Raw genomic sequence first — 144,179 nt, forward strand, 5'->3', positions numbered from 1 at the left:
CTCTGACCCGTCAACCGAAAACCCTTGCTAGATTATGTGTACTTTGCAAATAACTGAAAATCACACAGATACAGCGTGTAGGTAGATGAGCACCCAGGCTGGAAAGGAAGCAGCCGGCACCGAGTGACAGCGAGTGACGTGGCTGTCGCTGGGTTTCAGGAGCTGGTCTCGGGGTGGCCTTCCGGGTGGCTCCCTGCAGGGTGGGGTGTCTGACTGGAACAGGAGGGCCCAAGGGAAGGTGATGTCATGCTTACCTGCTCTCCAGGTCTCAGCACTATCATCTGTGAAATGGGGCAGACGGACACCAGCCCCTGGCACCTGAGGCACGCACCCGTGTCCCCCTCCCCGTGTTCAGTGGGTGCTCCCCGGGGACAGGGCTCGTCTCAGCCGGCTGGGGCAGCTGTGACAGGACACCAAGGACCGGGAGGGAGATGTATACACAATGAACACTTACTGCTCATGGCGTGGGAGGCTGGAAAGTCCACGAGCGAGGTGTAGACTCCTTGCCCAGGTGAGGCACCGCTTCCTCACAAAAGGTCACCTTTTTGCTACAGCCTCACCTGGCAGAAGGGACCGGACAGCTCTCTGGCCTCTTTTAGTTATAAAAGGCACTAATCCCAATCACAGGGGCCCCGCCCTCGCGACCTTATCACCTCCCAAAGGACCCACCTCCACAGCCCATCACCTCAGCCATAAGGTTTCAACTGATGAACTCTGTCTGCAGCGACACACACGCTCGGACCACGGCACCGCACCCCCGACTCCCTTCTAGAACGCTTGGACCAAGGAGGGTCCCTTCAGTGACGCGGGAGGCTGGCGAGCCCGGCTGTCTAGCTCAGCCCATGAGAAGCTGCTCCCTGTACAAGTCGGCTCCTTCTCCAGTGCTTTCATTCCATCCGTGTTCCTGTCTCTTCCTGTTGTCTTTCTTCTCTGCTTTTCCTGCCTCTGCTTCTTCAGAAACCTCATTACAAATCCCACTGCAGGTCCTGGGACGTGGGCCACGCGGGCTCGGATGCTGGGCTGGTGTGGACACTGGAGGTGCTTGAGTTCCTTGACCTCCTGTCTTAAAGAACCACAGTTAAATCCCCTCCCATCAGTTCTTTCCTGTGTTGGGATAATTTTAAAACATACTGTAAAAAAATAAAAATAGAAAGTTCTTAAACATTGTCGCCAAACATGAGGGATGAATCTAAAAGAGGCCAAACAAAATGATGCTCTAATAAATCCAGACAAGAAAGGTCTCACCTACTCTCACACTGAGTGCTCTTCTTCAGGGCTGCTTTCCCAAGCAGCCCCGGGCCCCCCAGAGCCGGAGGTTTACTGTGCACAGGATTCCCTGCGTTATACGCCATATGTGTCCAAGGTCTCACCTTGGAAATGTGCAGGAAGCATTTTCTGCCCTTACATCAAGGTCCTGGAAAGGCAAGGCGCTAGGTCCAAGTCCTGCTTTGGAATCACGGAAGGTTCCATGGTCGGGGCCAGAACGCTCCTACCACCTCCTCCTTTACAGGTGAGACCCAGCGTCTCAGGCTGTGCCCTCCCAGAACTGCCTGTAGAGGATAACTTTTTTGAGTGACCACTTATAGTAAGACAATCCTATTTAAAAATCATTGGGTGAGGGGATTAAATTAAAACATTCAATTCATCCAATTAATTTTTTTAGAAATTTGAGTTCCCTTAGCAAACGCTAGTATTAACTGAGCTTCAACCCAGGACACCTTAGTGGACATAGTTTGTGTTGAGCAACAGAATTTAAAATCTGAAGCAAAGCTGACGAATGCACGCCTTTTTCCTCATTTACTTACCCACCTGGTCCTTCATCCTTGATGATAAATGGGTGGCTTACTGTAAAGCCGTGTGCCAAACACTTCCTGTCTCCTCCCGGCACTTAATCCCTTGTGGGAGCATGGCGTGACTTTGGTTTTGGTCTTAAAATACATTTTACTGGAGGGCTGAGCTCTGCATTGACCAGCACGGTGAGCAGGCAGGTGGGGCTTGGCGTTTCACGGTCCCTTCGACGTTTCTGAACTTGGAATGCTGTCTCCTCAGCAAGCTGCAGCAGTCACCTACTGAAACCCAGGTCGTCTCTGAAGTCTCAGATTGAAGCAGCTCTCGGTAATCACCGTGCTAGGAGAATTCTCTCTCCCTGGACTCTGAGGGTTTACAACAATCTCACGCACCCACCACAAAACAGAGTTATCTGCGTGTATGCACGATCCCAACCCAGCAAAGGCTCCTCTGGGGACTGAAGTCTTTTCTCACAGTACACCTAACTCAGTCTTCCGCACCAGGAACACTCCTAGAGAACTGGGTAACATGCTTTGAAGGTCTGGTCCACACAAAAACATACACGGGCAACAGAGGGGGCAGTAAGCACCACTCAGGGGAGCCCAGATGACCTGAGGACACCCCTGACCACCAGGATTGGCGCTCTGCCACCACCACAGCACCAGTCACTGTGTCCCACTCTGCCTGTTCCTACAACTTCCAACCAGGAGCCCCAAGCCATGTTCTTCCACAAGCTTCGACCACAAGTCGGTGGCAACATGCATGCAAACACACCAAAAGTCGGCTGGGGAACTGTCTCCCTTTGAGTGAATGCCATCAGTATGTTGGAAAAGAGAGACAATGAAGCTCATTGGATGACAAAAGATGAGTTTTATTTATTTTTAAAAATTTGGGGGGGGGAAGGTAACTAGATTTATTTATTTACTTATTTATTTTTAGTGCAGGTACTGGGGATTGAACCCAGGGCCTCATGCATGCTAAGCACGCACTCTACCACTGAGCTGCACCCTCTCCCCACAAAATGAGCTGTAAATCTCCATCTGGAATGAGACCTAGTGGCTGGCGGTGCCATGCTGGGAGTCAAGAGCAAACCAGCGAAGGTGACCACTCTTTCGTTGCCAGCTTCTCCATCCAGGACGACAGCCTCCAAGCGAACACGGAAAAGAAAAGCTGCTTAGTATTGGAGTCCAGGGCTGATGGGGGGATGGTGGGAGACACCCATTTAGAATTAGTTCACGTGGGACACGCCCACGGCTGCAGGTGGGACTGCGAGGCTGCTGTCAGAGCTCCGGAGGGATGATGGGCAACAGCAGACCAGGGACTGATGGACACTGCTCTGTGGCCCCAAGAGGAAGTAAGGCAGATGCTAGAAATTCCAAAATGGTAAGTCTAATATAAAACTTTGGCAAAATCTAGAGTAATATAGATGGTAAACATTTTGGCTCCCAATAATTGGTTTCTTTTCAACTCTTGAGTCAATGAAGTCTCACATCAAACTAACTTCCTCTCCTTGGAGCGACCCACCAAGGAAATAACAGTAAAACAATAGACGATCCTTTAAAGAGACCAGAGGGGTGGGCTGAAGGTTCCAGCTAACACAGTTTACATGATGCGCTAGCCGTGGTTGCAAAAGCTTCGTATGTATTAACGTATTCAGTCCTCCTAACGACCCTGTGATGTAGGGGCTGACGTTATTCCAACCTGGCAGATGGGAACACGGAAGCCAAGTTAAAGCAATTCCAACCAGGCCACGGGGCCCCCGGGCTGTGCTTCTCATGTGAGGCTGCACTGCCTTTCCTATAAATGGCGAGGCTGCTCTAAAGGGGAAGCGGTGAGCAAGTGTGCCCTTCCACTCCCACGCTGGAGACAGAAGAGGGCGGGGGTACACCCGGCCTGCCCCGCCCCCACCCACCCACATCTCTCAGGGGAGGAGGGCGTGTTCCGATCGCCAGGGTTGGGAGGTACCGCTGAGCATGGTAAGGTTATCCGGGCAGAACCTGTTACCGCAAGGGAGCTTGGAGTTTACAGTGGGTAAATTCCAGGGCTGATACTCAAAATATCTTAATAATGAGACCAACAGACTGGAGGAAGCCATAACCCTGGTGTGCCCGTGCGGCCCCGGACGTCACCAGGGTTATTGGTGGGGGCACTCAGCAAGCCCTGCTGCGGTCTCTGTGCCGCCGATCCGACCTTCTCAGTAACAGACGAGCTATCCTGATCTCCATCAGTCTGATTTCTCTGTCTTTTCAATGTGTTCTGGACTCAAGGGGCAGGACAAGGATATAGTCATCACCACCCAACCCCAACAGTCCTCTGCACTCTCCAGATGACGTCTCTAATACTAAGTTCAGTTTCTCAGGACATTTTGAAGGTGATACTGACAAACTAGAACGCACTGAGAAGCCAGGGTCACGCCTGCACTGGGACCATGCGCTATGACTCCCACTGTGGGTGCAGACGGGCCTGTACGTCAGACTGGGGTGGGCCTGGGGGAGGGGGAGCAGCATCTGTGACACGAAATGGTCTTTGGCAATGAAGATGCCAGAGGTGGGCCTTATTACTCTAGAGTTGGGGTCAGGGAACTCTGCCCACAGACCTTCTGTTTGCAAATGAAGTTTGATTGGAACACAGCCACGCCCATCCACCTCCATCCTGCCGCTGCTCTTGTGCTCTACAAAGGCACAGCTGAGCAGCCTGGACAGAGACAGTGTGGACTGTGAAGCCTAACATATGTACTATCTGGCTCTTGAGAGAAAAAATTTGCAGACCTCTTGTCTAGACCTAGGAGAGTAACTCTAACAGCCTGGCGGTATAGAGAGGGAGAGAGGGGCTGACGGAGGGAGGGAGGGAGGGAGGGATGGATGTATGGGTGGGTGGATAGACGGATGGATGGATGGGTGGGTGGGTGGGTAGATGGATGGATGGGTGGGTGGGTGGGTAGATGGATGGATGGATGGATGGATGGATGGATGAAGGAAAAATGAGTGGGCTTAGAGCTGGGGCCTTTAGTGGGGAAACCGGGAAAGGCTAACAGGAAGGGGCTGGGGTGGAACCCCCCTCACCAGGCCTTCCTGTGTGGGACTCCCTCCTCACATGAGCTGAGCCAGGCTGAATTATTTACACCTAGCTGGGTGAGTTGCTAGATGCTGAAGAAAGCGGATTTTTCTCTCCTCTTTGAGGATGGGCAGCATATAAACAATGTAAAACCAAGCACAGGTAATCAAAACCGTTTTAATGATTACTGTTTAGACATTAACATTGTGGGAGTACCCCGATGAGCTGAAGCACACTCTGACCGCACACTACTGAGTGTTATAGTTTCTGTATTGAAATATGTAAAGACGTTCGCAAACTAGTACCTAGGGAGACACACATTTACAAATACACACATTCTAGATCGGATAAGGTAAATGTAAACAGAGGCCGAACTCCTTCCAAACAAAACCCACGAGACACGTTAGGAGAACCAACCAGCTCCCTGTAATATGAATGTGCAAAATTAAAGCATGATAAACTGATATTTACATAAATACCAAACCAACAATTAGCTTCTACATTGTCAGTGACCTTCTCAAATGTGTCACGAGTGGTTTTTCAATCCCCCCCTTGGAGAAGGTGGTTCGGAGGCTAAATTCCAACACTTTTAAAATGACACACACTACCGTCCTTACCTGTCCGACCACGGCCTCGAGGGCATGAGACATGATTTTATGATCAGCAGTCTTATTTTTAAACAAGCAGTTCTAAACGAATCTTTAGCTTCTAAGTAGGGAAGAAAACAAAAATTACAGTTGCTATTAGATTTACACTGAACAAATGATCCAATTCCCCAGTTCTCCTATGCTGTAGCTGTCTGTTTAATTTTACCTTAAATTTTTCTAAGGTCCCTTCCCCTCCCTTTATTCATTTTGGTAAGCTAGGCACATTTTAAAAGGAAGTTTGTGTCAAAACAGATTAGCAGTACAGAAGGTAACCCAAATTTGGACCCCGGCAACCAGTTTACCAGCACTCATCTATGGGACTCTGTCAAACAGTAAATATTCAATCCTCTCTCTTGAAAAGTATCTCTCTTCTCTCACAAGTGGAAAGTAAGACGGGCTTTGTTTCCCGAATAAAAACACTTAGCACTTCTGAAATTTAAAACAGCCTACTCAACCCACACACTTCCTAAAATCTTGAAGACAAAGAATATACATTTACGTTCCATCGAGACGGCTTTAGAACCTCCCCCCTGCCTCGCTTTTTACATTATTCATAGTGGCACTCAAAATAAAAAAATAAGATCTGTTAAAAAGTTAGACTGACTATTCCACTAGATTTGAGCCCGTCTGACTTAAAGCCAATATTACAAAACCGAAGGTGCCGACTTCACACGTACAAGTCACTTGACATTATGTGTCACATGATAGTTGTGTAAATCACAATCTTTGATTTTTCTGGAGCTATTAAGAAAGGAATGAAAACTTGAAACATACCCTAATTGAAACTAATACACTTTGGGCCCTGCTTTTTAAATTTTAAGGCATGTGTGTTTCTCTGCTGTAACAACATTATACAAATTTACAATCACATGCATGATCTACAGGTTAAAAAAAAAAAAGGTTTGGATTACAGTGTTCTTCAGTTGTGAATCACAATTCAGCACCCATCATGTTACAACTAATAAGGCAACAGCAGTGTCGGGTACCGCGGCAACACTCCCTCCAGTCTAGCGCAGGGGTCGGGGAGAGCCCAGAAATGTTAAAAATCTTATGCCTGCTTGGGTAACCTGTCTACGTTTCCTAGGGGTTTGGAGCTGATGGAAGAGGTCCTACGCGAGTCACGCTATGGAGGCCGGCTAGTGACAGCAGCTGTGAACGAGCGACGGGCACAAGTCGTACTGTGCTTACGATCTGACCACGTGGTTCCAACCGGGTTCCGCGCTCGGTCCTCAGTCCTTCCGCTGCCTCCTCGGCTTCACATTGTTTTCCAGGGAAGAAAACCTGCCGGCGTGGCCGTTCACGGCAGCCACGGAGCCATTCTGGTGGTCCTTCTGCTGCTCTCTCCTCCGCGAGGCCCCCTTCTTGTTGTAGGTCTGCAAGACAGACGGGCGGGTGGGAGCTCGGCCGGGGACCCACTGCATCCCCGGCGCCAGGCCTGGTCCTTTTGGGGCCAGGTGCCATCTGCGGCCAGGCACCCAAGAAAGCCTTGCCCTTCCAGTGTCTGGAGGGCAGGGGAGTGGGCCACGCTGGCCCCTCCCGCTGCAGTACCTCCTCCTCCTGTCCCCTCGCATCCTGTGCCTTCACACTCAGCTCATGACTTTAGCAGTCACTTCGGCCCTTTATGTACGAAGTGCTCTGCTGCTAAGAGCAGGTAAATCAGGTGTGGTTTCGGCTTCGGTGGGCCCTGTCCTTTAACCTCCCCCGTGCCTGGTCACTGCCCCAAAGTGCAGCTCAAACCTGCCACCCCCGCTGTGTCTGGGGAAAGGTGTTGGTCTGCAGGGGGCGCAGGAAGGGGCAAACGCACTGAGCACCCCCCTGCCTGGGACACATGAGGTCCAGGGCTGATGGAAGGCAGGTGGGGGGCGTCCAGCAGCGGCCACGAGAGGTCAGGCTCCCTTTAACGGACCCTCCCATGAGCAGAAATCTACATCACGGGACATACTTGGGAAGGACCATCGGCCCCACACCTGAGCAGTGGGCATGTAAGAAAACCAGGACTTGGGGCAGATTTCTATCTACAGCTGGGGACTAAGATGGAAATTTCTTCAGATGTTTAACTTAGCCCCGAAGTGCAGGGCAGTGGGGCTACGACACCTTGGCCTGTGAATCCCCTACTGCGTGTCTGCAGTGGCGGCGGAGGGAAAGGTCCGGGGTCTGCTGGATAGCTTTGCTTTCCCACGTGGACCCCAAGCCTCCCTGGCCAAAGACCTGCAACTCCAGGGGCCTGGGGCAGACTTCAGCCCCTCCTACACTGGCAGTCACTCCCTCCCCCAACCCAAGAAAGATGGGGGCCTTGACTGAAAAGATCCCAAATCCCAACCACACAGGAGAGTGAGATTTACCTGAATGTAGAAGTTTGTGAAGAGGGCGATCAGAGAAATCATGTATCCAATCTGGAAATACAGCCACCCAAGAGGGAAGGCACACGGCCAGATGACCCCGCAGGTGGTCTGGATGATGGTCAGCACAAACTGAAGCTGGGGGTTGGGGACAGGGGACACAGCTAAGAAGTGCAGCCACCGCCCATGGACAAGGCATCCGCCAAGTGGACGCTCTGCCCTGTACCCCCGAGTGTGGGCACTAAGACTTACAAACCTTCCTGTGGGTACAGTCATCTCAAAACCACGGTGCGCCCTCACTGTGTCCCCAACTGTATATGCACCTGTATCTGTCTTATGTACGTGTTTCTCCACTTTCAGCTACTGGAACCACCTTCTCTAAAGCTCACCATACTCTATCACCTGGAAGTTGCCGAGAGGAGATCTGAAAACTTCCCACTGCGAGAGATAAAAATCTAACTCCATATGGTGACAGATGCTTAACTAAACTTAACCGCTGCGACCCTTTTACAATACACACATGTAGCAAATCACCATGTTGTACAACTTAGACACTGACTTCAGGGACACAGTATGGGAGAGGCAAGAGGTTTTTTGTTTGATTTTTAAAAGGCAGGAAGGGTGCGGGCTGGTGTTTAGAGGGACTGGGGACATCCTGGCAGGGCGTGCGCTCCCACGGCACACTTTCCCCATCCTTATCCTTCTGGTTTGGTGAAGGCTGAGGCTGGTAAGCAGACTTACACTGTTACTGGGATATAATGCTAGTTCTGTAGATTATTTCTGATGCGCAAGTCTCGACAAGCAAGTGGGACTGCTTGGGGAGACAGGGAGGAGGGTTTAAGATAAGGTGTAGCTGCTGGAGGTGTGTCTGTTTAGAGGAGTAACAGCCTGGGGCTAGGCTCTGCCCACTGGATTTCTGGGCCACCTCCCAGGGTTTCTATATAGGGAACATTGTTTGGTTTTGTTTCCTTCTTTTTTTAAGGTTAAGTATTCTAGACTGCCAAGTAGGTAGGAGGGGTGCTCAGAATAAATCTAGGCACACTGGGCGTAATCTTCTATGTCAAAGGGCAGACTGGATACATGTGGGAGGCAGCGCTCCAGTCTGTTCTTCTAAATCTGCTTTTGCAGAGCCGCGCTAGCTGCACTGCTTGGTGTCTCCCGGTCTCTGCATCACTTCTCCTCGAGGGTCTGGTTAAAGAACAATTGTCCTCCCTCACAGGTGGGTGAGAAAAGCATTAACAAGGATGACAGAGCTGCCAGCAAAGAGGTGGTAACAAAATGTCAAACACAGACGCAGCTCAGAAGATGGAGGACTTTTTCCCCCAGGTTATTTTTCAAATGGGAAAAATCACAGCTGACTTGGAGGGATCTGAATCAGGTGGTTTCGTTTATTCTTTTCTTTTCTTTTCTTTTTTTTAATATTTCACTAGGCTTTCTTTCTTTTTTTTAATTTTTAGTTTTTTGGAGAAAGGTCATTAGATTTACTTATTTGTTTTTAGAGGAGTGACTGGGGACTGAACCCAGGACCTCGTGCATGCTAAGCACATGCTCTACCACTGAGCTCTACCCTCTCCCCAGCTTGGTTTCTTTAGAAAAGAATGTGTCAGTAAGGCAAGGCCACGGCTAAGAGTTTCATATCTGCTATCAACAGGTCAGCGAGCTCTGGCCTACTGCCTCTGTGTCCTTGTCTATAAAACAGGGGTAATAACAGGAAATCAGGCTACAGGAACAATCCGTGTAAAACTGCTTGAGTGCCCGGCACACAGTACACTCAACAAATGTCAGTGTTTAACGTGAGCAGTAACAGTGTTAATGATTAAATAACAGTAATAATAAAATACATATAATATATGTAAGATATATAATAATATTATATAATTAATAATAATAAAGTTTATGAAAGCAATCAGGAGGGGAGAGGAACAGGGTGTATGCTACACTGGCAAGTGAGGAAAGCTTAAGAATGGACGGTCGGAAATAACCACCAAGTGCGAAGGGTTGCCGGGGGCCCTGGTGTGCGAGTCCGGGCAGGGGGCCATCACCGGAAGCACAGCAGACACCACTGTCCCCACTACACAGGCCGGGAGGCCACCTGCCTCAGCCAAGCATCCCTGCTGCCTAATGAGCTACCGGGAAAGAAGCCTGGGCCCATGCTCCTCAAAAGCTCCTCCCGAAACTCCTGAAACACAATAAACACATTTCACCTAGGATCTGGATCATAGTTGGCAGTTGTGTGGGTGCACGTGTGCTGTGTGCACAAACTAAGAACAAAGAAAGGGCTGAACCTGAAGTCAAGGAACCAGATTCCAGTCCTTGTTCTGCCATCCAACTAGCTACACACCCACGGGCACGGTTCCCCCATCGACTGAAGTGAGCAGAATTCCCGGCTCTGTCCACTTCAGGGAGTTTAACTGGTCCAAGAGAGGGGGCGGGAGAGGCACAGCTCCGGTGCTGGTCAAACCCCATGAAGCCGGGCAGAGCGCGTGGCCCAGGGAGAGCTCAGCGCCCCCCCGTGGCGAGGCCTGGGGGGAGAGGCTGCGTCACTCACCAGCTGCCCCTGAGTGATGTACTTCTTCCACCAGAGGTACGGCCGCATGGACGGGATGGATGACAGGCCGTAGTACGAGTACATGAGGACGTGGATGAAGCTGTTAAGGGTGGCACCGAAATAAGCTGCCGGGACAGAGGGGGTGGGGGAGGGGTGCATCAATGCTTTACGTACAACAGGTGAAAAATAAATAAAACCCAAGATTCTTTTTAAATCCAAAAAAAAAAAAAAAAAAGTTTTGATCAGGGGCTGGCAAACGCTGCTGCAGCAAGCCCTGCACGAGCGTGTGATCAGTCAACTCCCACCCCAGCAGGGCAGGCAGCCGCAAGGCTGCGTTAAGCCCAGCTCAGCTGTGGCTGCACCCGGCCGGGGGCGGGGTGGGGCGGGGAGGGCAGCTAACGCAGGAGTCAGGAGCCTAAAGGCTTTGCTGCCAGGCCCCCACCAACCCCCAGAGGCACCTTCCCGAGTGCCTCCAACTGCTGCGTGGGCGACTCGGGGAGGGCAGCCGACGGCGGGACGCTGGAGGCCAGAAGCCAGCTGGCTCTACACACCTGCTGACGCTGGAGAGAACCACCGCCTAACTCCTCCCCGGGCTGAGGCGCGCAGGCTGTACGCGCAGTCTTGCCAGTCATCCAGCCCCAGCCCAGCTCCTTGCAGACGAGAGACCCGTCTTTCATCTCAGGCTTCGTAACCTCCAGGAGGACCACCGGATCCTGCAGGCTCTCCGTTCCCTGCCGCCACAGCAAGCAGCCAGGCAGAGCCCCCCGCCTGCCCCCGTGCGGGCAGAGGCCCCCCGCCTGCCCCCGTGCGGGCAGAGGCCCCCTGCCTGCCTCCATGCAGGCAGAGGCGCCCGGGCCGGGGTCAGAAAATGGGCTCTACTCCCCGGCTGTGACAGTAACTGGACAAGTCACGTCCACTCTCTGGCCATCTCCTGTTGGCCAGGTGGGGCTGGCTGCAGCCTGTTCCCCTGCGGGCTCTCTGACATTTCTAGCCCCGTTCCAGTGTCGGGAGGTGCTGTTCCTACTACGGTTATGCCGGGTCACCCACTGCCGAGGTGCAGGCTCTCCCAACCCTCCCACAACCTCAGGTCTCTCCCACACCGGAAGGAGTCGTACTTGCAACCTTTCTGGTTCTAAAATTCTCTGACTGTGTGGCTATCGGTGGGTCGAGTTAACCAGGGGCAGCCTATCCTGGGGGAAAATGTATGTAAGTAGACTCAGAGGTTCCCAGTCAAATTTGTCGGTGACAGATGCGGGAATTTTGACTGGGACACACTAGAACTCCTGGGCTGAAACTGGTGGTGACAACTTAATCTCTGAAAATGACAGGACCCTTTAGACCACAAGCTTTCCAAAACCACCCATGTCCTCTCTAGAGAATTTATGTCAAATGGTGCTTGTCACAGAAGCCGCCCAGCCAAAGGGGCTTCAGGGTAAGAGTCGCTGTCTCAGAATACACACAGGTCCCTGAGGTTCTACTCAGGTAAAGCTGTTCCCTGGTGCCCACTCAGTGGTGTGAGTCCCTCTTCCTGCTCTGTCCTTGTCAGTCAAACACCTTCCCAACTGTAGAGAAATACAGATGAGAAATCGCCTGGAACAGCACCCTTGATGATGAAGAACTCTGTTCCAATTTCTTAACATGCCCCAGGCTGGGAATCTGGTATCTCCCTCATCCTGCCAAATTGGCACAGGATGTGTCCCAAACTGGAAAAAGGGTCCGTCGGCTCGCTGGGTGCACAGCCACACAGACTATCATAAGAAGCGACCCGGACACCAAGCTCAAATGCGTGACCCAGACATCTACAGACACTGCACCTTTTCTCAAAGCCCCAGTTTCAAATTCAGCTTCTCCGCTCACAACTGTCCCCAAAGACATGAGACTCACAGTGGCCACAGGGCACCCAGTTCATCACGAACCACCAGATGTTGAACATGCTGGCGTGGTGGTAGACGTGCAGGACGGTGATCTGGTGGTTGTTCTTGCGCAGGATGAAGAAGAAGGTGTCCATGAACTCGATGAGCTTGGAGAAGTAGTACCACCAGAGCACGCGGATGATCTAGGAGGAAGGGGCCGTCAGTGCCTCCTGCCGGGGTCCGCTCCCTCCCGGCATCCCGCGGGAGCCCCTGCATCCGGGGGCACCGGTCACTCTGTGCTGCCTCGAACCAGAACACCAAGGAGGGGGCCCTCAAGTGACCACAGGGAAAGCTTTAAAAGGGCTGCAACACCCTTCAAGCCCCTAACAAAACCTGCTCCCTCTGCAGGAGCCTGCTGAGCCATGGGAAGAGGGAAGCCACGGGGGGGGGGGGGGCACTTGCGATCTCAGGGGCCGGCAGGGGACAGAACACGAGGCAGAGGAGCGGAGGAACTGGGGCCCCCAGCACCAGGTCCTGCCCAATTAAATATGCCACACAGGGGCTCTAGGGGAATGACTGGCAGGGGAGGGTAGACCTCAGTGGTAGAGCACATGCTTAGCATGCACGAGGTCCCGGGTTCAATCCCCAGTACCTCTGTTAAATAAACGAACCCTAATCACACATCCCCCAAAAAGAGAATTAAAAAAAAAAAAAAAAGGAAACAACTGCCCTGCTGAGTGTACCCTGATAGCCCTTCATTAAAAACAAAAACCCCCAAACACTCATGGAAGCTGGAATCTAAAGACCACACTTGAGGGCACTTAGAGGAATGGTTTAAGCATTTAAGACATTATCCTCACGATTCCGTTTATATTATATAAACAGAGCTTAAATACTGATAAATGCAAGCACATTTTCCCCCTCCCGGAAGCTGTTAACAGGACTTAACCTTTGCAGAGAGGGAAATTTTAGTTTCCACTCTATACCTCCTTCATGCTGTTTAACTGTTCACAACATGTGTACATATTGCTTTAAAATTTTTAAAAAAAATGTCAGCAGGGATAACCTGAACAGCCACCTTGTCTATTGTACAATTTCTTTCTTTCTTTTTTTTAAAATAGACTTTAGAGCAGTTTCAGGTTCACAACAGAACTGAGCAGAAAATACAGAGTTCGCACACAGCCCTCCCCACTCACACACATACACTCCCCTGCCCTCAGCATCCCTCATCAGTGCGGCATATTTGTGTACAATTTCTTAATTAAAAAAAAACAGACAGTACCTTCATATCTGCTTCTCCTGCGCTGTGTGTGCCCTGACAGAAGTAGTTATATTTGCCTTCCCATACTCCCATCACTAACTGGAAAAGAAAGACAAAAGGGAAGCGCCGATTAGCAACAAAATCAGAACCAGGACGAGCCCTGATGGTCAATTAAACTTCATTAGTTTAGGAATCTGGGCGAACTGACCTTGGGCTGTGCCGAGGCAAGTCTGCTCTGACAACACGCATGAAGATAAAGGTGTGTGAACGGGGGTTTAAACCACCTGGGCCTCCTCTTCACATGGGGTGGGGGGCCGGGGTCACTCGGGAGGCCCTGCTTTGCTAAGCGGCCTCTCTCCAGACCCTTGGTTCCCCTGGGTCCCTCACGGGCACCCGAGTGACCCCATCATGGCTCCGGTCCTGCCCTGCATGGCCTCAGGGAAGCCGCAGGTTTTCACAATCAGACTTTCCCTAAGCCAAGCTTTCTCAAACTTGCCAGTGCAGGGCCAAGTAATCTCAAGGGCACGTTGAAATGCTCATGGCCGGGAGGCCTTTCTGGCCCGTAGGTCTGGGTGGTGTCCAAGAATTCCTATTTCGAGCACTTCCCAGGTGATATGCTGGCTGATTCCCCCAGGCGGAGAGCCACTGCTGCAAGCCTGGGGGTGGTGGAGCCCAGCCTCAGTCTTCATGACTCCCCGAAGCTGTGTCATCCCCTGATCTGCAGACCGAGGAAACTGTGGCCAGCCTCAGAGTTCACCTGCAGCAGAGCAGGCACTGTGGCATTGCAGAGAGGGCACCCGGCCTGGGGACAGGCCCCAGGGAGCAGGGTGGCAGGGCCCCCAGCACTCCAGGAGGGCCACAGATGCCTTACCTGCACACGGGGACGAGGCCCGGCCAGGGTGAGCCCTGCGGACCTGCTCTGGCCGTCCAGAGGGAAGGTCTGATCTGGCCACCCGGTGTGTGACCATGCCATCTGTCCACTATGTTCCAGACAGAGAAACCTGCATGAGATGCTCCTTCTTCATGCAGACGGCGGCTCACCGCCACGTGTGGGAGCCCCAGCACCCTTCAGGGGTCCTGGTGGCTCTCCCTCTAGTGGTCAAGTGGGGCCGCGGGAGGAGAAACCTGGGGTGGTCCAATAAAGAGGAACTGACCACTGGGCCTCAAAGTGTGGTTCCTGATGTGTCCCCCCAGTCTGGAGCACGAGCACATGTGGGAACTCGTAAGACATGCACGTTCTTGAGCCCCGCCCAGACCTTCAGAATTAAAACCCTTGAGAACACAGCAGTGCGGTTTACAAAGGGTGCCCCACCCGCCCTCACCGCAGCACCAGAATCACCATCACCCAGCATCGCCCAGGAATTTGCTAGAAATAAGAAACCTCGAGCCCCACCCCACACCTACTGAATCAGAAATTATTGGGTGTGAAACCCAGTTACTTGGCAGGTTATTCTAATGTAACTGACGTTTGAGAACCTCTGGCTTAACGTCCTGCTGCAGGACGGGCTCCCCTGGGGAGCTTTTAAAAAATCACTAATGCCTGCCCCACCCCCACCCACCCAGCAGACCATTAAACCAGAAGCTTACAGGGCCTTTTACCAGCTCTCAAGCTCCCAATGGGCAGCGAGGAGTGGGAGCCACTGGTTTCGTGCTACCTGATTCAAGTGAGAAACAGTTCACTTCCAGTGCTGTAGGAAGACGCAACAGACACGGGACTCTAGAGCCTCTTGCTGCGCACCTCCCCGCTGCCCCCAACTGTCCTTCAGCAGAGTTTGCTGCGGGAGCCACACAGATGCTCTCCGGGAACAGAAGCTGATCACAAGGGTCTGAAGACAAACCGTTAAACTTCCACCCAGTCTGGCCTCAGAAATAAAAGCCAGCAGTGGGTGCATCCCTGCTTCAATCTGATTTTGTTTCTGATCACAGGAGCAACTAGCTGAGACAGTGTGGATACTTCAAAGAAAACTCGTCATCACTTCTGGGCGTCTCCTCTAAGCCCCTGGGCAGTAAGAGGCAAACATTTTTAAATATACCAGGAGAAAGTAAAATCTTTGTTCACAGAAGACTTCCTTTGAAAATAGAAATTTATAGTTGTTTTACATCATTAAAGAAGGAGAGGCAGGTGGTGCATTTAAAAAATACTATGGAACACCAGACCACACCTGCCATCTGTTTCTGTAAATAAAGTTTTATTGGAACAAAGTCACTCCAGTTCATTTACAGTGTCTGCCGTTCATGCTAAAATGGCAGACTGGCTCACAAAGCCTTAAAAAGAAAGCGAAGTTGTGGACCTTGATGACATTTTCATAGGTCTACCGCCAATGAGAGAAGTAAGTACAACACAGCAAAGTTCAATGAAGATAAAAGCGTGCAACTTACACCTGTATTTAGAACAGCATTACTTGGCAACATTTAAAATTTACTAACACATGGTTATCCTCACTAGATATATTTTTTGGAAATTTCATCATCTTAAGAATCTAAAATTCTACATGGCTGTGTTCACGATTGTCTTACCTTGGCAGGGCTTGAGAAAAGCCAGGAGCGCTCGGGAAGAGGACCCATCCTTCCCCACAGTCATGCAGGTGCCCCAGCCTGCAGGGTGGGCCGAGACGGAGGGATCTGTCAACTCTCCCGGGAGGGACTCTCTGGCACATGACTCCTGTCTTTCAGAAGAAATCCAGGTGGCATTGCCTCAACTCTTTAAGCAAATTAATCTAAAATTCCATCTGCCTCTCCCCTTGTAACAGGAAAGAAAAAAAAATCTCTGTATAAAACACTGACTGTCTCTGGAGGCTAAAGAACTGACACTGAGGTGCTGGGTGGTGCACTTGGCCGTGCTGAAGCACAGAGCAGAGGCACGAACCAGAAGCTTCTCACTCAGGGCCCCTCACTGTCTGGAGGAGCCCACCCCGCATCTTCCACCTGCAGAGGCTCAGTGCAGGCGCCCCCATCACTGCTGCCCCTGCACTTCTGCAGGGGGCCCTGGTGCCTCTCCAAGCACTGAAGCCTGCGTTCAAATCCTTCAACAATTCTCACTATCTTCAGATCGAAACCCGAAACCCTAAACCCTAAACACAGCACGCAGGTACTCATGACCTTCCAAGAACGTACCTCCAAGCCGATCTTCTTCCCTTCCTCCCTTTCCCCCAGCCAGACCATGGCCCCTCTGCTCTCCAAGCACGCCCTTCCTTCAGCGGCCAGGGAGCGCGGGTAATCAGCTCCCCCGCCTGGTTTGGCCAGGTGACCTGGGACAAGGAACTCCAAGCTTTTGGCCTCAGTGTCCTCACCCTTCAAAACAGGATAAAACAACTCTCTCGCCTGCCCAGGCTGCCTAAGAAGCTGGAGGTGACATGATGCTCACCTTGACCCACCTGGCAGAGAGGCAGCACAGGAATTTTCATCCTTTTCAGCTGCAACGCGCTCAGCACCCAGACCCCCATCCCCAGCTTCCACCATCCCACCTGTGCATCCGAGTCTGGCTCCAACCCTCTCTTCTTCACGACTGCCCCCCCACCCCCCGAGCACTCCTGTGGAAGCCCCTTCTCCTGCCTGAGCCCACCCCGCCCTATCATTTGCTCACCTGCCCCCGCAGGCCCTCCGTCACTAGCCCTGTAAACCCTCGGAGGTGGTGGCCGCCGTGTCCACACCCAGAGCCCAGCGGGTGGCGGGGGGCAGGGGGACTTGTATACAAGAGGTGCTGGACAAATATTTGCCAAACTAACGACCAAGAATTCAAGGTGCTGCTTTCTGTCCCATAAATCTAGGCCCGGTGTTTTCTTTGCGGCAAAAGAAAAAAAAAAAAAAAAAAAAAAAAAAAAAAAAAAAAAAAAGCCGCAACTTTATTTCATTTCTACTTTGCAAATAAAGAAACTGAAGTATGAGGAAGTATGTTAACGAGGCTTGACTGTGACAATTCTGCTCCCAAGATGAAAACCAGTTCCTCATCAAGCGTCATCCTGGTGACACAGAAAGTTTAATTCTTACACGTCCTTGGTTTCAGAAGGGATAGAATGGTCTAATACAGGAGGACCGAGCCCCCAAGTTGAAGTTTATTCCTCTAAGCCTCTCAGCCGCCCTCCACAGAAGTGGTCCAGATCAAGGTCCTGCCTCCTCCTCCATTCCCATCAGAAGAGAACGGCTTGTCCGTGGGTAACAGACCCCGGGGGCACTCGGAGCCGAGGCCTGGCCTTCCCTGCAGCCCCCGAGGAGCACCTCGGGGTAGAGACAATGCTCGTGCCTCACCAGGCTTCTTTCCCAGAGCCGCTCTGGTCCCGCCCTGGAAACTCATCACTCTGCGGCCACCGTGGGGAGAGGGCCCCAAAAGTGGGACAAAGCGAGGCGCTGGCAGTGAGGGCAGGACTGGGGCCCCGTGGACAAGCAGGCCAGGCGAGCGGCTGGCCACTAGGGGCACTTGTGACCCTACCTGGCTTTTCCCAAGTAACCAAGATGCCCACAGCACCGCTGCAAACCCCACGTGCTTTCTCCTTCTTTGGAGTAAAGCAAACTCTAATCAGGCCGGAGGCTCGTGCAGGCTCTGATGAAAGCATAGCTAAAAGCTCTCTTCTCTCCTTCTGAGAAAATTCAGTAAAAGATGGTCTTGTGCGTCCTCTCATGCATGAAAGAAGAAAACCGAGGTGGGTCTCCTAGCTGGGTCTGGATGACGCAGTTTGTGGAGTGAATCATCTCTTAACGGTCAGAGCCGACTTCTCTCATCGGACCCCTCGATTTAACCACAGATGAGGTATACCCCGCCCCCAGCATGATAACCACTTCCATGGCACTTTCTGGAATGCTACCAAAGCATCTCAAGAAGCAGTCATTCGAAACCCTTCAGGCAGAAAACTGTCTTCCTGTGTGACCCTTATCCGTCCTTCACCCCAACATCCCAAGATGTCAGAACAAGACGACCCCTTTCCAAAGGGGCTGACCAGTTTAGTGATGAGGGTTTGACAAGTGCAGTGGTTATTATTTACCCCCTAAGCAGAAATGGAATGAAAAGTAATGAGAACAGGCACCGTCCATGCTGAGACTCAACTAGCCCAGGACGCGGGGACTTTTCTAAGCAACACCCCCAGAAGAATGTGAGGCTGACGTCTTCACAGATTCCACCATTCCTGTGTCAATCTCCAAATGCGTAGCTTTTAGGTCTGGGACAAGTTCATGTTTTTAATAAGGAAACAGAGATGAGCAGTGCTACAGGTGGTCCAAAGTCACACAGCTTCCTGGTGGCACCGCTGGGACCAGCACCCAGGAATGCCGACCCTCGGTCCACGTGCAATCTCCAATGGCATTTCCAGGCTCCTCTGACCTTCTCTGTCCGGTGTTGAATCCTCAGGAAGAGCTCGATGGAGATACTCTACCCACGAACAAGTCTATGAAAAAGTAGGCCTTCCACTGCACTTGTATCTTCAGCAGATGTTTGGTTTGAAATGAACCATCAGCTATGCCAAAATCGACAGCCCCTCCATGGGTTAGCTGGCCCATCCTGGCAGCGCCCTTGTGGAACAGGGTCCAGTCCGAGCACCTGGGTTTGAATTTCAGATCTTTTATGTCCAGAGCGTAAGGATGCTCATTACGATAACTTCATACCCGTGACCTCCAAAAGTGTTTTTCCCCCTTAAGACCAGGAACACCCCTGGGTTATGGCTGAACGCAACACTCCTGCGTCATTTACTCCTAAGTTGTAAGGACAGGCTCCAGACCCTAGAGAAGCCTTCAGAACAAAGCACAAGGAAACAGCTTGTCCTCAGCCCAACCTGCAACAGGCATGTCCGGCATTCTTCCCTGCACCCGCGGCCCTTCCCTCTGAGGCTGGCAGGACTCTCCTCTCACTCTTCAGTCTCCTGAGAAGTGCTTTCTGGTAGGTTGCTTCCACGTACCCCAGGAGAAATGCTCATTTTATGTTTTGGGGGGTGCTGGTGGCTGGCAGAGAGAACCCACGCTGAGACTCAGTGTTCTAAGGCTGTGAGCACAGCGGGCTGAAGCACTGACTTGAACTTCGGGTCCCCCCGGAGCTCTGCCTCTGCAGAAGGCGGCAGGAACAGTTCGATGAACACTGAGTGAGTTAGCTCCATACTCGGCACACAGAAGGCCCTATGTGTGTCTTTGCTATGATTCCAGCCAAACATCTGCTCTTTCTGCTCCAACATGTGAAGGCTCCTGACTAGGTGTGCAGTGGTGTTGCTCCTACTGTATACAGAAGTCCCCCAGAGCATCCCCTGCAAAATTTCAAGAGGGCTCTCCAGCTTCCTTCCTGACTGAGGATTTGCAGAGTGGTTCTGGGTCATACCAGCAGCGAGGCCAAGGTTACCAAGGTCTGTAGGTCAATGCAGACAAGTCAGGTGTGGCTCCAGACCAATGCCAAAGCCCCCTCTGCACTGGAAGGCATCCCCTCCCTGTCCCCTGGGTGTGTGGCTGTGGGGAGGGCGGGCTGGGCTAAGTCCTTCTCTCAGGGCGATGCCAGGTGCACGGACAGGTAAATAACCCAGGCAGTGTTTCCAGTCTCTGAGAGAAGCTTCCTTCTGAGCAGGGAATTTCAGTTGTGCAGGAACTAAGAGTGACAGGCGTTTTAGGTAATGGTCAGGCCTCTCTTCCAAGTATCAGTCTCACCAGGGTTTCAACTTCTCTGCACCTCTGCTCAGTGGGGTCCAGCAGAACAGTCCTGATGGTCTTTTTCAAAGTATTTTTTGGTACACGTAAGCATTTTTTTTTAATAAAACTGGCCAATTATGACTGGCCAGGTCTTTTAAGTGTTTTTTCCAAATCTTATTTTCCCACAATAACATAGCTATTTTAGGAAAGCCTGAAGGGAAAGAAAAACAACGAGACTGTTTAGAATATGATGTTTCCAGAGCAGCTGCTCTGCATCTCCATCGAGGACCTTCAAAGCCAGAGCCGGGAGGCAGCGCAGTCAGGTGCCCGGGGGGACAGGGGGACGGGGGGGGGGGGGGGGGCCGGATCGACGGCACCAACTCCACAAAGGGCAGAAAGCCGAAGCAAAACGCCCTTCCCATCAAATGCCCCATTTCTTTCATCTTCCCAATAAAGCAGCATCGGAAATCTTTAAAAGAAAACTCAAACAAAAAAACTACTGACTTGTGGTTCTAGCAAAGCTGTGAACTGAAGAAAAGCAGAAGCCGCTCCCCCACTGTTAATGCAGAAATGCTACCTGAAGCGCCAAAACAAAACCCTCCAACGTTGCTGATGCCTAACTATAAGGTGAGGTTTCCCCCAGAAAAAATAACTCAGAAAGAGGAAGTGAGCTTACACTCAAGTCCTTTTGAAAAACTCTTTATTTGGGGAGGACACAGTTATCTGAGATGACCCCAGCAACACTAGTTTGGGATGCTCATACCCAAAAAACCATTCTGGTTTTGTTTTTAAAGAGATAAAGAAATTTAACATAGCTATAATAATTATTCCCAGAGGCACGACCTCACAGACACAGCTAAAAGAAAACTTTTGAAAGAATATTTTTAAAAGCAATACAGCAAATGGTTAAGTTTGAGGTCACGGTCATATCCAAGCTATGGAGGGAAAAAACCTAACAATTCCTTGTTATGGGATGAAAAAAGGTCAAGCAGGGAACTTTCAGAAATAAAAGATGTAAACTAAAACCAAAAATGGATGGAACAGCACATCAGACACAACTGAAAGTACGAGTGAATCAGAGGAGCTTGGGAGGCGGGCATAAAGATGCAGAAAATGTGAGAGGACGTGCAGAGGGTGAGAGTCCAACACACGTCTAACAGGAGCCCCAGACGGAGCCGATGGAGGAGGAGGAGATGATGCCTGAGCACTTTCCTGAATTAATGAAACGTGTAAACTCTCAGAGTGAAGGAGAGGCTGGGGTCACTGCTCCCACTTGGTGCCATCACGATGTCACAGAGGAGCTGACCTTGAGCTGGGTCCTCAGAAACAAGACAGGCACTGTCAAACCAAGGCAGGCTTAGGTCTAAAGGAAGCAGTTTCTAAGGGAGAACCAGGATTGGGGTGAGAGGAGCCCTGGCATCCGTGCACAGACCAGGGGGTCAGTGCGGACACTGCCCTTTGGACTGTGACAAGCCAAGCAATCAGATCCTCGCTGTTTAAGGTGACAGGAGTCCAGAGGCCAGGAGAGGGGCAGACACACCAAAAAGGCTGCCTGTCAGGACAGAGCAGGTGCCTGAGTGATGTGTTAACTAAGGAGTCATATTACCGGGACGGCCAGGGGAACCTGGAGTCCAGCCCTATTTTCCTCATGCAAAATGAGGAAAAAGCCACCATCTGGCATCGGGGAGATGAGGGTTCTCAATCTCGGGGACAAAGGGAAAGATATGGATAGTTTGAAAAAAAAATTGGGGGGGCTTCCACTGAGATGAAATAAGCCTTAGATCTTGGGGGGTAAAAAGGTACACAAGATTTTTATGTTGGCTATGAAAACAGTTACAAAACTGAGGAATGAACGCAGACTAAGTTGATTCTCTTCTGTGTCTGGGCATTTTAGTCCCGAGCCGTCTCCACTGACTGATCCTACACGACACCTAATTTAACAAGTAAAAGCTAAAAGGCTTGCCCTAAAGTCCTCTCCTTCTAACCTAAAACGTACCACTGTTCAAATACGCGTCTATTCAAGGAGCTACGATTTTCTTCCCTGAAATAAAGGACAAGTTCCTGAGGCAATCAGAAGTCAGGCCACGCCTCTCCTTTTAATTTTCTTTCTACCCAACGCAGAAGCCAGGAACAAGTCCACGTTCTTTCTACATCCTAAACTCAGTCTCACAGTTTTGAGACAGTCCTTTGGTTATTTTCCTTCTGGCCATTTTAAAGCTTCAGTGATTCCCCTTTCAGTTTCCTTTTTATCTCCCTCTTCCAAGATTCTTCCTTGTCGTCTTTAAGCAACAGTTCATTTCATTTGCATCAGCCTAGAACTTTGCCAAGGCGGCTCTGAATTCATACCACAGGGTTAAATAAACAAAAATATCAATGGCTACATGTTTATTTTTTTAAATTCCTTATAGACCCAAATAGGCAGATAAGCAGGAGGATAAATAGAGGCTAACAGTGGGACCACACCAGTGGTGTGACCTCAGGCAGTGGCTTCAACCCTCGGGGCATTCCTCTGAAATGAGGGGCCCAGCTGGGCCCTGCAGTATTCACTGGAATATAAATGCTAAGCGGAAAAAAAAGAGAGAGAGAGAGAGAGAGAGAGAGAGAGAGAGAGAGAGAGAGAGAGAGAGAGAGAGAGAGAGAAACCAGTAGTCAAAATGAAATTTAAAAGCTGACCAAAAATATGAGTACTACAGATGGGCTTAAGTAAGTATAGGGGGAAAAAAAAAGAAGAATCAGACAAAATCAAACACAAATATCAACTAAGGTGGGTAGTTGGGTTTATTTTCAACTCAGGAATATCTGATCTGGGTGTTATTTTTATAAACTTGATTTAAGGAATTACTGCCACCTTATCTATGACTTCTCTATGCACGTTGAATTGTGGCTTAAAACGGTTATTTTCCTCCTCTGTGTATTGCCCGAATCTCTATATTCAGGGCTTAGACACTGCTCCATGTTTTGTAACGCTCTCGCCAAGCTGTCGGGGGAAAATCTGTACTTCCGATGACAGTGCTTTCAGGACCCCCCAGACTCACTCACGTGCAGGGAGCAGCCATTTACACAGCACTTGTCTTCCCCTCTTTACAGGGAATTACCTGCTTGAGAGAGGTCGACCCCGAAGTTGTCATTGTATCTCTAGGGCTGGAGAAACACATTAAGGCAGATACTTAAGTTCTATGAGATTTAACAGTCTTAAATATGCCTTCTCTAGAATACTGCTACGTGTGATAAATAAACTCTACAAAGCCTTCTTAACAAAATGGCTCTACTGTTAATCGATTACGGGAAAGCGAATAGTTCACCCTGAGACCTGACAGCTGGCTGTGGCTTTGTCCCTGGAACACGGAGATGAGCTCGGTGCTGGGCCCAGTCCTGGGCACCAGCCTTGCGATATCCGTCTGGGAGGCTAATTAAACTGCCTTCGCTCTAGAACACGGCAGGGAGAAAAAAAGCAGAAAAGGAGCTGTAAGCATTTCACAGAACGTCAGGCATAAAAGCTGTGACAGGAGCACCTATCTACCACCCCAGTCAGAAATCTCTCCCTGGGCTTCCGAACCAGACCCGGATCTCCCAAAGCTGTGGGTCCTCCTCTGGCTCCTGCAGCCACCCACCTACCCACATGCAGCCGGGAGACCCCTGTCACCGCCCTGGGCTGATGGGGGATTCATTTTCAGATGCGTAGTAATTTCTCCCCTTCTCCTTTACGAAGCCTTGGAGAATTAAAACCACACTGAAAGGTTAAAGATCTAAGCAGGAGTACGTGACAGTGGTCACATGGGGCTGAATTCACCCCAGAGATTCAGCAACAGTTTTGTGTTGCAAACCTCAACGGTGCAGTTCTGCCCCTAAAAACGTACACAAATCGTGCTTTCCAGGGGAGAGAGCTCCCTCCCCTTCTAGCTTTAAAGGCTCATTTACTAGATTGTCAAATAGGGAGGCGTTGGCTCCGGTGTGTCTTTCACTCTTATTTAAGCCTCTGAGATCATCCGATTTGTTTTTCCACATCTCTGCTATATAAGAGAACTAATCCGACCTGAACTTACACAGACCATGCAAACCCTCAACCTAGACCCCACTATCCACTCTACTTAGCTTTTAAAAACTAACCTTTCGGATTGCGGCTGTTTGCAGCGATCTGATCAGGAAGGGAGGCTGACTTACCCAAACACACCCAACTCACGCACCGCCCACCTCCTCCCTCCATCAGCTTCCAAACAAGAACCAGGCATTTATTAAATGCTGAATAACAAAACGCTCACAGGGCTGGGTTTCACGTTCTGTTCGTTTTCCACTCTGTATTTTGCCTGCATAAGAGTATTTCTGAAGCATTTATTTTAAGTCTGAGTATAACACAAAACATAAATAATGAAAGAATCAATAGCCAAGGCTTCTATTTTAGATATTCCAGAAGGCGCATTTGTACAAATAACTCTGGCATTTTGAAAAATCGATCTTAAGACATCCTCGGAACACATTCCTGTACCAGCCCTCCTCGGTCCCACCACCCACCCCCCCACCTCTGCCCTTCTTCCCTTAGGAGCCCAATTCAGGGCAGCAAGACCAGTACCTTCCAGGGAGAGGGGGCCGCGCCGACCTCTGACCTACCTCACAGAACATATAAAGAGACAGCAGCGTGAGTCCGAGGTTGTACACCACCAGAATCCCCCGGCAAGAGAACGGCTGCCTCATCTTCATGTATTTTGGTCCCAGCCATACAATCAGCAAGTACAGGATGGAGCAGACCAAAGTCGGGATGTAATTGTCCAGGAGAAACCATCCTTTTACCCTGGGATCTGGGACACAGTAAAAGAACAACATTTCATGAGTAATAACGTAGATATAAAAATAACCAGAATGTCTTTCAAACGTTTAAAAACAAAAAATGTCTCTAACCACAATTTTACAAGTCACCTAACACTGACGTTCCTAAGCCAACAAAGCAAAGAAGAGGACATGTGAGTCTTTGACACACAGCGTCCGGGTGAAGCGTTGGTTCACGTGACAACGTGCCTGTCAGTCATGGGTTTTGCTAAGTAAAATAATTTTTAAAAATCCTTTCCAAAGACTCTTCAAGAAAACAAAGAGAAAGCAAATGTTTCCATTAACTGGACTTATTAACCAGGCTGGCTGAATTATGCATGGGACAATGAAACCCCGACACACTGTCTCTGGGCGCCAGAGTCCTCCGTCGCTGCCAAGGGTCAGCAGGTCTGCCAGCAGGTGTGGACTCAGAAAACGTGCCCTCGGCCAGCTCAGTGACGGTCCCCAGTCCCACAGGCAGTGAGTGCCGTGGTCACCAGAAGAGGAGACAATGACTTTTTTTTTAAAGGGAGGTTGTGAAGCAGCAGTTATCGACTTAAGCGAGGAGACCTACATGGATTCCAGAAAATTCCTGGTGTGGGAGGGAGGCTCCTCTGCCCCCCTCTCCTTTCTTAGGCAGGAAGGAGTAAAAGGGAAATCAGTTCTAAGAAGCTGCTGGCGGCATCCTGACAGCCCTCCCTGGGATGGGGGCGAACTCCCTGGCAGCCAGATCCCCCAGGTGTCACTTGTCCCCTGCAAGATTTGACTCTATCCACTGGCTGATCCCAGGAAGCCACCTCTGCATCCTGCTATGGGGAGCCCCCAAACCTGTAGCCCCTCCACCTATCTACCCCCCTGAGCCCCACCCACCCCCAAGGAGCGCCGAGGCACCTGCGGGTTCCATCCCACCTTCTAAGCAGAAGCAGCCAAGAGGGGACAGTCTTCGCCCCTCCTTGACCTCCCGGCCGGACCATCTTGCTTCTCTCTCTAGCGCTCCTTCCCTTGACCTTATAGGACAAGCAAAGGTGAGGGAGCACACAGGACCCCTGGGGGAACCACCATCAGTCTCCTTTCTTGCAGACGCTCTAAATTCCCCACCCCCTGTCAGTGTATCTTCCATCAGCTTCAGAGGGAGATGCCCCCCCACCCCCACCCCACAAGTGATGCAGGGATGCTGGAGGTGGTTACTGTCGGCTCTGCTGAACTGTGCTTCTCAGAAGCCCTTCAGGGAAGGGGCTGCCCTGCTGAACGATTCTCAACACCTTCTATTCTCAGCTCTGGGCCTTAAGCTGTCAGTTCTGAGAAAACAAGTTCCTGCTTAGCAGCTAACATCAGACTGTTCCATACGTTTGTGTGCACACACGTATGTGTCACAAACACAGCGCACACACAGAAACCTCCCATTTACTTTTACTGAAAGCTGTTTTGCACCTTGCTTTTTAAAATTTTATAACAAATCTCCACTTTTCCGTGTCACCAAGGCTCCAAGTACCTCCTGGGTGGCTGGCCCCAACCCAGGTGGTAACTCCTTGGGGATCTGGCCGATTGTTGAGCCCTCACCCCACACCCTGGTGACTGGTTCCAACTCAGGCACCCCTGAGCTCTGAGGAGGTGTCAGTTTGTGCGGTTAAAATCATGCAAACGATCTGATCTCTTTCCCTGCCTCTGGAGGTGCAGCCTGGAGTGGCAGCAGGCAGCCTGCAACCACGAAAGGTGGGGGAACCTCTCCCGAGGATGCAGCTGCTCAATGAGGTATGCGGAGTAGGAAATGAGAAGATGGGGTCCCTGGGTAACATCACTGAGTCCCTGAAATAACCCAGAGCTTGTAACGTAACCTAGTAATTTTACTATTGTTTCAGCCTTTCAAAATTTGATTTTTTTGGAGGGGGGGTGCTCCCATAAAACTAAAAGAAGGCATCCTCCCAACACAGGCGCAGATAGATCTGGCTTGTTCCTTTCCACGGGCTGGACGCTAACCTGTCCCCTACTGATGGGCATCTAGAGTGATTCCAGTTTTGACAAGCACTGCTGCGAAGGACGGTCCTCACTCTGCTGAGGGCATTTTAATTTCAACAGAAAACACCACTGCCCCCCAGAGAGTTTACCGCAAGTGAGACTCTCTCCACATCCTCGCTATCAGCACAGATGGTATCAGCCTGATTTCATCTCTGCTGTACTAACAGATGAAGTTCCTTCTATTGCTTCCTTTTCTATTTTAAAAATCATGAGTCAAACTGAGAACCTCTTTATCTGTTTAAAAGCCTCTTGCAGTTTCCCAATGACTCGTTCTATGAGCCTAAAAGTTCCTTCTTTACAGATAAGACGTTAGATGACACTAGAAGCAGGTGTTGTGTGAAGCTGACTTGCTTCCTACAAGATAATAAAAGAGGAAGAGCAGGACAAGGAGCGAGCCCGGGTGTACACATTTACACACCGAGGTGCCACAGCACGGGAGGACGTGAGAAAGCCCTTAAAATCGTAAAAAGGGAAGGGTTTTCACTCCTCCTGCAGTGCCGCACTGTGAAAAGCCATTTCAGCTGGAGAGTCACAAGAATGGAGGGAGACGTGGCACCAAGCGTGGCGAGACCACTCCCCGGTTACAAGCTGCACATCTCATCTCCCGCTCAAGTCCGCGGAGGGTCAAAGCGCCCAGGTCTCTGCTCCGGCAGCCAGGGTACCCTGCACCAGGTCACGACCTCAGGGGACTCCAAGCCCCTGGTGTCCAGGACAAAGCATCAGTTTAATCACAGGAAACGCTGATGTTTTTTAGAATCTCTTCATGCAATATTTACAAGTGCCTGTAACAAGGGGCGGGGGAAGGGAGAGGGGAGAGTAAGCAGAACCCCAGACCACCTTACCTCGGGTGCCTAGCCATGCCTTGAAGTAGGTACTAAGTGAAGCGTCAAAGTGTTCCATTTTCAAACCTATTAAGAAAAAAGAAACATGGATTAATCTCTACTCAAAATGCTTCTTATAAAGTACTTTTTCATAGAACAAGAACAAACGCTTCGCAAAGAATATGCTCTAGATGAGGTTTAAGTTCCTTGTGTTAAATTTTTTTTTTAAACTCACAAGAGTTATGTGCTAGTTCTAATTTGAAAATCCAGACGAAAGACACCATCCTGTGAATTCACTTCATAAATGAAGCACCAGTTCTCTGTGCTGCTTTTCTCAGTTCCGTAACAGCTCTCCCGGTGAAGATGCGGTCTCGGCGGGGAGGAGGGGAGGACTGGGTGAAGGGGGAGCGGGGGTGGCGCAGGGGGTGGGGAGCCGGCAGAGAGGCACGCGGGTGGGGGGGAGAAGGCGGTGTCCTCTGCTGGGTGCTCTGACCAAGCACTGTCTTAAAGCTCTTCACGTCCACAGGAAAAAAATCCCAACAGTTAAAATGAAAAGAGGAAGTGAGAAAAGCTCATCACTTGGCTCCAACACAACCCCTCAGCCCCACTTTTAGAAGGAACCCACTGGTACCATTTCTTAGGTGTAAATTTCAGAGATTTCTCTCTCTTGAGCACAAAAGAAGTCACACCAAATGGGTGTGTTGACCATTGTGGATCACGACCCGTGAACAGATGATCAAGTCAATTCCTCATTCAAAATAACAAACTGGTCATAATAAGAGAGCTGAGCCCTCGGTGAGAATGAAGATACACTGTTTCGTGAACCTTCAGTGTTAGTGTTACTGTATCTTCTAAGTATGATGTACTGAGCTGTGATGTGAAATATATTCTGTGGTAACCACAAGAAAAAAAAAGCTGGAAAAACACTTACAACTGAGTAGTGTATATACCGCTTGCTTATTTTACTGAAGATGGATATACAAGCACTGATAGACTATCTCCACCTCCTAAGATTTTATAACTCCCTACATTTTCCCCCCATTTAAGATTTGTATTTACAGGGTAGCTTAGCATCTTTTCATGGCATATTGGCTAGATTTTCTATATTAAAGTTAGGAGGCATATGTTTTCAACTTTCTTGGTCATTCCTCTCATAACCACTTTCTAAGGGCAAAGGCAAAATTGGTTTAATTAACTAGGCATTTAATTTAATGCTACCTCTCTCTTTGGCCTGTCACACTATAGTGTATGTATCCTTTGCCTAATTTCATTGATAAAACCCATGAATATGAAATTAATATATAGAAATCTGTTGCATTTCTGTATACTTAACAATGAAATAGCAGAAGGAGAAATTAAGGAAACAATCGTATTTATCATCACACCAAAAAGAACAAAATACCTAGGAATAAACCTACCTAAGGAAGCAAAAGACCTGAATTCCCCAAACTGAGCTATTTGTAGACAAGTTATTTGGACCTCCTGCCCGTGACACGGAGGAAATAATAAAATGCCTCTACAGCTGTTAGGAAGAGCAAATGGTCTAGTGCAGCCAAGGTCCTCAGAGCAGCGTCCAGCATGCAGCAAGCCCTCCCGTAAAAGTCTCCTACTGTGTGTCCGCCACGGCCTCTCCTCCACAGTGGCACTGCCGGCCGGCCACGCGTCCTTGCCCACCAAACGCCACCAGTGAGCCCGCAACGCCCACTGCAGGTCCTAACACCCCTGGAGGGACAGCAGCCGAAGGTGGAAAGACATCTCAGGAGACAGGAGCTTGTCAGCAGGAGACGTTATCTCAGTAAGAAAGACAAGGCTGATGTGAACGTACTAATTAAATACTTACTGTGTACAAAGGACAGTGGAATAGGGAAAGACACAGGGGCACACCTGGAGACCTGGAGCAGACTGGACGTTCACAAGGGGGGAGAGGCAGATGCTGAACACCAAAACCAACCCAGGCTGCCAATGAGAGGATGTGCAATGTGGCATGAACAAGCCGTGCATACACGTGTAACACCAGGCAGGCTGTGAAAGTCCCGCCAAACAGCAAGTGTCCTGGGCTCTAACGCCCGGGGCACATCTGACAGAGCAGGGAGGGCATCACTCAAATCTGTAACTAAGAGCCCTTTCAGGGGCCTGGAACCGGTTTTGGTTTCTGTGTAGGGAGGATGCTGCAGAAAAGCCAGAAGCACAAGAAAAGGCATGTCCAGAAACGACAGGACAGACCTGTGGCATGCACGTGGGGGACCTAGAAAACCATCAGGGGACTTAGAAAACCAAGAAGCCCAGGAATGGGGGTAGGGGGCCCGTCGTTACAGATGACGGTGCTGATGTCACGGCAACAGAAGAGCGGCCAGGGTGACCGTGAGGCACAATTTCAGTCCAAACGGGCGAGACCCAGAGGCGGGCTCCCAAGGGACGAGGAGTGCGGCGTGGGGAGACACGGAAGACGTCTGCCACCGGCCGCCTGTCCCGAATGATCCGAATCCAAACCCGTCCTGAGCGGCGGCCCTGCGGACTGACGGAGCACGCGCTCCCCGATGGAGCACCTCCTCCACGAAGGCACACGCGAGAGGGGCTTGTCAGTAACGGCACATCTGCTCTTTGCCGGCATCTCTTCCCAGCCTGAAAATTCTCCCCTTAGGTCTGCAGAACTTCTCACGGTCAAACTCGGCACACGTGAAGGAGCTGGCCCAATGTTCTCTGAAAGAACATGTGCAGAAAATCCCAACAGTGAGAATTTTCAAAGAGAGTTGCTCCTTATTCCTGAAATGTTGGTTGAAACGAGGTGGAACACGGGCCCCTAACCTGCAGTGTCCTGGTCTGGGAATCACAGGCCTGGTTCTGGGCTGGACTCGGCCACGTTAAATGCGTTCCCCAGTCGCTCCCCCTGCCACGCCCATGACTGGACACGTCCTGGGACAACCTTGGGGGGGGGTGTTTTTACACAGGTGACCGAGGGACGCCTTCACCAGCGGCTTCTTTCCTCATCTATTTAGCACGGCACCACCATGCTACTGTCCAGCTGGCCGCACATTCAGATCCCTCGACACCATGGATCCATCTTTTCATTCACTCCCATGCTGACCACGTGCTACCACGTGCCAGGCGCAGAGGCACAAAGGATGCAGCAGGGAACGAAATTCCAGGCTGAGGCAGGTCAAAGAGGAAGAGATCAGAGTGGAGATTTACTTTGGAAAGTGTAGTTGGAGGCCCCACGAAGGTGACCGCAGAGCAGAGAGAGAGGGCACTGCTGGCTGAGGGCAGTGATCCAGGGCCACAGGCCGCCTGTCCTTCCCTCCCTGCCCACCGTGGTCCACAGAAATCAGTTCCACAGTGCAGAGGGAACATGGCCGACAGGCACGGCACCATTCTTAACCGCACCCCCACCTGTCTGCATCCCTGCATCCCCAGAGCAGCCTGCCTGCCAGCACCGTGCCCGCCCCTTCACAGCTCCCTGGCCGCCTGTCCGCTGTGCACAGGAACAGGACAAAAGGTCTCAGCGAGCGAACTCCTCTGGCCAGGCTGGCCCACCGCATTGGGTGGACTGGGCACTTGCTGAGCGATGGCCTGTGGGCTGAACTTTCCTCTTTTGTACTTTTCTAAAGGAACGGGAGAGGCACGGGGCCCTGCAAAGCCCTTGACACACTGCCCGGTGATCTGGGATCACGGGAACAGCATGACCCACTTTGCACAAGATGCCCAAGTGCATGGCCAGGTCTGTGGCCAGCCTGACCGCGGCGGATCCCTGTCTTCCGAGCTGGACGTAGGCCAGGGACGTCACTTCTGAGCAACCTCTCCAGGCAGCCTGGACAAGTGGGGCCACAGCTGCTCTGGACCATCGTACTGGCAGGGACCGAGCCCAGGAGCTGAGGGGCTTTGGTCCTGAGTGCAGCAGAAGAATAAGCCAGTCTCTGATGTGACTGGTTCCCCACACGCAGACAGGGATAGGGTGGCCATCACCTCCCGAGAGCTGGGTCACGCTGACACCCCGCCAAGCACTGCATCCCCATCCTCTTTAACCAGGAATCTTCAGCACCCACTCAGCCTATGGGGGGCTTCCCAGAATTACAGGTCGTGTTGGGGAGCGATCAGACCCCTGAAAGAGAACGCCAACCACAACAGCTTGGAGGAGTTCCTCACCAGCTCACAGGCCATACGTGGAAAACGACGACAGTGAAAACGGGGCGAGGGAAGGCAGCAGACGCAGGTGAATTAGCATAGCCATTAAATTCTTTTACGCACATTTTCTCAAAGATACTCTTAGTTGAAAGCCACTGCTCACTATCAAATCCTAGTGTTTCTGGTAACCAGGCAACTGTATTACAACTGTGCCTCCTTGCAAGTTTCCTGCTAAGAGAAGAAATCACGAATCGGAGCTGACAGTTCTCTATAAATGAGCCCATATGTGAAGGGGACGTGAGGGAGTTCAGCACACCTTCACCTCATCGAGGACTCGTTCTGCGACCTGGGGCAGGTTCCTGGCACGTGTGCTGAGGATTTGAAGACTGAGGTGAGCCTCAGGCCTGGAGCCAAGAGGAAGGTCAGGACCACCACAGCTCAGAATACACAAACTTGGAAATGCTGATGCCAGCAGGACACAAAGGGGCAAACCCTGGATCCCCCAGAGAGAGCCCTGCTCCCATGGGAGATCCATCTGTCCGTCTGTCACTCTCCCCACAGGGGCAGCGTCCCGGGTGAGTCAGCCACGTGACGTTACCCAAGCACTCATGTTCACTGGGCTCTAGGAGCAAACTGGAGGCTTGAAAAAAGAGTCCATGATAAGCTTTACAATAAACAAGGCCCCTCCCCTCCCCTCTCACTTCACCCCAAGAGGGACAACAAAGTGTGAGCAGATAGGGGCGGTGGGGACAGCCAGGATGGAAGGTTGCTGGGGCTAATGGGAGGTGGCCCTGGGGACACTCCCATCAATCTCAAGATAAAGGTATCCGTCTGGATAAGAATGCAAACGCTAATCATCTGGGCCGTTTACATCTGGAGCAGGAGAACGTGAGACAGCTGCTAAGCGAATGAAAAGTACTGGGATCTTAAGGCAAATCTATTTTAACAGATACCAAGACTTTAAAAAATTATTATAGCAAAGGAAGTTAATTTCCTAAACCCACAACCAGACTGTCTGCTGACTCAGGTTTAGCAGCAAAGATTTTTCAGGGTCAAACCTTGGTTTTTCTTGCTGTCAAGGCAATGGTAGCAGAGGGCGCTTGCTTTGAAAGCCCCCTTTCCTGTGAAATCAGTCAAGTCACACTGCTTTTGGTTTGAAAACATCTTTGTTACTAGTTTGAAAAGATACAGGCACCCCAATGTCCACAGCAGCAGCATTTATAATTGCCAAGAGATGGAAGCAACCTAAGTGTCCACCAACAGGTAAAGATACAAAGACGTGGTGTATATATATATATATATATATAATAATATATATATATATATATATATATAGGAATACTACTCAGCCATAAAAAAGAATGAAACAATGCCATTTGCAGCAACATGGATGGACTTGGAGGGCATTATGCTAAGTGAAATAAGTCAAAGGCAAATACTGTATAATATCACTTATGTGTGTAATCTAAATACAACTAGTGAACACAACAAAGAAGGAGACTCACAAATACAGAGAACAAACCAGTGGTTACCAGTGGTGAGGGCAGGGTGGGGCAGTAGAGGGGTGGGGTAGTGGGAGGTACAAACTACTGGGTGTAAGACTGGCTCGAGGATGTATTGCATAACATGGAGAATACTTTGTAATAACTGTAAATGGAAAGCAACCTTTAAAAATTGCATAAAAAATATTAAAGTGGAAATAAAAATGTGTTTCCTGCAGATGTTGAACCACTGTTAACTTCCTCACCAAGTCCTGTTTTCCTTTTTGTTTTGAATTGTCGCAGTTCATTTGAAAATGAGTCAGCGAGGCTGGGCTGACAGCTCTGTAGGGACAGAGGGAAATCTCCCTCCACCTTCTGCCCTCCTACCCTTAGCAGTCTTGCATCAAGCAAGCACAGGCACATTCTTCAGGTTGGCTGCCAACAGCACAAAGCACTAAAGGGTGCTTTAATTTGGTAGGCGCGGCCCTGTTTCTTGAATTTAAAAAGGTTTTCCTAGGCTGGAGAAAATCAGCTCCGGAATGAAAAGGCAAAAAGAACCACACCTGCTTGGGAATGTTACAATATCAAACGATGTCGTCCCAGAACACCAAAAAATAACCGCTGTCACGAAGACGTAAGGGAAAAACCAGCTAAGAACTAACGAGCTTCCAGATAGGAAAGCAGCGTGACAGGAGAAGCCCTTCAGGATGCTGACAGTTAAATAGAGGGTAACCTGAGATGAGATCTTGGCTGGGGAGAAGTATCTGCCCCATGGACAGCGGTCCCGTCGTTCTGACAGCCCGGGGGGGGCCATGCTTACCCTCCAGCCTTCATGCTGTGGGCACGTCCAATTCTCCTTGAGATTCTGATGGAGTCACTTCCTGCTACCATACAGCATGCAGGTGAGAAAGGACACGGCTCTACACGGGCTTCAGACAAGTCACTGGGGAACCGGGGCGCCACCTAGTCCCGCAACAGGTGGGCACTGCGGTTAAAGAGGGCTGAGCCCTCAGCCTGGTGGGAACTGTAAATGCCCCAACACTCAAGTCCTCCCTTGAACAAAAATAAGACTAGACAGGTTAAAAGGGAAGCTCCATCACCTCCAGCTCCTTGGCTGCCACCGGTTAAGTGAAAAGCACTTTTCTAACCACTGCTGGAGAAGGACATTCTATTCTTTGGAGAGTCCCCTGGTGGCTTTGTTCTTAAATGAATCATCCCTGGTCCGCCCTCCCTGATCTGTCCTCACTGTTCTCCAAGGCCCAGATTAGGTATCAGATGCCCCCCGCCTTTGGTGTCTCCTAACTTCAAGGAGAATTCCTATTCATAGCTAAAGAACAGAATGTACTGTCAAATTCAAAGTGCTTCCCCTAGTTCTTGGGAGCGGCGGGGGCAGGTGGGGGGGACACGGACCCCACACACCAATCCACTTACCCGACAAGCATTTGGAGAGGGGTTCACTGTAGCAAAATCACTCTTGGATGACTTCATGTTCATCTGAACCAGAAGACTAAGCACCAGTGATCTTCGGCTTGAGCTGAAGCACACTGCCACTTGGAGGACAATGCTAATTACACAGAGTGCCCCTTGCTGGTGGGTGAAGGCCAGACTGCTGCAGGCAGAAGGACAGAGGGACGGACGGACGGATGGAGAACTTTGCTCCCAAAAAGCTCGGCTGACAGTAACTCACTAATCCCCCCAAGGCCGCCGTGAGACAAAGTAAAAGATCCAAGGGCCGGGATCAGGTTGTCCCCAGGGCTGGATTTAGTTCTATGGGTTTCTGTGTGAGGCTCAGAATGACTGCCTTTCATGCTACCAGTCATCGGAAAGGCAGCTGTCTCACTAAGTTAACAAATATTTAACAAGTGCTTACTATGTGCCAAGCAGTGTACTGCTCATTAGGAAAATGACAGTAACAGAGACAGATGTCACCCCATCCTCCTGAAACCTCAAGTGGTGAGCAAGCCATGTGCAACGGCCCCGCTGGGTCACCCACCCGTGGGGAGCAGCGGTCAGGAGCACGGGCTGCAGCCAGATGGCCTGGGTTCCAACTCTGCTCCACCTCCGAGCAGCTGTGTGACCCTGGACAAGTCACCTAACCTCCTCGTAACTTCGTTTTCTCATCTGTAAAACAAGCACCTTCCCCATGGGGTTAAATGAGCGAAACACTCCCAGCCATGCGTGCACACAATAAACGCACACGTATCTGTATTGTTGTCACTGCAAAGACCTTTGGCACTGACCGATTTCACATATTTCTGCTACACACAACGAGGATTTACTGTAGAGCACAGGGAACAATATTCAATATCTCGTAATAACCCATAATGAAAAACAATCTAAAAAAAAATATATATATACTGAATCACTTTGCTGGACACCTGAAACTAATACAATATTGTAAATCAACTATAGTTCAATTAAAAAAACAGTTGTGTTCCCCTAGGATGCTTGGTAACAGAGGCCTCAGAACTCCCTGTAGTTAAGACCTATCTGGGAAGCCAGTGGGAAAAGGCTGGCAGTCCTCCTGGGCCTCCTTTTCACACGCCCATCATCACTTCTACTGTATTTCAATCAGTGATGAAATCCCAGGCTTATTTTTTTTAAGTGCTGTGATTGTCAGTTACACTGTAATCATCTGCTCATTTGTTCACAACCTCATTAAGCTCCAAGCTCTCCTAGGGCAGAATCTCTGATGTTCCCACTTGCATCTTCAGAGCCTGGATCTGTGCCTGACAGATCGCTGATCACTGGCTGGACCCATGAACGACTGAGGGAGTGAACGAACGCCTTCATGCCTTTGAGAGTTTCACATCGATGGGTTCTCCAATCCGTCTGCATCTCAGAATCTGCTAGAAGCTTTGAAAAACAGATTTCTGGGACCCACCCCGAGAGACTGATTCAGGAGCCAAGAGGCTGAGAAGTTTGGTGTTCTGAAAAGTTCCTTAGGTAATTTTGAGGAGCAGCCTTCTTTGGGAGACACTTCTATGTACACAAACTGGGCTATCAGACCCTAATAAGCCTGCTGCAGACAGTATCCAAACACTGCACTACAATGGCAGAGTCTAGACCAGGACAGGGGTCACAGACGAAGTGTTTTTCATTCCTACAAACTCGGTTACAACTCCCCGTTCGCTCCAACTCTGCCAGCCGGGGTTGGGGTGCGTGTGGAGGCGGGGAATCACCTTTCAAGATGAACTAAAACCCCATTAAGGTAGAGATCAGTTCTCCCATCTCTCAAACACGGCGTTACCCACGACACACACCACACCGCCGGCACGCACTAAGTGTTGCAAGCGCTTCGTCCACTCGGGAATGTGGCTGTAAAGGACATCACCGTCGGTCCGTAGGGAAGAGTGTTTCCCAAGCCGGGCATCTGTGGTGGCCGGGTCTGGGAAACTCAGGACGGCAGGTCTGTCCTGCTCCCTGTGACCCCGGCAGGTGCACACAGGGGGGATTTAGCAGCCACCTGCCTGAGCCTACTGAGCTGGGGCTGCGTGGGTACCACTGGGTGGCTCACCCTCACCCACAGCCAACTGGCCGCACTCCTTGGAAGGAGGCAAGGTGGACGACGGGCAGGAGCCGGACACCGGCTGAGAGGTGGGCTCTGGCTCAGGCCTTGTTATCAACCCTCAGCTGAGCCTCTCCCGTCAGCTTCCTTCTTCCCCTGGATTAGAGGATTGGGGTATCTCACGTGAACCTGCTACCCGCGGAAGGACTCCGGACCCAGGGCTGTGTGTGCCACCAACAGAACACAGCGAAACTGATGGTGTGTCACTTCTGGGATCAGCTTATAAAAGACACTGTGACTCTCATCGTGGTCAGTGTGCTTGTGTTCTCAGACCCCTGGCTCTGGGAGAAGTTGGGCAAGGCCCTGATGCAAGTCATCCTATGGTGAGGCCAAGGGGGCAAGAAGCTGAGGTCTGCCCAAGATCACCTGAGCATGAGGAAGCCACCCCCTGGCCCAGCCTGGCCGGTGACCTGACCCCCCACTGCCACCTCATCACAGACTCGGTGCCAGAACCACCCAGCCAAGCCTCCCCAGGACTCTGACCCTCAGAAACTGCTTGGGACAACAAATATTTGCTGTTTTAAGCTGCTGGATTTTGCAGGAACCTGTTACTCAGCAGTTGACCACATTAATGGGTCTGTGGGGCTAGAGGGGGTTCTTCAAAGCCAGCCCTCCCTTCCCTTGATGGCCTTCCTCCTGCCCTCAACCAAGGCGTCAATTAGAAGCACGGCCCTAAAAAATAAATACCCCCTGGACCTTTGATTTCATTGGTGTCAGGAAGGAAATTGAAAGGCTTGTTACCTAGAGCGCAGAATTTGGTTATAAAAAGAATCTGACCCTCGCTGCTAGCCCTGCAGCCTAACAGACAGGGGAGCTAACGTTTATTATTACGCGCTCAGGTTTTCCAAGACTCAGTAAGGAATTATCCTCTTAGTGAACTAAACTTCAGAGATTTTAAGTAACTTGATCAAACAACCCACAGACTCATTTAGTTTGCTGCAGGTTTATATGACTTAGGGTGGTCACCTGTTTTGGTTTATTGGAACTGGATTTCCTGGGACTCAGCATGGGGGGAAAACCCAGGGATGTCCCGAGCACACGGGGAGAGTTAGTTACCCACCTATGTCCAAGTCTTGTGCTCTTTGTAAACCACCACATAGCTGATTTTTTTTAAAGTACATTTGAAAGCTATCATTTTGGTAGCGTATGATCTGCAATGAATTTTGAAACGTCACCTATGAAAAGGAAAACCACAAGCCTTTCTAGCCTTTAGCTCACAGAATCCAAGAAAGACTGGGTTTTTTTGGTTTGTGTTTCCTGTGAAAGAGTAAAACACAATTGCTATTCTTATGATACAGGTCAGGATGAAAACTTTTCAGCTTCAGAGTTTCTGCAGGGGGGAGGGTATAGCTCAGTGGCAGAGCGCATGCTTAGCATGCACAAGGTCCTGGGTTCAAACCCCAGTGCCTCCTCTAAAAATAACTACCTCTCCCTGTCCCTTCCCCCCCCCAAAAAAAGTTTCTGCAAACTTCTGTTCCACAACTGGCAACTCCCCCCACCTCTGTGCCCTCGCAGACCCCAAGTGTAAATCAGTTGCTCTGGCCAGGAGGTGCAAGGAGGTTCACAATCTCCTCTTCTCCTACAGAAGCCCAGAGACAGCCTGCTGGCACCACTGGAACCTCCCCACATGGGCACTGCTCCCGGGGTCTCTGTACCTGGTGGGCAGGTGGCTGCTACCAGCACAGCAGCACTGGCCAAACAGCCCTGGTCCTTCCTTTCTGTTTTAAAAAAAAAAGAACCCATAGAACACCCACTAGGATGGCTATAATCAAAAAGACAGATGCTAACAAATGCTGGTGAGGATATGGAGAAACGGGAACCCTCGTGCACTGCTGATAGGATTGTCAAATGGTACGTTTACTGTGGAAATAGTCTAGCAGGTCCCCAAAACGTGAAACAGGGATACCATACGACCCAGCCTTTCTCCTCCCAGGTACAGACCCAGAAGAAATGAAGACGCGCACGTGCGTGTAAAAACCTGCACACAAATACTCACAGCAGTGTTATTTACCACAGCCCCCAAATCGGAACCACTCAAATGCCCATCAACTGATGAATAAACAAAATGTCATCCAGCCACACAATGGAATGCTTCTCAGCCACAAAAAGGAATAAAGTGCTGGTATACCCTACAACACAGATGGACCCTGAAAACACGCTACATTAACGAAGTCAGACATCAAAGGCCGCGTATTACACGATTCCGTTTTACAGGAAAGGTCTGGAACAGACAAATTCATACAAAGTTCACCAGTGGTTGCCGGGAGCTGGGGGAGGGCTGGGTGGGAACCAACTGCTCACGTGGGTGATGAGAACGCCCTGAAATTAGATGCACTTAAAAACATTAAAAATAAATTTTAAAAAATGAGATACTTTTTCTTAAAGGCTTTAAAATTTCGCATACTCAAGCTCACTTGTAGAAATCCTTATACTAAGAGAATAAAGGCAGACGTGCGGTAAGATTTACTTATAAGACTGTCATCAGTTCTACAGCAGCAGAAAAATGGGGGGAGGGGCTTTAAACACCCATCTAAAAGTAACCTGCTAAATAAATTATGACACAGGCATACAATTAAATAGCAGGCCATCCTTGAAACAAAGTTACTGGGCATTTATGTATTTATTCCAGAGAAATGTGGACTGACACTCACACCTGCACGTGGATGTTCACAGTAGCTTTATCTGTAATGACCCCAAACTGGAAACAACCAAGCTGCTCTTTAACAGGTGAATGACTAAACCGAGGTGCACCCACCCCATGGAATACTGCCCAGCAAGAGCAAGCGTTTGATACATGTAACAACCTGAATGAATCACCAGAGATTTGTGCTCAGTCGGAAAAAGCCAATCCACTTACGTAACTTTTTTTTCTTGGAAAGGACATTACAGAGATGAAGAGATTAGTGATCCGCTCAGGACAGAGGTGCGTGAAGGCAGGAGGAAGCAGATGTGGCTATAAAAGGGCAACGTGTGCTGATGAAACATTCTCTGAATCTCTCCTGTAAGATGCCAGTAACCTGGCTGTGGGCTGTCCTGCCCCACGTTCCCAGGGAGGGGGCCTGGGTAAAGGATTCTTGGGATCTGGGAGCTCCGTGTTATTTCTTACAACTGCTTATGCACCTGTAATTACCTATGAAAATAACAAGTTACATTTTTTACAAAAGATCCGTAAAAGTGAGGAAAGCCAATAAACAAGAATAAGCATTTGATTTTTTAAAAAATTCAAACATCCCCACCCCCACCCCAATAACACACAGTTGTGACTTTCGGGCTGGAAAGGAATAGTCTGAACTCTGACCTCATTCATGAAAGCTTAACCCTCCACCTAAATGCCGGCGTCTTTTTTGCTGTGTTAGTTTTCACAGCTGTCTGACTTACTGTTCCTCTAGCCCCTTCTTTATCCGGACTCCTCGGGACGGGGAACACTGGTCAGTCTGACATTCTCACCCACTTCAAGGGGTCATACATCTGACACCAAAGCATTTTCATAGAATAAGAAGACCATTAAATATATCAAACAAAATCTTCCTGCATGGAATCTAACCTTTGATGATTCGGGGAAGGGGGTCATTCTGGGATCTTCAAGTGTTTCAGGGTCAGAATTAGGAATGCCAAATCCCCTTTTACAGGCCGTGCGTGAGCAGGCAGAGATCACTGGGATAAATCTGTGAACCTGCGAGGCCTCTATGTTTAAGCAGTAAGTTCCTGCAATCCACTGTTTCCTTGCCACTTTGCATTCTCATCCACGGGCCGTAGAAAACTTTAGATGTCAATGGTTTCAAGTTGTCAGGTTCTGTGTGTTTTCTGATAGTGAAAAATACCAATACAAGCTTATCGCATGACGAAAAATACAAACGGCTTCCTTCTATCTTTGGGGTCATTTTCTTGTCAATCCACTGAAAAACGAAGTGTTAATAAGGAGCAATGAGGGGCACGTTTACAAAGTGGTGGAGTCATTTGTGACTCCACAGTTCACTTCAGGGCCTTCCAGGCCCACCGCTCTTCAGGGCAGGGAAACCATCCAAGGAAGGCGGAGGGGACGTCTCTGTAACTCTCTCTGGAGAGTCTCCAAGGAAGAAGATCAGATCTCTTCCTAGCAGAGCTGGTCTCCTCTCCACCAAGGGCTCCTGTCAGCAGCTGCCCCGCTCTGTTTAAAACACCCCCTGCCAACCATCAGAGGCAAAGCCCTGAGAGTTAGGCCCTAAGGTGATCACACGTTAGTGGAGCTGCAAGTACTTTTGCAAAAAGAAGTTCACGTAACTGAACACTCCGACTGGCTAACGACAAGACTTTCCCTTCATTTCAGTTCTCCCCAAGTGCCAGTGTTCAATTCCAAACTGTCACAAAAGCCATTTTGCTGGGACCAAGTGAAGAAAGGAAAGTCAGTGATCAAATTCGCATGAAGTCAGTTAGGTGCCCACCCACGGCCAGAACAGCAAAGCAGAGACACACTAACAGGCCCGAAAATGAGAAGTGGGCACAAGTTAAGGAGGGGGGAAAATACTTTACTTGCATAAAAGAACTTGTAAAATACCTTTCCTAGACACGTCAACCAGGTGAAAATTTTAGGAAAAGAACTGAGGTTGTAAAAGGCACCGATGACAGTTAACAACACACCTTCAGCCCACCAAAAATGCAGAAGGCATCGTGGCAGCTGGGAGAGACTGGGAACGTGGTCCTTCTGAAGCTCAGAGAGCCAGCTATCTATCATCCAATCGGAATTCACATTCTGAGCTCATTTGAAAACACAAATTCGGCACAAATCAACCACAGGGTAACCCCAGCCCAAGACAAGAACATTCAATTGGTGGGAGGGAGGGGGACACAAAAGGACACACAATAGCCCACTTTGATTCAGCAAAGCTACTGTACTTCCTAGGCGGGGCCCAGCACACTTACTTGAAGGAAATCAATGGGACCGTGCTGCCGATGTATCGCGGTTTGCCCCAGGACTTTTTCCAGCCACGTGAACGTCGTCGCAGGTGCCCTGGCTGTAACAGGCACGCAGACAGCGGCTCAAACAACAGACATCTCCCTCTCACAGTTCTCGGGGCTGGCCTGACCAAGGTCAAGGCTATTCTAAGCCCAATTATCTCCCAAGGGCCTCACCTCCAAACACCACCCCACTGAGGGTTAGGGCTACAATGTAAGGAATTGGGGGTGGGGGTTGGGGGACAAATATTCAGTCTCTAACACAGAGATGCTTTTAAGAGGTAAAGGGAATGACTGTTTACAGTCTGAAGAAAATTGCTACTTTTTGAAAAACCTAGTCTCTAAAGTGAGTCATTTTCATTCATTCATTCCTCCAACTTATCAAAACACATGATCTCTAGTTTTACACAAGGGTCGTGTTCCAGATGTTAATTTGTAAACCAGTCATATGGCCTTTTCTGTATTCTGTTGTCCATAGAAATAATGTTCTGGACCTTTGGGGGATCCCACAAACAAATCATAAAAGCATGATTAAAGCAAAGGAGACCCTCTATCTCCAAATGACAGAGTTGGGATTAAAGTGACATTTAGAGTCCCCCGAACCCCAGGGACCCTCAATTCCAGATGAAGAAGATTAGCTGTCAGTGGATGCCGGATCTCCAGATGGCCCGGCACCACTCGACTCATAATGGCGTGGTGCACGCTCACTATTTCTATGAGAAAACAAGCTCACGTAACACATATAAGGTGAGGTTCAACCCTCTGGGCTCTGACACTTGTCACCGTAACGTGGTCTTTGGTCACCGTGCAGATCTCAGTCTCCTGACTGATAGGCGTGTACGTAACGATGCCAGTACCCCACGGGCTTGCTGTGAGATTACATGAAACACTTGGTACGACGCGTGGGCACCTTGATTCACAGAGGCTGTTTCCACGATCACCAAGCACACGTTCACTGCACTGGGTAAGCGCGGGGACAGACGCCAGGAGACCACATCTGCCTCGGGAGAAGTCAGAGTCGAGCCAGGGGGAGAGAAGTGGTAACTAATAAGATGAGGGGGGGCCTGGGCAAAGTGGGTGCAGGGAAAACGGGGGCAAAGAGAGCGCGGTTGACTCTGGGGAGGGACTTGCGGGTCACAGGGTCAAGGGTGAGGTCTGCCAGTGGAGGGGCGGGAGAGACAAGTGAAAACCCACACTGCAGAAGTGACGCCTCTGGTGCTTGATTCTAACCCTGGGTGGGGGGAGGTGAGGCTGGAAAAGTGAGATCAAGGTCAAGTCAGAAGACAGCCACAACAGCCCATGGGAGATGGAGGACACCGTGAGGCCACAGCGGGGGATGTCGGGGAGGGCGAGGCGGGGAGAGGAGGAGCCCAGGTTCTGGTTCTGGCTCTCACCCTGGATGCTGTGCTCTGGGCAGAGTCGGGGAGCGCAGGGATGAACAGGCAGGGAGAGGGGAACAGAAAAGTCGTGACCATCTAGACGCGGACCGCTGGCCATGAATTTTATCAACCCCCAGACCAACTGTACGGTTTCAAAGGCACCTGCTGAGTCAGTGAGAATTACGTGCAAATTAGTGAACATTCACTGTAAAGACACGTGCTCTTACAGGGAAGAGGATAAACTGTGCGTTGAGTTTATCGTGTGACGTCTAAGCAGTTCAAGCTCAAGCCAGGACCGAAGCCGCCTGTTTATTTAGGGACTTACGCTCTTGTTGGCCTCAGAAAACACCAACCCAGCTACGCTCTAACATGAATGACACACTTCACGGAGGTTGAATTATTTAGCAAATTCCTATTTCCCTTCCCTAAATGGTCTGCTAATGACTGCTACAAAGCAGCTTTCCAAAGTCATTCTCCTATCGTGCCCACATCTCTCCAGGAGAACCTGAAAACCACTTAGGACCTAGCCCAGCCCACCATTTCAAATGACTTTATTTTCAAGTCCTCATCTTTGAAATACCAAGAGCAACTAACGCTCAGCCCTTACTGCGTGCCAGTCTCCCTGCTATAAATTCACAAGGACAATCTCACTGCCCCTCACGCCAGCCCTCGCACACCTCCCCTTCATCACAGGCGAGCACCCTGAGCCGGAGCAGCGAAGTCGTTGACCCCAGGTCCCCGCAAGAGCAGACAGCGACCCTTCTCATCACCACACGCTCCTGCCTCCCCACGTTAAAGATAAAACAGTGATGTTTATTTGCAGAAACTTGAAAAAGCAAAGAGGGGTCTTTTTGTTTCATTTTAAGGTAAAAACAAAAAGCATTTGAGCACGTGGCAGAATCCATGACCCCCTTTCTCTCACTGACAAGGAGACGGATCTTGGGCAAGTTAACCTCGGAAAGCCTCAGTCTCCCTGCCTGGAACAGTCCCTTCAGATGGGAGTAAAAACAAGACCCAATCAGATGAAATGGTGTGTGGACAGCTTTTAGCACAGAGCTATGCTAATATCATATACTAAATATATAAATAAAATGCAAATATATTCCACTTTTTTCTATGCTTTCAAATACTTGTGTAATCTTGCATTTCAACACCGCAGCAAGGACTTTCTTCATGAACCTAATTTGAGTTTTGAAGCAATATTTATATAAATGCTTTAATTATTCCCCCATTGTTAGTCATTTCGCCTGTTTACAAGTTTCTACTATTCTTTTTCTGTATGTATATTTTCACTGAAGTATAGTTAGTTTACAATGTTGTGTCAAGTTTCTACTATTTTTAAATAATATTGTGATGAACATCTTCGAATGTAAAACTTGAGCTGTATATTAAGTTATTTCTTTGGATGAGATTTCCCCAAATTGGCCAATTACATCAAAGCTCTTTATAGCACAAAATTTCTTCCCAAAACATTCTCACCTATTAACATTCCCACCAGCAGGGACTCTGTGAACAGCATATAAAGCTCCCTCCTTGGCCGACACTGGGTAATCTCATGAAGGAAAAAGATTTTTTTTTTAAAGTCTAATACAGCATGCTCTATGTATATATCAAAAATATAAATCATACAGAAAGCCCAATAGCTGAATAAATAAACACTGAATATGGGTATAAGGAGTCATTTCTGGCTAATGTTCGTAAAAGAAAAATACTAAATTCCGTGTATGCTCCACTTCCTAAAGGACTGATTTGTGACTGTACGCTGGTATTTGCAACTGGCCACTTAAAAGAGTTTTTCTTTCTCTCAGGTTATTAGTAAGTGGAATTGTCTGCATTCCACAAACCACCCTCCTCAAACCAAGGAGCTCAGTCTAGTCACCAATTTTTAAACCCGTAAGAGGAGCATTTGTCTTACATGCACAATAGTGACCCTGAGGACAGCAGGCATCTTAAAAAGCACAATTCAAGCATTTACTTGTTAAGTGTCTATTTTGTCCAGGGACACGGACTGTTTTTTTTTAAAAAAACTGAACCTACAATCCCAACTACAAAGGAGCCCCACCAAATAACAGTAAAATCTGGTCCTAGTAAAAGAGGCTCAAAAAACCAGCTTTTAAAAAGTTGAACGTTTTATGTATCAAGACGACGCTTCCAGGTGGTTTTTCATCCGTGCACATGACATTTTGCAGAAGACAGACTTCTTCACCAGTAGTTGAAGTCGGCCAAATTCAGTTTATGTCATTAGTATTACTGTCAATAAAGCACCATAAAACAGCGTGGTTTTTCCAATCCCATGTTGGCCCTGTGGCAGCAGTTAGAAAAGCATTCTGACTTGCTCGTGGAGAAACTTCACGTGCGTGTCTCAGGACACATGCGGAACCCCACCCAAGCAGTCCCCCGGTCTGCTCAGTCACCACAGCCGCAACTAACAAAGTGGCCCAGGACCCAAAGCTTCCACTCAGAGTCAGCCAGCTGCTACTCGGGCCACACAAACTCTCGTGGGGACAAGCTGGCCAGCACCCGAGACAGAAGTCAGGCTGCAGGAAAAACGCTATCAGCACAAAGTCAGGCAGGCACTGGGCTGAGCTACCCGAGTGCTAATAGGATGAGACGGCATTAACTCTGGCCTAATTTGTTCCAGCATCAAACCAGTCCCGGATCATTGCAGGCTGGTAACGCCTCACTAATGAGTTAAGAGGATTTCATTATGAAGTCATAATCGTCTTCCCTGGGAGAGCCCCTTGGCTTCAAGATGGTAACATCAGAAAACACACACAACACAAGCATTCACATATAACTGAATCACGCTGCTGTACACCAGGCACTAACACAACACTGTAAACCAGCTCTATTCCAATCCAAAAAAAAAAAAAAGACAACACAACAATGGTAACAGTCAGAACAGTAATTAACACTGAACATTCAGTGTGTGCTAAGCACCACAACTGAGTTCTCGGTCACCTTGTAAAGGGTCTTTTCCTCACTACGGAGAAGTGGAGGCCCCGGAACTAGAAAAGACCACATACGACCGGAGCCTGCACTTGGTTCATGGGATTCAAACAACCTGAGCTCTTAATTGCCTCTCACGCTAGAATAAGGCTAAGTTTAACTCTGCTCGGAAAATATAAAAATGCATCAAACTGGCCAAATACCTGTAACAGCCCCCTGGGTTCTAAGTAACCATCCAAGGTTTTGTGAGAACGATGCAGGCCCAAGGCCATCTAGCCCCTGAACAACGGTGCACAGACAGAGTGTCGGGGGCCAGCGGTTACGGCTGGGTACGATGCTTACGAGGCACAGGCTTGATCTGGTTTTCCTTCCCCGCTCAAACGAACCATCAGGAAGAGGCTGGCTCCTGCCGACAGCACCAGTGAGGTCTTATTAAACCTCAGGCAGCAGGCCTGCTTCCAAAGGACAGAAAAGGAAACACTGGTGATAATGTAATCTAGGTGAGGCTAAGGCTGAAAAAAAGATCTCAAGGGGAAACTTCTGGTTTGGTGTCCTGGAGGATAACACGACCTGGAACGGGAAATGTGTCCGCCACATTTGGTCAGTTTCCAGAGCCAGCAGGAGTCATGAATTTTTCCCTTATGCCTTTAAAATATGGATACGCAGCATATAATAAAATCAGCAATCGATCTATCTCTAGATATTAACTACATCAATTTATAGAACTAAAAATACATATCTTTTAAGAACATGAATACACAGTTAAATGATCAAAACAAAACAGAGAGACCTATGGCAAAGAGTTTGGGAAAACTATCTAGTCTAACCTAGCTGAAGAACGGGAGATCATAAAAACCAGAATGTCTCCATCTCCAGAGTCGGAAAGGAGGACGAGCTTGAGGTCTGAGGTGGAAGAATCCGCACAGAAGATGTGCAAAACACCAGACAGGCCGTGGGGATGCTTCAGTGGCTGGGAGTGCAGATTAACCCGGAGCCAAGGACAGTTTTTTAGACGCTAACAACCCCACTCTTACATGGACTGAAAAAGTCAGAGGCACTGTGTTAATGATCACCGGGTCTCCTGATTCTGCCTCACCCCCAGGCCTACTTTTCGAGGTGAAAAGCCCACGGGGTTAAGTTCCACCAGGAGGGTCAGTGCTCCCCTCACCCTCCAAAGCGCTATTTGCTCCACACTCCACTCAGCACTGACCAGTCTCCCCTGAGTTTAGACTTCGGTCCAGGAATAAAACAATGCGTGGAAAGCTACTGCAGAGGAGAACCACATGCGTATGACCCTTCAGTCCAAAATTCTAGGGTCAGATACTGTTACTGTGTCATAAGCCAAACACAAGACACTCATACCCAAATGCAGGGCGAGCTCCCTTAGCCTCCTGCCGTCTCCCTGACCTCAGCTCTGCTGAAAGGTCCTTCACTACAGGGTAACCTCCCGACAGCTTCACCCAGGACCCAGGCCTGGCTCTGGCCCAGACACAAGTAGGCTCTGTTTAGGGCCTAGGTCCCGGGGGCCGGGCCGGGGCCTGTCTGGCTCACAGGTATCGGCTCAGCGCCTGGCACACGGGCGAATCTGGGGAGTGAGTGGTACTGGGTGGAGAGGCTGGAGAGCAGACTTGGGACACAAGGGGAGACCCTGAAAGTCCTGTGACCTCTACTCAGCAGGCAGTCGGGAGAAGGCAGCTGGCTCGTGGCAGCCTCGCAGGCAACACTGCTATCTCCATCGCTGCTCTCGGCACCAACCGCGGCTGACTCAGCTTTACCACCTTCACCAGAGGAAGCGGCCAGCTCGTCCAGGTCGGCCGTCCATCCCTGTTTCCAGTGGCCAGAGCAGCCCTCAGAGCAGCAGGGCAGTGCCATCGCCCAGCCAGCAGGGCCGGATGACAGTGCTCCCACCTCGCCCGCCTCAGATGTGGTCCATCCCCCTGTTCATGGGGCAGGCAGCATGGGGGATCCAGGTCTGCCGACAGAGGACCTGGCAGACGGGTCTACCTTGGGGCCCCAAGTTTACCCCATTGGGAAACAGAACACCCTCTTGCCTTACAGGTTCCTCCCCTCCCCAACCCTCCCCCCACGCCCCCGCTGGCAGTCAGTTTACTCCTGGTGATCACCATGACCAGATCCAGATCTTGGGCGCCTCCATCCTCCCAGCACTGGCTCTTGGGGGGGTTGTCCACTTGGCCTGGACCTCAGCCGGCCATTCCACAAACACTCTGGACACCACATCCGCCCCCGGGGGAAGCCAGGCTCCTCGGTAAACCCAACCATCTGAATTGACTCGTTTTATGGAGATTCAGGCTGTCAGCGTGAATCCCTCAAAACTCCCTCTCCTTATAATGTCCCGTCTCTTATTACACAACAGGGACCTTGAAACATAATGCCAAGTAAAAGAAGCCAGACACAAAAGGCTACATGTATGATTCTATTTGCACGAAATACGCAGAACAGGCAAGTCCACAAAGATGGAAAGATCAGTGTTGCCTGGAGGCTGTGGGGGAAGGGAAGACAGAGAAGGGCTGCTGACTTGGGGGAGGGGGATGAAAATGTTTCAGGATTGGACAGAGGTGGTCAGAGTACAACACTGTGTGTGAACGCAGTGTTGCTGAGCTGTCCACTTTTAAATGGTTAATTTCATATTACGTGACTTTCACATCAAAAAAAATACTCAAATACTTAAAAAACACACTTTCCTTTCCAATTCATACAGAGAGGCTCAGCCTCTCTACCAGCTCTCAGGATCCCTAACTGCCTCCAAGCATTTACTATTTGACTCCCATTCCCCCGTTACCTTCCACTTCCTCTCTCTGTAGGATTCTTTTTCAGCTGATAAATCTGTTCAAGTCTTTCCAACCTAAAATCCTTCCCTTAACCATCTTCCCCTCGAATCTCACCTAGAATCATCACAAGATTTCATAAAATATCAACAACCTCCACATTTTTACTCCGACATTCCCTCTAGTTCCATTTCTGGCGGCGAAGCCGGCTACAGGTGCTGAAACCTACCTGCGTCAACACTCAGAAATTGACAGACAAAATATATACAAAACTCTTGTGAAAATGAATCGGATGAGTCTGCAAGAAACTGTGGAGTCAAGACCGAGGCGGGCACGAGTCAGCAAAAGGAAGCTGTCAGAGACCCTGGGAGTTGCACGTCCAGTAAGACAGGGGCCACATGCGGCTACTTAAGTGGAAACTTAAATGGAAAAGGCCCTGCATGAGCCACATTCCAAGGGCTCAATAACTGCTTGTGACTGGTGACGATGACAGTGAACAGTGCAGAATGCAACGCACAGAAACATCTCAGCATCTGGAACGGAGCAGCTCAACGTGTACCTGCTCAGGCACCACAGAACGCAAGGTTACGACCATCTCGAAAGACGTCCCCGAGAGCAAAAGGAAGGGGGCGGGAGATGCTGTGTTCATGAGTCCCCAGAGCAGAGCTCCACCTGATCAGACACACAGAAAGGCCAGAAGAACCTTTCTGTAGCACATGACATTATAAAGGTTAAATGGTTACACAGAATACGCTGGAGATGTGGGGGCATGATGCAGCAATGAAAAAGGGCGCTGCCCAAAATGAACAGTAATTTTAAAAAAAAGTATCTACCCATCAGACAGGCAGGAAACAAAAAGAAAATCAGGCATTTAAAAAATTCTTCCAAAAGACAGACAATCTGAAGGACCAAATATTATAATGCAGAGATGGCAGAGACAATGGGATAAATAAAAGTAAATAAAGTGAACATCTAAAAAGCTATGCGTGCCACACTGAGATCTTACCCCCTTAATTTACTCTTTTCTGTCTGGATTTTTATTTTAAAAACCGACCACCACAGCCCTCGACAGAGCACCCATGCAGGCGACCCACGTTGTCAGAGGACACGAATCCACTTTTAAATATCATCCCACCTGAGAGTGGGACCCGACAGATACACTTACTTCACAAAATGATCAAAACTAGTCTGCCTGATGAAGTTTGCACGTGAAGGTGACACTCAGAGGTCCTCCTGTGGCAGAAATTAAGAAACTCACTCAGCAGAAGGAAGCAGGGGGCCAAAGGTGATGAAATAAGAACCCTTGCCACTCCCCCTTCCCCAAAAAAGGACATTTTCACAGCCAAGTAGAAGGGCAGTCCCTTCTCCTGTGAAGTAAGAATCTGCCTGTGATGTTTCCGCGCCCCAAGCATGACCTACAGAATCCAGATGCATGTTCCTCTGAAAGAGGGCAGTGTCCACGGGAGAACAAATCCTGGGTGAGGTTTAACACTTCCTTGCTATAAAAGTGCACTACGGTACACCAGAAACCAACACAACACTGTAACTGACTGTACTTCAATTAAAAAATGTTTTTTTTAAAAAAAAGTACACTGTGTCCTCCCATCTGCTGTGAGGAAACCCGGTGCTTTTCAATCAGAGCTCAGGGCGTCCACCTTACTTAGGTCATGCACATGGAGAAGATATTTTACAGGTTTCTCTCCACAAAATGTTTTCTCTGTTTGCTGTCTTAGTTGGAAAGCGTCACAGAGAGATGCCTGTATGCCAAGCAGACTGTCTCATTAGGGGAATCAACCTGATTTCAAGAAAGAAAAAAAAAATCCTGACCGCGTACAGGGAACAGCATGGTGGAAAAGTCAAAAACGAGCATATGGGAGGGACCCCCAATGCTTCCGCCTCTGCCTCCCCCACAAGCCGGCTCAGCCCTGCTGCACCTGGTTTCTGCTTCCTGGATGCTGTGGGGGCTTTGTTTTATGGGGACACTGATTAATGTAAAGGATAGCCCACAGGGAGTACCCGTAAATCTTATTTAATCAAATCAAAGAGCAAAGGGAAGGGAGAACACAAAGTTTTGTCGGTTAACTTAGAACGAATGAGATCTCTTGCGTTAATCCTATTTCCTTTACTGGAGAATGAAATACAAGTAACTCATTGACATTAAAGTGATTTTCACGAATGGTGTATGGGCGTCATTATTCGTCCTAACTCTTATCTTTCTTTATAGGCTTTACATTTTTAAAAAATTATATTCAATACAGTCCCCACCAAAAACTTGTAAATTCCAATTATATGGTGTGACTGCCACCAGGCAGAAGGACAGTGATCACAGGGCTAAGACAGCAGCACTAGACAGGTAGGAAAGGAAAACATCCCTCGTGGCCACACATCCCACACAGCAGCGTGATGTGGTCACTCTCATTTCTCAGGAAATAGGCTGTAACTTCAATCATTACAACCAAGTTCGTTATGAAGAACAAAGGGATTCAGAAACCAAGAACTTTCAGGATGCAACCATGTCTAAAATAAGTGCATATATGGCTCAGTGGCAAACTAACGTTTTAAAAAACAGATGCGGAAATGTTACAGCAAGTACCACCCATGCCCCTTTTTCTAGCACAAGCCAAGTTTTGTTTAGGGCTCCATTTTCCCCAGCTCAGTAGGTGAGATCTGATCGGGTCAGGACCCGGAGGGGACAGAGCACGTGACCCCCAGTGACCTGCTGGGTGACAAAGACCAACCAGAGCCGGCGAGGCTTCCGGGGCGATGACCTGCGGCACAGGGTAAAATGTGCAAGGAAGGGTCACGAGTTACGCTATTTTTATTTGGTTTTTTAAAAATTTTTACTATTGACCTTTTATTTACTAAAAAAATTTTTTTAAAAGATACACAGAATTAAAATGGTAACAAAAATAATTTAGGTAAAAAAAAACACTGGAAAAATCTTAATTCTGAGGTTATGTGGCATGTTAGATTCTTCAAAAGGGTGGCTGAGTCTCTTTACTGGAGAGATTTAAAGGGTACAAACCAATCATGACCAGTGACCCCCAATCCTGTAACTCCAGCCCCACCCCAAGGACTGGTTTCCACCTGATCTACCTATAATACGTGTGGTGCTTCTTAACCTCAAACTCAACAAGTCAACCTTCCTCCTGACCCCTTCTTTCTGCCTAATAATCTTCCCAGGAACCCAGCCCTGAGAGCACCCTGCATGGGTACCAGGCCACCCAGGGCTTCGGGTCCTGTTGAGGGGCCCTGCAATTCTAGCCATCCCCCAACTCCCACCCCTGTCCTGTCTCATCCTCGTCACCTCTTAGCCAGAACCATCTTCTAAGCCTCCGTGGGCTCCTGAACAACCCCCCCTCCAGTGCATCTAATACATGACTCTGCCACGCTGACCTCTGAAAGCACTGTGCCCACTCAGCAAACAAGCACCAGCAGCTGTATCCATTTCCAAGCGCTGCTGTAACCAAGGACCACAAACGAAGTGGCTTAAAACAACACAAGTGCGCCTCACAGCTAGGAAGGCCGAACGGATCTCACTGGACCACAACCAAGTTGGGAGCAGTGAGGGGTTCCTTTCTGGAGGCTTCAGGGGAGAACCCTTTCCCAGCCTCCAGGGGCTGCACACACCTCTCCGCTCATGTCCCTCCTCCTTCTTCAAGGCCAGCAACAGCGGACCAACTCTCCCCATGCCCGCAGCTTCCAGTTCCCCCACCTCCCTCCTCCAAGCGTCAGGACCCTCGGGGTTACACCGAGCCCCCCTGGGTAATCGGGGATGCTCCCCCTGCTTCAGTCAGCTGATCAGAAACCTTAATTATACCTGCAACCTTTAATTCTCCTCGGCCTGGAACCCAGCATCTTCACAGGGGCTGGGATTAGGACACGGACATCTTCTGGGGGCTGTTACTGTTACTCTGCTGACCACAAGCACCCGAGGAAAGCACCTGGGCAGAGGGATGGCCCGGTGCTGCCCGCACCACCTGACCTCCCAACTTTGCCCTCATCATCTGCCAGGTGAAAAGGTGGGCCAGTGTCTACATCCGTTCCCAGTTCTTAGGCTCTATGAAACTGGGAGGGTGTGTATCCACTTCTCTGGATCCCCAAGGCCGTGATCTGGTCAAGGCCACCATCACGTCAACGAGATTAGCACACCCCCTCTGGAGGGTCTTCCTGGCCTCCATCCTACGTTGCTCCCCCTCCCCACTTCAGAAAAGCCTCCTTCTAGGCTACTCACCTCCTGAAATCCAGATTAAGGCTCCAAATGTCCAAACCCCTCAAAGTGGCCCCTGCTTTCTCCTCTGATGTTCCTGACTTTCAGTTCCACACAGGCTACCTGCCCCTGCACCTCAGGGCCTCTGCCTGCACGCCCATGTCCTCTCCTGCTGACTCTCCAGGCACCCTTCCCATTTACAGAGCCCACAGCATCCTGGGCAGCGCTCCTCACAGTCCTCCTCACTGTGGGCTAGTGTCTGTCCACCTGTCAGCATCCTCCCCAGGCTGGGACGCCCACGTGGGCAGCACCGTCTCATCCACCACCTGAGGTACAGACCAGTAGGGGAGGCCCAAATCCTGGACAGAGTAGCAGGCCTGTGAGCGGACCACAGCCACCCAGAATCATGACGCCATCTCCCGGTCTCTCTTATAGCCCCCTGCGGCTGCATGTTTAAGTTCCACCCGAGGAGACGTGAGCAACATTGTCCAGAGGCAGAGAAAGCACCAATGAATCTCCCGCCCCTTCCACTTTCTTTGTCTCTTCCTCCATCCTGCTGCCGAGAAGACAGGCCACACCCAAGGCCAGATACACAGCGAGTGAGAAGGAACCTTTGGTTTGTCAGGCCAGCCCTGCATCCCTTCCCCAGCCTCTTATGGGAAACACGAACCTCTACCTTGTTTTGACATCCCATTATTAAAGCCACAGTAATTCTGGGATCTCTGTCACTTGTACCCAAAGCTAACTGCAAGCCACACGGCCACATCCACAGTAGCAGCAAGTATCCGCTGTGGCAGGCACACACCCCACTCCCACTGGAGCAGAATCACTTCATCAGCGGTGTAATATCACGTGTCTTCACCGGACCCACGCACCTCAGCAGAGGGCAGCACACAGAAACTCTCAACAGTGTTTATTTCATACCTGGTAGTGTGGCTGATTCCAAACTCCTGATTTATCCCCCGGGCCGCCCTTTCCCCTTTGGCAGCCATAAGTTTGTTTTCTATGTCTGTGACCCTGTTTCTGTTTTCTAACTAAGTTCATTTGAATCATATTGTTCAGATTCCACATATAATGAAAAAGAATATATATGTATAACTGAGTCTGTGCTGTTCACCAGAAACTAACACTATGTTGTAAATCAACTATACTTCAATTAAAAAGAAAAAAGAAATCCTCAACTGTGAGTGAGTGGATGATCAGTGAATCCATGACCACGCGGCCACAGAGGTGGACGGCTCTGTCCAACCTGCATGGGCTACTTTAACCAGTGCTTGATGCGGTGGCCAAGATAAATACAGTTAAAAGAGAGTGCCGGCTCCTTCCATCCCCGATCACGGAGTAGCTGGGTACTAGACACCAGCGCTCCCCCTCACCGTCCTCGGGCACAGGGAGACCCCTGCAGTCGATCACTGGCTTCGTTCCCCGAGAGCTCTACAATGTAACGTGCAAATAAGCCAGGTCCTGTATAACAGCACGTTAGAAAAGCATCCTCCGCGCCTGGGCAGGGGGATGTCTAGCGTCTGCTCTACTCCTTCGGCCTGGCAGGGGGAACAGCAGCCCTGAGCAGGGTAGCCAGCCTCCACCCAGGGCCCTGGGGCCGGGGTAGGCGGGGAGGGGTCCACAGTCACAGGCTTCTCAGGCTGTCAGGTCACCTTCACACAGCCATCAGCACAGATCACAGAGCTAATCAGACACCAACGGTACACACTTAGACAGTCAGGCAGATAACTGCCGGATGCTTACCACCGGCCAGACAGTGCGCAGGCCCTGGGGGTGCAGGGAGGGGAGGAGAAGGCTCGCTGCCCTGACTGTGAGGAGGAGGAGGGTGGGGACATATATAACCAAGGTCATACTGGCCGGAAGGGGCGGGAACATCTGATTCAGTCAAAAGCAAAGATTCCAGGGTGTGAGGGTTTGACTTCGGAAGAACAGGGCTTTCTCTGTTCTTCAGTCTGCTTCGCTTTTGTGTTTTTGTCTGTTGGTAGGGAGCAGTTAAGGAAGCATCCAGACACAGCCTGTGCAGAGCAGAGGCGGGAGCGGAAGAGGCATGTCTGGGGGATGTGAGTCGGTGGTGGGTTGAGAGTGACCCACCAGTGATTATCAGCAGGTCAGACAACCTCGGGGACAGTACAGTGGGAACTGGACACAGGAGGCAGGAACTGTAGTCACCAAGGGCGGGACCACTGTGCTGCGGGGGTGGGGGGGCGGGAGGAGCAAGGGGGACAGAGCAGAGCTGATGGACAACACGCGGTGCCTGACGGCCACAGGGAGTGCAGGGAGGATGCGGCTGATGAGAAGGACCCAGGCACCGTGGTCAGCTCAGCGGCTCAGGCAAACAGGTGACCGTGGTGGTCTGACCACGCTGGCCAAAGGGGGACAGGTCTGCAGTGCATCCAGGTGAACCCAGCTGACGAGAAGCTATGAATCCGGAGCGCAGAAGAAAGAAGTAGGTTAGAAATCCAGTCTGAGATGGACAAAGGGTGGGGGCTGGGTACCTGAATCCATGGGCAAGTAGACCACCCACCAAGACTGGTTTTCCAACAGTATGTCCCAACTATTCACCTGCATCCTGAATTTTGGGAAGCCCTTTGAAACATACCAGTTCCATTTACAAGATGATGGTAAACTCAGGCGTGAAGCCCTGTACCAGGGCTCAGTGTAGAGTATCTATCTCACTGTGCACAGCACTCACAGCCACCCTCTTCTGCGGTCACTGTCTCTTCCAAACCTACCACCCTTGCAAAGACAACAAAAAAGGAGCCTCCAAAGCAAGCACAGTCCATACAGCGCTCTCTTGGGTACACAGAGGTCCTGAGACACTCTCTTTAAGCAGGTATTTGGAGAAGTTCGGACCGGTTTGACAACGCAACCGCCTTCTTGGCTGAAGCATCCTAGCAGACAATCAATACCCATGGCAGACCAGGACATCAGATCCCCCGCCTGCCTCTGACAGTTCCCTTAAAGACCCGCTTAAAAAGGCTGAGCTCTACTTCAATCATATTTCTAACATACAAGTCAGACAGCAATTGCAGCTGGGAGACAGACATTTAAGAGGCTTTTAAGCAACATTTTTTGTAATTCTAATCTGACTGCAGTCTTTTAACCGATGCAATCACCTGAATATTCATAATAAATTATCTCATTCTCCAACCTAATCTGTACAAAGTGTACAAAGGCCGTGTTACAGCCTCAGCTGAAATTAAAAGAGGGCAGAGAAACATAATTAACAAAGGTAAGTTACACACCTCCTCAAGAGAAAATATCTTAAAAGATTTCAATTCAAACCTGTGTAACATAAATGAGGAAGTGACATGAAAACACATTTATCTTTTTAAACTCCATCGAAATCCTCTCATTGTATAACTGCTGTTCGAGTGTGGGGGTGAATGAGGCACAGGCAAGGTTAGATTGTACCTAAGAGGAAAAAAAAAAAAAAGCCTGCCACAATGTGGCATTTTTAAAAGCAAACACAATCCAGTAATCATCCATCCATCCATCTCCTCTACAGGTGTCTAAAGCCAACAGTTGTTTCATCACCTGGTCACATTCTGTCCTAATATACGAGCCATCCTGTGAATTCGGTGATCCTCGTATTTTAGGAATTACAGTGCTTACAGCCATCACAGTGTCGTCAGACCTAGTGAGCCACACCCAGAAAGAACAACAAGAAGTTCCAGGAGAGTCAGGATCCCAAGAGAACTGAAGGGATGGGCAAGGTGTCATTTCAGACATCCCGAACAAGCAGCCTCGAACCGAGCCTGTGACAGAGTGATCCAGATGAAATACAGGAGATGTGCACCTCCACCCACGGGAAACCAGTCCGGAGGTGGAGCCTCCTGGAGGATGCGGGTGCCTCTCCCTCCCAGCCCACACCCCTCAGGCCTTATACACCTTGTTACGAACCCAGGTGGAGGCCCCTCTTCATCAGTCTGGGTCTGAATCCTGCCCCTGCCACCTGCCAGCTGTGGAGCCTTGAACAAGTCTCTTAACCTTCCTATGCCTTTGCTTCCTCATCTGTGAAATGGGGTACCTACCTCGTGGGGTTTGGTGAGGCCAAAATCAAAGAGCAGATGTACAGACGTGAGAAAAGCACCTTGCACGGGGCATACTCAGCACCCCCAGAGCGTCCTCTTTGTAAGTTGCTAGGTATTACACTGCCCAACTGTAGTGTAATTTACTCTCAGCTGGCACTGTTACAAACAATGCTTCAATGAACATTCTATCCACAGAGGGCTGGTTCCAGGACCCTCCACAAATACTAGGATGCTTTCAAGTCCCTTATATAAAATGGTATATAGTACAGTCAGCTCTTTGTATCCACAGGTTCCCCACCCGCAGACAAGAAGGGCCAACTGTATGTATTTATTGTGAAATGACAGCCACAGCAAGTTCAGTTGACATCCATCACTTCATGCTGTACTTCGCATTCTCAGCACTAGTCATCTTATAATTGGAAGTTTGTAACTTTGGACCACATTTACCCTTTTTTTCTCTCTCTTTTTTTTTTTAACTGTATTCATCAAATTGAGGCAGCCCCCTATTTAACTTTCATGTATAAAGCTGACAGTCTGAACACCCAGGTCAGCACAGGTATCTTTACCTGCAAGTTCCACAAAGATGCCTCAAGGATGCGAAGTGTCTGGCCCATCAGGCCCGCACGGCCTCGAGGGGCAGGGTGAACCCTACCCAGGTGGGCGGCTGCCAACCTGAAAGGCCTCTTCTCCAATCCCCTTCCTACAGCTTTGCTAACTTAAAAAAAAAAAACAAACATAGTAAGTGCTCTTACAAACACACCTCAGATCCAGAGTAGAGATAAACATTTGGAGGTTCTGTAAAAAGTAAACTCAAATTTTCAGAGAGGTGCAGCTCAGCTCACAAACAGGGCAAATCCGAGTGTCAACAACTCCTAGGAGTATGAAGGTAACGTATTTCTTCTGCTAAAGCCTCCAGCAGAGGCGCCCTGAACGCCACCCCAGGACACAGGCCACCTGCCGCACGCCCCAGGGGAGCAACTGAAGGATTAGTGAATTCGGAGTCATGAGAACTGTCCTCTGGGGAAGGAGAAAGTGGTAACAATTACTTTGCAGGAGCACGGGCCACGCGGAGACGGAAGTGGGAAGTGGTCCGGGGTTCAGGACAACTCGGACAAAATAAAGTCCCGAGTGGCCAGCTCTCCGGTGTGGGTTTTGTAATCAGGTGTGTTTAGCACGGACTTCTCAGAGATGACCTGGGCCACGTAAAACTGCTGATGATGGGGAAAGAAAAGATGTTCAAAGACAGAACTGAACAGAGATGGAGCCGGTGACCGGCAAGTGCTGGCGGGAGGGTGCTAACGCAGCTTAGAAACGGCAGGTGATTCAAGAAAATACTCTAGCTAGAGGAACCATGGCAGTCCCAGCACTAAAAATCTTAAGAAACTACGTCCTGGATCCCAGGCAGCAAGAAGACACAAAAAGGCAGAGAGGTCTAACTTAAGATATAAGGAATACAGGGCAGAGGGGAGGGTGTAGCTCAGTGGTAGAGCGTGTGCTTGGCATGCACAAGGTCCTGGGTTCAATCCCCAGTTCCTCCATTTAAAAGAAACAAAAAAACAAAAAAACGAGTACTGAGACATTACACACAACTGTGCTTAAACAGAACTGGCAGGGGAGGGGTGAGGAAAGAAAGGGATTCAGTCTTTCTAAAAACTTACCTAGTATGAATATTTTAAATCCAGGGACCACACATTTTGAAAAGCAAATGCAGACAGTGTTCCCATGGAGGACACGTGCCCCTGGGAGCCAAAGAGCATGGTAATCGGGGTGGGGTGGGGAAGACTCTATGACAGAAACTCAAAATGAGGTCAGTTTACCTTCCTTGACACCTGGCTTTGCTCAGCTACGTTTAACCTCTTACAGAGAAAACTATCATTTCCGTCTGACACCTCACTTTCTGAGACCTAAAGATTTCAACTTCCATTCTCTATCCCTGGTCAAATACAAACAAAGGATGTGCTCTTGGCAAAAGCAAAAACAAAAAAGTTTAGTTTCGAAAGGGACTTGAAAATCACCTTAGTTTAATATTTCATTTTTAAAGGAAGAGATCAAAGCCCAGAGTTGATTTTTTTAAGGCTGGTGACAGGTTTCGGGTAAGCAACCAGGGCAGCCAGGTTCCACCCAAGGATGACGCACCTGCTTAGACAACCGTGCCTTCTAATCTTCTTGAATTACTTTCTTTTTCAAAAACACAGAAATATGCACATGCTTTACTATAATCCTGTGTGATGAGGCAATGTTTACCTTAATGCCTCTCATGTGAGCTGAGGTAAACCAGCTGATGGAAGGAGCCCAGAGGCCTGGGTTCTTACCCCCGGCCCTGCCAGGAACTGCCTCCCTGAGCTTCAGCAAGACGGGGACTTTCTTTTTCCCATCAGCTTACTTCATTAAAAGGTGGGAAGCGTCCTGACTTCGGCAACATTAAAAAGTGAAACAGTGTTCGTGTGATTTTTAGATGCCACTGATGGTAAGCGGCATCTCTAGCGAGCTATGTGAAGGTGTGAAAAACCGAGAATGGATGAAATGTGGTGGAAACACGTACTCACAGAAGGGCCGCCAGAAAGTGGCGGACAGACACTGGCTGCAAAGAGGAACTGGGGCTGGCCAGGGAGAAACGGCTTGTCTGGATGGTGACAAAGCCTCTTCCTACTCCTCCCTCTGTGATATCACATTTCTCCGACCACCCAGGCCTCAGAGGGCCCTTCCTCTCGCTGGCCCTCAATCCAACTGGTCTCCAAGTCATGCAGCTTTTATCCTAGAAACATTCTCGTACAATTAGCGCTCTCCTATCTGGGCTCATGGCTGCGGCTCCAGGTGGGGCCTTCCCATTGGCCTCCTGGTCCGCCCTCCACATTCCTAGTGTCTGTCCACGCCAATCCATTCTACACACTCTGACAATCTTGTGTTATGTTCTTGGAGCACAGCATTCAAGACGCACTCCCAGTTCAAAAGCTTCAGTGGTACTGTTGTCCAACATCTCAAGAAAGAGAGCAGGCTAGGGGTCAAGACCACCCAGGGCCGGAATGCTCTGTGACCCTGGGCAAGTGTCTCAACTTTTCTGAGCCTCCACTTCCCCTCCTGTAAAGTCATAGTACCAACAACTAGTACTTGAGATAAATCCACATAAAAGGGCTCAATGCAGGGTTTGACGTTCAGAAACAGTTTAATGAAAGTTAGTTTACCTTTACTATTAGCAACCTTCCACTTCTGCCCTGTAATCTTCAGGCAACTGGGCTACTTGCTTTTTGCCCAGTGACTCATCTGTTTGCTCTCCAAACTCCCTCCCAGAAGCCCATCCTCTGATCTCTGTGCATATATAGGATTTCCATATGATGTATAAGGCTAAATTCAAATGTTGATTCAGTTCTGTTTCATTTAATCCAATCATCTCTTTGATGGGGTCTGACATCCTCAGATGGCCTTTACAGCCACACCCCTCACCATGTCCACAGGGGCCCTCCCTGAAGGAGCAGTTAGCGGCCAGGTAGGTGAGATGAAACTTAGAGCCCCTTCCCCAGTGTGGGACAGGCCCCAGGTTATTAGATTCCTATTGTTCCAGCTATTACTTCAAGTAACCAACGCCTCAATCAATCTCCTCAAGGCCAAGGCCCCTCTTCGGAAAGTGGTGGGAAAGCAAGTTCCCACAGGAGAGTACGGTAAAAGGGGCTGGGGCAGGGGTGGGGCCAGACTTTAGCTGACAGTCATCTTGCAAATGGACCAACATCTGAAGAGGACTTCAGAGAAAACAGAGCAAAAGTTCCGCATATAGGACTTTTCAGGTCAGGTGGTCATTTAAGTCCATCTGAACTGGAATTTCTGTCTCTTGCACGGAAAGCATCCTAACCAACTCAGCAGTGCTAGGCACTGATCCGTCCAACGTGGCCAGCTCTGCCACAAAGCGTTTGCAGACACAAAGATACAAGTCCCCCAGAAATAAGCTTCTGACCCCCTTTTAGTCCAAGATTCAGATTAAACGATTCAAGTGTAAGCTAACTTAGGAAGCTCTCTGTAGACAGAAACTGTCATTCAACTTTGTATACAACCTCTCCCCCCAACACACACAGACACACACTGAACATGCTCAGTAACTGACAAGACAATAAATTAATAAGAGTGAATCAAGTGTGGGCTAAAAAGGAAAGGACTTTACACAGATTTGAAAGATGGCAAGTTGTTCATCTTGAATGATCTGAAGAATGGATCTTTAATCATGAGGTTAGATTTTTGAGTTACAGAGCTACATAAATGGCACAGAGCCCACTGACCATCCGAGCAGCACAAGGACAGACCAGGGAGCAGGCATGTTGCAGGAGACAGAGCTATGTGAAACTGGACAAGTCACCTGGCATCTCTAGGCCTTAGTTCTCAATTCTTTAAAAAAGAGGTAGGCGATAACACTTCTTATAGGGAGGCTGTAAGAATTATGCATGTAAAGCAACTACTATTAACAGAAAGGTGTTCACATCAATAATACCTAAAACTGAATGCATGCGAAGACAGGCCTATTTATGGATAACTAATGGAAAAAGTATCCCTTCAGTAACAGAAGACTTGGTAGGCACAAAGGAAGAATTAAAAATAATTACAAAATTTCTTAGGGGAGAGGAAGGATGTGACTGAATAAGGAAGAAGTAAATCCGGGGGCAGGTATAGCTTGGTGGTAGAGCATATGCTTAGCATGGACGAGATCCTGGGTTCAGGCTCCAATACCTTCATTAAAAAAAAAAAAGAAAGAAAGAAAAGAGAGACAGTAAAGAAAGAAGTAAAACTACCACTCACACTCTCTCTACTATCTACTTAGGCATCAAAGTCACCCTAAAGGAAGGTAAACAGTTGCCTTGATTTGTATAATTCAAGTTGGAAATAAGACACCCAAGCATGGATACTCACCTCTACAAACAGGAGGACAATCAGTTAGGCTGAGAGGATAAGAGGAGGCAGTGGAAAAAAGATTCTTGCAGACATTAAAAAATTAAGAACTATGACAACCCCCCCCCAAAAAAAAAGGAAAAGGAAGCTCAGTTGGTCCCCAGGAGAGAGATAACTCACCTCATTTTCAAAAGTGGCTTCGTGGGGATACTGGAATTAGTGTCTGTGAAAACTCAGTTTTGAATATTTTCCCAGTTATTTGAGATTCTCAAGCTTTGTCCTTGGTCACATCCCCTAAACCTCATTTTCCCTTCCCCAAGAAGAAAAATAAGTGAAGAAGAAACATTTATCAAACCATTATTGTGCAAGCCCCATGCTGGGCAATTTCACCCTCTCTTGGAATCCCTAACAATTCTGCAACATGAAATCCCCATTTACAGACAAGGAAATTGAGTCACGGCGGTGAGGACAGTGTTTGAAGTTATGAGGTACTTTTTTTGAAAAAAATTCTGACCATCGAGTCTTAATACACTTTCTACTTTCACTTTTCAGCAAAGTTCCCTCCTATATTCTGTAAAATCTGTAACCACCAATAACATTCTTTTGTCCTCATTGAGAAAGAGAAAGGCAAAAAAAAAAAAAAAAAAAAAAAAAAAAAGGAAAACCGTAAAATTCCTGGCAATGAGAAGCTATAACCTGGGTAAGAATCTAAAAGGGACGTGAGTGACATTTTTCTTTCGAGTGCGGAGCTTTCTCTTGGAGAATCCCAGCCAGCCTCTAAGTGGACTAAAAAAAAAAAGTGAGCCGCTTGCTCCCTAACCTCAGATGTAAGTTAGTGTTTGTCCACAGCCATCGAATGCAACACCAGCTGTGTCTGTATTTGTAGATTCTGCACCGAATGCTGCTGGCTGACGTGTAAGCAAAACAAGTGCAAACCAACAGGTTACTACCGGGCGGTTAGGGGAACAAATTACAAAACCGAACAAGCAACATTAGCTCTTCCTTGCTACCTTATAAAGCACTTCCTGCAGCGCGTCCTGCTATTAAAGAATTAAGGCTGCTCGCTTCCTACCACTCTCCCGCCGCATCCCTGGGTTCCGAACTCAGCTAATAAGTCATTCCCTAGATCCTTCCATTCGGGACCCCCTACCCCGACCCCAAAGCAGGCCAAATGCAGTCTCCAAATCTGCAAGCAAGAAGCCGAGAACTGAGTTTAAGTATAATCCTGAAAAGGACAAACCACCACCCTTAAGAGTGCAAGGGCACGGAACGGATCGGTTGCAAGTCAGTTTAAAAGAACAACTTTTGCTGCAGGCACGACTCCCTCCACCCCGAGGCCGGCGTGCGCACGCGAGGGTGGGGTGGGGAGGGCTGAGTCATATTGGCGTCTAACTGTAAAAGGGCACTTAGTCTTGTCACTGGCAGCAAACGCGACCCCAGGGCTTCCCCGACCCCGAGCCACTCCCGCCCGCACCTCCGCCGCCCCCAGACTCCCGTAAGGACCGCCCAGGTGGCTCTCGCGTCCCCGCCCCACCGCTTCCCCACCGGCCTCCTCCTCCCCAAGGACCGCTGGCTGCCGATGTCCTATTTTAATAAAAACAGAAGCGGTCCCGGGCTAGAGGGCTTCCCTCCGGGGGCAGGAAGGGCAGAGGCAGGAGGGAAAGGGAGAAAAGGAAAGGACGAAGGGGCAGCGCACCGACCCCTGCCGCGACCCCGCGGCCCCGCAGAGGTTCTCCCGGCTCACCCGGGTTTTGTTCTCCCCCGAAGAAGCCAGATCGCTTTCGGGACGCTTTCCCGGACCTCCGGCCGCGAGTTTATCCCGCTCGGGCGGGCTGACCCGAGCGCGCAGCCCACCCACCCTGACTTCCGTCGGCGCGCGGGGTGCGTTCCAGCCGCGCCCGTCAGCGTGCACACTGCCCGCCCGCGGCTTCCCCCGCCGAACAGGTGAGACAGCATCGCGCCGAAACTCCCGAGGCGCCAGCACGGCTCTCCCGGCGCCCGGGAGCGGGCCGGGCTCCTCCGCCACGCGGGCGCAGCGTGGGCCGCGCCGGCAGCCGCTCGTCCGCACCGGGTCCGGGACCCAGCGGCGGGTCGCAGCCCTCGGTCCCGGCCGCGCGCCGGCGTGGGTGTCATGGCCGAGCGGCGGCCGGGCGAAGTTTCCCGGAGCTGCCCGCTTACCTCTTAGCTCGAGGGCGGCGGTGGCGACTCGGAGAAGCGGCGAGGCGGCGGCGGCAGCGCCCAGGGCCAGCCGAGCCGGCAGGAGGCGGGAGGGAGGCACCGGCCAGCAGGAGCTGCCGCGAAGGGAAGAGGAAAGAGGCTGATATCTACAATCAGAACGTGGGCTGACCGTGACGTCACAATGGCGCGGCCAGCCAATCGCCGCCCGGAGGCCGAATCAAGCGCTATGATGTCATGTGCCCCGGGAGCCAATCGCGAGACAATAGAACTTTCGTGATTGTAAATTCCAGAATCCGATGCTGTGGGGGGCAGTGGCCCGGGTTGGTCCCCTCCGGTTCACGTGTCTCTGGGCAATTTTATCCTCTTTGGTCCTAATAAGCCTGCGTGGAACGCAGAGCCTGCGCAATAGCAACACTGAAGTTCCCGATGCCCTGAACTCTGATTCTGTCAATACCAGGCGTGTCAGGGTCGCGTGGCCGCGTTTGGACCGCAGAAGCCCACGCTGGTACCGTCACCTCGCGCGTTGTGGAAGGGAGCCTGTTCTCCTTGGTTTTAACTGAAAGGGTTTGATGCCTACAGAGACCACCGGAGCGAACAAGATAAGGCAACAAGAAAGCACTCAAAACGGATGCTTATAGCGTTAACTCCTAGGTGATAGATTGACCGCGATTTTTCTTAGGGATTCTGATTTTTCCTTAGAGATCACTACCAGCTCAATTTCTACTCTAGAAATTATTCCATAGTCTTGTAGAAGGAGGAAAAGTGGTGGGGTAAGCGACGTGTTTTCAGCTAGACAAATTTAAACACGTAAGACAAAGTGCTTTGTGTTCAGGACACAAGTAGGAGATTCTTGCTGTTTTTCATTGACACTCGGTTAATTTAAGGCCTTCATCAGCCTTGTTTCCTATGCTTCCCCCATATCAAGCCCCAGAAATTAAGCCTTTCTCCCTGTGCTCTCTGGCTGTATTTTTGCTACTCCGTGTCCATCAACCCAGCATAGTCAACCATTTCATGTATGCACACTTATTCTTTTACATTTTTTACGATGTAATGTTTATCATGTGCCAGCTGCGTTCCCAGTACTGAGCCATTGCCCTCGAAATACAGGTGTACAAACCATATACAAATTAGGTAATGTAAACATATTCAAATAGAATTTTAGCAGTCGAATGCCGTTCAACTCCACAAACACTGAATGACTTCAAAGCCAGAGCTGGTTCAGCTCTGTCACCCTATCCAAATTCTATCTTTCCAGCTCTTAAAAGTTTCCAATTTAACGTGATATTCCAAAAATCTCAAGTTTTACACCACACACAATTAATCTTGTGTTCACCTATCAATAAAATGTTTTAAGCCAATTTTTCCAAAACAGCTGCTTTATGGACTTACAGAACTGTCAAGTCATACGTTAAATATGAAACAGGGTTTTTTTTTCTATTTTAAGATTAAAGTAAAGTTCTATTATTTTATTCCTACCCACCCCACAACTGACACCTTTTCACATGCCCCTGACAGATGTCTAGGTTATCTGTGTATCTTGGTTCCCATTATAGAACTTTTCACTCTGTACTGTAGTTTCCAGACTGTACCATCTTGCTGAGTCCATGGGGCGGGTTTGTACCTCCAATTTAAACACTGCTGCTCTAGACTGTAGACTCCATTAGAGGGGGAAACATGTTGAATCTTGCTCATTATTTATCCACAGATCTTACCACAGTCCCTGGTGTAAAATAAGAGCTTAGGAAATACGTTCTGAATGAGGGCGTGAACTCTCACTGCCAACCTCACCATCACCATCATCACACAGGTGCTTCCACTTTCTTCTCCAGAATTCCAGTCCTTGGTCAGACAGTTACATCCCAGGACTATTGACTCTTCTCAGCCCTAAGTTAGCCAGGTCGTGTTCTCATTCTTTCACCATTCAGAGACTTAGGGTTCCCAATGCTTCAGGGGAGATTTCTGCCCACATGCAGCTCATCTTACACCCTCTAGTGTAAACTGACTACCATGACCTCAGTATGAATGACTCCATATGGCAGCACCATTACATTCACGGATAAAGCTGCAAGAAATGACTCCCCAACTTAACTATGGGTATTTTTTTTAAATAAATCAAAAGAATGCCTAGGATTCAATGCCAGGGTTCAGAGAAAGTGTTTTAGTGAGCATCAGAATCAGATTCCTGGCCATCTGGGTCCTAGAACCTGGTCTGGAGCCATCCCAGTCCTTATAACCAGCCTATCAAAAGTGAACAGGTAGGGTGCAGTGACAAAGCCCTGTAACTCTTGCCTGTTTCCTTATGGCATCCCTGTGGTAGTCCCCCAAGAAGTGATCATTGAATTATCTTCATAAAATAGTTAACTGTTTTATTCCTCCTCCCCTTCCTCCTCCTGCTTTTCTTTAGTTTTGAATTCTGGCAGCATTTTCCTTCTGTGGTCCCAGATCTTCTCCAACCACACACTTCCAAGTGTGTGAGAAGATTGCTTCAATATTGAGAAATATTGGGAAATTTGTTCTAATGATTGAGTGTCTGAAGCTGAATTCAGAAATATGATTGAAGATTTCATTAGAATGCCATTCTAATTAACAAGAATGTTGTTTCATTTAAAGAGGATATATTCTATGTGCTTGGAAGATGTTTGCATGGCATCATGAAACCTGTCTTTCAAGATAAAATCCATGCCTCTGGACATTTGAATGTGGACGAAAACATAGGCCAAGTATAAGCTGGTTTATGCAAAGGATGCCTCTATTCAATCTCTGCCTTGTCTTTTTCTTCCCTGTGATCTTGCTTTCTTTTTTTTTTTTTTTTTTTTTTTCTTTTTTCCTGATTTGTATTTTCTGATACCGTGTTGCCAGGTTTCCCATTGGCTTGGCTTGTCTTTGCTGGAGACCGAGATGAAAAGGCAATGTCCTTCCATCCTCAAACCTTGGGTTAGGTCTGTACTTCCATTGTTACTTTGCTGTTACTCCTCTTCATTGCGATTCAACACGTACCCAGATTTATCTCTGTCGCTGTCCTTGAGTGTTCGTCATGATGGATATGAGCTACTGGAAGGCACAGCCCATGCCTGGCCTGCCATGTTGTTTTCCCAGGGTCTAGCAGAACCTCCGGCAAATAGCAGATGCTTGTAAATATCTGCTGAATGAGTGAACAATTTGAACTATTTCTGGATTCTCTGGTCCTTCCTCCTCTACTTGCTTTTATAATCTTTAGTATCCTGTCCGGGAGCCACTGTGCAACAAAAGGGGTCTATATTTACTTCCTAGGTGATAGTATCACGCCCTTTTATGGCTTTGGATTCCATCTATACTCTGCTGACTCGCAAATGTATTTCTCCAGCCCAGACCTTTCCCCAGAATTCCAGACCTACATACCTGCCTGTTAATGTCTTCTCCTCTCGGATGTCTAAAAGGCACCTCAAATTGAGAATAATTTTTAAAAAATGAACTCTTGATTTTCCCCTAGACCCACTCCTCCTGTGGTCTTCCCCAGCTTTGTAAATGACAACTCCATCCAGCTAATTTCTCAAGACAAACACCTGAAAGTTACATGTAGGTCCTCTCTTCCTTTCATGTCCCATTTCAATGCATTAGCCAAATCCTGCCTCCTCCATCTTCAGAACATATCCAGAATCTGTTTACTCTTCACCCATCTTTACCACAGCCAGCGGTTTAGGTCACTCTCAACTGTTGCCCAGAATTTTGCAATAGTCTCCTAACTTGACCTCTACTTCTGCATTTTTCTTCTAGTCTATTTCCACCCCAGCAGCCCAAGAGAGCCTCTTAAAAGCAAAACTAGATCACGTCACCTGTCTGCTTAAAACCATCTGTCAAACACTCATCTCAGTAAGAGTAAAAAAATCAAAACCCTTACAGCGGCATATAGGGTCTGTGCCATTTCTTGGACCTTCTCAAGCTACTCTGTCTTCCACCCACAATGGCCTCGTTCCTATTCCTTGAGCATACTGAGCACTAGAACTGCCTCAGGACCTTTGCACTTACTCTCCCCCTATGCCAAGAATAATCTAACCCAGAAATTTCCAAGTCTTACACCCTTGCTTCACTCTGATCTCTGCATGTGTCATCCTATTAGAGAGTTCTTCTTGGTCACCCTCTAAATTTGCAGCACCTCCCTCCTTGCCTCCCACATCCTGGAACCATTTTACTCTGCTCTGTTTTTCTCCTTAGCACTCATCACTGTCTGAAATACTATAGGTTTGCTCTTATCCTCACTGCCCCCCAAACACTCACTGAGGGCATAGATTTTGTTCTGTTCACTGCTACGTGGAACCCTGGCGCTTGAAACACTGCCTGGCATCTGGTAAGAGCTCAGTCAATATTTATATAGTGGGTAAATTAACAAATGAATGGAAAGTTGAAATGTAGATCCGTAAGATATACTTTTACTAGGTACCATTTGGCCAAAAATTAAGAGAAAAAGATACTGATTGCAATAAGTTAAAAATTATCGGCAGGTGTTATTTTCCTGGTCCCCATTAATGATAATGAGTTTTTCCTGCCACCTTTCTGAAATTTTAGAATCTGAAACGTTAACACATTCCAAAAGAGTATTTAATATTTTTAAAGTGCTATAAGAGAAGAAAGATTATTGCTATGGTTATGATGAAAAAGACATACCATTGTCTAAAGTTGATATGAATTTGAGATGCCTTACTCATCTATAAATGCATCACTTAACTTGAATATCAAGCACTTTCTCTTGAAATAGAAATTGTTATGATATTTATTTCAATGATGAGTCAAATTTGGTACCAGTTCTTTTTCTTTTTATTACTTTTCCATGTCTAAGGCCATTCCCACTACACTCTCCTTTCAGCACCAGAATGAGATGAGAACACTGAGCCACAGGAGAGTTCAGCGGCGTCCCAAGGCTACAAAGCCAGCTAGTGTAGAATTATGATTGAATTCAGGTCTCAAGTCTCAACTTCTTTACATGGTGACCTACATTAAAGATAAGATTTTTACATCATGACAGCTTCTCAATGTGTCTTTCACTTTGCTGGTTATCGGAAGAGAAATTTCTTAGTTGATATATTTCATTCTGTAACATGTTAAGGAACTAAAGTTTTCTAGGAAATAGAGAAAAGCAGATGATAATCAAACTTCTAGCCCCAAACTGTGTGCAACTGGCAAAGAGTAGTGATGTGGTTCTGTTGTGAGGAACATACTGGTGTTCCTACTGGTGTATACTATGTTCCAGTCGAGCAGTGTGTTCTATTAAGTGTTCTAGATGATCCTGGAGCTGTTGATATAGTACAGAATATGCTTTGCCCTAATTCTGTCACTTTAAAAACAAGTTCTCCAAATATTAGCCAACTAAGTAATTTAAACATTCTAGGTCATGTGATGAATTCGTTCTATGCATAATGTGTCATAAAATGCCTTGCTTTTGTGCACCTACACTATTAGACATGTTCTTACATGTCAGAAACTAGCAGTGCCATTTCTTTTCAAATCTCAAGTTTCCATTTTGCTGAGAGTGAGTGTGGCATCTCACATGGCAAGTGAAGTCTACAAATGTGTGTTGCAAGTTGATTATTTCTGCAAACTACTGCTTGGCATCTGATTGCGAAGCATTTTTTTTTTTTCTTTTTTGAAATTCACGTATTCTCTAATGTCAGGTTCACTCAGTCAATTTTCTTGCCAGTTAATAGAGAACACTGTTCCCCATTAATGATAAGTTTTTCCTGCTGAATGAGTGAACAATTTAAACTATTTCTGGATTCTCTTGTCTTCTAATCTGAGTGGTCAAATGATGCACTGCCCTCCATCAGATGGCTTTTAATCAAATGAACTCAGCTATACAACCTTAAAAGCTGCCAAATAGATACCTTATACATATAAAATTGAGGCAATTTTAGGCTCTTTAAAGTCTAGAGAATAAAAGAATAAAATAAATTACTTCTTGTGCATTTTGCTGATCAGTAACAGTAACTTCTATGTAGTCTTTTTTTTTTTTTTTTTTTTTTGCAAGGGTTGGGGATGTGATTAGGTTTACTTATTGATTTAATTTTAGAGGAGATCCTGGGGATTAAACCTTGTGTATGCTAAGCATGAGCTCTACCACTTGAGCAATATCCTCCCCCACTACCTAGTCTTAATCTGTATCTAATCTTTTCATTTTTCTGTCTACCTCCTCCTACCCTTTTTACGTCCTGAATGTGACCTAGAACAGAATCGTTCTTTCCTGTTCTCCCTTTAACCAGAGCAGTCTGTGCAGGCCTTTGTTTTATCACTGATAATACTAAGCCTGCACTTACTTGCTCATCCCTCTCTTTCCCAACTTGAGGCCAGAAAATGTGTCACTTATTTTTGTATCTCTAGCATTACGCTATGCCAGATACACAGTAGGCAGTCAACAAATGTTTAGTGAACTAGACTTTCAAAGACCATTTACTTTCTTCATGGTAAAGAGAGCAAATAAAACATAGGCGGCTGTTTCAGGATATGCAAGAAAGACTTTTGGTGCCCCAGATTTATTTCATCAGTGTAATGTGCTTCGTGGGGAGGGTATAGCTCAAGTGTTAGAGTGTGTGCTTAGGTTGCACGAGGTCCTGGGTTTAATCCCCAGTACCTCCTCTAAAAATAGAATAAATAAAACCTAATTATCTTCCCCCTAAAAAAATGTGCTTTAATAATAAAGTAGGCAGCTTCTGAAAGTGCCCCCAATGATCTCTGGCACCAGATTGGTACTCATATCCATGGGCTAGACCTAGTCACTTGTCCATAACAGATAGAACATGGCAAAAATGATGGAATGACACTTCTAAGATTAGGTAGGAGTGACTTCTATCTCATTGGTACTCTCTATATCGCTTCTTGACTTGCATCCTTTAATGAAACAAGGGGCCCTATTGGAGATGCTCACATAATAAAAAAACTAAGGGTGGTCTCTGGCCAATGGGTAGGAACTGAGATCCTCAGTATGACAGCCTACAAGGAACAGAATCTTGCCAACAGCCACTTGGGTGAACTTGGAAGTGGGTCCTTCCCCAGCAAAGCCTGGAGATGACTGACCACAGGCCCAGTGGGTGTCCTGATTGTGGTCTGAGAGAAACTCTGGAGTAGAGAACCCACCTAAGTAAGCAGCACCCCAATTCCTCACCTACAGAAGCTTTGAGATAAAAAATGGTTCAAGCCACCAAGCTGTGGGATAATAGTTACGAAGCAAAAAATAACTAAGAGTGATAACATTAATAGTTTTACTTTTAAAAACGGAAGTCAGAGACAGAAGAATTGAAATCAAGTTTATTTACTCTGCTTGTCTGAACAATCAAGGTATGACTAGTATTTTGATAACTACGTCAACATTCTTGTTAGAAGAATTTGCCTTTCCCAATATGGTTTTCTGATATCACAAAAAAAATTATTTACTCATACAGGGATCGGTTGCCAAATTTGAAAAAGAAGACATAACAGATGAAGGCAGGCCATCCTATAAACAAATTCATTGAATGAAGGCTGCTGGGAAGGAATCTTCATTCTCATCTCAACATCAATAAACATTTTTTTTCAAGTCAGGGGTTGGTTAAGTGCCTCAGATTTTTATTTATTACTCTGAATTGAGGCATTACAGGTTACTTTAAAAACCCCAACATAAAAACAAACATAAACATTATATGGGAAGAAAAATGCATTGTCCTTTCATTCACTAATGGGTAGACCCAATTAGATGATTGGACCAGCCAATTAAGCTCTGAAAGGAAGAAAGCCTGGAAAGTGGGGTGGTGGTTAAATAAATCAAGAAAAATTCTCGAAGCCTGGGGATAAAGGGTGCGACAGTGAGTGTATGGGGAAAAGCACAAAAGGACAAAATGAATACTCAGGAAACAGTATTCACTTTTCTTTCTTTGCTTATTTTTATTTTTTGGTGGGGGGAGGTGATTAGATTTACTAATTCACTTTTTAGAGGAGCTACCGGGGATTGAACTCAGGACATCAGTCATGCTAAGCATGGGGTCTACCACTTGGCCCATACCTTCCCCCTGCTCTATTTGCTTTTTTAAATTAACCTGGGCACCTAGCAGCGTTCCTGCGAGTCAGTGGATGCTAAGTTGGTACTTACTGAATGTTCTTTGGGGACCTGGTACGTGCCAGGAATTTAGTTAATAAAACTAGAATACTTGGTAAAAAAAAAAAAGTGATGTACCTTGAGAAGTGCCGCGGAAATTTAGATGTTGGAGAGGATGAGAAAAGGGTTTGGAAGCAGCAGGGTCTTTGCCAAGGCTCTACCCTCTGCTTAAAACTGCCCACCTCCCCTCTTTCAAGCTTCAACTTGAAAGTCACCTTTTCAGATAGGTCTCTTAATATCAGTCCCTTCTCATCTCCCTTCCCTCAGCCCCTAGTTTACCCTCAATTCACAGCACTTCGCACAATCTGCGATTGTTTTACTTACTATTTTTATCCCTACCTTCCCAATTAGCCTTTAAACTTCGGGATGGCAAAAACAAGTCCGCCTTGTTCACTGGGGTGTGCCAGGCACAAAGTATGCGTTCAATAGATGTTTGCTGGATGACCGAATGTAAAATATGAAGTCAAAAACTGGTATTGGTGTAGGGAGGGAAAAAAGCTGCGTGTCTGGACAAGGATTTCAATCAGAGCCCTTCCTCGGAGGAGCTCCGGGCCATCTTTGCACAATGTGATCCGGGCGCCGGGGAGGGATCCTCAGGGGCGGGGACGCCTTTTGTCGCTGGCCCGCGGGGCCGGCGGGGCTTCTGGCTGACTCTGCCCCCAACCCTCCCACGAGTCTGGACCGCAACCCCCCTGGGGACACCCCCATCACTTCCGAGCCCCGACAAGCCTGCCCGGCGGGCGGGGACCAGAGCCCCCCCGAGGGCCCCTCCTCCACTCGCAGGGCTTGGGGACCGTTAACCGCCCGCGGCGCAGGGCGGTGCCGCCCCCGCCCCGCGCCGACCGCGTCCCCACCCCGCTCCCCCGCCGCGGTCACCCCATTCATCCCGCGGCCGTGCCCGCCAATCACCGCGCACCCGCGGCGCCGCATCTGGCGATGGGGCGGGGCCTCGCCGGCGCGCGCTCGCCCCGTCCCCGCCCTGGGCTCGCGCCCGGCCCGGGTCACTGCCGGGCAGTGACCGGCCTCGGCCTGGCGCTGACCCGGCGGGAACTAGGATGGGGGTGGGGAGGCGCTGGGCGAGGGAGCGGGGAGCTGCGCGGTCCCGACGGAGGAGTCCTGGGATCTGAGGGTGGCCGGGGCCTCGCGGGGAAGAATGGAAGGTGGTCCTGACTGCGGACGCTCCCCGGACCCAGAGCCGAGAGCATCTTGATTGGCGCGTAGGACCCCCCTCCGGTCGCGAGCCGTGCAACCCGGTAGAACTGCGTGGGGCGGGAGGAAAGGGGGAGATGAGGCATCAAGAAAATTGTATCTCGGCAGCTCAGCCCAAGTGTGGTGCTAGGAAGGACTGGAGAGAAGCCTGAAGTCCTTACTCATCTTTCACAGTCATCTTTTATAATCCCGGAATTAGCCCCGCGTTGATAGACTTTGTTAATACTTGTCCAGGCCACCGAGATTGGGGGTAAAACAAAAGGCTGCTTCTTTTGAGGTTAAAATTACATTTACTTTTTGTATCCTCATAAATCGTGATATTGAAAATATTTCTCCCAGTATATTTCATAAATTGGCTTTTTTTTTCCTTCTGAGATCTCTTCCACAGTGTCTGTATTCACGAGAAAGGAAAAGAGGAAACTTAGTAGCTTTTCTACTAGTGGCAAAGATTACTCCCTATTCCGCCTTCTTCCGCTCCCCTCCCCCGAAGCCTTAAAGGCACAAAACGCAGTTTGACCACAAACTTACACTAGACATTTTCAGTTCTCACCTAATCCTCCTAACCGTCTGTAGGAATAGGTATTACCAGCCGTTTTAGATGTCAGAACAGGCTCAGAGATTAATCTGGCCAAGGTCACTGTTTATAAGGGACAAAGTTTGGGCCCTTCCCGCACTTCTTTTCTCTAGATCATGAAATGCACAGTAATTGGGAGGAGGTAAGGAATCTAATGCTTTTGGCGCCTCGAGCTAAGGACAGTGCACTTCTTGGAGATGGCTTTGTTTTGTCTGTTTCTTGAGAACTCTGCTAAGGACATGGTTTTCATGCCAGGACTTTGAAGGGTAGAAAGAGGGTTCCTTGAAGCTCTGTAATGCCAGGTCACATACGGGCTGGTGCCTTTTGTAACCCTAGCCTGACCTGAAACAAACCCCTTTTTGTTATTAAGCATTGCCATCCCAGATGCTGGAGGGCTGCCCAGGTCTTGTTCGGGGACTTCAGTCTTTGTGGCAAGCAGAGTACCGAAAATTTGGATCAAAGACAGAGTTAATTAGGTCACAGAAGGCTTTTTGGAGGGAGAAAGTTGCAAACTCTGATCAGACTTTGAACTCAATCCGATTTAACAGATTGGCAGGGTCTATCTGTTCCATACTCCATGCCCTGGGCACACAAAGATGGGTGAGAAGCTTTTGATGTCTGCTTGAAGATTACAGTTAGGGTGAGATGCATCAGTGAGCTGAGTATATGAACAACAGGAAAGGAAGATAGTGCATAAAATGACAACAGGCGAATACAGGCAAGAATTATGGTTGAGCTTTGACCACGCAGCAGAGGTCAAAATGCCGAAGAAGGAAAGGAGGGCTCTTTAGGCTTCAAGCTGAAGAGTCAGGACTTTTATTCACCCAACCACCACAGTCGTCTTTAAGAAGAAATGCCAGTCCAGCACCCTTAAACATTCTCTAATAGCTTTCCTGTTGCACTTGGTAGAAAGTCCCAGATCCTTACTATGATGTGAAGACCTGCACAGGCTGGGTCCTGCTTGTCTGCCCACCCCACCAGGGCGCCCCTGTCTATACTTGCACCAACTACTCATCTCTTTGTTTCTTAGAGACTTTGTCTCACCCCTGACCTTTGACATGTGCTCACCTGGTTACTGTACTACGCCGACCTGCTTCTGAACCCCTTTCCCCAGCTCGTCCGTCACTCCTTCTCAGCTTCATGTTACTTCTCCTGAGAAGCTTCTCTTCTGCAAAAAGCCCACTTATTAAACTCCCATCAGACCTTTTTTCCCCCCGGGTACTTATTAAAACTGTTAAGATATTGTTATTCATGTGATTATCTCTTTGACAAGTGCTTGCCCTGTCTTCGCACTCCTTTTTTTCCATAGGGTTTATAACAATTTATATATATATATATATATATATATATTTGTGCAATTACTTGTCTTTAATGTCTGCTGGCCCCACCTGTTTTGGGGCTCCATGCAGAACATGGATTTTTTTCCCCCTGTCATATCCAGTGGTCAGCACAGTGCTTGGTGCATTGCCCATGCATTTCCTGAGCTGACGATCAGTCCGTCTAGAATACATGTTGGGGAAAGTGCAAGGCAGGCTGAGCAAGGTAGGATGGAACAGATTGTGTGGGGCCAAAGAGAGGCCTTTCTACCCAATTATTTAGGCTTGCACTGTTCAAAGTGGGAGCCACTGGCCACGTGTGGGCCTTGAGCACTTGAAATGTGACTAAGGGACTGAATTTTAAATTCTGTTTAATTTTAATTAATTTACATATTCTAAAGTGTATTTGGAATAACATGGGTGTGTGACTCTACCTTTTCAACGATGAATTTAATGAAATCTAAATACAAGGATTTTGTTGAAAATTTACTGTCTGAATTGGAAAGTACTGTAAGTACCCTGGGATTTGAAAGCCTCATACAAAAACATTAATGCAAATTATCTCCATTTTTCCTGTTGATTGCATGTTGAAATGGTAATGTTTAGGATATATTAAGTAAAATATATTTTTAGGATTAGTTTCCCTGATTCTAGGTATACACCCCCAAAAGTTGAAAGCAGGGACTCAGATACTTGAATACCAAAGTTCGTAGCAGCATTACTCATAATAGCCAAAAGATGGTTACACCCAGATTTCCATCAACAGAGGAGTCAATAAGCAAAATGTGATATATATATATAATGAAATAGAGGAGAGGGTATAGCTCGTGGTAGAGCGAGTGCTTAGCATGCACAAGGTCCTGGGTTCAATCCCTAGTACCTCCATTAAAATAAATAAATTAAATAAATAAACCTAATCACCCCCCCCAAAAAAACAAAGCAAACAAACAGAAAGAAACATTATTCAGCCTTAAAGAGGAATGAAATTCAGACATACACTACAACAAAGATGAATCCTGTGGGCCTCATGCTAAATGAAACAAGCCAATCACAAAAGGACAAATAGCATATGATTCCACTTATGTGAAGTACCCAGAGCGTTCAAGTTTGTAGAGACAAATGTAGAATAGAGATTACTAGGGGCTGGGGAAGGGGGAAATGAATGGGGAGTTAGTGTTTAATGGGTACAGAATGTCTGTTTGGGAGGATGAAAAAGTTCTGGAAATGGACAGTGGGGATGTCCACACAGCCTTGTGAAAGTACTTAATGCCACTGAATTGCACACTTAAAACTAGTTAAAACCGACGGTACTTCAATTTAAGAAAATGGTTAAAATATGAATTTTATCTGCAATTTACCATAATAAATTTTTGAAAATTGATTTCACGTATTCCTTTTTCCTTTTTTTAAATGGCTACTGGACAACTTAAAATTGCATAAGTAGCTTTCGCATTGTGTTTGTATTGGATGACACTGGGTTAGTCAACTGGGAACCCTGGGGGAGGACGAGTCAATTTCCGAGATGAAGGTGTCACAGATGCCCATGGCACCAGGAGGTCTACTTTACCAGGAGGGCAAGAGGGTAGCAGACAAGGATGAATCCAGGAATTTAGGATTTGGTGGAATGTGCTGTGTCTAAAAGGCACTCGAGGAAAAGCCAGGCTCGGAGGGGGTGGTGCAAGGAGTTCACAGTAGGATTTAACCTGAGAGGGGCTTTCTTTTCGGCCTAAGTGAAAGTGTTGCTTTTACTACAATAGGATGGCATGGCACAAAGTCTAGTGTGATGTTCCTTAATTGTGGGATCAAATGAGTACCACGTGTTAACGGGCAGGCTCCTCTGAGGCCAGAGGCGCAGGTGACGCACAGGTAAGGTTAATCACAAGCACGGGATTGTTTCCTTGTGATCCTGGCGTTGCTTGCCACCTGCTGTGGTTTCTGCAGAGAAGCTCTAGCTTTGGTGCTTTTTCTCCCGGTACCACATATTTGATCTTTTATAGAAAACTGTGAGATGGATCATCCATTATGACCCACCCCCTCTATACCTCAACTATGGAAACCCATGCCTCCAAACTCGCACTGACACCAGTTTAAGAAGGTCGTTCTTGGAGAACGGTTGTCTTCACGTGTCCAACATTGTCCTACTTATGAGGTTTACAACCACCCAGAATCCAGGCACAGAATGATGCCAACACAGAAATGTGCACTGGGCCCCAGGATAAGAGGTATGGGAGAAGGTGGCAGACGGCGGTCAGAGACAAATGCCGTTGTTCAACGGTGTCTGACGGAAGCCAGTGTGAGACACATGGTCCGGCACTGCTGTAGGGCTGATCTTGTGGATTTTCTGCGATCTGAGCCACACTGGGCACCGGGATCTAGCCCCAACACATCCTTACTGCCCTCCACACAGTTTAGGAAACAGTCCAGCTCTTTGGGCTTGCCCCAGATTAAGGACAGCCATCACTGGGGTTGGAACACCAGGTCCAGCCTGGTCAGAAGGATGTATGCATCTCCAGGAGTAAAATTTCACCTGAGTTGGGCTGAAACTGACCCTGGAAATGTAGTGAGAATATCTGACCCATGGTCACTGGAGAAAAATCTATATTCCTAGAATATGAATTCAATATACAACCAATCAGGACCCCGGGGGGGGGGGGGGAGCCTTCCCAGGACAGACCCCTCCCCCACATCCTCTGCTGTAGCTCCTGGCTGAAGTACCCAGAGAATAGAATCTCATGCAGATGTCCTGAGTTTTTCAGATGCTAAGAGCCACCACCTAAGGGAAGAAATGAACTACTTGATGACTGTGAGCACAGGGCCCTCAGACCTTCTGGCTCCTAAGGATTGAGCACTGTCAATCAGAGAATTGGGCACCGCTGACCACACACCCTGGGAAGCCCCTCCCTCAGCTAGCCTTTCAAAGTGCTCAGCTGAAACGGTTAAACCCTTGGGTGAGTTCCAGGCTTTGGGGGCATAAGTCACTCATTCTTCTTTCTCTGCCCCAAACTCTTGATGTTTTGGTATTATTTGGCCTCACCGTGTTGCATTCAGAAACAATTTTGTCCAAACCAGCCTAGGAGTCTGTGCCCGTGGTAGGTCGACGGCAGCCAGGGGCAGCCCCCTCCTGGGGTCCCAGCAGCTGCCAGAGCTCACTTGGCTCTGGGGAAACCGGGATGGACTCTCCTTGACCAGCATCAGCCGCCCTGGCCGGAGGCTGTTTGGAGTCAAGAAACGTCCAGAGCTGCGGACCGCACTTGGTGTCGCTTGGGGTAAGTCGCTCCAGCTCGCACAGGCTGGGAATCTCTCCATTCTCGCCGGGCTCATTTCCACCAGGATGTGAGCAGCTCTGGGCTCAGCATGAACCATCCTGGGTCATTTCCCTTTAAGAACTGGGCCCATCTGTTTGGAGGCTTCCATCTGGGAGTGGAAGTGGAGTTTTTTAGACGGCGTCACCTCTGATTGTCTGTGTGACCTTGGCTTATTTGTTTGTGTTTTTATGTGTATGGTTTTGGGGTGAGCCACTCTGACTTGTGCAGGATGGGAAAATTCTACCCGCTCCACCTGGGCTCCTTCCCTTCCGGGAAGTGAGCCACTCTGGGCTCACTGGGAGCCACTCTGGGTCCGTTCTCTTTTGGTTGTGTTTTGGGAATGTCTCCTTAAAAGTGATCTCTCCAGATATTTGGTAACTTGAAGTTAAATGATGGAGGTTTGTTGGATGGCTAAGTCGTTCCCAAAGAGAGAAAGATACTGCTGAAAGCTGGCTTCCTTTGCAGAGAAACTAGAGGCATTTAGGACTATTGATGCGTATGCTTGGTGCCACCCTGAGATACTTCTTACAAACACATGTTTTTAGGAATTATTACTGGCCTTTGGGTTTGCCAGTCTACAGAATGCTGAAGGACAGTTCATGAGTGTTTGCTCCTTGGTTTTCACTGGTGGTCGAATATTTTGAGAGCTGAGGACTCTAATTTAAATACGTCATTGAAGTTAGGAACAATGATGAAGGAAACACTTCAGTACACAGTAGGAAAGTGGGACACACGTTTTGAATGAGGAAAGGTGTGAGGAATGGAATCGCTTTTTGTTAAGAGAAAAAAGATTTTGTCCTAAAGCTGGTTGTTTATAGATGAGGAAAAAAAGGGGAGGGGGGCAACACACTAATACGGATACAGAAAGTTGTGCAAAAGGAGCCCTAAAAAAAGGAGTTCTGTGCACGTCGGGCTGAGATTAGATGGATTTTGTTATTAAGTTAGGCCACAAGCCCCCTGTCCTCCTTGCTCGGCCCTGCAATAAACCTTTCTCTGCTCCCAGCACCCGGTGTTCACTATTGTTTGGCTTCAAGGTGTGTTGCGCAGGCAAACACAAGGTAACAGATACTCTACAAAACAATGCAGGGCCTTTCTCTGTCCAAAGGAAATCGGAAGCGTAGTAGATCAGCTAAAAGTTTGCACGAAATAAGTTCTTAACCTATGGATCTGTTTATATTTGTTACTGTTTTAAGATTAGTTCAGTGTAGCTTGGTTCTTTTTAAAGATCTCTGTAAGGTCTAAGATTATGTCCTGATCTGACCATTCCAATAGTTACCAGAAGTCTGTTCCTGGATCAGCACAGTTGCTGGTATGGGATAAAGGAGAATTTTTTAAATACCATCCAAATTCCTACATCCTAGCCCTGGTGAAAATGGTGTCTTTGATGAGGCTTTACCCTTAACTCCTATTGTGATGGCCAGATCACGGCTAGGACTTTGCATTCTGTTTCTAGGTATCGTAAGTGATTGAGTTACTCACGTAAGTTACTCCTTTTCTGTCAATTCTGAGAAGAATGCTACTTCTATGCTCCACTGTGTCTAAGACACTCCATGGCTACGCTTGCTCCTGAGCTAGTAAGAATTCAAGATAGTTATCAGTAAGTAGAGAAGGATCCCCTTTGGCCTGAATCTCTTAAGTAACAATTGGCTTAACTTAAGTTGCGAACGATTCCAGCATCAATCACTTCCCACTTCAATGGGAAATGTGGGCATTGCACAGATTCCCAGGCAAACAAAGATGCCTGGGGAGGAAGTTCTTATCTCCTAAATGATTTAATTGTCTGAGATTAACTATACAACAGGAGCCAAATAGGAGCCTATTAAAAATCTCTTTTAGGGGCGGGGAAAAAAAAAATCTCTTTTATAGACAACAAACTGTGTTCACCAGGGGAGTAAGGGGAGGGGGGAGGTTTAGATTAGGGGTCTGGGATTAGCAGATACACACTACTGTATATAAAATAGATAAGCAACAAGGACCTACAGTATAGCACAGAGAACTATACTTAATTTTTTGTAATGAGCTGTAATGGAAAAGAATCTGAAAAAATACGTACGTGTATGTATAACTGAATTGCTTTGCTGAACTGAAACTAACATTGTAAATTGATGGCACTTCAATAAAAAATAAGAATTTAACAAAATCACTATTTTATAAATTAGCAAGTTTCCTGATTCTTTTCTGTAATGCCAGAGAATGCATTTCAGGTAAAGATGCTAGGGGGTTAAGAGCTAACCTAAACCTTTTATTCTAGTGGTAACTACGTCAGACCAATTGCAGAGTTCTTTATGTAATCTTTTGGATGGTTTGGGAGAGCCCCAATAATATTATATGTAATGTGGTTATGTCTGCACACTAAATTGTGGTGTGGACGTTTCTGGGTTCTAAATTCATGGTAGTAGTTACTACAGTTTTTTTTAATGGGCCAGCTAAATGGTTATGGTTCTGTAGTGTGTCTATTGAGAAATTTAAGCCTTTTCCTAAAGCCACGTAAGAATTTACTCACATTAATTAGAACCCTAATGGGAAGGACAGGAACCATTGTTTTTGGGTGTTTCTGTTTTCTGAAGTGGTCATAAATCCCCCAATCCAAATACTGGTTTGAATGAATATAGATTTAAAAAATCACCTAAGCAGCATTATAGCCCTCAAAGTAAAAGGAAGACAGTAATCCACTCTCCATATTCTTTTTTTTTTTTGCAATATTCTAGATTAACAGATCAATCTTGTATCTTATCAGTTTGCATACATGTATTTTACACAGTTGCGCAATTTTGGCTTTGCTTTTCAAAACTTAGTAATTAATTGCTTTCCTATTGCTCCATCATATTTTAATAAAATGTCCATTAAATGATTGTGCCACAGACACTACTTAAGCCGTTGGTGCCCAATGCCAGTTTCTAGACATTGAGCTAAACCTACTGAAGTCAAAATACCATTGGCCCTTGAACAACAAGGGTGTTAGGGGCACTGATGCCCTGTGGTCCAAAACCTGAGTGTGATTTTTACAGCGAGCCCTCTGTATTCACATTTCCTCTGCATCCTTGGATTCAGCCAACCTCGGGTCGGTAGTACTGTATTTACTACTGAACAGAATTTACATATAAGCGGACCCATGCCAATCAAACCTCTGTGTTCAAGGGTCAGCCGTTCTGGGCGGTGAGCTCAAGAGCATCACTGCATAGTTCTGCTTTACCAAAGGCACTCGTCCTGAGGCTGGAGGACAGCAGGTCTTCTGGAGCTCCACCAGAGCCGGAGAGGGAAGTCGTCCTTTCCCACTGTGGCAAATTAATGTTGCAGTACCTTTGGGAACATATTTTTTCCCCTCCTTGGATAGTTCTTATTTTTTGGTTTATCAATATTGAGCCAAAAGGATGCCTACTTTTTCTCTTTCCTGACTTTCTTACATTTTGCCCACAGGAATCAACCAATATTTCCAACAGTAATAAACAGGATTTTAGCTACAATTTAAATTCTAGATGTGAGGCAGCTGATAGTTTAAATCTAGGGGGATAGATTAATGGATAGAAGATAAAAATATCTCCCTTACTTAACCTGGTTGACTAACTAGGTTAGGGAAGAAGGCAGTGGCGGGGTGAGGGGTCTGCAGCCACACATGGGAACTGACCAGTGGTAATAGGATCAACTAATGTTAGTGAACCTTCTTGTACTTAGAAAGCAAGTTCACATGCATTATCTGACCAGGTTCTCCCAACCCTGTGGCACAGGTGGGACTGTTCTCACTGCACATATGAGGAAGTCAAGACAAGGTTACTAATTTGTTCTGAGAACCTAGTCGTTGTCTGAATGGGGAAGATCTTCTGCCTTTTGTGTTCCAAGCCTCACGTCATACCCTGAGATCTATTTATTGGCAGCATCCTGCTCTTCCTATAATGTGCAGAGGTTTTCTTCTTTACCTCTAATTTTGTTTGTTTTTAAAAATCAGACAACTGCAGTCACTTCAGTGAAAAAACCAGAGAATAAGTAACAATTAGTTGCAAGAACTGTCCCTGGTACCGCAAGGAATACAAAGGGGAGAAGGCACAGCCCCGGGTCTCCTGGAATTTGCATCTGGGAAATGTGAACACCATGTTCAAGACCAGAAAGCACCAGGGAGTGTAGAGGGTTTAGTCGCTTTCTTCCTTGATGGACGGGAAACCACGGTCTACCCTGGAGGGCTCCCCACCGGAGTTATTCCAAATGGTCCCCTTGTGTTGGTCACCTTCTCTGGGTACAAGCTCTTCACCAGCAGGATCTGGCTTCCTTTGCCAATTGCCATTCCGGTGTCTAAGCACTGTCAGGTGCAGAGGGGATGTACACAAAATGCACCTTGACCTCAGTTTCTTCCGTACAGAAATGCCTCCTGATCTATGTCCTCCTTCAAAAGGTATTTAAAGTTTCTCCTGCGTGGCAGGTACTGTTCTAGGCTCTTGGAAGATTGACAGACAGTCTCTTGGAACAAGACAGACAAAAAGCCCTGAGCGTTCTGAGTCAGAATGTATCACCACTTTTTGCTTTCTAGAAGTTTGACACCCATTCGGTTTAACGTCGCAGGGATTTTTTTTTTTTTAATAAACTGCATGCTTTATTCATGCTTTGTTTCTCTTTCTTTCTTTCTTTCTTTTTTTTAACTGGAGGGACTAGGGATTGGACCCAGGAGCTTGCCTGTGCTCTACCACTGAGCTATACTACCCCCAAGGGATGCTGTTGAGTGTCTCTGCTTCTAGATTTTGTTCTTCTGCCCTTTTATTGAGAAAGAAATGCATGACTTCTAATAGCTAAAGACGTTTCTGCTACCTCTCTATCATCTCTTTCTGTGAAACTCGACTACGTAAATCTGAGCCTCAAGAATTTTTGAAAATTTGGGCAACTGATTAGGTCCACTGTCACCCTGATGAAAGAAGTAAGTACAAACAATAATAAAAGGTAAAATACAATATTTCATAAGAGGGGTAGGGGAGCCATCAAGACCTGAAGAAGGGAAAGGATATAATCCTTTAGGGGCAAGCTGTAATGGTTAGAATAGGATAGGATAATTCTGATTTTTGTTTTTAGATTTTGGGGATTTTGTATTTATTTTTGTTTTGCAGGGGGGAGGTAGTTATGGTTTGTTTGGGGTTTTTTTTTCCTTCCTTCCTTCCTTCCTTCCTTCCTTTCTTTTCTTTCTTTCTTTCTTTTTTTCTTTTCTTTTCTTTTTTCTTTTCTTTTCCTTTCCTTTCTTTCTTTCTTTCTTTCTTTCTTTTCTTTCTTTCTTTCTTTCCTTCTTTCTTTCTTTCTTTCTTTCCTTCTTTCTTTCTTTCTTTCCTTCTTTCTTTCTTTCTTTCCTTCTTTCTTTCTTTCTTTCTTTCTTTCCTTCTCTCCCGACCCCTCCCCCTCCTCCTTTTCCTCCTCTCCACTCCTCTCCTTTTCTGTTTTTATTTAGTGGAGGCACTGGGGATTGAACCTAGGACCTCGTGCGTGCCAAGCACATGCTCTACCACTGAGCTTTACCCTCCCTCCCCGCCCTGAAAATACTGTTTTTAATTTTAAAACTTTTTTTCTTAAATGCCAAAAGTATCTATTGAAATAATCAAATTCAGAGACAGCTAATAAATGTTGACTCAGTGTGCACCCAAGTGCAATGACTACACTATGAAAATCTTAGTGAATTTCTTCCAAGGGAATGGTGTGAGATGTGTGGGCGGAAATCCATGCCTCAAAAAATGGCCAAGAAAAAGAGACTGGCCAAGATGATTGGGGATGTTTCGACTTCCTGTGGACTATACTTACAGACTAGGGATGTGCACACTTTGGTGATCTCTTGTTTCTGCTCCTGGACGATCTGCGATGCTAAGTCAGTAGGCTTTCTATGAGCTGGTCAACCTGGCTGTGGAGAGCAGCTTCTCTCAGCACCGCAGTGCACACTCTGAGCACCTGGAAAAATCTCTTTTGCAACTCCTAGATTTTTCAGTCCTGCTTTTCTGAGTTTATTTGAAAAAAACTAACATGAATTTTCTTCCAAACTGTCAGAGGTAAGGTCTGCACTAGGTAAGTGGTACATGAGAGCCAGGCTGTGCTGCAAAGCTTCCTTCCTTCCTGGGAGGAAGTCCATGCCTGCTCAGGTCCAGTACAGTGACCAATAGTGTGTTTTTAATATTTCCTTAAAAAACTCTTTTTTGGAGTTTCTCCTTTTCTTTGCATTGTTACAAGCTGCTTCCTGTCTCCTAGCTGGGAAATATTTTAAAAAATCTCTGGTATCAGAAGAGCTGGAAGTACTGCCCATGATTCTATTGGCTCTTCTTTTTTTGTAGATGATAAACCGTTTCGTTCCAACATCTTTGCTTTATTTAGTAATTGTGAGGCTGGCTTCTCATGGCGCCCCATCATTAACTACAGACTGAGACGGCTCACAAGCTGTGACTCTGTGTGCTTTTAGTAGAGCAGTGCATCGTTTTCAGCTTGTGTGTTCTCTGATCACCAGACACCTATATTTTCCTTTTGTCTCATTACTGGGAGGTGATTGGAACTGCCAGTCATGGTGGACTTCCCAGCATCTCTGCCAAAGCCTTGGTCCCATTCCAGACAGGTTGCTAGAGGTGGTCCAGGCTGAGGATCAGGTTTTTAAACATATTTAAAAAATGTTAATGAGGTATCATTGGCTTGTAACATGTTTCATGTGTACAACATGATATTTCTGCTTCTGTATACCCTATAGTACGCTCACCACCAACAATTTAGTTTCCATCCATCACTCGTGTTGGTCCCATTTGGTCCTCCCACCCCTCCGCCCCACTGAGCCCCTTTCTGTCTGGAAACCACTACTCTGTTCTCTGTATCTGTGTGTTTGTTTTGTTTTGTTTTTGTTTGTTCATTTATTTTGTTTGTTTTTTTATATTCCACATATGAGAGAAATTGTAAGATATTTTTCTCTCTGATGTATTTCACTTAGCTTAGTACCTCCTAGTACCATTCATGTTGTGTAGATGGTAAGGTCTCACCTTTGTGATGGCTGAGTAATATTCCTGTGTGTGTGTGTGTGTGTGTGTGTGTGTATACAAACAACTCAGGTTGTTTCCATATCTTGGCTATTATAAATAATGCCACAGTGAACATAGCGGTGCATATACATCTTTTCAAATCAGTGTTTTTGTGTTTTTTGTTTAAGTGCCTAGAAGTGGGATAGCTCTATTCTTCATTTTTTGAGGAATTTCCATACTATCTTCCATAGAGGCTTCACCAATTTACATTCTCATCAACCATGTATAAGGGTTTCCTTTTAAATTGTGCTGGTTCCAGCTGTTTTCATTGAGAATCTGTTTCAGTTTAAAAAAAAAAAATCCTAGTTTCTTTTAGTATGTGTTTCTGTTCATAAAAGTAATACAGATTCATTGTTTACAAAAGTAATGCAGATTCATTGTAGAAAACTTGAATAGTGGAATGCTAAAGTTTGCAGAAAATAACCCAAACTACCCATCATAGCACAATTTGTTATTAATATTTTATTTTGTTGCTTCCCATCTTTTTTCTCATTTATATGTATAAATTATGTTTTTATAAACTCTAGTTATATATATATACATATACGTATATGTATATATATAGATACATTCTTAGCATAATCTTAGCAAATTTTGTGTTTTTATGTTTAAACAACAAATCCTTTGTACTTTGGATTTGGCTTTGCCTCCCTCTGTTACACATTTACTCAACACAAGAACCCTTGTGTCTGGCCAGCATGGGCCCTTTGGCCACATTTCATTCGTATAGCAGAGCCCAGGAGGGGGAATTATGCTGCTTTCCAGCCCTGATGAGAGCATCCCAGTGCGTGTCTTTTCATTTCAGGTACCTCATGGGTGATCTGATGACTCTAATGCAAGTCAGTAGGAATGGGCAGTCCTCAGTCATGCCAGGAACTCTTTCGTAGAAGACCTGGACCTGCTCCGGGGCCATCCTATTAATCATAGCCATGAAGCGGTCTATGGAAGCCCTAAAATGATTTTCAGAGAATTTATCATTATTTGTTCGGAGACCCAGAATTCCCAGTTTCCGCAGCTGGATTTTATGTAAACCCAGTAGTTTCTAGGGTTCATGATTGGCTGCAGCTCTGGGAGACTCCAGTGCATCCAGGGAGCAGAAAATTAAGAGAGCAAATCACCCATAATCTCCTCTGCCTTCTTTCTTTTTCAAAATGTTGCTTGTGGCCACTCTGTGGAGCCCAGACCTGGAACTTCAATTGTGTGATTGTGTAGCTGGGAAACTGTAAGTAGCCACGCTGATAGGTTCTTATCAGGGTCAGCTGGGATGACAGAAATCACATTTCTGAGCTTTACTGACATCTGTGGAATTCACCAAGCAAAGGGGGTCGACGATTAAAGACAAATAACTGAAAATTCAGAAGAGGCTCCACTTTTGTCTTACTTCCTCCCAGAACAGCCTGGTTGGCTGAAACTGACTATGATGTCAGCTCCCAGTGTAGCCAGACCCGTGTTCTCTCATCGTTACTTGTGTAACATGCTTTAAAAATTTCTTGTTTTAATCACTTTGTTTCCCTGTGCAGTGTTGTCCCGAAAGTGCTTCCATTTCTGACTGAGAAAGATGTTACATTAGCACATAGCAAAGGGCTATCGTCTCTAAGTTGGTAAACTTTCTGAGTCGAAATGCCTTAGTACTGAATTTGTGACCTGCTCGAGACACGGTTAACCAAGGTGGGTCAGAGGATGAGGGCATAAGACCGTGTAGGGGCACCTACCGCACATGGGTTTCAGAGCTCTTCGACCTTAACTTCAGAAGGTGATCAAGAAGGGTATTAATAACAGATGATTAATTGATAATAATAGCTAAACGAATCAACATGTCAATACACCGAATGTTGTATTAACTCCCATAATGTGCTTTATCGTGTTTCATCTTCATCACAGCTCTTTGAGGTGGCTGGAGTGACGTTCCCCATTTTGTAGACCACAGAGAGGTTAAGGGCTTTCCCAAGGTCATGGAGTCCGTAAAGGCAGAGCCACGTCTTGAACTCTGGTCTGTTTGACAATAAACACAGGTGGTGAAGCGTTGTGCTCTGTGCATCACTTCTTGGTGATGAGCCCTTACATCTTGGGAAATCAAAGGTGTGGCTGTTGTGTTACCGTGCTCAGGCTCACGGATAAACTCAGAGCAACACTAAGCCAAGACCTCAGGGGGAGGATCACGCCTTCTCCTGCTGCTGTTTCCTTCTCGATTTGGGTTCTGCAGGCACAAGAATACAAAACTGGTGTGTCTTTTAGTCTCTGGTAGTGCGTGCTTTTCTTATTTAAATCGTTTTTAAAAGTACAGGCACATCTCACTTATGCTAAGATCCTGCACAAAATATCAGCACACAGGGGGAAGGGTATAGCTCAAGTGGTAGAGCGCTTCCTCAGCACCCAAGAGGTCAGGGGTTCAATCCCCAGTACCTCCTCCAAGTGGAAGTCAATGAAGAAATCTAATTATTTCTCCTTCATAAAAGGAAAAAAAAACCCAAAATATTATCACATAGAATAATGACTACGTTAAAATTTCAACAGAGCAGACATGCAAAAATAATTATACAGTGGGATCAATATTATATAATCAGCCATACTGGTAGATGAAGAAATACAGTGTGATCATCCTAATAAATGCTAAAAAGGCATTTGACAAACGTCAACATCCATTTTTGGTAAGAATTCCCATAGTAGAATAGACATAGATTAATATAGCCTTCATTTGATAAACGTGTATATTTCAAAGCAAATATCATATCACATTTAATAGTGAAACACAGGAACACTAATTTTGCTATGAAAATTAAATAAAAAAGATAAGAATGTGCACCCTACAGTGAACACAGTTCTGAAATATAATATACAAACATGTTAGATTCATAGCTGAGACCAGCTCCAGGCATACAGTAGGAACTCAATTATTTGTTGAATGAATTAATGACAGATAAAATAAAAGTTTCTATTTTGGAATAGAGGAGGCAAAAATCGTTCTTCGTGAATAATAGAATATATTCCAAGAGAATCAACTGAAAAATTATTAGAAGCTGAAGGAACATTCAGAACAGTAGCTGGTTTCAGAATTAATGTATAAAAATATAACACACTTAGTGTAATGGAAGGAACGATCCCTTATATTCTTAGCAGAACTAACTACCATAACAAAAAAAAACCTGTCCTGTATGAAGACAACCTTACGATTCCACTGAAGACATAAAAATGGACATAATCTGTTCTTAGCAATTGTCACAGTGCCCATCCTAAATTAACCTACACAGTAATAGAAACCTAATAAAAATGCCAACAGGAATTTTAAAAACCACCCAATTGATTAGAAAGTTCGGAGAAAAAAAAAAAGTTCGGCAATGCTCAATACAGGCAAAGGATTTGCGGTGAAAGGCTAATTATGTGAAAATTTAAAAGAGCAGTTTAATAACACCTATCACAGTAGAAAAATACATCCATCTCGACCCAGTATTTTCACTTTAAGAAATTTATCCTCCAGGTAATTCACAACATGCACCAAATTCATTATGTCTGTAACCACAGGTGGGTCTGCATCAAAGAGAAAAACGTATGTTTGTACAAGAATTTCTTTTTTTGCAGCCTTGACTCTTTTATTGCCTAAACAATGAGGACCAGCATTTATTACTTTTTAAAACATTTTTTAAAATTTATTTTTACTGAAGTACCATCAGTTACAATGTGTTGATCTCTGGTGCACAGCACACTGTCCCAGTCATGCATATACATGCATATATTCATTTTCATATCCTTTTTATTAAAGGTTGTTACAAGATACTGAACATAGTTCCGTGTGTGTTACTTTTCAATGAAAGAGGTATTCCAGTTTGTGTTACACTCATGTGTGCAAGCACACACACACACACACACACCCCACACATGGGACCTTATCTATTTATGGAGTTCTTCCTAAAACCACCTTGCAGGGCAGTTGTTATTTACTTTTTTAAAGACTTGCTTTTCCTTTTTCTGTATATCTTAGCCCAGGTCCTCTAGAAAGCAGCCTGGAGCAAAAATAAAGTGTCTGCACTTTACCTTGGAAGTGCAGGTTCTAGGGCTTGCAGGTGAGGAATAAAGGGTAAGTAAGGCTGGGAAAATCGTGAAGCAGCAGTGATCCCTCGCTGGCCGGTGCTGGCCACCTGAGTGCAGAGAGTCAGCCGGGACTGGTGTGGGAGGAGCTGAGGGGAGAGCCCCCAGAGGAGACAATTGGGATGCTCATCTCATTTTTTATTAAGGTTCATCCTTTATTAAGTTTCATCAGGACTCCCCGTGCTTCTGGCCTGGGTCATCTGGCTCCTTGATGGCGACCCTGACCTCCAGGTCCCGCACCCCAGAGTGTGGGGCTTTGAGTCTGGAGGCCAACCTGGTGGGTGTCTTCAGCCAAAGGAGGTGATCAAGGGACTCAGAAAACAGGGCCCATGCCCAAGAGAGAGCACAGCCAGCATGTGTGTGTGTGTGTGTGTGTGTGTGTGTTGATAAAAGAAATTTTCACGTCTTGAGATAAGGGAAGTCATTCTGGCTTATCCATGAGTTAACGTGGATTTTACACTAACTAAACCAGCCTGTTGGTGGCCTGTCATTCATTCATTGTGCGTTTGTGTTCTTTATTAAAAGGGCACATCGACCAGAGATAAAGAATGTCCTTGTTAAAAATAAAGATTAAATGTCTCTCTTCCTGGGATGTCCATACTGGTCCTCCCTTGATGATAACACTCTCTTCCCAGGTGCCAAGGCCGTGCTGACTTGCTGATTTGTGTCTGTGAGTTTTTTCTTTTTTCTTGAAACCTTAAAGAAATGTGTCCCTGACTTGTTGATTGTTCTTTGTTCTGACAAGATAAAATACTATGCTAGAAACCCTGCTTCTTTAGAACAGTTTCTCAGAGTCATCTGGGAGGTGGGCTTTCAAGCTAGTCCTCAGTTTGGCTCAAATAAGACTCTTTTCTATTCTTATTTGGGTGGGGAGAGATAATTCGATTTATTTATTCATTTATTTAATGGAGGCACTGGGGATAGAACTCAGGACCCCTCATGCATTGTTTAAATGGAAATCACTTTTATCTATACTTTCAATACTGCATTGTTCACTTACCTGTTGAAAAGGTAGATCTCAAGTCTCTTATAATTTAAAAACAAGTAAAATGAAAAAGTATACATGAGACATGCTTAGGGGTAGAAACGGTTAAAAATATAAAAAAGTGTAAGGAGGGAAAGAAAATCTACCTGTAATTCTACCAGCTAGAGATAACCACTGTTACTATTTTGTGATGTTCCTTCTAATATACGTTCTGTGCACATGCATACATAATTATAACTTGAATTTGGATGAGATCATGCCTACATGTTGAGTGTTGCTCGTGTTTTATTGAATCTGTGGTTTTCCAGGTTAAGAAACCTCTTTGAAGAGCCACTTATGAAAGATAAAATAAGAGGTTCTATTTTGGAATAGAGGATGACTCTACTGTAATTTGTTGACTCATTCAAAAAATGTTCCTTTGCTGACCATCTTAAGTTCCCTCTAGCAGGTCAACAAGCCAGGATGCCCATTCTTGGCAAAGCTCTAACCACACTGTAGGGTCCTCCTGCTAAGACAGCAGTGAGGATGGCCTTGGGGACCCCTGGCAGTGTTTCTGGCACGTGTTAGCATCCCCCTCAGAGAGGCCTCTCTGATTGACTTTCCTAAGTGTCACTGCCTTCCGTCACTGCCTAGCTCCTCACCCGGCTTTTTATCGCCATTGCTAATTGTGGTGGCATGCTTCTTCCGGATGATAGCATCGTCGCCACCTGACCATGCCGCATGTGCCTTTGTTTGCTGCCTGTCTCCCCACCTGGATTGCAGATTCCACAGACGGCAGGGCCTTTGTGTGGTTTTTTCCTGCTGTATCCCCTGTGCACCATCAGTGCCAGGCATGTGGCAGGTCATCAGGAAGCAGAAACAGCCAGGAGGAGGGTCTTCATCGCTTCTATGCCTCTTTCCTACTTAAAGAAGGTAATTACCATTCAGCTCCTAAGTGTCGTCCCTAAGCAGCCCTGGTGCGATCAGCCTGATGTACTTCTTGGGTTCCTCCTGTTTGCTCTTAGAATTATCAAATGTTCGATCAAGATAACAGGGCCCATTAGGTGATCGAATCCATCCTTTTGTAGACAAAAGGATAACTTAGTTTCATCACAAGAGTAAGGGGCAGAGAAGTGAAGGAGGAACAGAAGTATTAAACTTGAGGAAGTACATCATTATGTGTCAAACTGTGTATGTAACTCCATTTTTTACCTTCGAGGGTTTTATTATCTCATAAGAGACTATTTAAGCACACGATCTACTTAGAGTGTTAAGTAGAGACCGAGAATGACAGCGGTGGAGTGGGCTTTGGGAGCTGACTGGAGGAAGGATTCATTTTGCCTGGAAGAGCTGCAGTGGTTCAAGGAGGAAGGGCCAGTTACACTGGGGTTGAAGGGTCTGTAAAGCGTGCTGGTCAGATGGGATAGTGTGGAGAGGAAGGCACCTCAGCAGAGGGAATCATGTAGACAAAGGCACAGAGAAGTGAAAATGTTGGGACACAATTGAAAAATGGCAACCCTGTTGCCTAGAAGACAGGAGAGGGGTCCAGGCGACGAGGGCTGGCCAGGGAGGGAGGGGGAGAGGCAGACGGAGGTCTCGGCCAGTTGGTACCTCTGTGCTGAGGGTTAGCAGTTAAGTAATATGGAGACACTGAGGGTTTTTCAGCGGGGAAGTTCTGAGATCAGATCTGTGTCTTAGGTGATTCTGATCGGAGGTCAATAACTTACTGGATGGAGGTGGAGCGGAGAGCTAGAAACAGTAAAACACAAGGAAGAAACCTGTGCAGTTGGTGGTCACAATGTGGGTTCGTGGAGATCTGGATGAGGAAATCTTTGGAAATGGAGTAACCCTCTTAATGGGTTTAAAGAGAGTTCAGAAGTGAGTTGGTTGGAAGGACTTCAGTGGAGATTTAGGAAGACGCTTAGAGGAATGTTTACAGGTGATCAGACTCTGCTGGCAGATCCCGAGAAGCTGATAGGTTTTCAAACTGTGGCCTTTGACAGCGTGGGAGCAAAATAAAACAAAACAAACAGAAAAAAAACCCCCAAGACAATGATAACAAAACCCCTGAAAAGTAAAAAGCGCATCTCTGCCTCCACCCCAGTCCACTCCAACCCTCAAGGTAACTCGGGTCCTCTGTGTTCCAAGGGTCTCAGCACAGAAGCCGCAGGTGGATGAGCCCCATTAAGCTAACTCCGGGCCTTCTTCTTAGATGTTACTCAGAAGAGTCTCTACTTGAGTCAGGGAAGCCCTTCCTGGTTTGCACACAATCACCCTGGTGCGCTGGACAGAGCCTTTCCTTGGCCACGTGGGAGAAGAGGCCACTCAGCCGAGCATGGCGGCCCCTGTGACCTGCTCTGGGTCTCAGCCCTGAGCCAGTGTTCCCCTGGTTATGGGCTCTCTCACCACCTGGATTCTCCCAAGACTCCCTTCTTCCTTTATGATCCTCACCCCTCCACTCTCACTAAATTGGTCACTCAAACGATGTCCATGCCCACCACTGAGTTCCCTGACAAGACCGTGTGGGGCTGGATGTGACCTGTGACTCTTCCCTAAACAGTAAGGGTCTTCTTACTTCTTTTCTCAAAGCTCCTCCTTTCTGAAACACTTCCCTGATCAAATATCATCATTCCACTGTAAAACCTCTGACCTCCTATTTTGATCCCTCTAGTCTTGGAGCTGGGTCTGTATTTATGGTGTGTGGGTCCCGTCACTGGATTGTCAGCCCCTCGTGGGCTCTCTGCCATTCAGCCCCTTTTTGGTGACAGCTAAATCGTATCAAAGCTGGACACGCGTTCCCGTGGTCAGGGCAGAACTGAGCCAGTCACCCACTTACTGCAGTAGGGGAAAGAAGCCAGCGTGAGCTGAGCTCAACCTTGACTTAAACAGAAGTGCATTTAAAGGGAATGAGGGTATAAAGGAGGTGAGCAGGGCTCTGTATGCTCAAGGAAATGAAAAACTTACAAAAATCAGGGTGGGGGTTGCATAGAAGGCTGGGTCCACATGGAACCCAGCTGGGTTTGCTAACTGGCAGGCCCTTTAAGGGGAGGGCGAGGGCCTTCCTAGGGAACTCAGCCTTGAGCTGTTAGAACTATGCTGTTTGTTCCAGCCTTTCTAGGCCAAGGCTGGGGCCTTGTGATGAGGCTCGGAGGAGCCCGGCTGGAGTTTGGGCGAGGAGAGATCCTTTACCAGTACAGGTGCACTGGCTTTATTGTATGTTTTACAAACTGAAAGTTTGCGGCAACCCCGTGTCCAGCAAGTTTGTCGGAACCATGTTTCCACCAGCATTTGCTGGCTTTGTGTCTCTGTGACATTTTGGTAATTCACGCAATATTTCCAGCTTTTTCATTATTGTTGTACTTGTTACGGTGATCTGTGATCTTTGCTGCTCCTACCACAACTCGTGAAGGCTCAGATGATGGTTAGTCTTTTTAGCGATATTTTTAGATTAAGGTATGTACATTGTGATTTTTAGCCATGATGTTATTGCACACATAATAATAGACTACAGTAGACAGAAATTTTATATGCACTGCGGAGCAACTCCATTCAGATAATTGTTTTATTGCAGTGGTCTGGAATGGAACCCACAATATCTCCACGGTATGCCTTTAGGTCAAGAAAATCAAGAACAGGGAGGTGGGGGGAGATGTCCACTTTGATCTCAGTGGAAGGTTTTGAGACAAGGAGAGGAAGATTACAGGGAAATGAGATAAGGGATCATTTTAATTACACTGCCCACTGAAAAGATGGCTAAATTCCAACCACCAAAACCTAGGTGTATTGTCCATTTTATGTGCTGCTGAAGTCCAAATGAGCTATTTACTTCGTCGATATCTGGTCTCTTACGATAAACAAAAATTATTATTGTGAGTCAGATTTTAGTTTAAATGCCTTGGCTACTGTTAACTAGTTCCTAGTGAAGCACAGAAATAGCAATGCAGATTGCCTTGTTACTTAAAACATTGCTCTCTTAGAAATAAAGGAATGTGACTTTCAAATACCTAGCATTGTTACTTAAAGATGGTTAAATATTAGGCCATTAGCCTTTCTTACGCACTGTTGTAATGTACAATGTTCCCCTTTAAATTTTTGCCTGTTTCTGTTTGACACAGGTGATATGACTTATTTCCCCTGGTACTCTGGTCTGCTGTGGTTGATGACTGGGGACACAGGGACCCCCATTTTCCCATGTGATGCTCATGCCATCACAGTTCAAAAGGCTAAGAGATGAGGTGGACGGGTGTGGGAAGAGACCTCACATCTTAATGTACTTTTTACGGAAAGTGTAAGGGGGGCTCGTGCTCAAAAACTCGAACTCTCCAGTGGTTTTCGGGGGGAAGTTTTTAAAGGCAAACTTTGGGGTGAGGGCTGCAGGGTGTGTGGCTTTCTTCTGATTGGCTGGTGGTGGGGTACCAGGGCGGTGCTCCAGGAATCTTGTCTAATAGCTGGGGGCTAGGACTTCCAATACTTTGTTAAATAAAATCTCAAGAGTGGGCATCCTTGTCTGGTTCCTGATCTCAGGGGAAATGCTTTCAGCTTTTCCCTGTTGAGGAGTACGTTAGCTATAGGTCATACATGGCCTTTATTATGTTCAAGTGTCTTTCTTCTGTGCCCACTTCGTTGAGAATTTTTTCATGAATGGATGCTGAATTTTTTCAAAAGTCTTTTTCTGCATCTGTTGAAGTAATCACACAATTTTGTCCAATTTGTGAATGAGGTGAATCACACTGACTGCTTTACAGATGTTGAACTATGCTTGCATCCCAGGAAGAAATCCCACTTGATCGTGCTGTATGATTCTTTTAATGTATTGTTGAATTCAATTTGCTAATGTTTTGCTGAGGACATTCCCATTTATGTTCATCAGTGACACTGGCCTGCGACTTTTTTCTCTTTCCTGTCTTTCCTCTGTTTCTCTCTTTTTCTTGTCTTTGAGTGTGAAAATGGACAAATGGCCACGTGGCACATATGTCAGGCCCAATAGCACAGTATTCACCAGGGGAAGCTCACAGGCACAGGACTGTTCTCCCCTTGTCCACCCCAGGTGTGGCAGAGGGCCAGACTTCCCCTCCCTTGTGCCGTGGGACATGTAAGCTAAAAGATGGAGGCAGCTCGGGCCCTTCCCCTGTCATCAGGACTGGGTCCATAGCAATACAGTGTGGCATCGCCTAGTTTCTGGTCCCGATGAGTTTTCAGGTTGGGAGAATCACCAGCCCTCTCAGTGGGATCGGGGCCTGGGGTCCAAGCTGGGCAGTTGATGCAGGAAAACAGATGTAGGACATGAGAAGGGCTGTGTCCAGGCTTCGGTTGAGCCCCTGGGATGTGCCCCGCCACGCGTGGGTCCCTGGCTTCACGCAGGGAAGAATTCAAGAGCGAGCCACAGTTGAGTGAAGGTAGATTTATTCAGAGAGATACATTGAAACGCAAGAGAAAGGCCACGAGGCGTGGGGGTTGGGTGCTCCGATTAAAGTGCATACACACTCCACAGACAGAGTGCGGGCCGTCTCCGAAGAGCGAGAGAGAGGGGCAGCGAGACGCTGGTTGCTGGTTTTTATGGGCTTGGTGGCCTCACATGCTAATAAGTGGAAGGAGCAGTCTAAGGGGAAGGGGCTGGGATTCCCAGGAAGTTGGCCATTTCCCACCCTTTGACCTTTTGTGGCTAGCCTTGGGACTGCCATGGTGCCTGTGGGCGTGTTATTCACCATGTTAATACGTTACAGTGGGCATATAATGAAGCTCAGGATCTGCTAGAAGTCAAATCTCTCATTATCCTGAGCATCAAGGCCTACTGGGGATTGAATCTTTCACCATTTTGATGTTAATTGCTGTGGCATTCCTTGAATGGCTGTGCCCTGCCCCCTTCCCTCCTGTCTCACGGTGGCAGATCCTGGAGTTGGTGTGCTGGCGGCAGGATCTTCCCCATGAGCGTTCAGGATTAAGGCAGTTCTAGCCCAGCCCTGACGTCATCAGGAGGAGGGGGGCTGTGGGGTCTAAGCCAACCAGACTCAGTCACCTTAAGCATGGGGCCACAGTGGCTTTTTGTTTTCATTGAAGTATAGTCAGTTACAATGTTGTGTCACTTTCTGGCATATAGCATCATGTTTCAGTCATATATATACACACATATATTCCTTTTCATATTCTTTTTCATTATAGGTACTAAAAGATATTGAATATAGTTGCCTGTGCTGTACAGCAGAAACTTCTTGTATATCTATTTTATATGTAGTTGTGTGTATCTGCAAATCTTGAACTCCCATTTTATCCCTTCCCACCTCCTTTTCCCCCTGGAACCATGAGTTTGTTTTCTATGTCTGTGAGTCTGTTTCTATTTTGTAAATAAGTTCATTGGTGTCTTTTTTTTTTTTTTTTAAGATTCCATATATAAGTGACATCATATGGTATTTTTCTTTCTCTTTCTGGTTTACTTCACTTAGAATGACGATCTCCAGGCCCATCCATGTTACAGCAAATGGCATTATTTTATTCTTTCTTATGGCTGAGGAGTATTCCATTGTATAAATATACCACAGCTTCTTTATCCAGTCATCTGTCAAGGAACATTTGGGTTGCTTCCATGTCTTGGCTATTGTAAATAGTGCTGCTACGAGTATTGGGGTGCACGTATCTTTTCAAGGTAGTTTTCATCTTTTCCGGATATTTGCCCAGGAGTTTCCCCATCCCTTGTTGGTGAGTGGTGATGTCTTATTGAAGCCTGGACTCAGCCATCACTGAGAATGATAGGTTGTAATTTCCCTGGAATATGTACAGAGAGCCCAAAGGCTTTTAGGGAGAGAGAAATGCTTCATGTGCAGTCTGCTAAGCCACTTGTTAACCATCCATACACCTCAGGAAATCTGGAGGAGGCTTGTCTACTAACACAGTAGAAAGTACATTCTTAGTGAGAGGAGGACCAGCACCTGTAGCATCTGTTCTCTCTGGGCCAGAAACGAGGGTGAGAGATGGTGCAGGGTAGTTGCAATGGGAATGATGGAATCCGGGGGTGGGGAAGGCCACGTGGCAGCAAAAGACAAGGACGGAGCGTTAGTACCATACATCACGGGCACTCCTTAGTAGAAACAAGTTTTGATCTACAGGGATCTGTGACAGTGGCTAATTGATCACGGCATCCTTAGGAGTGAAATAGATGAGGATGGACTTCTGAGGGTACTGCTTGACCTGACGAGCAGAAAAAAATCCTAGAAAAGAAATCTGACCTGGTCTCTTGTTCAGTTTCCAGCTCTAAGATAGTCCACAGGCTCGGAGCCCCTTGATGGAGAAAGAGGTAAGATGTATTGAGGAAGGACTCAGAAGTGTGGCCACAAACCTTCCTTGGAGAAACTTGCAGTCATTTGCCAGGCTGACTATACAATAGAAAAAGTGTATACCCCGACCTTGGAGTTACTGGATCCTGATTCTAATGCGAAGCTAATTTCTAGAGACCCCAAATGCCATTGTGGTCCCCCTGCTCAGAAGAGGCTTACAGAGGTTGGGTGATAGATGAAGCCTGGTTCCAAGCCCACTGCAGAGTGGGATCTGGTGGGATCCTGAGCTTATTTCTCTTGTCCCATGTAGTAGCGGGGTAACAGATATACTCTGCAAATCGATGGCCCCTTGACCCACGGAGCAAGTGCTGTTAGGTAGCAAGGGGTCAAATAGAAACGCCTGGAACTCTCCTCATCCTGACCTCCAACCCAAGATAGTAAACCAAAAGTAACATTATATGCCTAGGGGAGGGATTAATAACTCAATCAGAAACTTAAAAAACACAGAATGGGTAATTTCCACCACATCTCCCAGTAAGTCACCTGTTTGAAGGGTGCAGTAGCCCGAGGGTCTCAGAGAACATAGATGATTTCAAACTTGTTCAGGAGTGGTGCCGCTCTCAGCGGGCGGGCGGGCGGGCGGGCACGCACACGCAGTATCCTCACCCTCAGTGCCGGCATCCTGCCATTGAGGGGTCAGAGACTTGGCGTTCGTTGCCATCACCAGAGATAATCAAAAGCCTTTTGCCTTCATGCAGCAGAGAGATTGGTGCTTTTACTGTTTCGCCTCAGGGCTGTGTTTGTTTCGGTCAGGACATAGCCCAAGCAGAACTTGCTCACCTTGTTGGTCAGCAGCACTGATAAAGTTATACTAACTGGACCTGGTGAGCGGGAAGGCACCAGGACCCTAAATGCCACAGTGAAAAAAAGAATGCCCGAGGATTGGAATTAAATCCAGCAAGGGGCTTGGTCTCAATGAAAAGACTCTAGCAAGTCAAGGCTGCGGTACAAAGTGCCCTGCCCCTTGGGCCTTGTGACCCAGCAGGCCTGGTGGCTTTGGGAGTGTCTGTGGCAGCCCGGGGCACTACAGTGAGCCCCTGGTAGGACCAGTGAAAGAATCACAGCCCCGGCTCCCAGGGTGAGGCCACATTCTCTCCTGACAACTGTTCCCTCTTTGAAAAGCAGCTCCTGGCTTATTTCTGGGTCTTGGTAAAGACTGAATGAATATCTGACTGTAGCATACTGATCTCAACTCTGTGTCCCAAGTTACCCGTCATGAACTAGATGTTATCTGAGCCACAAAATCATAAAACTGGACGTGGGCAGCAGAGCTCCCTTGATAAATGGGAGTGGAATAGCCAAGACCAGGCAGAGGAGGTCTGGAAGGCAGCTCGGACGCCAGTGGTCAGAACATCAGGTGGATGGACATTTGGTTGTCCACTCTGCCTGGAAGGAGAAATGGCCTGAGGTTATGGGTCCATCCAAACTTACAGGCAGTGACTAATGCACTGGTCTGCTTGTCAGGGAAAGAACAAGGCTGGAAGATTAGGGACAAAGAAATTGGGGGGCGGGGGAAGTATGTTGATAGAGCAGACAGAGTGTGAAAATATTTTGGGGGCCATGGGAGAGCTCTCCAAAGGTCATGCACTGCAGGGGAGTTTCTCAGTAACTGAGGGGACAAGATGACCCTCACTCTGCAAGTCAGGCGGCTCCTCTCCCCAGTCGCCCTGTGCTTCTTGCTAAACTGGACAGAGTACAACGTGACCATGGCAGCAGGGACTTCACTCACCCAGGTGATCGACTGTCATCACAGCTTGAAGCCTCAACCTGTTGATAGCAGACACCCAGGGTGGTGTCCTAATGTGGTCCATCCCCAAGGGATCAGCTGGGAACCTGGTGTATGTTGATTACATGAGACCCCTTCCATCTGGGTGGGTTGGGGGCGGCAATCCGTTCTTAATGGATACGTACATTTTCAGGTTATGGACTTGCCTTCGCTCCTTGCACAGTGCTGCTCCCAGCATTTGTTGACTAACAGGGGATCTGATCCGTTCTGAACTCACCAGTTGAAGGACACTAAAACTGTTCCTACTTTTTGGCTATTATGAATAATGCTGCTATGAACATTCATGAACCTATTTTAATGTGGGCATCTATTTTGTTCTCTTTTGGTTATCTACCTAGAAGAGGAGTAGCTGGGAAATAGAGTAATTGTGTTCAACATTTTCATGAACTTCCCGACTGTTTTCCACTGTGCCACACAATTTTACGTACCTACTGACAATGAATGAGGGTTCCATTTTCTCTCCACACACCTGTTAGCAGTATTACATAATTGACTGATCAATCAATTGCTTGATTGCTCTCCTAGCAAGTATGAAGTGTTATCTCATTGTGGCTTTAATTTGCATTTCTCTTAGGACTAATAATGTTGACCATCTTCTCATGTGCTTATTGACCATCTTCTCATGTGCTTATTGACCATTTATATATATTCTTTGGAGAACTATCTATCATATCCTTCCCTGCTATTTATTTATTTATTTATTTATTTATTGGGTGGTAATTAGGTTTTCTGTTTATTTAAATGGAGGTACTGGGGATTGAACCCAGGACCTCTGGCATGCTAAGCATGTGCTCTACCACTGAGCTATACCTTCCCTCCCTTCCCTGCTTTTTAATGGACTTACTTTTTTTTTTTTAATTGTTGCATCATTAGAATTCTTTGTGTATTTTAGATACCAGACCCTTGTCAGATATATGATTTACAAATTTTGCCTCCCATTCTGTGGATTGTTTTCCACTGTCTGGATGGTATCATTTGCCACACAAGTTTTAAGTTTTGATGAAGTTCAGTTTATTTATTTTTCCTTTGGTGGCTTGTGCTTTTGGTGTCATATTTAAGAAACTGGCCGACTCCAAAGACACAGAGATCTATACCAATGTTTCCTTCTAAGAGTTTTACAGTTCAACTGTTGAGTTTAGGTCTTTGTTTTATTTTGAGTTAGTTTTTGTATATGATATGATGCAGAGGTCCAAATTCATTCTTTCATGTGGGTATCCACTTATCTCAGGACCATATTTTGAAAAGGCTATTCTTTCCCTATTCAAAGGTCTTGGTACCCTTGACAAAAATCAATTGAATATAAATGTATGGCTTGGGAGAGAAGCAAGATGGCAGAGTAGTAGGACGCTCGTAGCTCACCCTCTCCCACAAATACACCAAAACTCACATCTATGGACCCACTCAGCCAACCAGAGCACCTACTGAACTCCGACAGAACATCGTCCTCTTCAAAAGACAAAGACGTCAAAAATCTGGTAGGAGAAAAGGGGAGAAAAAAGAAGAAAAAGCAAAACAGTGTGGGATTGGTCCCGTGGGGAAGGAGCAGCAAAAGAGGACTGGCGCTCGTTTGCTGGGGCTCCAATGGAGAGGCCAGTGGGACAGAGGGGGAGCCTCTGAGGCTCAGCTCAGATCTGCCCCAAGCACCCCTTGACTGACAGAACTAACTTAGATGGGCACAAAGGGTCCCCGCGACACCCAGCCCGAGACATGGGCCAACAGCTGGGGGCCGGGCTGGGCCACCCAAGCGGGTCAGAGGACGGGGGGCATTGAGGCAGCCCCGGGGGACTGCAGGGGGCTGCGTGCTGTGGCTGGGAGGGGATACGGAGCAGAACAAACTCGGTCCCCCATAAATTGCAAAAAAAGCAAAGCAACAAGGCTGGTGTGCCCTGGGTAGGGGAGGGGTGCTGTAGCCTTTGTCTCCTCAGACCCGCGGCACCATTACTGGAGCTTCTTGTGAGAAGAGAAGCAGGGCGCAGCCACAGCTGCCATCTCCTCCTGTGCGCAGTGCTCGGGCGGGGCGGGGGGACCGAGACCTGAATCCACACCCGGGGGCTCTGCAACCTCCTAGGCAGGACTGAGGCAGATAGGATCTTTCTGCCCTGGCACGTCAGAGAACTCACATGCCAAGACAAACAGGGAGCTGGGATTTAGCAGGGAGCTGGGATTTAGCACGGAGCAGGGACAAGGCTGTTCTATGGTCTTCCCCAGCCCACCTACAGCGTGCCAACCCGAGGAGAAGCAGCCAGCTGCACAGAGCAGTGGAGCAACCGGCAGTGGGAGAGGGCAGGCAGCCACCCGCCTTCCTGGCAGGAATGCAGCACATGACCGCAGTGCTGGGAGGGGGCACAATTTGCCCACTTGCCTCGCCCGAGTGCAGCATCTGACTGCAGCATTGGGAGGGGGAGTGACCTGCCCGCCCACTGGTGTCAGAGAGAGATGAGCAATATGAAGAAGCAGAGGAAGCACTCCCAATTAAAAGATCAAGGAAATAGACATTGATGGCCTACTAGATCAAGATTTCAAAAAAGGAGTGATCAAAGTACTGAAGGAACTAAAAGTAATAGTGTTTAGAGATATAAAATATGTCAAAAATGAAATAGAAGCTATAAAGAAGAACCAAGTAGAATTAGTAAACTAAAATTTGCTGAGATGAGAGCTGACCTAAAGGCTGTACAGAGCAGGCTAGATAATGCAGAGGAACGAATAAGTGACCTAGAAGATGGGACAACAGAAAGCACCCAGTCAGAAGAGCTGAGAGAAAAACAAATAAAAAAACAATGAAAACAATATAAGGGACCTATGGGATAATATAAAGTGTTTCATTCTACACATAATCGGGGTTCCAGAAGGGGAAGAAAGAACAAGGGGGATTGAAAAGGTATTTGAAGAAATCATGACTGAAAATTTCCCAAACCTATAGAAAGAATCAGATATCCAAGTACAGGAGGCTCAGAGAGTCCCAAACAGGAAAAACCCAAACAGACTCACACCAAGACATATCATAATCAAGATGGCCAGAGTCAAGGATAAAGAAATGATCCTAAAGGCAGCAAGAGAAAAGCAAAGAGTGAGTTGCAAGGGAACCCCCATAAGGCTCTCAGCTGATTTCTCTGCACAAACACTACAGGCCAGAAGGGAGTGGCAAGATATATCCAAAGTCCTGAATGAAAAAAGATGCAGCCTAGGATACTCTATCCAGCAAGGCTATCCTTTAGAATAGAAGGAGAGATAAAGAACTTCATAGACAAGCAAAAACTAGGAGTTTAGCAACACTAAAGCCATGCTAAAAGAAATATTGACAGGTCTAGTCTAAATACAAAAGAAGCAGGATGCTACAAAAATGAGAAACTCATAACTGGAAGGGAGATAACTGCCATGTATTACAAAAATAAACACAAAATTGTAAAAGAAGACATCTAAATCATTAAGAGTGGGAGTGGGAAGCAAGGAAAACTACTGTGGAAAACAGTATAGAGATTCCTCAAAAGACTAGGAATAGACTTAACATATGACCCAGGAATCCTGCTCCTGGGCATATATCCAGAAGGAACCCTACTTCAGGATGACACCTGCACCCCAATATTCATAGCAGCACTATTTACAATAACCAAGACATGGAAACAGCCTAAATGTCCATCAGCAGATGACGAGATAAAGAAGATGTGGTATATTTTTACAATGGAATACTACTCAGCCACAAAAACCGACAACATAACACCATTTTCAGCAATATGGATGTTCCTGGAGAATGTCATTCAAAGTGAAGTAAGCCAGAAAGAGAAAGAAAAATACCATATGAGATCATTCATATCTGCAATCTAAAAAAAAAAAAAAAAAAAAAAAAAGAACATAAATACAAAACAGGAACAGACTCATAGACATAGAATACAAACTTGTGGTTGCCAAGGGGGCGGGGGGTGGGAAGGGACAGACTGGGATTTTAAAATGTAGAACAGATAAACCAGATTATACTGTATAGCACAGGGAAATATATACAAGATCTTGTGGTAGCTCACAGTGAAAAAAAAATGTGACAATGAATATATGTATGTTCATGTATAACTGAAAAATTGTGCTGTACACCAGAATTTGACACAACATTGTAAAATGACTATTACTCAATAAAAGAATGTTAAATAAAATAAAGTAAAATAAAAGACAACTTCCTTATACATTAAAGAAAATCTATATCAACAAACAAACAAACAAAATAAATGCATAGCCTTATTGCTGGATTCTCAGTCTATTCCATTGATCTATAGCAACACCCTGTTTTGATTACTATTGCTTGGTAGTAAGTTTTAAAATCAGGAGATGTGAGTCCTCCAACTCTGTTCTTTTTTCTCAGTGTTTTTTTTAAGAATCAGCCTGTCCATTCCTGCAAAAACAAACAAACAAGCAAAAAACCAAAAAAACTAATTGGAAATTGTAGATCCCCCAGAGGATTTAAGTGAGGAGCAATCTAATGGCTGAAGTTTAATGAGATTGGAATATGACTGAGTGACATCACCCTATGAATGTGTGGTGGCCAGTGGGACTTTGTATGTTTCCAGTGTTGGGGATGCAAATTTCCCTTCCAAACAAAGTACCAAGTAGATGCTGAGAAGTAACGTGGGTGGCTGGTGCTGGGTATTTTCTGTGTCTCCTCTGCCTTTCTGCATACTGCTCTGGGCTCCAAGGGGGTGAACTTTGTGGACTTCATCAACCAAGCTGCCTCGCCCTCTGGCTTCTGGTTGGATTTAGGAAGTGGGAGGCACCTGCAGGAGATTGGACAATAGTAAGAAACAGATGAGGGTATTTCTCGGGCTCCCTCCCTGCTGAGGTGAAGATTGGAATTGGCTGTTTTTTTGTTGTTATTGTTGTTGCTTTTTGGTTTTTTGTTAAATCAAAATTCACACTTCTGTTGGGTCACCCCTACTTGTAGGAACAGACGTCTCTGAGTTCTGATAACCAGTCCATCTACTTATCTTTTCAGACCTAAGGGTACTAGTGGCTTCCCCCTCCCTTACTGGTTTCTCCTCACTCGTTCCCATATCTCTATAAATAATGCTGTCATTTTCCTCTTATAACCTGTTTGTATGTGCCATCTGCTTCCTGTCCTCCCTGGCAGTACAACATGGAAAAATCTACAAGATACATCATTAAGTCAAAGAAGCAAGATACAGAGCCATGGAATATTAAATTATGTAATATTCTATTATTTTTGTAGAAGGGGGTAGGGAGACTGTATCCTTATATTTTTAAAAATATTGTATTAGTTAGGAATTAGGGTTAGCTTTACATGATAACACGCAAGAAAAGAACAGTAGCTTAAAAAAGATGATAGATTATTTCTCTCTGTAAATATCCAGGGGAAGGCAGTCCAGAGTGGAGACAGGGCTGGGTCCACCCCTGGGTTACACACTCAGGGGGCTAGTTTGCTTCTGGCTCCCCTACCCTCCATTCTGAGGGCATGGCCTTGTCCTTGGTCCCAGGAAGCGTCTGCTTTCCAGACCAGGGGGTGGAGAATGAGAAGAAGAAGGGGCAAAGGGCGTACACCCAGGAAGGTTCCTGGAAGCTGCCACCCAGCCCTTCTGTTTCTATACCACCTGGTCACTCCTAGCTGTAAGGGACCCTGGGAAATACAGTTTTTATTCTTGGCTGCAATTTTCCCCAATAAAAATGCTAATACTATTTAAGAAGAGGATAATTGACACTGGAAGTAATTAACAGTCTTTGTCACCTACATGCATTTGAAATAACTCAGGAAGGGTATCAAGAAACTAGGGGGAGGATTGGCGGGTGAGAAGCGACCGATGAGGGATAACCCGGCAGAGAGGGGTGGACGGTCCCTGTTACGTACTTTGGTGACCCACACACAGACTTAAATAGACTCATTTTAAAAAGCCTTCCCTAAAAACATAAATTAAAAAAGGAAAAAAAGAAAAAAAATTCCATTCAGTCTCCACTTTGCTCAGAACAAAGGAGCCATGGAGAGCGGTGGACTACTGGCCCCAGCGATTAGAATGACCTCATCGGAAGAGGAAGGTGTGACCGCGGTGTAGTAGTTTTCTCTTGCTGTGTAACAGACACCACAAAGTCAGCGACTCAGAATAACAGAAATTGACTACCTCGCCGTTTCTGTGTGTCAGCGGGCTGGCAGGTTTTAACTAGGTCCTCTGTTCAGGGACTCATGAGGCTCAAATCAAAATGTAGGATGTTGTGTTATCATCAGGAGGTTTGACAAGAAAAAGACCCACTTCCCAATCTCATTCAGATTGTTGGCAGAGTTCATTTCCTTGCAGTTGCCAGCTGTCAACTGGGGGACACTCTTAGCTCCAACAGGCTGCTCTCAGGTTTTAGCCACAGGTCCCCCTCATCTCAGTAACCTGCCTTTGTCAAATCTTGCTCATGTGGCCAACCAGAGAAAATTCTCTGCTCTTACAAGGCTCCTGCGATTGGGTTAGGCACATGCAAATGATCTTTGTTTCTTAAAGTCAACTGTGCCCATATAGACCAATGAAATAGCCCAAAAACAAATCCTCGTATATATGCACAAATGATTTTCGACAAGAGTTCCAAGACCACTCAATGGGGAAAAGCTGGTCTCTTCAACAGATGAGGCCCGGAAAACCAGACAGTCACATAGAAAATAATAAAACTGGACCCTTATCTTGCAATACATACAAAAGTTAACACAAAATGGATTAAAGAGCTAAATGGAAGACCCAAAATTATAGAATTCCTAGGGGGAAAAAAACCAGGGAAAATTCATGACATTAGATTTGGCAGTGATTTCTTGGATCTGATATCAAAAGCACAGGCAGCAAAAGCCAAAATATACACGGGGTGCTCCACCAAGCTGAAAAGCTGCTGTGCATCAAAGGAAACAATCAACAGTAAAAGGTAACCAATGGAATGAGAGAAACATTCATAAATCATACATCTGATAAGGAATTAATATCCAGGATATATAAAGAACTCCTTCAACTAAACAACAACAAAAAATAGCCTAATTAAACAGTTAAGTAAAGGTTTAAATAGACATTTCTCCAAAAATGGTATAAGTGGCCAAAAGTCATAGGACACGATGATCAGCATCACTAATCATTATATAAATGCAAATCAGAAACCACAATGAGAGATCATCTCATACCCATTTGGATGGCTATTATCAAAAAGCAGAAAGTAGCAAGCGTTGGCAAGCATGTGGAAAAATTGGAACCATTGGGCACTGTTGGTGGGATTGTAAAAACAGTGCACTGCTATGGAAAACATTATGGCAGTGCTTCAAAAAATTAAAGATAGAACTCCTGTATGATTCAGCCATCCCCACTTCTGGGTATATATCCCAAAGAATCGAAAACAGTCTCAAGAGTTATTTGCACACCATGTTCACAGCAGCTTTATTCCCAATAGCCAAAAGGCAGAAGCAACCCAAATGTCCATCAGTGGTTGGATAGACAAAATGTGGTTTATATATACAATGAAATAGTAATTAGCCTTAAGAAAGAAGGAAGTCCTGTCATATGCTATGCCATGCATGATCGTTAAGGACATTGTGTTAAGTGAAACAAACCAGTCACAAAAAGACAGATACTGTCTAATTTCCCTTACATGATATATCTAGTTCTCCAATTCATAGAAACAGAAAGCAGAATGTAAGTTGTCCGGGGATGGAGGGAGGGGGAAATGGGGAGTTACTTTTCAATTGGTCCAGAGTTTCGATTTTGCAAGATGAAAAAGTTCTGGAGATCTGTTGCACAACAGTGTAAATATACTGAACACTACGAACCTGTAAACTTCAAAATGGCTAAGATGGTAAATTTTTGGATTTTTTTTTTTTACTACAATTGGAAAAAATTGTCAGTTGTGATATATAATGCAACCTAATCACAGGAGTAGTATCGCCTCATAGTTTCTACCCATACCCCTAGGAGGAGAGATTACATAAGGGTGGGTGTTACTTGGGGTCACCTTGGAATTCTGCCTACCACATAGTAGGACTACAACAACTCACTTTTCCGGAGACCTTTCCTATCCAGATTTTAACTTCCTAGCTACGAGCTTTGGAGGTTCTGGATTCTATTTTATTTAGGAGAGACAGGATTTCCTTCTTTCATAATATTCGGTGATGCCTGAGTACCACTCCTCTTGGTAGAAATTTATTTTCCAGTGTGGGGTGCCTGCTCATTTCTGGTGTATCCTTTATGTTAGACTGACCTGCTTGCAGCAGATCTGGGTTTGTTCACCTGTGATGATCATCAGAACTTTTTTGGGAAAACCTTATTTTTAGTGAAGAAATATTTTCTTAAGAGTTAATGGTTTGAAGACACATGGGAAATAAGGAGAGGTAAGGACTTGGAGGTATGATTTCGAGCACTTTTAACATTGTCCCAGATCTTGAGGATTAAGCAGTACCCGTGAAAAAATCTGACCTTGAATCATATAGTGGCTAATAAATACTCCTAAAAGTTAGAAGCCTGGGAGGATGGTAAATAAAATATTTTATGGAGCAAAGATACGCAAATGAAGGCACAATGGCTGGTTTACAAAGAGACCTTAATTTAATCACAGTATATAAAGAATAATCTAGCTGTAAGAGAGGTGGGCAATAAACCAAGCAGTTAAATTTGATTTATAGCACTAGTATCCTAAAAGCAAAAGAAAAAACAATCTTTTGTGTGTGTGTGTATACACACACACACACACACACACACACGTACATACTTGAATATATAACTTGCTTGCAGGGAGAAGGCCCCTGTAAATACTCTTCCTCTTAAATTAGAACATGAACTTTAAAGAGCATGCCAGCAGCCCACGGTTTTTCCCATCTCAACTTCTGTTTCCTAGTGTCCTCATTTTTAGAAGTCAGACATCGTTCTTGTGGGGAGGATGATTAGCGGAGCGCGTTTAATGATTTGGATCATTAACCTGTTAGATGACCCCGAATTTCACTCAGCTTAATGTTCCCAAAAATATCACAAGGAGTCTGAAGGGCCATTCTTCTTCGCAAATGAAAGTCTGGAGAGACCGTGTCTTGGCTGTTTGCCCGCCCAGCTAGTGAACGCCGGGAAAGAACACCTGAGCTAGAAAAGAGAGGTAGTGCCCCTTCCCCAGACAAGATGCTGTCAATTTTTCAGGAACACTCGGTGATTTGCTGCCGAGAGTATAACCCAGTTTCAAAGCTAGTCTTGCCAAAGCACCGCTTCAGTGTTTCCAAGCAGTACGTCGATCGCGTTGTCAACGATAGCCTGTCCCGTTTGAGACCCAGTTTTGACCCTGAGACATGGAAATACACTAATGAAGTGTCTTAACTGGTCACAATCGTGGGGGCTGCTGATGCCCGCTCCTCCTGGCGGAAGGTCTGTCTACACAATAAGGAGCCAGACTGTATGGTCTGTGGACGGGGACATGACAGGACAAATTCTGTTCCACTCTGAACCGATCTTTGATGATACCATTTGTCCCTTGCCTTCCCCTGAGGGCTCTCTGAGCAACGTCCTGACTCCAGGGATACCGTCTGAGCTGTGATAAGCACCTTAAATTGTGTCTTCCATGCCTTGTCTGAGGCTATGCTTATCCTAAAGAGAGCTCTGAGTCATTCAGATCAGCCTAGAAAATCCTCTAAACACCATTCTCTGCTGAGCACCCCCTGAACCTATTACCTGATTTTTCTGATTTCTGTCCTGTTGGTTTTTTGTATGTGGATTCGTTTCGCTCTCTCCGCCAGGGCTTTTCTGGTTTCCAGTGGATTGTGCACCGGGTTTTGGGATTCGGCTTCTCCCTGAGATCATGCTGGGATGTGAACACGCGCCTGGACTCCGGAGCACGCGGGTGTGGGCCGGTCTGGAGGGAGGCCCTTGGGGCACACTGCTTTCTGGAGGCAGCCCTTCCTTTCTGTCCCCAGTCCTGTGTGTCTTGGAAGGCAACTCTCTGTGGTATTTCCTGTACTTTGTGGACCATCTGTTCAAGGATGTTTGAGGGAGGAGCAAATGACCTTGGAAGCTAGAGATAGTAGAGCTTAGAAGTGTCTCCCTCCCCAGACACATTCCAGGTTAGTCAAACCCTCTTCCCCTCCCTGGAGAGATTTGCTTACATTCCAGAGGAAAGATAAATCCTCTTCCTTTCTTGGAGGGGAGAGCGGGCGAGGCAGTCTCAACCCTAGATCAATCAGTTTCCCCTAGTTTGGGTGTTTCTCTCTTGTGGTGCCCCAGTACCTGCCCACGTAGCATCTGGTCCCCACTGCATCACCCTGGGGGGACTGGGGCTTTGGGAACGGATGCAAGGTACTGCTTTGGCTGCTGATTTTGTTGCGCTTAAAAAACAGTTTTGTCTCTGGCCCAAAGAGTGTGTTCTTCTGACACTGTATATGTGTAAAACGGCCCGTAGCGGGCTGACGTGGTAGCTTGCAAGTAAGGTCTCCCACTCTTCAGTTTCCACCTTAGTAATCTCCCTCAGTGGTCCAAGTTCTGAAATGGAAGAATGCAGTGCATGCGACCCCAAATTCTGGACGAAAATAAGATACAAGTCCCACTCCAGACTCTTAGGCTCTGCAGTACGGACACGTAGCGGGCTTTGCTGGGATCTACCCATGTCTTCTCTAGGATAACCTCATCACTCTGTATTGGGAGGTCCAAGCGGTTTATGTTTCTCGTTTTATGTAATGACAGAAAGCTTCTATGAGGAATAACAATCCAGAAATAAGTATGGGGGATGAGAGCAATAAGAGAACACTTCCACTTAGGAAAGCAGTTTGCTTTGTCGTAGAAATAAGTTGAAACACCACACTGCCACCTTGGAGATTCTGCCCTGACCATTGTGTGAAGCTGAGTTCAGTAAACCAACTGGGGGAAAACAAAGCAAAGCGAGGCAGAAACAAGCAATCGCCTGATGTGAAGATCGGTCCAATTAATTAAAATAGGAACTATTTTGGTTTCCTTGAAATAAACGATTATCGAAGCCTCTGGGCGGTGTGAGAAATTTTCTCTTCGTAGAACACTGCCAGGTGAGGTTTGAGGGCTTAATTAGGAGAAATGAAAACAAGCCTCCTTCCAGTTTCATAAGAAGTCACATGTCTTTTGCAATTTATCTTCTTTGCAAAATAAGTTAGAGCTTCCACTTTGCCTTGAGGCTTTGCACTTCTTTTTTTTTAATTTTTAATTTTTTAAATTGAAGTATAGTTGATTTATAATGTTTCAGGTGTACAGAAAAGTGATTCAGTTATACATATACATGGCTATTCTTTTTCAGATTCTTTTTCATTATAGGTTATTACAAGGTATTGGACACAGTTCCCTGTGCTGTACAGGGGGACCTTGTTGTTTATCTGTTTTATATACAGTAGTATGTATTTGTTAATTCCAAACTCCTAATTTTTCCCTCCCGTCTTTCCCCTTTGGTAACCATAAGTTTGTCTTCTATGTCCATGGGTCCGAGGCTTCGCAAGTCTTGAGCCCAAAGCCAGCAGCGTGGTGTTAAGTAATAATCGATGACATAATGCTTTTTAATGCAATTACCTACCTGCGTTTGTTGTTACATCCAAGCAGAACAGAGGCATATTCAGTAGGTGGTAGGATTGTGGCTCAGAGCTACAAAAAAGATGTTTGACATCAACACAACCCACCACTGTGTTTGGGTATCATGGGTGTATTCATGAAAAGTAAGCCTTTTGCATGCAAAACGAATATTGCACATAGAGTTTAGAGGTGACCGTGACCTTAAAGACTGCACAGAGAGAACAAGAGTCAGGGCTTTGCCAGGGTCCCTCTGCTGGAGGGAGTGTGCCCGGGACTGAAGGGGCAGGTGCCTCCAGTACTGAGTGGTGTCCTGTGCTTGATCTGTCCTCAGCACCTGTTTGGTGGGACTCTCAGGTGAACCATCAGCTTGGACAGTTCCCTGTGAAGGGCTTACAGGGTAGTTTCAGGACTAACGTTTCTCCGGCTGTTTTCTGTAGTTGACATTGGGATGGCGTCCTGGCTGGGAGCCTGGGCTTGAATCTGGACTTGAATCTGTTACTGAGCCCAAGCTCCTACTGCTCACTGCACGACAGGCCAATAAGTCAAGAGACAAGGTGCTGGGGCAAGGAATAGCGACTTTATTTGGAAAGCCAGCAGACCGAGAAGATGGTGGACTAGCGTCCCAAGGAACCGTCTTAACCTAAGTCAGAATTAAGGCTCCTCTTGTACTAAAATGGGGAAGGGGTGTGGTTGGTTGTTGCAAACTTCTTGGTGTTGGAATCCTTTGTTCTTGCAGCTGTCTGCTTTGATCAGGTTGGTGTCCCTGTAAACCTCCAACAGGGCAAGCGTTATTTTCTATGCTGCATCTTTTTATCTTTATGTGAATGGGAAGGTGTTACACCCTTAACGGTCAGAGCCTTGAGAATGAGCTCTCCTGTCTGTTTCAGGCTCTAGGCAATATTCTTTTACAAAAGGTGCAGAACCAGCACGACTGAGCCCAGGAAAAAGCACAGGGTGAGAGCTAAAGGAACAGATCTAATACGGAGTCAGGCTTGCTCTTCCCTATGACAATACCAGAGTACTGGGTCTCTCAAAGGCACTCGGTGAATAATAATAATAGGTGAGTTGATATGCTGTGGCCACCAATGACACAGGCCAAGTTCAAGAGCAAGTCAGGATTTGAGAGAGCCATAACTGCCAAACCCAAGTCAGGATATGTGATTTGCCAAGTACAAGTTGACTTAGGGGAAAATGGAGCAGAAGATTTGAACTTGGCACTATCCCAGAAAATGCAGGTGGCCTCTTTATAAGTCAGGTGGAGAATAGACATCAAGGTAGCAAATTATTTATTTATCCTCAGTGAATCATCTTAGCATGAAAAGTATTTTTTTTAAAATTCTGGTTCATAAATCTCTTCTGGCCAATAAAACCTTGACGACCTCTCTGATTGTTGTTTCTTCTTCCTTTTTCCTCTCCTTTTCTTCCTCCTCCTCTCCTTCTTTTTTAACAAATTTTGTGTAGAAGAACTGGGGCAATAACACTGAGTGGGAAAAACAAATAGACAAGGAGGATCTTAATGCACCTACTGATCAAATTTTAACTTTAAATTTCATAAGAATGTTCTGGCTGGAAATTATAACTCCTACATACTCCTGTTCGACTCCTATAAAGCATATACAAATATGCTTTGCTCAGAAGTCTTCCCCCTAAATTGAGTGTAAGTTGATTTCAGGAAAGGCTTATCATTTTTTTTTTTAATGGAGGTGCTGGGGATTGAACCCAGGACCTCGTGCCTGCTGAGCACATGCTCTGCTACTGAGCTATGACCCACTCCCCCGGCTTATCATATTTTGAATCCATAGGTCTTTATAGACATTCTACAGTGACTCCTTTTGTCAAGAGATGGGTGTATTAGTTGCGTTTTGTTGTATAAAAATTACCCCAACATGTAGCAGCTTACAACAGTGACATACATTATCTCTGTGTCTTTGGGTCAGGAATCTAGAACTGCTTGCCTGGGTCCTGTGGCTTTGGGTTTCTGCGATCAAGGTGTCCAGCAGAGTTGTGGTCATCTCCAGGGCGGTTGGAAATGGATTCATTTCCAAGTTCACACACATGATTGTTGGTCACAGTCTTCCTGCAGATCTTTACTTGTGGGGTCACGCCATAGGGCAGCTCACAACATGGACACTTGCTTCACCGCAGCAAGCAAGTAAGCAGGCCAGCAAGGCAGTCACTGCTGTGTATAAATTAACCTCAGAGGGGACACCCTGTCACTTTCATTGCATTCTGTTTATTAGGTGTGACTCACAGCTCACACTTCCAGGTTGGGGGTTACACAAAAACATGCAGACCATGAAGTGTGGATCGCTGGTGCCTGTCCCAGAGGACGGGGGGCAAAGGAAGGCAATTGCCTTCGTTAATCTGGATTTTTGCATTTCAAGATTGTGTAACATATCTCTGTGCAGAGTTGAGAACTTCCTAATTCATGTTTCATCTGCTGTGTCCCCTACGAAAATCCTTGTGGAGACGACTGAGTCATTGAGAGTTAACCTCTGCTTTCTCCAGGCTCATTCATGAAATTACAGGTTAATTCAGAAAGCAGAAAAAAAAAAATCACAAAAGGAAAAACATTGGAACCCAAAATTTACTTGTTACTGTAAAATTTTTTCAAGATACAGGAAAGTAGAGAAAATAGAGTAACAAATTGCCAACTACCCTTTACTCAGAAGAAGGGGGTTTGAGCACTTGTGCAAATCATTGTACAAATGTTTCCAGAACATTGTTTTCACTAATCCATTCAACAGCCTTGTAAAACAAATAGCATTTTACTTAAGGATAAGATGAATATTATACTCTATGTAGATGGGGTAAAAAAAATTGCTCAAGGTGGTACACTTGGCAGAGCTAGGATTTACTGTATTTTCTTTATTTTCTCCAATTTTTTTCTATTTCAGTGTTGTTCTTTTCTCTCTTCCCTTTTTTTTTTCATTGAAGTATAGTCAGTTTAGAATGTTGTGTTAATTTCTGGTGTATTAATGTTGTGTTAATTTCACAGTGATTTGACACATATGAAAAGGAATATATGTATGTATCATATTCTTTTTCATTATAGGCTATTACCAGGTATTCACTATAGTTCCCTGGGCTGTACAGTAGGACCTTGTTGTTTATCTGTTTTATATATGGTAGTGTGTATCTGCAGATCTGGAACTCCCACTTTAACCCTACCCTTTGCCCTTTCCAGGCTGGTACCCATGTTTGTTTTCTATGTCTGTGAGTCTGTTTCTGTTTTGTAAATAAGTTCATTTGTGTCATTTTTTTTTCTAAGATTCCACATGTATGTGATATCATATGGTATTTGTCTTTCTCTTTCTGGCTTACTTCATTTAGTATGACAATCTCCCAGTCCATCCATGTTGCTGCAAATGGCAGTATTATATTCCTTTTTATGGCTGAGTAGTATTCCATTGTATAAATATACCACAACTTTATCCAGTCACCTGTTGATGGACATTTAGGTTGCTTCATGTCTCGTTTATTGTAAATAGTGCTGCTATGAACATTGGGGTGCATGTATCTTTTCAAATTAGAATTTTTTCCAGATATATGCCCAGGAGTGGGATTGCTGGATCATATGGGGAGTCTATTTTTAGTTTTTTGAGGAATCGCCATACTGTTCTCCACAGTGGCTGCACCAAACTGCATTCCCACTGGCAGTGTAGGAGGGTTCCCTTTTCTCCACACCCTCTCCAGCATTTATCATTCGTCTTCCCTCCTTTGTGCTATTATTTTTCTACAACTGCATCTTTATATATTATAAGCCCATCAACAGTTTTATAATTATTGCTTTAGGCAGTTGTCTTTAAAGTCAGCTAGAGGGAAAAAGTTACTAACAAAAATATATTTATGCTATTTTTTATATTTACCTATGTAGTTACCCTTACTGGTCCCCTTTGTTTCTTTTCTTTTGAATTGAAGTCTAGTTGATTCACACTATTGTGTTAGTTTCAAATGTACAGCAAAATGATCCAGTTTCATGCATGTGCAGGTGGGTGGAGAATTTTGTGGTGTGAAGGTGGGGTGACTTCTGTTTTCCTGTTGTCATAAAAGGTTATGATGAGTCCACAGAAACTGACCTGTCCAGTTGCATGGTTCTCTCTGGCAATGCTCACATGCCCCTTTGTGCGCAAAGGAAAGGTCCACCCACCTTGGGGAGGCGGGTCTGGGAAGCCTGTGGCTGGCCTGAAGAAAGAGAATTGGGCAGAGAAAGAGCCTCTAAAGGGGAAGCAAAGAAGAGGGTGATAGGGCACTGTTGACCAAAGACCCATTTCACAGTGTTCTCTGGAGCTGCCCTTGCATTCAGAATGGATAGGAGCCAGAGTGCTCAGGGCTCAGGGCAGGGATACAAGTCTGATTCTGTCTGTCCACACGTAGTTCCAGTTGGCAGGGGCTGGCTGGTCTTTCTGTTGGTTTTCTCCCAGGTGTTGCTCTTCTGGCTGCCGGATGACAGTGGGATTTGGCTGCTCCAAACCACAATCGCCCTCTTACTTTGACCCAGATGGCTCTGGTTATGGGTCATTTCATTGCTGTACTCCATCAACCCACACATCTTGGCTGGGCTTCTAGTGTCTGCTCCCAGGAACTGCTAATGCTGCTGATGGCTGTGGATGGTGAGAGCAGCAGGTGGAAAAGTCTCATGGAAGACAAGAGAATATGAGTGAACTGAACAGAGGGTTTAGAAAAAAAAAAAAGATGATGCATTGAGAAAGTAGCCGAAGCTTCATCCTTTTAATAAACATCTAACAAAAGCTGATCACAGAGTAGACACTGGGTTAGAAGACTGAACGACTCCTAAGCCATTCCCAAAAAGGGAGGGGGCACGATTCCACCTTTCAGCTCATCTCTGAAGCTGCTGGTTACTGGTCATGGTGCAAACCAGGTGCTTATTAAATGACTGTTGAGTGGTTAGGAAAAGAAAGGAGGGGATATCTTAGTGTCTTTGCTTGTGTCATTCTCTTTACCTGGAGCACTTTTCTCTTTCTACTACAACTACGTAAACCCACTCCCCGCACCTCCATGTGAAGGCTCCCTCTCCTCCTGGAAGCTTTCCCTGGGGAATTCCTGCTCACACTTAACTTTCCCTTCCTGATGTCTGTTGTACAAATACCATCTTTGTTTGCTTCCAAGTCCTCTCTCTTGCTCTTTCTCATGCTATATAGATACACACATAAGCATCTCCTAGTTTCCAACAAGTGTATACATTTCCTAAAGGCAGGGGCCCCCTCTTTTACTTTTTTCTCCGATACCTACGGTTACTGATACGGTGCTAGGTATAAAGAATTGCCCTTGGAATACGTATTGATTTAACTTCTTGTTGTCTCCAATCAATGCTGGCAGAAAAAAGCTAAGGACTTCTTGTCAATCTAGACTGGATGCAGAATTGCAATGACTTTTCTGCCTAATCCTCTGGCCCTGAAAACATTAGCATCTTTGGTCCATCAAGGATGTGATTAAGCAGTGAACATGGAATCCTTACTTGGCAGTATCATGAAACTGCTGAGGTTTGTAGACATGAACTTCATGTCAACGTTAAAGGTAAACACTCATTATCGGTCCACGTTCAAGTCCAGTGTCCCTGAGCCACAAATGCAGCAACTCACTGATTTTTCTTTGAGCATTCTTTATTGAGTCTGTCAGCTCTAGGTTAATTTAAAAAAATCAATTTTTTTCTCTCTCTAGTGTATATCATCATGATTTTTGCTTTATACTAGTCAAAAACTTCTGGGATTTTTTGTTTGTTTGTTTGCAGGCTAGCAGCAGATTATGAAGATTCAAAGAGACAAAATTCCAAAGTACATGATTATTTGTTGACTTAGCTTCCAAGACAAGCAGACGTCAAACTTTGTCCTCTTGCTTTATACTAGTGTGAATGTGCATTCCACGTTTTAATTACAAAGAAGGACAGGCAGAAGTGAGCCAGAAACAGTGTGGGGTGGATGGAGCACGGACAGTCCAGAGGTTTCCTCTTCCAAGCCTGAATGTTCTTTTGCATTTTTATTACTGGACCAGCCGTCGTCTGAAGGTTTATGCCAGACTTTTGTGGCCATTTCAAGGTTGCAGTCTCATGACCAAACCACATTTAAGGTTTTATGGGAAGGAGTGAAGATGAAAGGACATTTGTTTGACTTATAAAATAATTTGATATACTCATGGAAACTCACTTTTGGACTAAATGACGTCTGATATCTTATTCTAGCCCCAGATTCTACATCAGTTTCTTTTCATAAACCTAAATGCACTTTCTAACTATTTTCACCTATTCAAGTTTTACTCCATTCAAATAGGACATTTTCTGTGATTTTTTTCCCCCCTGGAAGTGAGCAGCTTTTCCTTTGAACGCTCCCTAGGCATTAACTTGTAACCCTTTATAGCCCTTAACTCTCTCTGGCTGGTGGCTTAATTACAGGTGTGGGTAACGTCTTCTTCAGTGAACAAGAAGCTTCTTAAAGGCCAGGAGAGTGCCTTGGTCTTATGTATGCTAACCATGGCAGAGTACTGTGCCTTTTGAGTATTTTTTTTAATGCTCACTGAACTCTTATTGAATTGAGTAAGCTCCTTTGGTGATTAATGTTAAGATACGAATTCATTCATTCAAGAAAGAGGTGTATCTGGGCAAAGTGAATAGCACACAGGGTGGGGAATTTGTGTAGGTAGAGCCGTCGAGAGTACGGTGGAGACATGTGAGTGGGTAAGAAAAAGGCATCCTAATTGTCTTCCTGTCTCCAGGCTCGTGGCCACGGTCTACCCATCCGGAACAATGCTTCTGCCCTTAAATCAGATAAAGGTACTCTCCTGCTTAAAAACCTCCAGTGGTTTCCCGTCATTGTATCTGGGTAAAATCCGGGGTCCTTCTCCCGCCTTACAAAGCCCTACAGGGCTGGCCCCTCTGCAGCTCTCCATCCTTCTCCACTCCCTGTATCCACACTAGACATCTTTTGGTTCTTTGGACATGTCAGTCTCACTTTCTTCCTAACTGTTCTTGACCTTCCCTCTGCCTGCGGTGCCCTTCCTCTGGAGTCTCTCTTGGTGAGTTTCTTATTGTAACAGCAAGTGCAGAGGCTTGGAGCGGGCAGCCTGCTCGGCCTGCTTAGGAAAGAGCAGAGTGAACACGGAGACTGAAGCAGGGTGAGTGATGGGGAGAAGGGAGAAATAAAGGCTGAGCTGTGGTCAGGCACCATCAGGTGAGGCTTGTCTGCCATGGTGAGGTCGCTGGATTTTATTTTGGATCAGAGAGATGGTGTAAGGGATTCTGAGCAGAGGAATGACAAAATCTGACTTACACTTAAAATGAATTACTCTATACATGCACTCCAATGTTCATAGCAGCACTATTTACAATAAACGAGACATGAAGCAACCTAAATGTCCATTGACAGATGACTGGATAAAGAAGATGTGGTATATATACATAAGGGAGTACTACTCAGCCACAAAAAAGAATACAATGATGCCATTTACAGCAACACGGATGGACCTGGAGATGATCATATTAAGTGAAATAAGTCAGACAGAGAAAGACAAATATCATATCACATATCACATAAAACTTCTATGTGGGATCTTAAAAAAAATGACACAAATGAACTTATTTACAAAACAGAATCAGACTCACAGTCATAAAAATAAACTTATAGTTACCAAAGGGGAAAGTAGGGGCAGGGGGAGGGATAAATTGGGAGTTTGGGATTTGCAAGTTCCTACTGTATAGTATAGGGAACTATATTCAGTATCTTATAGTAACCCATACTGAAAAAGAATATGAAAAAATTATATATGTACATAATTCAATCACTATGCTGTACACTAGAGATTAACACAACATTGTAAATCAACTCTATGTGAATAAAAAAAGAAAAGCTACGTACAAACTCACATGATCTATAAAGATAAAAAGGCTGAGGAACTTAAACATTAATTACTCTGACTGCTGTGTGGGGAATGCAATATAAAGATTAAATGGAAGCAAGAAGTTGAGATAATTAGTTCTAATGAGAGACGATGGCTTCTTAGACAGAAGTGCCAGCTTCTTAATCTTCATTGCATCAGAGTGTCCACACGAACCCACTGTCCACCGTTTCCATAGAGATGGAACTGTGGTCTGGCACAGGGCTGCCTTGCCTCACCCCGTCTCCCTGGGTCCCTTGTGTAAGCGTGGCCACGTAGCTCAGTTCTCCCCAGAGGACGTGTCTGGCCTGGGCTGAGACCTTCAGACCGTAGGCATGCTTTCCCTAGACTCTTTTCCTTTCCACTGGTCAGTTTTGAACATGCAAATGAGGGCAATGCACTAGGCGATGGTAAAGAAACAAATCAGAAGGAACTGGGTTTCTGAATGACCACGTGGAGCAAAGTTCAGTCAACCTGCTGGGCTGACCCCAGACCATAATGGGAGACGTAAGCCCCTGAATAATTTGAGGTCTCTAGCTGCATCCTAGATTTACCTGCTAATACACTGATCGAGTTACTTAACCTCTTTTGAGTCTCACTTTTCCTCATCTGTAGAGTGGGAATATTAGCACATCCCTTGTGAGGCTGTGGTGACAAAATACATGAGATAATCCAAGGAAAGGGCTGAGCCTGATGCCCTTCTCATGGTTATCCTGTGATAACTGTTTTCTACTAGAATTAATCATGGAGAGAATTCCATCTTCGGTTTGGACAATGGCTGTTGGGCTAGTAAGGCAGATGGGGTTGGTGAATTGACAGAAAGATCTACTGAAACAGACTTGGCATGAGTGGAACCCTCGTATTCATATTTTCTTAACTTCATAGTCTTCATAACTCATGAAATTTCCCCAGATAGTTTTGGTGAGTACCTTGGTTTGGGTATGCATACTTTATGTTTGCTATATATGTCATGCAGGATCTGTCAATTAATTGCCTTATTGCCTTCCTTTGGGAGGAAGACAAGTCTGTGATTGCTGATAAGCCCCCAAGGTGATAGAACAGGGAGAAATAGGCCAGGTAAGGGGGAAATAGGGCAAATAAGGCATTAAGCAAATTTCCTATGGATACTGATGTTAAAAAAAAAATAAACCAATAAACGGCCAACCAGCCTTGCATGAGAGACTTCCAATTTGGGCAGTATGGTTACCTAAGGTCTCCAAAGATCTCTCCTACAAAACAATTAGATCCTGAATAAGTATGTAAATTTTATTGCACTTCTGGGCTTAGGACATGGAAATCTCCAGGCCCACAAACTCAACTAAACAAATCTGTGAGCTGAAACTTGAGAGATGAGTTGTGAGCAGACATGTAATGTGAGGCCGCCTTAAGCGCTAACATCAGCACTGAAACCAGGAGACCAACTCTTGGGTTTGCGTCCAGTTCAGGAGATAAACCTGAGATTTCTGGAGTAAATTAAATGGGAGGTTCTTAGGGTGTCATATGGTCCCAGGTCAACAGCATCCCTGGGCCACTGGCAGAAGCAAATGCAAATAGTCTCTGGAGGAGAGCAGGATTTCTAGGGGTAAAGGGCCCAAGATTTCTAGGGATATAAAGATCAATCAAATATGAGCTAATAAATGAAGACCAACAGATAATGAAACATGCCTTCATGAGTGACGAAAGAAACCCAAAGGTCATCAGATACTGGAATGGTCACATTCAAATCAAGATAACTCTGTATAAAGTTAAAAAAAAAAACCAAACAGCTTTTTTGGGATATAAGTCACATACCATGCCGTTTACCAATTTAACCCATTTAAAGTGTGCCTTTCAGGGCAGAAGGGTATAGCTCAGTGGTAGGGTGCGTGCCTAGCATGCATGAGGTCAAGTGTTCAATCCCAAATACCTATATTCAATAACTAAATAAATAAACCGAATTACCTCCCTCCTTCAAAAAATAAAATAAAAATAAAGTAAATAAACCTATTAAAAACTGTTTTTAAAAAAGTAAGCATGCAAACTAAAAATGAAAAAGTTCAAAAGTGTGCAATTCAATGATTTTTAGTATATTCACAAATGCACACAACCATCATGAAAGTCGATTTTAGAACATGTTCATCATCTCAAAAAGAAATTCCATACCCTTTAACTGTCACCCCCATCTCCCATTTCTTTCTCCCCCAGCTCTGGGCAACCACCAATCTATTTTCCATACCTCTAGATTTCCTATTCTGGACTTTCATATGAGTGAAGTTATATACTATGTGGTCTTTTGTGACTGTCTTCTGTCACTTAGCATAATGTTTTCAAGGTTCAACTATGTCACAGCGTATATTAATACCTCATTCCTTTTTATGGCTGACTAATACCCCATACACTTCATTGTATGAATATATCCTATTTTGTCTATCCATTTGTCCATTGATATGTGAGCCTTTTCAGCCGTTTGGTTATTATGAATAATGCTGCTGTAAACATTCATTTACAAATTTTTGTGTGGACAAATGTTTTTATTTTTCTTGAGTATTTACCCAGGACTGAAATTGCTGGATCATATGGTAACTCTATGTTTAATCATTGGTGGAACGCATCAGGCTGTTTTCCAAAGTGGCTGAGCTATTTTACATTCCTACCAGCAATGTATAAGTGTTCTGATTTCTCCACATCCTCGCCAACACTTGTTGTTATCTGACTTTGCGATTCTAGCCATTTCAGTGGTTATGAAATGGTACCTCATTGTGGTTTTGATTTGCATTTCTCTGATGATAAGCATTTCATCATGGGCTTGTTTGCCAACTGCATATCTTCTTTGAAGGAATGTCTGTTTAGATCTGTTATGAACTGAACATGTGTCCCCTCAAAACACATAATGTTGGGGCCCTAACCCCCCAAAATGTAATCTTATTTGGAGGTGGAGTCGTTGGGAGGTAATTAGGTTTAGATGAAGTCATGTGGGTGGGGCCCCATGATGGGATTAGTGCCCTTATGAGAAGAGGAAGAAAGAACAGCTCTCTTTCTCTAAATATCCACCATGTGAGGACACAGTGAGAAGGTGGCTGTGAGCTAGGAAGAGTGCCCTCATCAGGAACTGAATCTGCTGGCATCTTGAGCTTGGACTTCCCAGCCTCCAAAAATGTGAGAAATAAATGTCTGTTGTTTACGCTACCCAGCTATGTGGTATTTTGTTATGGCAGCCTCAGATGACTCATACAAGAACTTTTGTCCATTTTTAGTTGGAATATTTATCTTTTTATTATTGAGTTGTGAGAGTTCTTTATGTATGCTAGATACAAGTCCCTTTTCAGTTATTTGAATGCAAATATTTTCTACCATTCCATGGATTATCTTTTCACTTTTCTTGATGGTGTCCTTTGAAGCACAAAAGCTTTTAATTTAGTGACATTAACTTATCTATTTCTTTGGTTGCTTGTGCTTTTGGTGTCAAATCAAAGAATCCTTCACCAAGTCCAAAGTCATAAAGTTTACCCTTATGCTTCCTTTTAAGAGTTTTAAATTTTTTCCTCTTAATTTAGGTCTTTGATCCATTCTGAGTAGACTTTTGTATATGGTGTGAGGTAAGGGTCCATTCTCATTATTTTGCATGTGGCTATCCAGTTGTGCTGTTGCCATTTGTTGAAAAAAATGATTCTTTCCCCCATTGAATGGGCTCGGCACCTTTGTCAAAAATCAGTGGCCATATATGTGAAGGTTTATTTCTCTACTCCTAATTCGATTCCATTGATTTATATGTCTATCATTGTGCCAGTACCATACAATCTTGTTTATTGTTGCTTGGTAATGAGTCTTGAAATCAGAAAGTATTAGTCCTACTACTTAATTCCTCTTTTCCAGGATGATTTTATTTATTCTGAGTCCCTTGCAATTCTGTATGCATTTTAGAATCAGTTTGTCAATTTCTAAAAACCAGTCATCTGGGATTCTGATGGTGATTGCCTTGAATCTGTAGATGAGTTTGGGGAGTAAGTCTATCATAACAATGTTAAGGCTACAGATCAATGAACATGGAATGTTTTCCATTTATTTAGATCTTTAATTTCAATAATATTTTGTAGTTTTTAGTATATGAGACATAATTCCTCTTAAATTTATTTTTGATGATGTTGAAAATGTTAATTTCATTTTTAGGTTGTTCATTGTAAATATATAGAAACACAGTTCATGTATATTATTCTTATACCTTGCAACCTTGCTGAACTCACTCATTAGTTCTAATGGGTAGAGGAATGCCATTTATTTTATTCAAATATATGTGTGCATTTTTACTCTAACATTTGTAACTAACATTGTATAAGACCAACGTTTGTGGTCTTACATTAACTTTTAACCAGGACCGACATATAATCAAAGCCAACTGTTTATACAACTTCTATTTTTTCAATTTAGAGTAATAGCATTCTAAAAACAATTTAGCCACCTTGACTCATATTTATGCAAAATATAAAAAGGATCTAGACAATTTCACTGTATTCTATATTTCTGTAATTTTATATTTTAAAAAAGTAAGTGGATTTGTGATGTAATTTTTCTGAAACACAGCTTTTATTAGAGCCTACTCTAAATCAGATATACCTTTCCCTATAAACAGTTTGCATGCTCACTGAAAATTTGGTTTCCTGAATAGGCATAATGAACAAGTATTTGCAAAATTGTTCAAGCAAGTTTCCCTTGAAAAACTTAATTATTATCATCTTCAAAAAATAACAAATATGCTAAGAAATGGTGAGCATGTTGGGTAAGTGTGTGACTGAGCATCACAGAAAAGGGTGGGGATGGCGCACTGGGGAGAAAGTTACTGTGACCTTTTTATAGATGCTTTTTTCAGATTGAGGAAGTTCCCTTTTATATTCCTAGTTTGTTGAGTTTTTATCAGGAAAGGATGATAGTATTTGACAAATGCTTTTTCTGCATCTATTGATATGATCATGTGATTAAAAAATTTTATACTATTGATAAAATGTTTTCAGGTATTAAACCAACCTTTCATCCCTGGGGTAAACCTCTTTTGGCTGTGATGTATACCGCCATCTCTCAGTATCTGCAGAGGATTGTTCCAGGACCCCCCATGGATCCCAGAATCCACAGATGTTCATGTCCCTTGTATAAAATGGCATCATATAGCTGGTCTTCTGTATCTGTTCATATATATTGCAGGATTCAGTTAGTTGGGTTTTTTTTAGAATTTTTTTGGGTCCATAATCATAAGAGATACTAATCTGTAGTTTTCCTTTCTTGTGATTCTTTGTCTTGTTTTGTCTTTTTTATCAAAGTAATATTGCTGTTTTCTCTTAGGACCACTACTAGAGGCTTCAAGTAGTCAATTTTTAGAAATAATTTTCACCAGTTTCACCAGGAAGCAGGTCAGCAGAAGCATATGTAGGTTTTAAGGAATAATAAGATGCAATACAAAAATTAGAAACTAGCAAAAGACATTAAAAAATGACCACATTTACAAAGTAACCTGGTAGAATAATCAGAAAAAAAATCTTGTTTAAATAAAGAAGACCCAGTGGATGGGTTAAATAGCAGATTAAATATAGCTGAAGAAAGAATTTGTGAACTGAAAGCAGAGATGAAATCTGAGACATGAAGGAGAGGTTAAATTATGGAGGACGGACGGAGATGTCTACCTCGCTTCCAACTGGTCTTCACTATTTGAAGGAATAATGATGAAGAAGGGCTGTCCAGAAGTGGAATAAAAATTGAATACAAAGCTGTAGAAAGCCCACACCTAGTTAACTGACATGAATCTTTAGAAGACCAAACTGAAAAGGAAGCTGTTAAAAGTGGTCGGAGCAAAAAACAGCTCTACTACAAGACCAATGATTACACGAACAGACGACTTCTCAGCAGCACAACAGAAGTCAGAGGACAATGAAATAATATGATCAATATACTGAGAGTTAATAATAGTCTAATAAAATGCTCTTTCGGGACTGGGGACAGAAATGAAGCTATCAGAGATGCAGTTTACCACCAACAGACCCCAACAAAAGGAACTGCAAGAATACACTTCAGGATGAAGAAAAAATAATTCCAAAAAGTCTCAGGTACAAAAATGGTGGTCAAGGCGGGGTGGTGGTTAGCTCAATGGTAGAGCACGTCCTTAGCATGCACATGATTCTGGGTTCAATCTCCAGTACCTCCATTAAAGAAAAAAATACGGTCAAGGTAAAAAGATAAAGTTAAAAAAACAAAACAAAAAAACCCAACAAAACAAAACAAAAATTGTAGGCAAAGAAAATGATAAACATCTAAGTCTTATCACATTGTTTTCAAATAATAATAATAATAATAATAATAATAATAATAATAATAATAATAATAATAATTCTATCTTGTGGGATTAGGTCAAAGGACATAACTAACCTTTTGTTTACAAAGCAGGTACATCATAGGGGTGAAAGCATTCTAAGATTAGGATGAAAATACGTTCTGCTTTGCCTAGGATAGTCCATGTGAATGCCTGTTATCTCAGTGTAATGATGAATATCACTCTCCCCTCACTCTGGGTAGCATCTGGCTTGGATGATACATTCTTTGCTCGCTCTGGGTATACAGAACTTAGTGACCCGGGGGATTTCAGGGACCATCAATAGGGTAGTAGCCAAGATAAAGCTAAGATCTCATTTCTGGTTGCCTAGGAGGTGGCTGGAGCCACTGACAAACAGCAGATAAGCTTGTGGATACTTGTTTCAGGTCAGGAACTTTTTGGAGGATCTTTTAGATTGGAAGGATGGTTGATTCCACCCACTCCAACTGCTTAAGGTTTTGATTCATCTGAGGCATTTCAGTAAGTTAAACTTGATGGGTGATTACCTTGGTTCTTCTTTGAGTAGATGAGAACATTGAGCAGCCTCCCAAATCGGCTGCCACATCTGGTAGTTCTCCAGTAAGAAGTCCAGAGAGACCCGGTGGTTGTCAGCCTCATGTCTGCCTTGATGGGATCCACAGTTAAACGTGGTTCCTATTTGCATTAAGTTACAGAGAACAGGAGAAACATTTTCCTGTCCTCTGTGAATAGATGTTTAAACAGCGTGATTGAAAGTTGCTGAGAGAGTAGGTCTTAAGTGTTCTCACCCCAAAAAAGAAATGGTAATTATGTGATGAGATGGAGATGTGAGTTAACACTGTTGCCATATCTAAGTGTATGAAATCCATACATTGCACACCTTAAAGTTACAGGATGCTATGTGTCAATTACATCTTCATAAAGTTGGGGAGGGAATGTGAATACCCCCAAAATTGACAAACAGAAATAAGATTCAGAATGTGCTGATGGAATTGACAGCTCGTCATGTGGTAATTATTTTGCTGATTCTAAAGAGTAAAGTGGAATAAACAGCTTAAGGAAGAGATGAGAGTGTTAAGGCGAGAAGAGTGAGGTCTGGATTCTGGCTTTGGTTGTGCCCCTTCTGACAATGGGAGCTTGAGTAAGTCACTTACCTTGTCTGAATTTCAGTTTCTTCCATGAAAACATTTATAAATATTCTATGAGAACATTCATAAGCTCTGGCCAGGTGTCAGGCACTAGTCGAAACACTTAAAACAAACCAGTGTATTGCTGTCTTCATTTCTACTTTAAAGAAGAGGAGATGGAGACATCTAGAGATGAATTGACTTTCCTAAGACCGTGGATCAGTTTATCAGTGGCGCCCCTAAGATCTGAAATGGGATACCGTGCTTTAACCCTCCCGACCAGGTCACCTGGCTCGCAGAAGCCTTTCACCTACCCCGTTCTGCATTCTGCTCTATGTCTTGAGGGAATGACACAGGCAGGTGTCCTTGCCCTCTGGCTCTGGTTGAGTCCCAGCAAGACCAAGTTCTCAGAGTGCGGGAGGAGAGGGGAGGGCTCATCTTTCCCCTAATTCCCTGCCTGAGGGGTAACCACAGCTTAGCTGCCTTCTAGTATCAAAGGTGATGTCTCTGGTGTTCACCCATTCGGGTTCTAGAAGCTCCCTCTGGCCCAGGGATGGTGACAGTCCTCCCCTCTCGCCAGCCACATCACACCATCCTTTGCTGCTCAGATACAGCGTGGGTGTTACATACCTCTCCTTCCTGCCGGAATAGACCAGTATCTTCATTACATGCTCTATTAGCTTTCGGGAGCTTTCCTAGGCAGCACGTACCAGAGTCTCTAGTTCTACATTTGGTGATGACTTGGTGCATGCCTCATATCTCATTACGAGCGGGGCTCCAGGAGGCCTGGGGTCATTGCTTCTGGATTTGCTCACCATGAAGTTTCCAGAGCTGAGGGCCGTAACTCCGGTGCACTTTGAAAACGCTTGTTGAACGAATGGGTGGGTGTCACATAAAAGGGCGAAGATGGTGGACTGGGGAGAAAAAGGCAGGAGAGTGTGATTTAGTGGCTCCCGAGCATCTCAGCAAAATGGGAACATGATTTTGCCCGTGGCCTTGCTAAGGTATTGAAATGCTCCTGGAAAAGTTTTCTTTTTCTCAGGAGACATTAGAATATCCCCTGAGGGCTGGTGGCTAGCCTGGTGTCAGTAGTGACAAGGGGAAGAAAACATCACTACGACGTTTAACAAGTTCCACTTCCATCGTGAACGTGAGAAGTGAGGCCTCCAGGAGCCGGGAGGGGATGGGGAAGTTTCCTAGCATCGTCACCCCTGGACCACAGGTGGAGCCGAAGGCAGGGCCGGACAGAGCAGGCCACGTGAGTTGCAGGCCCTGGGCTTCAGAGAACTTTTGGTACCGAGAAGAATGTGTAGGAAACTCCGGAATCCAGTTAGAAGGATTTTGAAGGGCACCAGTGATTGCAGTGGTGTAGGCTTGAAATATGTTCTTTACTCTGTATTTCATATTGTTATCCACACACCCCTTTTAATTATGTGTCTCACCAGATGTGGGACGTGTGTGTTAGAAGGTGATATCTTTTGCTGTTGTTGTTGTTTTAATGGAGGAACTGGGGACTGAACCCAGGACCTAGTGCGTGCTAAGCACACACTCTACCGCCGAGCCACACCCACCCCTAGAAGACAATGTCTTAATGTAGCCATTGCTTCTATGCTGTCTTCATCCTCTCTTCCCCACCAAAAATGATATTTCAGAGTTGATTCTGGCTCTTTCTGTAACCGATATCTTTTTCACGGTATTTCTGTACATTGGCACCACATAGGAATTTAGAATCATGAACCATTCACTGACTAACCTATTTCCTAATTCGCTTGGACCCAGAATTTGGCAGCACCTTTAATTTTCAGTATGTTTTTATTTGGTTTGGCATTTTTTTTTTTCCCATTTAGCTTGTACCCTTGGAGAAAGGCTTTCCTCAATATACGTTGCTTATTTAAATCAGCTGACAATTTAATACCCTAAATGGGGAAAAACCCTCACTTCACATGTAAGTAAGAAATAGCATTTCTAAGTTTAGCCAGAAGTTTATTATTCAGTTCCGCAGGGAACTGATTGAACGAACCCCAAATACCATCCGTTTTTGACAAATTGGTATGAGTAGTTATAAATAGTGCAGTGAACTCTGTAAGGCTACAAGCCAAAAATCTTTGTGTCATAAAGGGACTGTTGTTCTTTGTGAATAGGCAATTTTTAAATGGAATTTCTGAAACCAAAAGCTGAGTAAACCAGTTTGTCGGTAGACAGCCTAATTAAAAAGAAATTGGTTTGATAAAAGTTCTATTCAAACATGGTTTGGGTACTTTGTACACTATGTATATATCTATTTACACATGTAAAAATTACTTCTATATACAGGGAACATTGATGAGGTATTCATATTTAAAATGCATTCATTAGACGGGGGAAGGTATAGCTCAGGGGTAGAGCACATGCTTCACGTGCAGGAGGTCCTGAGTTCAAACCCCAGTACCTCCATTAAAATGAATTTTAAAAACACTAATGACTTCCCCCCACCAAAAAAAAAAAATTGTTTAATGCATTCATTAGAGCAAGTTGTATGGTGTTGAAAATCTTGGCAGCTTTTTAGCGTAAAAATTGTGCTTTCAAAACCCATTCTGTTTATAAATCTAATACATACTTGCTGTAGAGTGTGCAAAAAATAAATCCATAATAGCCAAAAAGAAAAAAAGAGAAATGTCCAAATCTTGCCATCTAGAACCAACCAGGGTTAAGTTCCCTTCCAAAATGACTTTGAGCTCTTTCCAAGCTAGTGGATATCACTATAAATCATCATTTTTTTTAAATTAAAACAAGTTTTTAATAGACTTTATTTTTTTAGAGCAGTTTCAGGTTTACAGCAGAATTGAACAGAAGATACAGAGTTCGCACATAGCCCTCCCCCCACACACATATACTCCCCCACCCTCAGCATCCCTCATCCGTGTGGCACATTTGGTACAATCAATGAACCAACATGGGCACATTATTATCAATCAAAGTCCATAGTTTGCATTAGGGCTCACTCTTGTTGTTGTACATTCTATGGGCTTTGACAAATGCATAATGACACGTAGCCACCACTATAGTATTATACAGAATAATTCCGTTGCCCTAAAAATCCCTTGTGCTCCATCTGTTCATTCCTCCCTCCCTCCCTCTCCCCAAACTCCTGAAAACCACGATCTTTTTATTGTTTCTGTAGCTGTGCCTTTTCCAAAATGTCATTTGGTTGGAATCATACAGTTTGTAGCCTTTTCAGACTGGCTTCTTTCATTTAGAAATATGTCTTTTTAAGTTTCTTTTATGACTTTCACGGCTTGATAGATCATTTTTTTCCAAGTATATTTTAAAATTTACATATATGTACTGTTCATTGTTTCTAAGAATGTTTAGAGCTTTAGCTTTTTAAACTTTTATAGTTATCCAAGGAATAAAGCCAACCACAAAATAAGAATTAGTTCAAAAAGATACATACACCCCACTATTAACAGCAACATTATTTATAATTGCTGTTGTTGACACGTCAAATTTCAAAACCAGTTTTCAAAACCAATCTGTCCTAACCCAGGTGCCCTGTGAAATAGAACCCAAGACGGGAAATGCATGCTTGTGTTTTATTTGGGAGGTGTAGTCCCAGGGCAGCAAGAGTGAAGGAAAAGACGCGTGAAGTGATGAAAGCTGGGAGGCCCTGCCACACGAGATGTTCTGCTCCATGACGAGACTTGAAGGGGCAAATCCTGTTCCTTAGTAGGTCCACTTGCTTACTCCAGCAGGAGGTGCTCAGAAAGACCATGCGGAGAAGCCATGCCTCAGAACAGTCCTTTGGAAGGAAGAAGCAAGAAGAAATTGATCTGCCAGCCCCCTCTGCTCGCCTCTCTTCCATTGGTAGAAGTTTCCCAAACCGGTAAGTCAACACCATCACACTCCCTCTCATCACTGCCCATCTTTAGCGGTCACTTGCCAAGCCAGATCTCAGGTTCTGCAGCAAAGTTCTCCACCGGGATTTGGAAGTGACAGGAAGGACCGGACACTGTGAGCACGTGGTGCGTTGGCCGCAGGGCGTGGACTTTTCTGGGTCCACACAGAGTAGGTCGGCCACAGCAATAGCTAAGGCAAAGCAAAGGGTCTCTGAGATAGGTGAGGCTGAGAGGACCTGTAGAGGCAAATAAAATATATACTGAAAAAATACAATTTTCCAGTTTTCATCATAATATCTAAGGCTGCAATGAAAATCATTTTATATGCCTCTTGCATACTTGTCTGTATATTACCTCAGAATAAAGTCTCAGACATTTATACTGCTGAGTCCAAGGCTTCCAAATCCCTGAGAATTTTCCATGTTCCCTTAAGAGACAAGAACAAGGAAGGGCAGATTGCCCAGGGAGCGTGGCTGGAATCTAGTTTCACAGGGTGCCTCCTGCCTTGGAAGCTGGCTGGATCCCGCTGCATGAGTTAGATGGAAAACAGAAGGTTTAGAATGGTCCCTTTTCTTTCTTTTTTAAAAAACTTTATTTATTGTTATTATTTTATTATTTTTTGTCAGGGGAGAGGTATTTAGGTTTTATTATTTATTTTTATAGGAGGTACTGGGGATTGAACCTAGGACCTTGTGCACGCTAAGCATGCGCTCTACCACTTGAGCTACCACCTCCCCCCCAGAATGATCCCTTATCTTATCTTCTCAGTTTTCACCTTTTTTCTTACTTTTGTCCGTGACGTCCAGCCTAAAGATGTTTCCACCAAGATGTTCTAGCAGAGAAATGCAGCCATTTTGGCTTTAGAAACTCCTCTTTCCTTCTGGGAAGGGTGTCTACAACAATAGAGGATGTGGATTCAAAAGGGATTATGAGACTGATGGGTGGGAGATGGGACTTCTACCCTGGTCCGCCTTGCCAGCTGGGGGGGCAGTGGTCAGGCAGATGGTGCAGCCAGACTGGCCTGTGTTCCATCCCAGGCCTCCTGCTAACTTGCTGTGGCCTTGGGCAAGTCACTCACTCTCTGCCTCACTTCCCTCCTTCTGCTAAATGAGGTGATTATATTAACCTAGACGAATGCTAAGGGACCCTGTAGCTTCAAGCTTTTGTTCAAACCCAGATGCACTGTTTAACCAACTTTTATTTCTTCCTTAGTGCTGGACAAAAAAATAAAATATGGTGAATAGAAAATCACAAAGCTCTGCCAATTCATAGCAATACTTTAACAGCTTTTTTATAAACGTTATTTATAGTTGTGAAAAAATTGGAAACATTCCAAATGCCACAAACTACGAGAATGTATAAATCTTATATTTCTTTGGGATGGGATATTATACAGCCATTAAAAATAGTGTTTTCAACTGGAAAGATGAATAATAAGTTAAAGTGGTTACTCTAGTATAGAGAGAGTGAGGGTGATTGGTAGATGAGTGGGTGGGTCAAGATGGAGTGAGATTTCTTAATATGCATGTAATTTTATTGTTCTCTAATTCAGTCAATATCAACTTTTTAAAAAATTAATGTTTTCCAAATATATTACATTCAAAGGTGTTCATCTTATAATTTTAAGATTTTTAAAAGCAGAGTATGGTACTTGACCTATGTGCATATATAAAATGACCTTGATTTTGTTTTAAAGTGCATAGAAAAAATTTAAAGAAATACTTAAAAATACTCTCTTTGGGAAATGAGATTTGAAGTAATATTTTTGTTTTTTATATCTTTTTATGCTATGTAATTTTTCAGCAATGAATGTGTATTTGTTTCCTCAATGAGAAAAAAATACGAACACATACATATATATATATGCATATATATATGTATTTGAAAGTATATGTCGAAGAAGAAAGTCTTTGTTTCTTTCAGCTTGCTTTACTTCTACAGTGTCGCCCCCTTTCCTCTCCACCCTCCCTCAGGACCGGAAGGGGTGAGCTTTCTCTGCCCCCTCTTCCTGTCTGGCTGGGACTTCTGTTGGGTAAAATGCTGTTCATTGATCTGTTTCTAGGTTTGTTCTCCTACGTCTTTGATCTCTGGTTCCATGAGCAATGATTGCTAGCACCCTCAGCTATTTCTTTTTCTTCTAAGTTGTGTAATTTTTCCTCTTTGCCTATGATGTCATTCTGTCCCCAGAGCAGTCTTGTAACATTTCCATACATTTTACCTTGTAAATGTTTGGGAATCTCCATCTAGGCACTCAATGTGTTCTCACAGAGTGTGTGTGACTTTTTAAAGTTTTGTTCGGCAAGAATGTATTTACAGGCAGTCCTTCTGCTGAATGTTGGGAGTAAAATGATGAATAAAATCTGGCTTCTGCCATAGAGACACTCAGAATCTCCATCAACAAACACAAATAACCCATCTGTGCCTCAGTGTCTTCATCTACAGAAAAATGGTGTCTACCTCACAGGGTTGGTATGAGGACTGGATGAATTACTACATATAAAGTGCTTAGAACAGTGCTGGAACAGCATAGTAACTCTATAAAGTCTTCTTACATCATTGCTGCTAATTTTTTGCCTTCAAATTCTGACTCGTGTGTGTCTGCTGTGAGAAGTACCACCGAGAGTCAGAAGCTATGTTCCTAGTTTAACCGCTTATTAACTCACTGGGCTAATTTGAACCTCAGTTTTCTCATCTGTAAAATATGCACAATAGTACCTACCTTACAGGGTTGCCATGAAAATTTCACTAGAAAAACCTATATCCAGGTGTAGAAAAGTGGAAGTTCTTATTATGGTTTGAGTTCAGGGAAAGTTGTATAGAAACAAGCATCTTCATTCACACTTGCTCTATGTCTTTCAAGGAATGTGACTTAAATAAGATACAGTTCACTCGGAATTAAATAGATGTGGCAGAGTTACCGTCAGAAGCCTGATTGAGCATTCGGGTTCAGCAGGAAGACTTGATTTTGAATAGGTGTGTATCAGAAGAAAGGGCAGTAAGGAACTACATTTATGTCATGGGAGCATCCAGAAGAGAGCTTCTGGATCCATCAGTGATGCTGGAGGTGGAAGAGGAGAGTCTGAGGGAGAAGTGAGCTTTGGGAGTGTGTGCTGTCCCAGCACGTGTGGGTGCTTATACCACATAATCCCAACTCTGCCAGGAGCCTGCAGTGACTGGCTGTGAGCTCAGTGATTTCGAGGGTGGCCAGAGGTGCCAGAGAGTCGTCTTCCAACACTCAGTCAGTTCTGGAAGAGTCTGAGATTGTAATCCAGTCTGAGCCTAAGAAAGAATGTGTGTTGTAGACTGATATTCATGGAAATATGGCTTCCTTTATATCAGCAATAGAGTAAAAAGAAGGCTTTTAAAAAATATGTGACAGGTATAGCTCAGGGGTAGAGTGCATGCTTAGCATGCATGAGGTCCTGGGTTCAATCCCCAGTACCTCCATTAGAATAAATAAGTAAATAAATAAATAAATGTAATTAGCTCCCCCCCCCCAGCAAATAATAAAATGTTTTTTAATACATAAAAATATATGACAGTGAATTCATGTCCTTAATAAGAAAAAGACGTAAGGGCAGAAAAAACATGCAAAGGACAGGAAAAGGCAATTCACGGAAGATAATAAAGTGGCCTCCACCTGTATGAAAGGATGCTCAATATCTCCTAAGGAACCATAAAGTAACACAAGAATGAGATTTTTTGCTCAGTATATTGGCAAACAGGAAAAAGGTTGATAATCTTCTGGCGTGTTTTCTGTTTTAGCATAAACGTTTGCTAAGGGTTTAGATATTTTGGTTGACCGGATGGCTCCTGTTTGAAAATCCACGTGCACTGCTCCCTCTCCCCATTTAAGGTCATCAGTGAAATCTAGCGAAGTCCTCTGGAACAGATCTCAGAAGGCCCAGAATCAGGCAGCAGCTCTGAAACTGATTTCTTCAGTGACCTTAAGTGTAGACTTTCAGTACCTTATTCTTCTAAAACTTAAGGAGGACAAGACCTACTTTTTCTATGTGTTGCTGAAATGTGATCAAGATAAATGACCTAACATAGAAAATGTTTCCAGCGCCTTGAAAGGCCAGGCACATTATTCAACACTCGAATCTATAAATCAGGCAAAAAAAAAAAAAAATCAGTCTAATTCACTTAATTTGGGGAAAATGCTCACTTAAAAATCTTACAGTTAGAACAGGGTGTTTCCAACTGATCTAACTCAGTGTTTTTCAAAGTGTTCCTCAGACTGAGAGTGTTAACTCAGACTTGGGGAACTGATTGACTGTGTCGATTTAGAAGCCACGGACAGCAGAGACTAAGTGCACACGACTCCTGTACCTGCCTCACACGTGAGCACACCTTTCCCCACCCTGGGCTACGCTGTTGGCGGTGTTGAGTTCGTGCGACCTAGCACTGAAACGTCCTGTTTGAAAATGCTTTGTTGCTCCAATTTTTAAACCTTTACAGCGTGACACACGTTATTTTTTCCGAAGTAACCTAGAATCAAATTTCTCAGGCTTCATACTGCTTTCTTTAGCAGCTTTTGAGGGAGGGTCTCTGTACCTTTGTCATTGGTAAAAAAAAATAATCCAGATTAGAAGTCCTGGTTTTTTTTTCTTTTTAAAATTTAAACCATGTACAACTTTAGTCCAAATTGTGTTCAATATGTCAAGCTAAATTACACTACACTAACCAATATAAGTGTACTCCTATAAGCATAGTTAGGCTAGAATAACCTATATTTAAAAAAAACCAAATCCCAGCTCACCTAGAATCCTGGGCGGGGGGGTGGAGCTCTGCCCTCCTCCCCTCAACAAAACACTAAACAGAAAAATGTCTTCTAGGTGATGAGTGTTACTACGTGTCAAGTGTTATACTTTATTCAGCTTATTTCACCCTCAAGTCTACTTCTATTTTAATTATTATTCCTATTGTTATATTTTATTGACGTATAGTCAGTTACAATGTGTCAGTTTCTGGTGTACAGCATCATGTCCCAGACATATATATATACATACACATATTTGTTTTAATATTATTTCTCATTAAAGGTCATTACAAGATACTGAGTTTACTATACTGAAATTATCTTTTAATGGAGGTATGGGGGACTGAACCCAGGACCTCCTGCATGCTAAGCACACGCTCTACCACTGAGCTATACCCTCCCCTCAAGAGTCTACTTCCACTTTATAAATGAGACAGCTGAGGCTGAGTGGGATTCAGTAACTTACCTAACATTTCACAGGTGCTAAAGCATCCAAGTTGAAGAACTGAAAGGTACTCTGCCATTTCTTTCTTAAGTCCGAGCAGCTACATTTTAATCTATTTCAAATGTTGAGCTTTCCTTTCTGACACTGGTGAACGCTTCCCATAGAGCCTTGAGGTAACCAAAATGCAACTTTAACAATGTTACTTCTCCACTTGAAACCCCTGAATAGCTTCTCATCACCTAGAGCAGTGGTCCTCAAAGTGTGGTCCCCAGACCAGCAGCACAAGCACCACCCAGGAATTGCTGGAAATGCAAATTCTCAGACACCCATCTCCCCACTTCATACCTACTGAACTGGAAGCTAAGGCTGAGAAATCTGGGTACAGACAAGCTCTCTGGATGCTTATGATGCCACATGCTCAAGCCTGATCTTTAGGTGACGTTCAAGACCCTTGTGTGATAAGGATTACCTCTCTAGCCTCATCTGGCTGCTCATTGCTTCCCCCCTCAAAGGGCACTTGTATCCGCTAAATGCACCACTGCTGCTTCCTGACCAAGGACAGTGTCACCTGTGGTTAAGCACAAGAATTCTGGAGCCAGACTGCCTGGCCTTGAACACCACCTATGTCACACTCTCAGTGTGAGCTGGGTCGGGTTACCAAGCCTACTAAGTCTTAGTTTACCCACATATGAAATGGGGGTGAAGGTAATAATGACATCTGCTTCATTTGCTGCTGTGAGAATTAAATAACTCTCAGAATAGTGTCCAGAACACAGTGCTTACTCTGCAAATACGTCCCTGTACAGGCGGCCCCCAGCTTAGCATGGAGCCGGCCCATCGAGGCTCAACGTAACCATTTTTTTTATTTTACGAGGATGTGAAAGTGATATGCTTTCAGTGGAAACCGTACTTAGAGTTTTGAATTTTGATCTATTCCAGGTTAGCGACATGCTGTGAGGTGGTCTCTGGTGATTGTGTTACATAGTTTCACCCAGCTGTGGGCTCGTGTAAGTGCCCTGGGCACAGTGAAGGCAAGCTAGGCTAAGCTGTGATGTTTGGTAGGATAGCTGTACCAAATGCATCTTTGACTTTGCAGGTTTTCAAATTAATGGCAGGTTTATGGAGACTTGACCCCATCATAAGTCAAGGAAGATGTGTATTCGCTTGTTGTATTAGTTTCTTGTGGCTTTTATAACAAATCATCGCAAACTTAGTGCCTTGTAAACAACAAGAATGGATCTTTCACAGTTCTGGAGGCCAGAAGTTCAACGTCAGTTCCACTGGGCTGAAGTCGAGGTGCGGCAGTTCATCACTTCCTCCAGAGGCCCTGGGGGGACCCATCCCTCGTCTCTTTCAGCTTCTGGTAGCCTGGTTCCTGGCTTGCGGCCACATCATGCCATCTCTGCCTGTACTTTCACATTGCCTTCTTCTCTGTGTGTAACCGCCCTCTGCCTCTCTGAAGCACACTTGTGATTGGATTTAGAACCCACCCCGATAATTCAGGATAATCTCCCCATGGGGAGATTCTTAATCACATCTCGAAGACCCCCTTTCCTTACAACATCTGCAGGTTCCAGTGATTAGGGCTTGACACCTTGGGGTGGCCGTTGTTCAGCCTGCAGCCCTTGTGTGATCCTGACCCCCCGTAACATCCTTTGCTCTGTTTCCTCCTTCTCTTTGACTCCGAGTTTGCCTCCTTCAGGAAGTCTTCCCTCACTTCCCCTGTGCCAGCTTTAGTCCAGCTCCTCTGTGCTCCCATAACGTCCTGAACACGCCCCATCACTGTTTTTTTTTAAATAGACTATGAAACAACTAGTTTCTACTGTACAGCACAGGGAACTATAGTCAACATCTTGCAGTAACTTACGGTGAAAAAGAATATGAAAACGAATACATGTATGTTCCCATGTGACTGAAGCACTGTGCTGTACACCAGAAATTGACACAGCATTGAAAACTGACTATACTTCAATAAAAATATATTAAAAAATAAAATAGACTGTATCATTACTTTTAATAGGTTTCTTTTTCCAGTTTTATTGCGATATAATGGACATCCAGCACTGTATAAGCTTAAGGCATACAGCATCACGATTTGACTTACATACCTTGCGAAATGATTATCATGGTAAGTTTAGTGAGCATCCGTCATCCCATACAGGCGCAAAATTAAAGAAACAGAAAAAATTTCCTTGTGATGAGAACTCCTAGGAGTCACTCTCTTAACAACTGTCATATGTAACATACAGCAGCGTTAATTCTACTTACCATGTTGTATGTTGCATCCCTAGTACTTAATGTATCTTATAGCTGGAAGTTTGTATCTTTTGACGACCTTCGTTTTTCTAGAGCAGTTTTACGTTTACAGGAAAAAAAAATATATAGGAAGACCAAAGCTTTTCCGTATACGCCCTCTTCCTGACCCCTCTTCTCAATTTCCCCTGTTATAAACATCTTGCCTTTGTATGGTACTTTTGTTATCATCGATGAACCAGTATTGATTCATTACTAATGAAAGTCCATCATTTATATTAGGATTCATTCTTTCTGCTTTACAGTTCTGTGGGTTTTGATGAATGCATAATGTTCTGTATCCACCTTTACCTTGTCGCACAGAATAGTTTCCTTGTCCTGAAAACGTCCCTTGTTCCACCTATTCATCTCGCTCCCCAGCCCCCTGCATTCTTGGCAACCACTGATCTTTTCATTGTCTCCATAGTTTTGCCTTTTCCAGAATGCCATGGAGCTGGAATTATACCATATGTGGCCTTTTCAGATTGGCTTCTTTCACTCAGCAATATGCACTTGAGTTTCCTCCATGTCTTTTTGTAGCTTGCATGTTTATTTCTTGTTATTGCTGAAAACGATTTCATGGTTGGGGTGTACCACATTTACCCACTCACCTATTGAAAGGCAACTTGGTTGCTCTCAAGTTTTGACGGCTTTGAATAAGACTGCTGTAAACACGCCTGTGCAGATTTTTGTGAGGACATAAATTTTCAACTCCAAATACCCGGGAGTGCAATTGCTGAATCACATGATAACAGTATGTTTAGTTTGGTAAGAAACTGCCAAAATAGCTTCCAAAGTGGCTGTACGATTTTACATTCCCACCAGCAGCAATGAGTGACAGTTCCCGTTGCTTCACACCCTTGCCAGTGTTTGGTGTTGTCTATGTTTTGGACTCTGGCCCATCTCGTAGGTGTGTAGTGATGTCTCACTGTTGTTCTAATTTGCATTTTCTCTGATAGCATAAGATGTAGAGCAGCTTTCATAGGCTGATTTGCATCCGTGTATCTTCTTTGGGGAGGCACCTGTTCAGATCTTCCTCCCTTTTAAAGTGGGTGGTTTGCTTTCTTATTGTTGAGTTACGTAGCATATCTGGTATGTTACGGCAGGCTCCCAGGCTCCCAGTCTGTGGCTTTTCTTTTCATTCTCAACAGTGTCTTTTGCAGGACAGGCATTTTAATTTTAATGAAGTCCAGCTTCATTTTTTCCTCTCATGAATTGTGTTTTTGGTGCTGTGTCTAAAAATCCATTGCTAAACCCAAAGTCACTTTGATCTGTCTGGATTAAATATGTCAATACTATCTAGATAAAAATAAATGTATCTAGTCTTACCCCTGTCTTCTAGAAGCTTTATCCTCTTGCATTTTATCTGTAGGTCTGTGATCCCTTTGAGTTGTCAGTGTCTTTTTGTTGTGCATCTCTTCTGCTTCCTTGCACCTGTCTGTGAGTTCTCCTTGAGATTAACAGATGTCTTATGTGCTCCAGTACTTGGTACTAAGTAGACCTCAAAAAAATAAGTGAGGGCGTTGACAAACATAGTTAGTAAGCGATCTATAATAGAAATAGAAGAGAGTTTTATTTGAGCCAAACTGAGGGCTATAGCCCTGAAGACAGCCTCTCACATAACTGAGGAACTGCTCCAGAGAAGCATGGTTTTCAGCAGTTTCATGTCCTGTCAGGACCAAGAACATCAAACAAGTCAGGGATACTTTCTTTCAAGGTTTAAAAAAAAACCCAGATCAATGGGTACACAGCGAGTCAGCACGGCCTTGGCACCTAGGAAGGGAGTCTTATCATTGAAGCAGGGCCAGCGTTGGCATCTCAGGAAGGGAGGCATTTAATCTTTATTTTTAACAAAGACATTCTTTACTTCCGGTCAGTGTGCTCTTTTCTTTAATAACGAAAGCAGATGTACAAATGTGTGATTGATAAGCCACCAGCAGGCTGTTCTAGTTAGCATAAAATCCAAGTTGACTGATGTATAAGCCAGAATGACTTCCCTGTACCTCAATATGTACAGATTTCTTTCATCAAGGGAGTAAGCTTTATCTTGCTCACCAGCAACTCAACCATTCTTTTTTTTTTTTTAATAAATTTTTTAAAATAAAAAAAAATTTATTTAATGGAGGTACTGGGGATGGAACCCAGGACCTCGTGCATGCTAAGCATGAGCTCTATGCCTGAGTAGAGTGCACGTTATTTTCTCTTTATATGCCTATGGATTTAGAAATAAAAGCAAAGCCCCTTAATCAGGGAAAGAATACAGAGTACTTGTTTCTATTCTAAATCCGAAAAATGCCTGTATTAGCCCCAATTTCCTTTTTCATACACAAAAATCAAATGTCAGATTTGACTGGCACAGTGATCAAACGGTATAATTTTTCTGTGACAATCCCAATTTCAGATACACCTGATTTATCTTATTCCTTTCAAAAAGCTTTTATATAAATACGTTCACAAATCAGGAAAATTCTTTGTTGGTTTCTCCTGGAAGGTGTCCCTGGGACATTCCCCTTTTGGAGTCTTGGGGCCCACCAGGCAAGCTCCACTTTCTTACAGATTCAACCTTTAAAGTCTTAGAGCCTCGGCCTTAAACTTGAGTTAAACTCCACTTTCTTACAGATTCAGCCTTTAAAGTCTTGGAGCCTCGCCCTTAAACTTGAGTTGGCCGCTGCAGCTTTATTGCAGTGCAGCGATTTTGTTCGGTGCCAGTGTGCTGTTTGCAATGGAAGCAGGTGGTTGTCCTTTGGGGCACATATTTTTAAAGGATTGGTGGGTTACTTGTGTTTGGCGGACTATTTGACCATCTGGTAAAAGTCACGTTTTACTTCTGGACTTCACAGCAGGACCTAAGTAGGGAAAGCCCAGTGGTCAGCTTTGCACGAGCCAGTGTCTTGGGACCACATGAAACAGATCAGCTCTGTTGAACGTGGGACCTTGTGCACGCTAAGCATGCACTCTATGACTGAGCTATACCCTCCCCGCCCCCAATTTTTTTTACATCATCCACCATGTGATACATACAAAGATAAATATTATTTTGATCAGTAAAAGATCTTAGGACATAGCACAAAATACCAGGAGATAAAGATTTTCATTTTCATAGATTTCTTAGTTATAAGTCTTGACATGTGTGTATGCACACACGTGCACATGCACACACATGCACACGCACACACACACAGCCCTTCTGTGCACAGTCTGCATTCAGGACGGCCAGTTATGACTGAAGTGGATGGGAGCTTCAGATTCTGAGGTGGGGTGAGTAGGGTGTTCCCATGAACTTTTCATTCTCAAGGCTTTCTTGTGTAAGTGTGAGCACCTTGAACCCTAACCAGTGTTTGATGACGTTGGAGCATATTTGATCTTCGGTTGAGGGCTGTCATGGCACCACTGGGAAGCTGGACCCTAGAGTCCCGGTTACCATACACGAGCCTGCACAGTCAGAGGGTAAATATGGACACCCCAGTGTTGGCTATCACTGCTGTTGCCCTCCCGAGACCGTAGGACCAAACCCAGAATGCACGGGGGCCAAGTTCAACCCCAGACTTGATAGCAGAGTGACTTACCGAAGGAGGGGCAGAGTCTGGGATGAGGTGGAATGAACAGAAGTGGCACCCATGGCTTGGCCTTTGGGGGTGTCACAGATCTGAGCTGGGAATACTGCACTGCTGCCCCTAAATGCGGGGTTCCCACAAAGGACGGGGGTGGCACAAAGGTGATTAGGACAGAGAATATTGACTATTTTATGTTTCTATTTAATCTCTGTTTTTGAGAAGGATGTAGAAAATCACCCAAAAGGAAGTTTTTAGGTTGCGATGGACTTCAACTTCTATGTGTAGCCCTGTCTCCTCTTAGCAGGGATAGTGAAGAATAACCTGGCTTCCAGAGGAATGAGAAGTCAGTGATTTAATGACTGATGGTAATTTGGAGTGAAAAGCAAGATGGTTGTTGTCTAAGAAGCACTGAGGTACTGAGAAGCTCCCCTGTATACTGGCTGATGAGTGAGGATGGGCGCCGGCTTTTCGTAGGCTTCAGCCAGATGCTCTCGATTCTTCAGGCAGATAATTTGACATAAAAGCCTTTGCTGTGCTTTCCCTTCAAGGCAAGCTAGCAAATAGAGGACAGGCTTTCAAACAGTTCTGACTGTGCTGTACAGTGGAAAGGACATTTTACACTATGGTCAGGGTATTTACCCCCTGAAACTGACACACATGCACACACACACCGCGGAAATAAAGCTGCAGAAGCAATGCCCTTTAGGAATTATACACTGGGAAATTGTCTCTTCTCTGCCCAGTTGCATTAAAAACACAATTATTTACAATACACTGAATTGCTTGGCTGATGTGTCATAATTTGCAGTTTGGAATCTGGTAACATAAGAGAGGAAGAATAGAACTCATGCCAGGTTGAAACTGCCTCCCTCCTTCAGCCTCTGAATTCTGTCACATTAGCTCTGCATTCCGGAGTTAAACATTAGAGGCGCTACTTGTGCCCAGGTAGTTCATTAAGTTCCCTGAAGAAAGTTTCCACCCCACAGCTCCAGGTTAGTGACGACTATTACTTGTTGTAGATACGTTTGCTTCTAGCCTTGAAACCTTGCAAATAAGCAGAGATGAGAATGGTGAAGGAGAAATTACTGTTACCAACTTGAAGTCTTGCGGAAGCCTTGTGACCCAGCCCACTTGAGCAAGCAGAACAAAGATATGTTATGCTTCCCTTAAAGGTCAGGTGGCTCTAAGAAGTCTGCAACCCCCCTTTGCCCTTTAATCATGAACCCTCCCACTCCCCCTTCTCCCTTAGCCTGAAGTAAATAAAGATTTCATTAAATTAAATAAATTATTTAATTAAAAATTTAAAATTAAATAAAATACATAAATAAAAGAAGCCTGAATTCTCTTCCAAGTTAAGGTGGTTCTTTGGGACGTTAGTCCGCCATCTTCTTGATCTACTGGCTTTCCCAATCGAGTTGCTATTCCTTGCCCCAACACCTTGTCTCTCAGCTTATTGGCCTGTTGTGTGGTGAGCAGCACGAGCTTAGACTCCATAACAGTGATGGAGAGGGTGTTGGGGATAAAGACATGCTCTTTGCATTGGGGCAGGTCATCCTAAGATTGTCTGCAACCGCAATTTCTCTGTCTGAAAAGCCAGGAAAAATCGCTCAGTTGGGTACAGCTGGTGGTACATGTGGACAGAGGGGTCCAGGTGTTTCAGTTTTTTCCAACCTGCAGGGAGATAGTCTGCTTTGGAATAGCACCCTAGGAACTGCTTAGGGGACCGAGGTCGGGCCAAGATGTTCCACACTGGTTCCAAGTTCATGCAACTGTATTGTGTCTAATAGAAACCAATCTGCCAGGATGAAGGAGCTGTCAAGGGCTCGGCAGACTCTGGACGTGCTGTGAGGGAGGCCAGGACTCAAATCCTAGCAGGGAATTGCAGTGCCAATCAGAGCCCAGGCTGAGCCCCTCGGAGTCCTCAATTGCAGAACCCTTTGAGGATCTCATGTTGTGGGTCCCAAAGTGTGGGCCCCAGTCAGCAGTATCACCCAGGAACTTGTTAGAAACACAAAATGTTGACCTCCCCTCCTGAACCTACTGAATCAAAACTTTGCAGCGGGGCCCAGCAATGGGGGTTTTAGTATGTCCCCCAGCTGATTTAAAAAAAATTTTTTTATACTTTTTTTGGTTGTTACGGGTTTTTTTGGGGGGGTAATTAGGTTTTTATTTATTTTAATAGAGGTGCTGGGGATTGAACCCAGGACCTTGTGCATGCTAGGCACACACTCTACCTCTGAGCTATACCTTCCCCCACTCCAGCTGATTTTGACACAAGTTAAATTTGAAAACCACTGATTTAATGAAATGAATAGGCAGTTTTATTAGGAAAATGTATATATACTCATGGGATTTTTTTTGAAGTATAGTAATTTTCAATGTAGTGTTAATCTCTGTGTACAGCATGGTGATTCAGTTACTTACATATACACATATACATATATATTTTATTTTCAGATTCTTTTTCATTATAAGTTATTGCAACATATTGAATATAGTTCCCTGTGCTGTACAGTAGAAATGT

At 45.7% G+C, this 144,179-nt stretch overlaps 1 protein-coding gene and 1 non-coding gene across 4 annotated transcripts; one reads left to right on the top strand and one right to left on the bottom strand.

Moving 5' to 3' along the window:
* Nucleotides 1-5,005: 5,005 nt before the first annotated feature.
* Nucleotides 5,006-64,382, bottom strand: ELOVL5 (ELOVL fatty acid elongase 5). Of its 3 annotated transcripts, none has more exons than XM_010992377.3 (8): nucleotides 64,230-64,382; nucleotides 27,743-27,808; nucleotides 24,690-24,877; nucleotides 13,512-13,589; nucleotides 12,261-12,432; nucleotides 10,377-10,501; nucleotides 7,832-7,966; nucleotides 5,006-6,862 (listed from the first exon to the last, which is right to left on the bottom strand). In XM_010992377.3, the coding sequence occupies exons 2-8, from the start codon at nucleotides 27,798-27,800 to the stop codon at nucleotides 6,719-6,721; spliced, it is 900 nt and encodes a 299-aa protein (XP_010990679.1). In that variant the 5' UTR covers nucleotides 27,801-27,808; nucleotides 64,230-64,382; the 3' UTR covers nucleotides 5,006-6,718. The 3 variants fall into 3 exon arrangements, with proteins under 3 accessions (XP_010990679.1, XP_064332658.1, XP_064332657.1); XM_064476588.1 differs by lacking the exon at nucleotides 64,230-64,382 and adding an exon at nucleotides 34,753-34,771; XM_064476587.1 differs by lacking the exon at nucleotides 64,230-64,382 and adding an exon at nucleotides 27,957-28,027.
* Nucleotides 58,648-58,720, top strand: TRNAA-GGC (transfer RNA alanine (anticodon GGC)). Its single transcript has one exon. It is a non-coding gene; the product is annotated as a tRNA-Ala (tRNA).
* Nucleotides 64,383-144,179: the final 79,797 nt, after the last annotated feature.

The sequence above is a fragment of the Camelus dromedarius genome, chromosome 19 (genome assembly GCF_036321535.1).
Source record: "Camelus dromedarius isolate mCamDro1 chromosome 19, mCamDro1.pat, whole genome shotgun sequence".
Taxonomy (NCBI): domain Eukaryota; kingdom Metazoa; phylum Chordata; class Mammalia; order Artiodactyla; family Camelidae; genus Camelus; species Camelus dromedarius.

Excerpts from the sequence above, each read along its gene's own strand:
- ELOVL5 (XM_064476587.1), bottom strand. The coding sequence starts at position 28,005 with ATGGTGTCTTTCGTCTGGATTTTCAAATTAGAACTAGCACATAACTCT. Across the intron at positions 7,967-10,376 it reads ACATCACTCAGGGGCAGCTG|CTTCAGTTTGTGCTGACCAT; the intron begins GTGAGTGACGCA and ends CCCAACCCCCAG. Across the intron at positions 6,863-7,831 it reads TCACAAACTTCTACATTCAG|ACCTACAACAAGAAGGGGGC; the intron begins GTAAATCTCACT and ends TCTGTCTTGCAG.